This window comes from Channa argus, chromosome 9, assembly GCF_033026475.1.
Source record: "Channa argus isolate prfri chromosome 9, Channa argus male v1.0, whole genome shotgun sequence".
Taxonomy (NCBI): Eukaryota; Metazoa; Chordata; class Actinopteri; order Anabantiformes; family Channidae; genus Channa; species Channa argus.
Window position 1 is genome coordinate 13,059,849 of NC_090205.1, and position 131,817 is coordinate 13,191,665.

Sequence of the window (131,817 nt, forward strand, 5' to 3'; positions counted from 1 at the left end):
TTCCCCGCAATCTAGGTGTACCCTGGTCACTCTCAGGAGTTGGGCTTCAGACTGCTGGGATCACCTGCTTCACCTGGCAGACTGGTTCCCACAGTGCTGAGATCCACATTGTGAGATTTGTATGAAGTTCATAAATTTGGATAACACTGATTATCCATCGATCCATCTTCCTTTATCTTCCACTTATCCAGAGCCGGGTCTCGATGGCAGCAGGTTTAGTAAGGCTCACAGACTTCCCTCTCCCCAGCAATGTTTCCAGCTCCTCTGACGGGATTCCAAGGCTTTCCCAGGCCAGTTGAACTCTCCAGCGTTTTTTGGGTAAACCCAGGGATCTCCAGGCAACCAGGAGGCATTCCTATAAGATGCCCAAACGACTTCATCTGGCTCCTTTTGACACAAAAGGAACAGCGGCTCTACTCCAAGCTTCCCCTGGATGTCCAAACTCCTTCCAATGTCCAAATGGGGGTGGGGGTCAGAAGGCAGACTGATTGGTAAATCAGGAGCCTTGACTTGCAGCTTAGCTCCCTCTTCACCACAATGGTTCCGTACAATGTCTGCATTGCTGCTGATGTTGCACCAAGCTACCTGTCAAACTCACACTCCATTTTACCGTCACTCATAGTTAAACCTATAAGATAATTACTCTTTCACACTCATTCCCAACCTGAAGGGGATGATCTACCATGGCCTAAGACCTGGAGGTGCTAACACACTTCCCCCAAAAAACTGACCACATCTCCTAAATCTAAATGGGTGCTTTAATGGCAAAATATCAAAACTTAATAAAATAACAGTCCTAGGATAAAAATTATAACCAAATTTCTCTAAAACCTAAATCCACCTCTGCACTGACTCAACAGTTGATCAATCAGCACACACATATATAAATAATGGTTTCTATTTGGCTGGAAAACACCTTATCTGAAGTAGGAGCTAAAATGTTTCCTTAAAGGGGCAAACTAAGGACTTTTATGGTTTTATGGTTAGTCCTGCAGTGTGGACACATAGCCTTCACAGAACTAGCCATGAGGTGTTACCCAGGACGGTCGGCTGTGGGGCTCAGTGAAGCCAGATAACCCCAGGGGAGTCTGAATAGGGTGAGTTGCATTAGTAGTACAGGAAATAAGCTAACCTGACAACTTTATGTAGTCTAGCCTAGAGAGACAGACAAGGGGTGAGACACAAGGCAGAAATTGTTCTCACTGGTGAAAGGAAGTGGAGGGGCAATTTCCTCCCTGTGTAATGCCAGGCCAGAAGGAAAGGATGTAAGTGCTGTGTGTGGCTGGAAGTGAGGAGCTGGATGAGAGAGACTGAAGTTTTTCGATGAATAACACAGAGCCGAGACGATAAAAATTCCTGTTAAAGGATGCTGCATACATGTCGCATTTCCTTTAACTGTGGAAAAGGTCCACTCAGAGGGCTGAAACCTTATTATTAATGCTTTACCTGGTGAAGTTACGTTTATTATTTCTGATAATAAGCCAGTTACCATGTTAATGAACTGTGAGGAAACAGCACAAAAGGAGGATGAAGGGAATTGGGAGGTTTTTTGATTAAAGTGCATCAAGGGCAACTAAAGTTCTGAGACAGCAGTGTAAGAATGAACGCAGTGGGCGTACGTATCGCTCAGGGCAGGAAGAGCTGTATGAAGGGCTAGAGATAGATTTCAGTGCAGGGCAACGCCCACTTTGTCTCGATCAGGGGAACACATGACCCGACACTGGATGATTTTATGCCTTTAGGTCTCCTCAGTCAGCCAGCCGCCCAACACAATGTTATCTACGGATAGGAGTGTCACCACACACGGTCAGCCATCCACTGCCAAGCACCCACAATAGTTTCTCACACATTTTCAGTGGGCAAAAGAAATGATTTAATGTTGTTTCCTCGAATGAAGCCGAGTCACTAACAATGACCAGGACAAACAGGAAGTCATAAAACACTGCCTTAGTGTCTAAGAAAAACACCCTAAGCCACACAAAATGTTCAAAACATTAACATTTGTCAAATCACCTGCTAAACTGCCCCTTAGTATTCCTGCATTTCATTTCAATGTATTGCATTCAATGGAAGAAGAGGCAGCACTGAGAGCCCGCAGGGTCTTTTTCATTGAACTCGGCAGGTGACTGCATGTTGCTATAAGTCTGCTGGACTTGAACAATACTGTTCTTTCATTCATTGTTTGTTTTCAAGGATTTATGGGAGTCATATAAACACAGTCAGTCTTCATACACACATAAAACATATATACTGGACAAATAAAGTCTCACACACACATGCACGGCACCCGTCTGTCCATATGTATACGTTTTCTTGGGTCAGGGATCTTGTAGATATCTCTTCCTGTGTTTGTTAGGCTGCTTCTTCTCCATGGCTGCACAGAGTGATGCTATGAACTCCATAGTCACATGGAGTTATTGCATTAAGAGTCTTTATTTCCTCTGGCTCTCTCCATATCTTGATAACCTTGTTCTTAGAAGGGCGGAGGAGGAACTGACAAGGTCCACTGTTTGCTTTCATTTGTTAAACCATCACTGAATCTGCACAAAGAAACATTCAACATTTTTACACTTCTGGAATACAACATTGATAGAGGATTTCAACAACAGCCCCATTGATTCTCATTATTTGAGGCTAATAATCCTTTTTCACACCAGACTTTTTGACTTGTCACAGTAGGAAAAGCACATGTTGCAAAGAAGCACATTAATGATGTCCATTGTCTATTAAAAGTCATTTGATGTGATAGGGAGCTTGTTGAATAGCAGAGCCCCGACACCAGACTTTAAAACATTTTATAGCATTGAACATTGGTGTTTCATCTTAACATAAAGGCATAGTTCGTATAATTAGTTTTGATAAGGATCCCTTCAAACATAAGGCCTGTCATTTTCTACAATAAGTGCACAGTTGCAGGAAAAAATAGTGGCACTGTTTGCAATTTCCTGGTTTTCTGCATAAATTGGTCATCAAATGCGATCTGATCTTTACCAAAGTCACAAATAACAAACACAATATTTGTAAGATGATAAAACACAAACATTTAAGCTCTTTCATGTCCTTATAGAACACACCCATTATACATAAAAGTGATGTTGGAAAAAGTAGTGCTAACTTTAAGCTTCTCAAAGACTTTAAATATTCATCAGTCCACAGTTAGATAGACATATTGTCTATAAATGGAGATGATTTGATGCTGTCTCTACTCTTTGTAGAAGTAAACTTGCACGATATCTATGGCAGGACATCATAGAGGAAGTCATTGCTCTCGTAAAACAACGTTGCAGCATGCTTGAAGTTTGCCAAAGTTTCACACCTTAAAACCCTACAGGGAATTTGTCTTGTGGACACATGAAACAAAGGTAAAATTGTCTGCAAGCTGAAGCTCAGAAGAAGCTGGGTGATGCAGCAGAACAGTGACCCTAAACATTGAACTAAATCTACTACAAGTGGTCCGGTCAGACTCCAGACCTCAACCTCATAGAGATGGTTTGGAATTACCTACAGAGAACCACCAAACATCCTAAGAATACAGCTTATCTGAAGAAGTTGTTTAAAGAAACGAAATCCCCTTGAACGTTCTGCAGGCCTAACACTTGAACAGGAAATGCTTGCTTGAGGTTATTGCTGCCAACGGTAGTTCAACCAGTTATTAAAATATGCCATTACTTTTTCCACCATTACTTTGTATGTTTAACAGGTGTGTTCAATTACAACATTATTTATTATGAAAAATGTAACCTGGAAAGTGTTGCCCAAAAATCTTGCACAGAGATCTCTGTTTGTTCCGGCTGTTAACAAAGCAGAGACCTCATCCGTGCATTTTTACTATTTTTACTACTATTTTTCCTATATAACAACATTTTCTCATTATGCTTTATAAACATATTCATTTATGATCATGTGTACATTTTTTCAACAACTGTTTGCTTCACATCTTTTGTGATGATGAAACATGTTGCCCAGTGGAGCATGTTTTCATGTGTTTTGAATCATTTTTGAACAATAGCTCAAGTCTATGGCACTTCGTGTCATGAATCATTATGTGTGTTAGTGTTATATATAGTTAAATAGGCCAGATTTATTGCTTATTCCTTTGTTTGTATGTAATTCTGCAAAAACGATTCATTTCATGCTATAAATGGCAGATTTACAGCAATACCATTTAACTTTTGAAAAAAGGGCTTCCGCTTATAAATACAAAAATTATTTCAGTACTAATAAACATTGATCTTTGTTTAAGTCAGTACATTGTTTGATTTAGCTGGTGTCTTAACTGTTCTGGTCAGTTGTTGGTGGCTAATAATAAAAAACTTTATGTAGCGATCTTTAATTGACAATACCATGTCAGAACAGACTTTGACTCTTCTCTACTTGTTACACCGTGTTTCTAAAGTCTCAGACTAACATGCCTACGACATTGGTTGTTTTTCAGTGTATGTTACTTTGTCTTGTTTGAAAGGAAACACACACATACTGCACAGAGCCGACAGCAAACTGAGATAAATGAGGAACAACCATTAAGACAGCCATCCTTGACACGTATGATGCATGTGTGCTCCATAATTGTCCAAAATTCAGTCATAATCAGTGCCTTGGATCTGGGAAAGCATTTCCGGCATAGTCGGAGATTAGCTGGTAAGAATAGCTTCAGTCTAAATCTGTACATATATCAGTGCTGGAAACAGATGGACTCTCAGTGACAGAACTAAAATACATGACAACTCACTAACTTGCTATCGCCTTCTTGCAGTCCCTCACCTGTTGGCTCAAAGCTTTGTCACCCTACAAACAAAAAGCATGGCGGATAATTTATTGCCTTCTTTTATCAGTGTGTTAACAGAACAGCACTGGTTTAATAGTAACATAGTTGTCAGTAGTAAAGATGTAGGTGATAGAATTGGTCAGTCCTTAATCGGGCACAAAATATGTATATGCACAGTTTATGCCGTCATAAATTAGGTTGAATCGGTCTTCCTAAATCAACATTGACATTTTATTGTCACATTGGGCCATAGCTCAGAGAGCCACAGGTGGATCATCAGATGAGTTGGAAAGTGTATTTGAGGATGTGATGGCCGCTCAGTAGCATTTGTCCATCAAGCGTGGTTTCCCTCGGACTCGGCTGAGCAGGTCACATGCAGAATAGAAAGTAGGGTCAAGCTCTTGAACATTTGGCACGAGTTACACTAATGCATCCCGGCAGTGGGCACTTTTTCGATCAAATAGAAGTCAACACTACACTACTGTATGTCCACAGGCATAAACGCGTGTCGTCTCTCCTCCCTGGGCCTGTATATCTGTGTATCACACACACATTCAGACCTTATTCTGGCAGAGAAGCTGTAAGATGAAATTAAGTGAAGTTGTGGAACATTACTTCTTTGTTGATAGTCACTTTATTATGTTATTCTGTGTAAATAATGTTCCACTTCTAAATCCAGCCTGATGAGCAGCACAATGGAAATGTCAGTGTAGCCTTTAAAATGAGGAAGGATTAGGATAAGGAGGTAATTAGAAAGTAGCAGCATCTTTTCCATCCCTTCCTATGACTGGCTGAGGCCTGAGGGGATGCTAGATGTTCCATAGGCTTTTGTTTAAGAAACTTTGCAAATCGCAGTGAGCCCTTTTTTATGATCATCAACCTTTTCAACATGCAGAAGGAACAAAGATGTTCTAGTCTTAGTACACCGGCTGAGGTAGCATCAACAGAAAGGACAGTGAAAACTTCTCACAAAGAGGCTTTGCACTGGAAGAAAGAAGGTTTAGCTGTGTCTTTTAAGAAAGGAGTGACTACACACCAAAGACATAAGCAGGTTAAATGTGTTGGGTGGGGTACTGCAGGGTCACTGCTTCTGGTCAGATGGTCTGGGTTTGTCATGAGATCCTTAACACTTGGTTTCTCCAGCTATTTATACAAATGTTATTCTCTTCTCTAGGTCAAAGGCACAGTTGTTGGAGAGGAGAATTTAGTCATTCAGACCAGTTATTAGGCCATGACATTGGCAGGACGGAGAAAATTGGGTCAGTGTACAAAACCAAAAATGTAGAGTGTCTTTGATTGCAAGAAACAATTCATGGTCAGTGAACTGAGAAATGAAACTAACTCTTCAAAGCAATAGTTTGGCATTTTGGGAAAAGAGCTTGTTCTATTGTGAAAAAGATGAGAAGATCAACACCACACCAACATCTGTATCATAAAACTAAGAAACTACAGCCACCAGCCTGGAACTTTGCTTTGCCCAACCACTGGTAAAGGAGAAGCAACAAGCCTGACTCTGTCCACTTGCTTAAGATCTCATCATGCCATCGAACACTCTATAGTTCAACTACATATTTAAATAGGAAACAACAAACATTGAGGTTTGATGGTGGAGTTAGACTATTTTTGGACTGGGTGCAGTTGCTTCCTGGGGCTGAGCTAATAGTCTCCTTCAGCCTCATAGCCTGATAATTAGCGTAAAGACATATATGTAAAACTGCTTGATTAAGGTGAGAACTTGAACAAGAAAGAAATGAAAGAATGACGATAATGAAGGAGCGAAGCTACGTCTATTAGTGAAAGTACGTCTGTTTGTGCGCTGTCACAACATTTAAATGCCTTTAAATTCATATTGGGCTTCCAGCAAGGAGAATTCAGACGTTAAAAAACAAATTCCCATTATATAATTCAGTGGCTATCTGCAGGCAGGCTGCAGAGCTAGAAACTCACACCATGTACAGCGGCAAAGAAGATCAAGGAGGAAAGGGGAGGAGAATGAGCTCTTTAATTTTTGTCAGTGATTTTGTGTTTGTACTACAAACTTTACAGAAAAGCACACGCTACCAGAGGAGTGGGAGTGAGGCCAAAGAGAAGAAATCATGAACAAAGTAGGTACAGTTTTTCCACAAAGCCTTTAAGGTAACATCTGACTTACTGGTGACTTACCAAATGTGGGCTAATTTTTAAAAAGTTATGGGTCTTTAAAAGTAAATCTAAAGCATTTTTAACATCTTTAAAATAAAAAACATCAGCTTCTGTCAAACTCTTGTAAATTATCTTTTAAATCTTGCTGTATGAATTTCACCACAGCACAAACAACAAAGCTGTAAAACCTAAAGGAGCACTCAGCACTCTGGAAGTTTAGTCTGAGCGGATTTACCATTGATCCCAGAAAACAATTCCACTTCCCCTTCTGCTGCCGGAGAACGCTTCCCAGCAAAAAATAGAGCACCAGGGATGTAAGAAGAAAGGGGAGGTGGTGAAGGGAGGAAAAAGAAGAGGAGGAGGAGATGGAGGAGGAGAGACAGAAGGGAGGGACACCGGGAAGAAACTCTCTTGATGCCCCTGCTTTTCTTTTCGTGCCCCCTGTGTGGACACTCAGTTTGGTGTTGGGACGAAACTAAACTCAGACGCTGTCGTTGACAGCTGGATCCCGTCCACGTTCAAAAGAAGGAAGTAGTCCCACCATCAGCCTGAAACTGTGGTCGAGTGTTTGCTTCCACATCTTTACCTGACGTTTCTCCAAAAGAAGACTTGTCTCACCAGGGGACAGATTACTTCATAAAGAGGGAGTCTGCCAGACAACAACACTTAAGCAGAATTGCAGGTAAGCCACTAAATGAACATATGATCAGATCAGGTTACCAACAAACCAGCCAACTCTTACTCAGGTGACAAACTACAAAAGGATGCACACACTTTGAGCATCCTTCTGCAAAACAAGTAGCCGTTGACTCTCTGAGGAAGAGATGATATCTTAAAGAGCAGGAGTGATGGAGTGGGAGGCCATGTGTTTGTTAGAATGATCCCTGTCAGCAGGTACAGCTGTCAACCTACTCTGTCCTCTCATCTCGCTCTGTTGTTCTCTCTCTTCCTCTGCTCTGCTCATAACTCTCTTAAGAGACAAACATATTCAACAGTGCAGCACTCGAGACCTTAAAACATGAAGCCACCAGCAAATGTGTACATACTGAATGAAGACAGTGAGCAATTGTCTCATGGAAGAAATATTAAATTCCTTTGTTATCTCCAATATGTTACGTAGTTACCTGTCTCTGCACAAACATTACCAAAATATATGAGGTAATGCAAATACTACTTAACTTTTAAGAGAAACCGGTGCTGCAGCTTTTCCATTTATACTGTTTCTTTTGAAAAAGTATTTTAAATTGAAATAGAAATATAAAATCCACTAGCAGAAAAAAATTTCAATTTAAATTAATAAATAAAAACAAATGATACTTCTGTTCTAGTGAAGTGTTGGCTCGGGTCTACTTAAAGCATAGTCACATTTTGATAAGTGAAATCTTATGAGTCAGAAGTGGTTGAAGAGGTTTTCAGATTCTTTATTTAAGTAAAATGATCAATGCTGCAGTTAAAAAATACTACAATGCAAGTAAAAATTCTTAAGTTATTTGAGATAATTTGAGTTATAGAAATGGAAGTAACAGATTATCAGTGATAAATATTTTTATATCGCTTCATCAAACTGTGAACTTATACATGTAAAAAATACATATTATATACAGTTTGGTGCAAAGGTTTGAATTCCCTTCTTTGAAAATGGCAGAAACAGTTTTTTTTCATCAACATAACCATGTACATTCAGCTATAACTAGTATGTTCTTTCACAATCAAAAGTAAATGCTCAGTGGTCAGTGTATATAAAATTTGATAATAAAGTAATGAAAACTGAATATTCATACCCACCCGCCCACACACACACACACACACACACATACACACACACTTTTTTTAAAAGGCATATTGCAAGCTTTTGCACAAATATAATTTTCATTACTTTACTTCCATTACTTTTCATGACTTTTCCTATGTAACAAAATTTTCTCATAATGCTTTATAAACATTTGAATTCATATATTTATTATTATTGATATGATCATTAATATGATAAAACTATAGCTATCACATGTGTTTTGGTAATGGCATTGTACCTAGAAAGTAGTAGTAGAAAGTATAATACCTCTATACAATATTTAACTGTACTCTGTTTAAAAAGTTTTTTAGTTTTTTTGTGCTCATAACAAATCTGTTAACACATTAATAACTTGATATCACTTGTTTTTCCTGTTGGACACCGAAGACAAAAAAAAAAAAACAACACTGTTACATTAGTCTAACTGTGAACTTTCTGAACAGCCATAAATACCACTTTATATTTCATTGGAATGACAGGTGAGATTTGTGTAGAGACATCATACAACAATAGAGAAAAGATTATAAGCTTCGTTATCTTATGACTTTGTAGATAAAGAAGGATGGTATTTTTGTCACTGACTGATAAAACCCGCAATAAAAAGATAAAAACATGCCAAACATTTAGTCGGTCACTCTCCAGAAATAACAGCTATGCAGGGATTTCATCTGGGACTGCGTTCGTCAGTCCATGAAGCACCTTGCAGCTGTCTGGCCTGAGGGTTTCAGTTCAATGCCATATGCAGCAAAACAATAGATCATAACAGGGCTGTGGGTCTGTGTACAGAAGTGGGCAGATGAAGAGCCAGACAGCCATTTAAGGTAGCAGGCACCGGCTTTTGCTGGTTTGACTGATATATAGCAGCCTCCATCCACATTGGCCTGCGACTGGTGACAACAGGTGACTCACACAAGTGGGAAGTATCTTTCAGCTCATCCGGCATCAGATCCACGTATCCATAACTCACCCCTCCAAAAAGCCAATGCAGCTAAAGCTAATATCTGTAACACAAGGGAACATCTGCTATAGTGCGAACTGTGATCTCCACACGTGTGCTTCGAATATACTGCTCGAACTTTAGAGAACTTAATTCATGAATAGCATTTATTTGTGTGCATTAATCTCCCCGTTATCCCCCAGTCACCTCATAAACCTGAAAGATTAAAAATAACTGAGCTGAATTGCTGCAGTCTCAGTATGTTTGGCATCCTGTGTGCAGGTCTGTTGTATTCAGCTGAGACTGACAAAACGTGTGTATAAATGCGTTAGTGAAGAGCACTTGTGCAGATTCGTCTGACATTTTTCCCTTGGTGCACTGTTCCACTGAGACGATGCTCAGCTGTCACAACAATGGCCCTGCAACATGAGAGGTTACTGGCAAAGATATTTAGCTACAGTGCTCCTGGCAGAGCCTTCTTGCTTTCTACTTCTTGGGATAGTTTAATACCGGCCATACGGTAGAGCCCAGTAACTTTTTGAAGAGATCTGGAGAAGACAACACTCACCAAACAAACAGCATAATGTGCTGGTGAATCATAAATGAAAAAATAAAGCTTTGAAGTATTAAATTAGGACTAGTTGTTGGATCGTGTACTGTAGTGTTATTGTAGTGAGAGAAGACACCGTGATGAGATGTACGTGAACGCAAGGTTTGTTTAGTGCAGTTACATGTTAGTGCTTGTTTGAATGGAAAATGTTACGGAAATGCTGCAAACCTTAATTTTATTTTGAAAGTCTTTGCATGCTGGATCATATTGTGATAAGAGTCAAAGGTGCCAAAAACACACTTCATTACACCCAAATTAGACATGTACCAGGCATTACATTTGATATTTTAATCAGCACAGAACTTAACTTACCTACAGTAAAATGAGATAAAATAAGCAAGTTAATAATGAGATCTGGGATTTGATCTAGAGCCAGTAACATGACCATGTAACTTTAAAGGAAAGCTACAAGGTTTGGCTCATTAAAATGGGTTTACAATTTACTGTGTGGCCACAACTTTCCCTCTGGACTATGTAAAATACTGTAGAGCTTTAGTTCACTTACTGTTTTACATGAAAATGATTTATCACTTATGCAGGTATGTGGTTATTAAGCCAGCATTTTGATATCTTATGTGAAATTGCTCTAAAATGTACTTAATCTCCTTAAAGGTAATTGCTTTTTCTTAAACCCTTGTCATTCTAAACATGCCTCATTAAAGCAAAGCAGCCCAATAAAACCAATTCCACATCATCTAATTCCCAGTGTCTTTTTGATGACGGCACAGATCGGGCTGTGTATCTTAAACCTCTATGAGGATCAGGAGTCTGTCAAACATGGCTTAGTCCTGAAAGGGGCAGATCTCTGAAGGAATGTTTAAATCAACCCTGCCCCCTGTTGTTTTGTTCTGTGGATACACTGCAGACTGGGGGCAACAAGATATTGTTGGGAAATTATAGAAACATACAAGCAAAGGGGAGGGTTAAGCCAAAAACCGTATAAGCTTTAGCAACAAAAAGCCTACAACTGAGAAATGTTGTGTATCTCTGCCGACACAAGTTTCGCTCACAAACAACATAACAACATAAATCTGAAAGCATTGCTCCATGTGCCACCGTACAGCCATATAAACAAAGCTCAATGGTCCTATAAAACTTTAGACCAGGGATTTCTCTTCACTGAGGTCCTCATCCCACACTGATACTTGATCCAGAGTATCACTGCCCTTTAAGGCAAAACTGAGGCTGGTCCAACAGCCTGGATTTATTGTTGGGTTGCAGAGTAGGGAAAACACATGGCATTTATTCCTGTTCTGTAGCGAGTCACAGCAGCAGCTGCCTCGTCACACTGAAGCAGTTTAGTAGTTGCTCTCTCTCTATTTACCTCTCTGAATTTCCTGGCTGTTATCCAGACCGGCTCAGTGTCTCAGGCTCTGTCTGAGTTGACCCTGAAGTGGTGAAATCCCATTTACAGTATGCTACATTGGAGGCTATTTCTCACTTCGTTTATCATAAAATCTCTGGAACACCCATCCTAGACTTTGTTTCCATGGACCTTTTAACTCACTGACACTCTCGCTTACTGCACGACACACACACACACGTGCGCGCTCAGTCACATCCGAAAGATCATGTTTGACGCTTTGAGCAACGTCAGGAGAAATAACTCAGAGGTGCACACAATGCTCCTTTTGCGCAGTTCACTGTTCTGAACACCTTATAACCAGAGCGTCCATTATACTTTTCTTTTACTCTGCCCCAGATTATAAACAAATATGACAGCCATGATGGTCCACAGGCAAACCAGACGGCTCAGCTAACGGTACAGTGGGTCACAGTAAATTGCTGGTTATTGCCAGGCAGGCTTTCAGAAGGCCAACACCAGCACAGGTATGACACACAACCACTGGTGGCAAGAGACGATGCCCAGGAATAGCTCAGCTCTAACTTCTTTGATCCCCTCACTCCCAATACTAGCAAAGTCTTGTTCCGTTCGTCCTTCGGAGATCATATCGTTTCAGATTGCTTCCCTTTAGAACAGGAAGCCGTAGAGGAGGGAGGGAGATTCTCACCACAGTATGTAAGTACTGTGTGTTTGTACTGAGTTAATTTTTTTCACGTGCTGTACGTACCCGGGCTGACAGACCACGTTACTACATCACAGAATGATGAAAAGCAATCACAGGATCTGCTCGGTGAGGACGGCCTGTAGTCTGTGATAGCTGATAGGAACACGGCCATTTTAATAGGTGACTCCTGCTAATGTGATGGCTGGACTCACACTCCCTCCTCCTCCAGTTTTCACTCTGTTTCTGATTTACTTCCAGTAAAGATCATCAGCTGTATCCAGCCAAGGCTTTGAGCCAGGGCCCCGAGTGGGGCGGAGATCTGCTCCAGCAACTAATGATCCAACCTGGCTTCCAACTGTGACCAGACTGACGTTACTGGGTATTAGGTGCATGCTGGAAAACAAGTGTCAGAGCCCAGACTTTCCTATGCTATGCTCTTGAATATTAGCCTTGGGTGCAGGTAGAGGTCGAGGATTTCCTTATAAAGCTTTCCTTTCTTTCCCCACTCCACAGATAAAGAGCACAAAGCTCTGTTTTTCTATTACACTGCCATATATATACTTCATGAGGGAGGGGGAGGGACAGATGGTCAAGGTCATTTAGACCATCTCTCCCTCACACATAACCAGTGTCAGTCTGGCTATTCACACTATGCACAGTGGACTAAGCAGTAGAAGTAACTCTCTCTCTGAGTGGAAATGGAAGCATCCACGTATGGATTACACTTGGAGGGAGATGAGGGCTGGTAAGAGAGAACATCAGCTCCTTGTTTGGCTTTTTTCACTCTCTGTGATTGTAGTGATCATACTGTATATTCTTTTTTACCTATTACACACTCCATTAAAATAACAGTTTGTCTTAACACACAGCTTTGGAGGAATGTATATGTTTTCTGTAACACTGCCAAGTATGGCTGTAACTTCAGGTGTGTGACGTGTAGGAAAAACCTGTCAGATCTGTTCAGCCCTCCTTCCTTTATGTTATAATTCATCTGTCTTTGAGCTCTGGCTGCACAGTAAAAACTGGAAGTCAGCACATGAAAGTAGCTTATGTAGATGCTGGAGGTCACACCTTGATGGAGTTTGATGGGTTTTCTTAACCCCTCAATTGATGGGGTCATTTATGGCACCCATTAAACTGTCTGGTGAGGTACCTTATAGGGTCCTTTTCAGCTAAGGCTCACCAGACTGCCACTGCCATGTTTGGGCCCTACCCAGACTCTAATGCAAGAGTCAAAAGGGGGAAGAAGACACACTTAGACACACAGATGTTGGCTAGATGGAGAAATCTGATTGACGCTTTGAAATGGTTTGAAATGAAATGACGCGTGAGGGTTTCACTGTAGCAGGGAGGACAGTGGTTGTCAGAAATGCGGACTCAGTCCCTGTTAGTGAAGTGCACTGGTTACGTGCCAAAGGCAGGATGGAGTCTGTGCAGCTCAGGCCGGGTCACACCATTAAAAGGACAAAGTCTCCTGGCTTTGACATCTCTCGTGGTGGCCGGTCGCCCTTTCTGTGTGACTATCATAAATAGGAAATGTATCTTTGGCAATGTAAATATAAAACCATTAAACATACAAACATCACATAATTTTGAATATTTTTTCTTAAAACAACCTCATTATTTACTTTTACATGACTCCTGAACTTCCTTGCCCTCTCTATCTCTGTGTGTTTCTCTCGTGGGAAGTTGATAGTTCTCATGCCGTGGTCTCCAGCCCCAAAGCAATTCACAGACAGAGAAGCTATTTTTATACATATGATGCCACACACAAACACCCAAGTAATTTTATCTGAAGAATTACAGGACCTGCAGCTGTCTGTGACTGATTATCTGTATTTCATTTTTTCACTTTCCTCTTTTGCTCTGTCTATTCCATCCACCTCAGTGCCATTACCTTTTCACCTCTCCCCCTCCCCCTACTTTTGGCCTTTCTGTCCTCCCTCTCGAATCTTTGTGTCTCAGGTGTCTGTTCGGTCTTTGAGCAGTGATGGGGGACTGGAGTCTCCTGGGGAATTTTCTAGAGGAAGTCCAGGAACACTCCACTTCAGTTGGGAAGGTCTGGCTCACGGTTCTCTTCATCTTCCGCATCCTAGTGCTGGGCACGGCGGCCGAGTCCTCCTGGGGTGATGAGCAGAGCGATTTCCTCTGTGATACCAAGCAACCTGGTTGCACGAACGTGTGTTATGACAGCGCCTTCCCCATAGCCCACATCCGCTACTGGGTACTGCAGATCGTTTTTGTCTCCACACCATCCCTCATCTACATGGGCCACGCCATGCACACAGTGCGCATGGAGGAGAAGCGGCGCAGGAGGGAGCAGGAGGAGAAGGAGGCAAGAGGTGAGGGTGAAGGAGACCTGGAGGGGGAGAAGGAGTACCTCCAACAGAAGGAGAGCGGTAAGGAGACGGCGTCTGATGGCACTGGTCGCATTCGCCTGAAAGGGGCCCTATTGCAGACGTACATCCTGAGCATCATGATCCGGACTGCGATGGAGGTGACATTTATTGTGGTGCAGTACCTGATATATGGGGTGTTCCTCAAAGCGCTGTACTTGTGCGACGCCTGGCCCTGCCCAAACCCAGTCAACTGCTACATGTCCCGGCCCACAGAGAAGAACGTCTTCATCATCTTTATGCTTGCAGTGGCTGGCGTGTCTCTGCTGCTGTCTGTGTTGGAGCTCTACCACCTCGGCTGGAGGAGTCTCCGAAGGTGTGTACGCACCAGAATGACGCAGAGGGACAATGACAGAGCAGTGACGATGGCTGTTTCTGCCGCCTTGGAGCCCAACGGTCCGCCACGGCCCTCAGCCGCCTGCACCCCTCCTCCTGACTTCACCCAGTGCCTCGCAGCCACAAGCTCTATGAACCCCATGACATCCATGCCCTCTCATCCTTTCAACACCAGGATGGCACTGCAGCAGAACTCGGTCAACTTGGCAACAGAACAGCATCACACCTGCGACAACCTAGAGGATGAGGAAGACTTCCTGAGAATCAGATATGATCAGGCGCCAACAGAGCTGCCTAACAGCTGCTCCCCATCACCTCTGCTTCACAACAGCTACATGAAGGACAAACGTCGACTGAGCAAAACCAGTGGGACCAGCAGCCGTGCCCGCCACGATGACCTGGCAGTATAGGTTCAAAACCAGACAGAGTCACTTAGCAGAACGAGAGGAAGGAATATCAGACATCCAACACCAAAGAGAAGGCACAGGAAAGATCAGTTTAGCAAGACTCTGAAGCATTTCTGAATGGCGAGGTTAGAGTGTAAGCACAGGCGAACTATGCAGACTCAGCAGAAAAGGCCTGGTAGTAGAATGCAGAGGACGAACTTGATGTCCAAAATAAAAGAAACACTATGAGTGGACTAAGTAAACTTGATGTGTATGAGCTCTATGAGCAGATCGTCTGTTTGAGAGCTTGAAAGACAACTAAGCTGCAAAAGGAAAATAATGTAAAACTGAAAACAGGGTAACAGGTTTGACACCTGTTGATTGCACATTTTATGTTTTACCTAAACAGTAAAAGGCAAAAACTAACTGAAGGAAAGAGACAATAATGCAATGTTTGGTGCTTGGTCATTGAAAAACAAAAGAGGACAAACATCTCAGCTATTCAATTAATTATAGAGGACTCTATGACTTTAAATAGCATAACCAAAAGTATTTTTTCCCACTGCAAAAATTAAGAGCAATTAAAGACAGAAACTTGATATGAAAAGAACTGTGAATCTTCCTGCACAGTTGCAGTGATCAAGGCCTTATCAAGTGTGAAAAAACTTTTGTATTTAATTGCACTATTGCACTATGCAGTTCTTGTAGGTCAGCAAACACAAAATGTAATGCATTATTTAGAACTGAACAGTGTCATTAAGAGTATTCTTTAGTCACATATTTGATAGGTGTGCAAACGAGGTGAGAGATTGACGCCAGTTTGAGCAATTGCCTGTTGAAAGGGCTTAAAGAAAAACAGGGGGCCCTGATTGGATGGTGGTATAAGCAGGTCCAGCCACTGAGTGGCAACATTGCACTTGTTTTTTAGTTTCCCTCCTGGAACCATTGTGTAAATAAAAATGTGTCCCGGTCTGGTGTATGTTTCCATTTCTGTCTTTCAATATACTTTATTCCATTTCTTGCTGCCTGAAATTACTGTGCGTAGGAAGATAAAAAGGTCACTGACATGTATGTTAAATTTCTATAAAGCAAATGTTCTTTTAAATGATTCTTGTTCTTGTTTATTATACTGCTGGATCTTTTACATCTTCTTTCATCTTTATGCAATAAATGACATCACTCACTAATCACACAATAAATCATCCACTGCAATCACTCCAGCCTGCTTTGTTGTACTTTTGGTGATTAATTAAATTACTTAATCTAAATAATATAACCTTTTGGCTTTTAGTATTAAACAATATATATTTTACCTTACTAAGTACTTTCTTCATTTGCATGTAATACACTTTTAGAAACCAAATGAGCAGATACTGAATGCCCATATGGAGAATTTACATTTAACAACTTAAATCAAACTACTGTATATCAAAACTATGTGGTAAATATAGAAACTGAAAAAACAGTGTAAGAAAATCTTTTAGTATCTTTAAAGAACATGCAGAGACTAAAGAGTTTCAGCATTCTTAGATGAGTATCACATCAACTCTCATCGACTCATCATCTCTGTCAGAGGGCTGAGCATTGGTATCAAACTTGATTTTTCTTACGATAAAACTGAATTTTAACACTTAAAATGTTTTAGTTTCACTTTTTTGTTGGTTTATTTGTTCTGTTGTGGTTGTTGAAAAACAGTTTCACCACTTTATCTGATCACACTGCAGAGCATACAGCCAGGATTACGACTCAGTTTTTCCAGTATAATGCTTTTAAAATTCTCATTTACATAGTTAATAGGATTTTGTGCTCCAGTAAGAATACTTGTGGTTTTCTGCTCTTGACATTCACAGTGGAGCAGATGTTGTATTAAGGTTCCTTAACCTGTAGGAGATTTATTGTACATCACAGAGAAAGCACACAGCAAACATTTGAATTCAGCATTGAAGTTAAATATATTGTAGTAAAAATACTCAGATTATTTAAGTTACACTTTTATATGTAATATTGCAGTCCTGCCTCTGTAATCTATACTGTGAAAGCTTTAACAATAAAGATATAATAATAATAATAATAATAATAATAATAATAATAATAATAATAATAATAATAATAATAATAATAATAATAATAATAATAATAATAATAATAATAATAATAACAATAACAATAACAATAACAATAATAATAATAATAATAACATTATGACTTCCGTCTTCTGTACGTTTTTGGCAAATACCTACTTTGGCAGACTTTCAGCTAGAAACACCATTCAACTTTCAAAACGTTCAGCTTATAAAGGATATAAATGTGTGTATACAGCTCTTAAATATCTTTTATACTTTTTAAGATTTCTGTACTTAATTTTTTATACTTAAAACTAGAAAAAAAAATTGTTTTGATGAAATCATTACTGAAAACCCATAATTGCCTTTGAAGTTTATGCCCTTGCTGCCTTTGAGGTTTGCCTAACCAGGATGTAGGAAGTGACATTTCGTCCTACGTTAACATGATGTTTTGAAATGGTTATAGTAGTTTACAAATTCTACTTTGACTCAAACTTTGCACTGAGCTATTACATTTCTACAGTTTCCAGGATTTTTATGCTACCATTTTATGTTACATCTACTCGAGGCAAAACAGTTATCCTTTAATTCCGATTATTTTCTACCCTTTTCAAAATGTTTTACATTTTTATAGTAAACATTTCAGCTATTTTAGTTGCTTTTATTCTACTAAAACTTTCAGCTATTTTTACATAGTTCACCTTCAGTTCAGCTTTCAGCAAAAGGAAACATTTCAGCTCTTTCAGCAAAAACAGTTCTACTTTTTTGAGCTTTGCTTGGGAATCCTTTTAGTGCTGAAGCATTCACAGTGCATTTTTTTTTTTTTTTTTGGAAATGCTTTTTCTACTTATAAACAATATTAGAAGTATATTGTTTTTGTCTATTAATTGCCAACAAATTGTAAATTAGCCAATATTAGTTCGTTAGTTAGTTCATATTAATATTAATAGCTTTTAAATGCTTCCTAATTAAAAGTCCTAATGCTGAGATATTTTTGTGCGTAATTAACTTACTCAAACAATAAACAGTTTATCAACATAACGGTTTATACATTTCTTTTCCTCAACTAAAAGTGCAGCGCTAAATCTTACACTACACTCACTACATGTTGAGGACTTCTCCATGCAGATACTGTCATTGCCCTGCAGAGGGCAGCAACGTTGTTCTTTATGCCTCCGCTACCGCTGAAAAGGAGGAAGAAGATTTGCAACGTGAACGTCAGGAAATGTAGTTTTATCTCTGCGAATGTTTCTTTTTCTTCTACTACACGAGCGCATCTTCTGCACTACAGTTACCGATATCCATCACGGTGAACCGACAGAAAGAGTTCCGAACGACAAGTGAACTTGTTATTAACTAAACGTTTAATTAAACGTTCCGTTTTCCGAAGATCAGCAGACTAACTTAATTTCATCTTTTGGTAAGAAAGTGATTAATATGTGTCATAAATCTGAGCTTGTCTGTCGTGTTACAGTTTTCTAGGTTGTCTGCATGTTATGAGGTTGTTTTGAAACAGTTAGCTAGCAATAGCCGTGCGTTTCCCACCGTGCAAATACGTTGTGCTGTTACAGCTTAACAATTGTTTCCGTTGTGTTAACAGCCCTCATGTCACAGTACTTGGTGGTTTTGTGTTGTAAAACTGTGACGTTGTTTTTTATCCTTAGAAAGCTCGCTCCACTAGCCTGTGCTACAGCCTCACTTTTTTTTTACTAACATAAATTTAAAATCCTAAAACTTTTCGAGGTCTACTTATTGATCTCCATTGTTTAGGTGCCATCTCAAGTCTTACTACAGCCAGTGGTAAAACTGATACTGCATCGTCATCGAACTTGCCACAGCGTTCAGTTGACCACGTCAAATTATACATAACGATACTAAAGCACCTATAATAGCTAAAAGTTCGATTGGTTGATTAGTAGTCCGGCCAAACATCTTCATTGGTCAACAACAAAAGCAACATATTTGATCTGCACTATTTCAAAAAAAAAAAAGAAATTATGCATTCGAGCCACTTTCAAAACCAATGAACAAAACAAGATATTTGATGCTGACACTTTACAAGAGAAGTTCGCCCTAATAAAAATAAATATTTTTTCCCCCCTCAAAAACCTTATTTATTAGCCATTTCTTCAAATATTCACCACCGTCCTTGCTTAATGCCTCTGTAAGGACCAACTGAAAAAAAAAAACACTCATAGGATGATTATCTCCAGGACCAGATTAAGTGGGGAGGACCAGAAGCAAGTCGGGTGGTACTGATGTGGAGTAGTGTTGTTGTGGTGAAGGAACCAGTCGCTAAAATTCAGATTCTGGAAAACTATCACCCATGTCGATGTCCTCAGGCATTTCTCTCCCAGTTCATATTTTGTGCTCAAATGACCAGTTTGACAGCAAATCACTTCTGGACAGTTCTTTAAATTAAATGAGCTCCTAGCTTCCTAAATCTTACTGTCATTGATGAATTGTGATAAATAAGGTGGGGCACTTGTTTCTTTCTTCTTCATTTCTAGACTCCATGACAGTTTTGAAATGTGTTGAATGAGTAAGGTTTGTATGAGCGGGAAAAATAGTTATTTGTTTTTTTCCCATTAAAGCCAAAATATTTCTGGAACTCCTCTTTAATTAGATAGTTTTCACTGTTTTCTGATGATTTATAAACCAAGCAATGTTTCACACAAATCTTTATTATATTATTAAAGTTGAAACTAAGTAGTTGCCCTGCAGGTGATTGTTTAGCTAATTATTTAAATCACAGTGCCCAAATGTTTTAGCTTCCAGTTTCTCAAATGCAATTTTCTGCTTGTTCGGATTGGAAATCATTGAAACACAAAAACACATCACTTTTATTTTTCAGAAATAATGTTTTTGTTGTTGTTGTTCTTCATAAACCAGTTGTTTTATCAGTGAAGCTAATTGAGAATATGATGTGTAAATTAAACATATTCTTACATGAATTTGTGGTATAATAAAAGTCATTTTTCTTAGGTTTTAATTGTGTATTTAATTCAGACCTGATTTTGACCACAGCACAACTATGAGGTCTTTTTGGACAAAAGCAAGTGTTTTGGGTTCAGTGTCTATGGCTTTTGGCTCAATGCTGTGGTCACAGAAGAAGACTGAATTGGACCAGGATACTTCCAGTTGCACTTCGGCCGACACAAATTCTAGTTCTCCCTATGAACTAAAGTTGGTGCAAGTCCTGTTCCGACATGGTGCTCGAACGCCACTAAAGTCTATACCGGATGTGATGCAGGTAAAACCACTTTTTCTGCGTACTCAAGACATTTAGTGCCTGAATCTTTAATAACTGTTTGGGCTTATTTGTCTTATTAAAGGTCCAGTGGGTGCCAACGCTCTTGGAGCCTCCAGCACACACCCACATCAACTATGTAGTGACAGATCTAAACGGTGGTCCCAGGCCCCCAGCTCCTGTAGAAGACAGCTATCGGAAAAACATGTTGACCGTGAGTAGGTGTGTTTTGTGGTGCTGAATGCAGCTGCACAATAAAGGAACAAAGTCATGTACAAGACTCTTGGGAGTTAGTTGCTGGGAACAGGCTTTCTGGCAGGCTAGATATTTGCACATTTGAACAGCAGACAGGTAGGGGTGGGAAAAACAAGCCTTGACATCTGACATTGTGCAATCTGGCATACTTTACTTACATTTAAAACATTTCCCTGGACAAGATACTCATTAATAATGTTAGTTACATCTGTGTTTTTTCTTGCTAAAACAAGTTTATATGTGCTGTGGGAGACAATTAGTGACTAGTGATTTTGGTTGAATAGACTGTACATGTGAAGCAACCTGTCGCTTCATAAAATACCCCACTCTTATATTTTTCCTTTAGTGTCTAATAAGATTTATTACAAATAATATTAGAAAACACTGAGTCAAATTCATTAACATTGTCTTGCTTCCCAGTGAGATATCATGTCCCGCTTGCCAGCCTCTGTGTCCATGGAAGTGTTTCCTGTGCTGACTTAGCTGCTTTGCTAAAGAGGTTTAACTGCACTGGATTTAGCTTTGCAAACTAAATCCCACTATATGGACTCCTGCCATTCTTGTACCACAATAACTTTGGATTCCTGCATACAATTGAAGGTGTGTGTCTGTTTGGCCACATCAGTTAGTGAAAGTTGATCCTGTTTGTCGCGTTTGGCAGGGGGGCACGTTCCCTGGTCAGCTGACCACAGTGGGCATGCAGCAGCTGTATGATCTGGGCAAAAGGCTAAGGAGGAGATACATTGAGGAGAGTCCCTTCCTCAGCTCCACCTTTAGCACAGCTGAGGTCTAGTAAGTGTTGCTCATCATGATGGGCAGGAAGAACACACTTTATGTATTCAATAGTTTATGAGAGCACCACAGAGGATATCAGCCTAAATTTGCTATTTTTGAATTGGCTGCCTTCCATGACCTCCTTTCTTTTTCCTCTCTCCATTTTTAGTGTGCGCTCCACTAACATTGTGAGGACCATTGAATCTGCCAAGTGCCTCATAGCAGGGCTCTTCCACCAAAATCAAAAACGTAGTAAAGAAAGCCATGTGGGCATGATGTTACCTATTATATTCTGTATTTGATCTAATTTGTTTTGTTTCTGTCATTCTTGAAGAAATAGTGCATATTTTAACAACAGAGGCAGAATCTGAAATTCTCTACCCTAACTATTATGGATGCAAGCTGCTCAAAATCCTTGTCAGGTATGTAGAGTATATTTTCATACCAAGTCTTGACCATCCTGTGCACTCGCTACCCAAAAGTGGAATCTTGAATAATGTGTTGTGCAAAATTATAAGCAGAGTTGAGATACCTCTGACAGGTTGTCATGGTGTATCTGTGTTTTATGGCTGACACTGTGTGTTCTGTGCAGCCACCGCTGGGCAGAGTCGTCTACCCTGCCAGACATTGCAGCAGACCTGCAGAGCATCCAGAACGCGCTGGGCATCGCTGCTCACCAGCACATCGACTTCATCCTCATTAGGGATGACATGGTTGCCAGAGAGGTGACACTGCCACATCATGATTCATATGACTTTTATTAACTCCCACCACAAGCTATCAGAATACATACAATTATTATTTAAACTTAGCCTAGCCCGAGGCTGCAACCTAGCAAGCTGCTAGTTATGTAACATGAAACTCTGAGAGTTTCACAGCATATCAAGTTTGTAGAATTTCATCAGGATTTAAGTTTTAATCGTTTTATCAAAATTGAAGATCTTTTAAAACAAATGCATCAATGTCAAATCTAAATGCTCCTGATCCTATTGGCAAAGAAAAACTCATAACAACTAGTCTGAAAATCTTTTTTCTTGTATTTTATTTTTTTACTTGAATGGGTAGAATGATATCCGACTTTAGAGGGGTGCTTTTAAAATATCTATCATGGGACTGCTGTAATACAAGATAGGAGGGCATTTTCATAGGACCTGTCCTAAAAATGTTTCCTCACTTGCCAAACACTGAAGCCCTTTTTAACATTCTCCCATATTATGTTTTAATCCACCTGAATTAATACAGCCATAGTCCACTTTTACAGAATATAAAACTAATTGTGAATAAATAGTTTTAAACTGTTTAAAATTGACACCTTGTTTACTGTAATTTGCTCACATTAGACACCATTACAATTATGATGAAGGGAAAAATAGCAAATATCTTTTATCTTAACAGTTCTGGAAAACGGTGAGCAGAAAGGTTTCTTTTCTACAGCTGATACTGTATCTTTTTTCTTCCCCATTAACAGACCCACGGCCTACCATGTCCACCTGTGCTGGACTCCTGGAGGAATAAAGTGGAACAGAGAGCTGTGGATATGATGTTCCATATCTATGACCCTAGCAAAAGGTTAGATTAGATTCAAGAGTCAGCAGATGAGGGTCCTTTTAAAGAAACAATGTTAATAATTGTAAATATTGTTGAGCATCCGTGACACTTTTTCTGAGTTATAAGAATCTATCTTTAACTTTAAAATTTTAACCTTTTTTTTTTTTTTGCTTGTTTTGGCAGGGAGAACTTACAGCTATGTGTAGGCCCCCTCCTGTACACACTGTTAGCCAACATTGATGAGAAGCTACAGGGCCATTCATCAGTGCCACACAGGTTGGTCACCCTAAGATGAACACACCTATGTCTTACACAATCATAATTGCACTCTGACATACTTTCCATTCTTATAACTCTCTCAAACAGGAAGTTGTTTTTGTATTCTGTACACGACACCACTTTGATTCCTTGTTTGATGGCTCTGGGAATTTTTGACATGAGATGGCCACCGTATGCAGCTGACATCACTCTGGAACTGCACCAACACCGGCAGACTAAAGAGGCTTTTGTCAAAGTGTCTTACATAGGGCAGGTAGGAGAATGTGTTTTTTGCATATTTAATAAGCTGTTGTGCAGTTTCCCTTGTGCTTTACTCAACCTACTTGTCTTTCTGTAGGATCAACTTATTCCAGGTTGTAGTGGTGTCTACTGCCCTCTGCAGGAGTTCAAACAAGCCATCTCAGCATACACTCTGACCTCTGAGCTCTACCGTTCAATTTGCAATAAAACAGAGGGTCTGACCAAGCCCTGAACTCTCAACAGACATCCACATTTGAACACAGCGCTATGACATCACAATATGACAGTCACGCATCATGTTGTTTTTTTTTTTTTTTAAAAACACGTCCACGGGTCTCATTCCATCCAGCTACCACCAGGGGAAAGTCCTGGATTACAGCCTCTTTTGGAGCTTTAAATAGACTTTCATGATTCCTCACCACCATGTAACCAGTAAAACCAACAACCATTGGTGTATGCCTGAACCAATGCTTGGTGCATAATACTAAATTTGTTTGTCTTAATTATTAAGGGTGGTCTTATTCTGTTTTTATTTTTTACAAATCCCCCAAACCAAACAGAACAGATAATTTCCAAAATGGCTTCACTATTCTATCCAATATTCAGTGTGAATTGACTATTTTCAGCTGTACTGTGATACAAATTTGATATTATACAGCAACCAGTATGTGTGATTGATTTAAGAAAGAAAAAAGCCATTGCCCAGGTCCATTGTAATAAAGGTAGTGTCTAGTTTGCCTGGTGCATCTCCTCTCTGTGTGCCATACACCTCACAACAATAGTGGCGTATGGCACAACGGAATAAACAAAATCATCCTAGCACGATAAATTTATTGTTGGCATTGCTTTCTTGGGGAATTGTTAAGAAAAATACAGAATATTGTTACTCCTTTTCCTTAGATTTCAAATCATTGCTGCAGTTTGTCTTGCACTGACATATGGTCATCTTAAATTTGGACAATGTGGATTTATAAAAGACCATGTCTAATCGCTAATGCTGTTATCTGCCAGTTTGGTTGGGTTTACAGCCAAATCTTACATATTCAGTCATTTTAGTCCTCAGGGGAATACTAAGCTCATCATGTACTGTATTTACTGTTGATTAACAAAGGAGTGCAGAGTGAATTATACATCAGTGTGTAGTTAAATGTCTTCATAACTATGTACAACTTGACACAAGGGAATTCCTCACAACCGTATCTTAAGAGTGAGCGTTTAGATTGCCTTCTTATGGGTATTTGTTGGCAGTATCAGATCGGAGTATAACGTAAGCATGAATACATGCCTAATACACAGGATGACTGTGTTATGATAACACATTATACCTCAGTGGGAGTTTCCCATGACTCGCTGCTTAAAATGTTTGGTTAGTTAATAGGTTTGGTTTGGACCGGTGACGCATAAAGAATTTTGTTAACCTTTTTTTTTTGATTCATGTTACATAAGGAGCTCTGTAATATTCCTACCACTTAAAAAAACACACTTAATTTAACATGTTTGCATCTATTTTGGAAATGTGGTGTCCTCTTGAATTATAGCTCTCACTAAAGTACCTCCTGATAAAATGTCAGCCTGGCAATGTTGCTTCTTAGTACGACTTGTACTGGCTGAATGTTGGTAAGCTGGTTTGACGTGTACAATGATAAAGACACCACCTTGTCTACATAACTGACTAGATGTGAAAAGCTGAGAGCCACATTGACACATGCATGGATGCACACACACTACATAGACAACATGTATATACCAAAACAATATCTTTTATTTGTAGTCCATCACCACAGCCCTGGTAGGCTATTCTGCACCAAAGCCAATGGAGAAACACATGACAAGCTTATACAATAGAGAAAAGAGAGGAAGTCAACTGGATGGTAAGCAGTGCGTGTTTACATTTGTGTCTTGCTCTGGACACCACACCTGCCTTACTAAATTTTACCAGCTCTATATAGCTCTAGTTCTATAATACCTGGCATACCTGCTGTGGCATTCAGACACTCCTGTCCCATTCTGCTGACCATTGGGGGATTATTGCTGTGGGAATGATTATTACCCAGAGTCAACAAGAAAGTCAGAACACAACAGGAACAAGAAGAACACACAGCACATCTGGGTATTAGCAGTATTGTTCACGCTTGCGAAAGTAGAGTCCTGAAAGTTTTGGAGCACCAAGTCAAATGTAGACTGCAGATTATCATTGTGCTGCAAAGCTGCCAGGATCCTCACACTTAATGTGTTGCTCTCAATGGTAAAAATAGAGAAAGAAGACGCTTTCTGCAGACGGTCCATGTTTGTGCTTTTTTAATAATACTATTATCTTAATGAGGTCATAGTTTGGTTTGTTATACACTGGAGTTACAAAGGAAATTAAAATAGACTAAAATTCGAATAGCCCACCAATGGTAAACAGTACAGTATTTTAGGGGGCGTTCCTCCCCCAATGAAAGTTGGGTAAGAGGAGTTGAGAGGTCACTGATAGAATGCCTATACATACAGACACATACATACCACACAAACATACAGTCTATCACACACGCACACACTCACACGTATATACTGTACAGAAACAGTCAAAACAATGGAGCAAGAGACAAGATGGAGTTCCACTAAAGTCTTCACAAAGCACAATTTCTTCTTTTTCCTTTCTCTTGTTCCATACCACTGTCATGACAAATTTGTTTTTTTTTCTTTTTAATTTGAAAAAAGTAGACATATACTGTACCATCTCCACGCTGACTTTTAGTTAAGTTGATTCCTCTTTGATGTTGAAGTAATCTATAGTCAGATAATCAAAAACACAAGAACAGTTTTGTGAAATTGATGCACAACAATCCCATACATTCTGAAGTTCATGAGTCGAAATTAAATGTTCTTGTGGCAGAAATACGCCAATCCGGGCCTGTCAAGTCTCCATTGGAGTAGTTCCTACAGGACATGACTGGTTAGCTCCATTCAGTTCATTTCTCGGCACGTCCTCTATTTTGCATTATACTTCCATTATTTGAGTCAATCAGTTTTCTGAAAACACTCTAAATGCTGTGATATTTATTCCAGCCTTGACTTTTGTCCAAGAACATTCTAGATACAAGGTCTCTGTTGGATTAGAACATTCCAGAGCCCGGACTGAACCCCATGTCCATGTCCCGTGGCCTCATCTGACCCCCCATCATCATTGTCTGCTGTGGGGGGCCACCCATGCCCTGCAGTGACATCATCATGTTTGGTGAGCCGCCAGGGCCTGGGTGGGCCATTTGTCTCCCCTGCATCATCCCTCCTGGACCCCCAGGGGACATCATTCGGTGCTGGGGGCCTATCATGCCTTGGCCCATGAATCCTGGGGGCCTCATCGAGTTATGACCAGGATTGCCCATTGGCATGTCTTGGGGCACCATTCCTCCACCTGGCCCACCTGGCATCCCCCCCATTCCCTGCATGGCCATTCCCATTCTCGGAGGACCATCACCCATAATTCCCTGCATTGGAAAGCCAGAGGGGTGTGGTGGTTTTCCCCCAGGGTTGTCTCCTCCACCTCGTGGGAAGTAAGACAGAGTCTGGCTAGGCTTCTCTGATGGGATTATTCTTGACAGGTCAAACTCAGGAATACCAGATGCTCCTGGCCGCATCACCTCATGAAGGTCTGCATCACTGAATCCACCCTGCATGTTGTTAAACTCTGGCCCTCCAGGGGTATTCGGCTTGCACATACCACCATCACCCCCTCCCCCATGAGGCATGTTCCCCATTCGTCCTCCCATAGGTCCTCCTTCTCCCTGGAAGCCCATGGGATGGCCAGGAAAACCCTGGGGACCGGGACCATTGTGTGGGGAAAAAGGGCCTTGTTGGGAAGGGGACTGGGTAAGGGGGTATCCCTGGCTTCTGTGAGGGTAACCCATACGTCCCTGGGGCATCATTTGAGGGTTTGCCATACCAGGGTCTTGGGGATTTGGTGGTATCATCATGCCATGAGGCATCATGCCTGGGCCCATATTCGGGGCATTGGGAGAGGGCATTTGTGGAGGCATGCCATGGGAGAGAGGCTGGGATCCCATTGGATTCATACCCAAAGGACTGAGGGCAGGCAGGGGTCCGGTGTTTCCAGGTCCCATCATTCGTGGATTACCTTGGTGGTTCAGTGCCATACCTGTATGAGGAAGACAAAAAATATAATAATATACTCAGTGCAGTTCTGTAGGAAGCATATCAAAGAAATATTACTTTGCATATGGTCCAAGGAGGGCTGAAGTTAAACAATAAGTAAAAAAACAAACAAAAACTTTGCATATCTTACCATTATTGTTCACTGAAGGCAGGTTAGGGGAGCGGGCTGGAGGCGAATCATCATCCGAGCTGGCAACCGTTTTTATGGCATCATGGTAGAGTGGGGTGGAGCTGGGCATTGCAAACTTGGACATTCGTGACATCATGATAGAGAGAGGGTTCTGGGATAGCGTTGGTTCAGGGGGTATGGTGTATGGACTACCAGATGGGACATTGCCTGGGAGGGACATCGAACCAGATGGAGCCCCAGATGAAGGAGGGACAGAGGGAGGACCGTTACCACCTAGAGGACAATGTGATGAGAAAAACTTTATAAAGCTAAGAGATGATAATGTATGCCAACGTTTAATTCTCTGGTACATTGTTTTTATATGATATTTGCAGCAGTGACAACCCTTATCATATCTGTTGTACTCAGTCCAATGGATAATTGTCCTAAAGCCACAAGAGGGAGCCGCTAATCCATTACCCACTCCACCCCACCCCTCACATAGATCTGTTAATTTGAGGTTAACCTCAAATTAACAGATGAGTATTGCACAATAGACAGCCTCCATATCTAGTTTTCAGTTGATATTTCAATTTTGTGTTTTGTATACCATTCTGTTTTTAAAGTATTTAAACATTTTACATGTGATATAATCAGTCACCAAGACCCTTATCAAAAATGTAAGCAATGGTTACAATTTAAAAAATGAAAACATTTACTTGGCAAATGCCCATGTTAACTGAATAAATGTAATATACATGCAAAACAAAAAGCTCCCACGGACAAGAGGAAAAAAATGGTATACCTGGCTCCATGTTCCCCATCATATTTGGTGAAGTGATACTGAGGGGAGGCTTGCCACCCTGAGGTGGCACTCCAGGACTCTGCATGGGTGGTTTGGGTGAGGAGGCCCATCCTGGAGAAGGATTAGGAAGAGAAGGAGATCTCATATGAACAGGAGACGCACCTGCTGAGCCCATCATCGAGTGGGGGGACTTCATTGGTGCTGAAGCTGGAGGAGCTGGAGGGGCACTTGGACCTGTAGGACCAGCGAGCATGCCAGCCAGCTGGGATGGTGTCTGAGGAGATTTAAGATTTCCAGAGGGAGAGCCCATCATTGGGGACTGTACCTGCCTCAGCGGAGGGGATTTAAGTGGGTTAACACTAGGAGAGTTCCCCCCTCCTGACTGGACATTCAGATCTGCTGGTTTGCGGCCTCTCTGGCCTTGTGAAGGGCCACCAGCAGATGGGAGGTGGTTAATTCGTCCATTACCCCCTGTTGGTGTAGATCTGTGCTCTGGACCAAAAGCTTGGTCTCCATGTGGACCCCTCATTCCTGCAGGACCCCCTGGGAATGATCGCCCATGTCCCATAGGAAAGTCTCCTGGCTGTGTCTGGTCAGGGAAGGAAGGACCCTGCATGGGCCTGCCTTGTGGACCTATGTTCTCCATTGGAGGTCCTCCAGCTCCTCGTATTCTCATTATATCATCAGGACTCATATTCATTGGGGGATCTCGTAGTTTAGAAGGGTGCATATGAGGTCCTGGCCCAGGCCCATGCCCCATGCCAAACTCCGGCCCCATTTCTCGGCCCCCCATTCCCTGCAGTCTAGATGATGGGCTCATAGGACCATCACCAGGCATTCTGGGAAACATACCCATACCATTGCCAGGTTCCATTCCACTTCTTTGATGCCCCATCATCCTCTGCATGTCCATCATCATCCCAGGAGGCAAGCCCTTCTCTCCACCCATTCCTTGGTGGAACATTGCTTCTTGGACTGACTGAGGATTTGGGAAACGCTCACCACGACCCCCTGGTCCAGCAAACATTCCTCCAGGTCCTCCGGGGAAGCCTCGTGCATCTCCCATCCGGGGAGGCATGTCATCAGGCCAGCCCATTCCAGGTCTTGGGGGTCCCTCCATCTCAGGATTCATCATACCAGAGAAGCCAGGCATCCTCGGAATATGTGGAGGTAGACCCCTAGGACCAGGGCCCATGCTCATGCGCTCCTGGTAGTGGTCGGGTGGACCACCTGGACCTCCCCACATCTCTCCTGGGCCCATCTGGTAAGGTGGTGGGGGCCCTCGCATCATGCCACGTGGACCATGAGGGTGCATCATCATGTCTGGAGGAAGTGGCCGGTGTTGCATTTCTTGTTTCTTCCTCTTCTCTTCGTAAAATTCCTGCTGGAGCTTCAACCATGCAACCTGTTCGGGTGTCATTTGATCTCCTTCTCCACAGCCCCCTGGACCCCCCATATGTGGACCCATTTCATCTTGTGGAAACGGTGGCATGTCCCTAGGACCATGAGGCGGTCCAAAGGGAGGACCTTGTGGACGAGGGCCTCCTGGCCCACCTGGAGGTCCAAGGCTCCGAGACTGTTCAATCATAGCCTGTAGGGGGCCCTGCTCAGACCTGCGGGGTGCACCATCTGGCCCTCCATCATGGGGTCCACCATGGGACTGTGGGGGCCCAGCTGGTGGGGCATCACGATCATCAGGAAAAAGCATGCGCTGGATATCTCGCAAAGTCTGCAGGGAGCGCTGGCGATGCTCCAGCTGTTCTTGGGAGAGGCCCTCTGTGTTGGCCTCCATGTTTAAGAGCTCTTGGGCCAGCTGCTGTTGTTGCTGCTGCTGTTGGGGTGTCAGACCTGCTCCACCAGAGGCCCCACCCTGCCCTCCTTCCCCTGCTGTGGGAGGGTTGAGGCCTGTCTCAGGTTGTGATACAGGGGCTTGGTCAACTGGAGTTGCAGTGTTACTGGGACTACCGCCTGGAAGATTTTTGGATTCCATTCCTGAAGCTGATGACCCTTCCTGCGGAAGAATACCAGATTGGCTCCCTTGGTTTGAAGGCTGAGGTGGGACTGGCTCTGCCATGCCAGGTAAGGACGGCTTGGCTCCAGCCTGGTGGCTGTTATCTTGGGCATGGGATGAGGGTTGCTGGGGAGGCTTGGAGTCATTTCGAAGGGTGCTTGCTGCATTGTTCTTTAACCAAGAGAGACAGATTGAAAATTAAGTTATGACACAGTTTTAATGTATATAAGCTGATGTATAAAAAGACTGTTTTTACCAGGAGGAGGTGAGCTTTGTCCTTGCTGTTGGAGATGTTTTTCATATGGAAGGCAATTATGTTTTCTGTATGGCCAGTCAGAACTGCATCAGCTGCCCTGAGGACAAGAAGGCAAACAGTCAGATGTCAGTCATCAGACACAATAAGTATGTTTGTGTGGATGTGGATGTGTGTGAGAGTGGATGAATTAGTACAAGATGAAACCATGAAGGTAATGCCAAGGTCAACAGACTAAGCAAATTGCTGTGCGTACACAAACACCTTCCACTCAGCAAGCACATCTTTGATCTCTAATTCCCAACAGAGAGTGTTAATCAGAGCCAAGTGTATGCTCCCACTGATAAACACACATGCTTGTGAAAATACACAAAACTGATTTGGACAATAACTGGGAAAGTTTAGGGGAATGAGGATGAGAGGTGGGCAGAAAGTATCACAGCTGCAGCAGACATTAAAGATGACAACAACAACCTCCAACGACAGGGGCCCAGTGATATTCTTCCGGCAATTGACATTGGAAATTAGTAATTCCACTTAATTTTGAAATGCAGTCCCACAAAAGGTTTTGATGTGGGTGTGTATTCTGCTTATTAAAAAAAGGTAAAGTATTAATTTCATTAGTCCAGATTCTGTATTCCGATATGGAAAGAACTGATCTCTAGAATGATTGGGGGGATGTTTGTAGTTGAAAACCCAGTTGACCTTTAAACCCCATTGCCTTTAGAATATTTGTAATAGCTGAATGTACTTTGTCATTGTACTAGGTTTAGGGTTAAGTTTGCATCCCTATATATACAGTTTCAGTGTGAGGGGAAGCAAAGTTAACCCTAAACCCAACATAATTATATTGCACATTAAGCTACTACAAACGTTCTTTCATCATCAGATGTAACAAAAATGGTCAAGGAGTGTATATAAAAATCTATTGCAAAATAAATAATAAATATAATTTAATTTATTGTAAAATAATTAAAATAAAAAAGTGGAAAAGTCTGCATCCCTTTTGATACATTTATTACAAATTAACTTTAATTTCTGATGAAGAAACATCCTTAATAGCTAACTGTGTACTGTTGATGAATACAAAAATCTTTGTTTAATTCTTTTTGCCATTTCAAACTTAGGGGGTACTAACATTTGAGCATGACTATATTTCATTCAGATTCACCCTGTGTGTTAAAGACACTCGCATTCACTTTCTTTTGTTGGAATTGGATATCGTCAATTGACTGTCCAACAAAAAACTTCACAGGTGTATTAAATTGAGCTTGTGTAGTGCATTAATGTACAATACTGACTATGCAACTGATTCAAAAGAGGCAAAAAGGCAAGCATTGTGACTAATCTACTGAAGTAAACTTGGAGGGGAAATTAAAAAATTAATGGAGAGGTCATTACCCTCTTTAGCTTACAGTGAAATTACTGTCTACAAAGTAACTGTTTGTGGTCAATGTGTGATATTATGCACGCCCACATTGTGATGACAATGCTGAAACAATACAGACAAGTATATAGATATAGATGCATCAGCATGTAGATGTAAAATTACTGCTGAGTTAAAATAGTTAAAAGACACAAGGCACAAAAGACATAAATGGTAACACTAAGATTTCTTACTTGTTGGCCATCTCTGTTGTGAAAACATAAACAAGTTTTGAGCTTGGTTTCTGGCCACTACCAGGTTCTGTTGTGGAGCCCTGGCCTCCCAGTGGGTTGTGGGATGGTGTGGAGGAGCGACTGAGTCCAGCATTGGAGGTAGAATGGGAGACAGAATCCTGGGGCTTCACTTCACTGGAGTTACAGTCTGAAAGAAGACAACAGTGGAGACCGGTTTTAGGACCAGCTTATGGGAACATAGTTCTACTCAGAAGCTGTCATAGGTCAAGTCAATCAGCTAAGGGTCTGCTACACATTCTTGGATGCACACATTAACACACTTACTGAAGAATCCTTTGTCATCTTCGTCACTTTCTCCCCCAGAGCACCAGTCAGCTCCACTGTACGGCTGCCTCCTCTCTGCCACACACATCCTCTTCGCCCTGCTGCCATCTATAGTGACACACACAACCATTAGTGAGCTCAGGATTATCAGTGTGAGTGACATAGAGAGACTACAAAAGTATATTTTTCAAGATGTCCAACTACTGTCTTCTGCGGGCAGCCTGTGTTGTGTATACCCAGGAGAAGAAAATAACTATATGTACAGCACTTTTCTAAATAAAGTTATGCAGTGGTGTGCCATAAAAGGCAAACAACAAATCAAAAATGGGCTGTAATTAGGAAAGATACATTTCTCCTCTATTAATCAGGGGAAAAATAATGCCTCTACAGTAAATGATTTATGTATAGCAGATGCAGTCACCACATAAGCATTACAGACATGACATTGTTTAGACATTGTAGCCACTTTCTGTATAAAGCAGTTCAAATCATTTTATTAGAAACAGGTTATGAAAGCACAGTAAACTATGAAAGCACAGCTATTGATAAAATCCTTAAAATGTCAAAGAAACTCATGTACGTACCAACCAACGTTAGTTAAACAGTTTTATCATTCTGGCAGGAGTAAAAATGTTTTTAAAAGTTTCACATTTAGCATCAAAACTGACAAGCACTTGACAAGGACTGTCTGACAATGTCTGACTGCAGCTGTCAGCTGACATTAGATATTTTGACAATAGGCACTGGCTACAGTGATTGTTACCTTTTTCTTCACTGGTGGGTGTGCCGCTTTCTGGCTGTTCAAAAGACTCTACCGAGGTGCTTCTCTCCCTTTTGACTTTAACCTTGGAGCTTTGGCCAGAGGAGAGGCCCTGACCATTTTTCAGCCCTATGCCCCCTGCCACATTCTGAGCCCCTTTGGTACCCAGAGTCTTGGGATCACAAGGCGAGGACTGTGATTGGCTGCCGGTGTTCCCAGGTTTACCCTGATTGGGCATTTTAGAGTCCATCTGGGAGGCAGCGGAGGGGGACATGACGGTAGGTGATCGTACCATAGCCTCCGTCTTAGGTTTAGGGCTGATATAGGATAGAGAAAAAAAAAGTAAGCATAACATTTAGAAGAACACAAATCACTTGTTCTCTTTCATGAAAACAGTCTAAATAATTGATGTAACACATATTTCAATTTTATTATCAATTTAATATACCTAAGATGCAACTTGGTATCTCATGTGGGATTCCAAAATGTTTTACCTTTCACATACAGTTACGAGAAAAAGTATTGGCAGTGTTCTCAACTTTCTGGATTTCTGCATGAATTGGTCATAACATCTTAACCAAAGTCCCAAACATCAAAGAACACATTATTTCTAAGATGACAAAACACAGCATGATCTTTTATGTCTTTATTGAACATACTCATTTCACATACAAAGTACTAGTGATAAATGTAGTGGCAACTCTAGGATTCTGATGTCAATAAATGTCAGCTGGAGTCAGGTTTAAGAATAGAGGTTTGATTAGAACTAACCTGACTTACAAAAACGTGGGAAGAGGTTTGTGAATGAGCCCTAATGACCCTAAAAATTTAAGTCAATCTACTATAGTATGGTTTTGAAGACACAAAATCCACCTTTTGGTTTGGCCAAGTCACAGCCATGACCTCAACCTAATAGATGCTGTGGAATGGCCTTAAGAAAGCTGTTAATAATCAAATGTCAAAAGATTACGGCTGAGCTGAAACAGTTATTTAAGGAAAAAAATCCTCCTGAACATTGTACAGGTATAATCGATGCTACAGGAAATGCTTGCTTGATGTTACTGTTGCCAAAGGTGGTTCACCAATTATTAAATCACTTTTGCAATTACCCTTTTCACTATCCATTCTGTATGTTTCATGAGTGAAAAATCATCACTGTGTTTTATGAGCTTAGAAATATTGTGTTTGTTTATATTTGTGACTTGGTGCATGTCAAGCAAAAAGCCTGAAGCTAGAAGTTTGGTTACCCAGTAATCATGGTCTGGAATTGTGCACAAACCAGATAAGAGCAAGTGTACATACTTAGTTAGCAGGCTATCCATGAGATCTGATATGCTGCAGCTCTCCACTACACACTTGCTACCCGATGTGCTAAGTAGTAGAGAGAAGACCTAAAGGAAAATGTGATTGTTCTGTGTGTCATTTTCGCCCTTGCAATTACTAAACACAATCTCACTAGAACATCCAACAGCTGTTGCGGATGTCTATGAACTAAAGGTTTTGTTCCCAGTACTGGGAATTCAGTGCAAAGTTAAACCAAAAAGAAATAACTGTAGGGACATGGGCAACCGACAAATAACTGCTGCTTACTAGTTATGAGAGCAGCGCAGTTCAGGCAAGCAGGACACATCCAACTGCCAAACTGCCTTACCACGCCCTAATTGTTTCCCTGTCTCTTTCTCTATGTCTCTCTCGATCTATCTATCTATCGATCTATATCTGTCTCTCCCTAGATATAAAAAAATATATGGAGAAAGAGAGAGAGAATGCACACCCAAAGCACAGAGTATGTATGTGCGCAAAGCAAAAAGAAGGGAAAGCCAGGATTTTGGCAGCCCAGACACCCATTTCTAGAGTCTCCAGAAGCATGAGTCAGCAGGGAAAACATCCAAGAACAGTGTACTCCCTGACCCTACAACAACTCTGGATCCCACATCAAGACCTTTCATGTAAATAGCAAAAAAGCTCACCTTAGATCTCCATTACATTATTACTTATACTTCCCTTTCTAAAATGCACAGGTAAGGGTGATGTAACAAGCTCAGGTTTGGGTCCCTTCATCACACTGTCAAGACGTAGTTTAATGAATACTCAGGAAAGATATAATTAAAACAAAAAGGTGCCGACTTTGGCCTTTGTGCTTGCATTTTCCACTAATTTACATGAGTTTCCTTCAGGTCATCTGACCCCCACCCACCAAACTAAAATCATTTACTGTTATAAAGCCTTCTGCTACTGACCAATCCAATTGCCTCGGAAATGCTCACCATACACATATAGCTGGATGGGTCAAGTTTCCCCACAGGGATTAATAAAGTATGAAAAAATGCTGTTTAAGGGCTGTGGTTGAAGTTTTCTTTAGATATGCTCCTGATCAGCTTTTTCAAAATTGAAAACTCAGCACATTACAACTAGTAAGATACAAGTTTCACAATTTACCCAACACTGGAATAAGGGATATGCAGATAACCTGGAAAACAACTGAATCCAACCAAAGACAGCTTAAATGGTATCAGTATTCACTAAAGCATTGAGTGTCTGTTTGTCTTACTTCCAAATCAATAACACTGGCTAATATATAATCTGAATTAATACACAATTGTAATGATAATTAGTGAAGATCACATATATAGACAATCAAACATACTCTAATGCTAGCTTATTCTCACCATCACAGTAATGTACCGTTGTATCGCAGCACTAGCTAGATCTACTTATTTTCTGTGTCCACTCACCTCTGTGTGTTGGTGGACGGGGAGTTCTTTAGCCTATTAGAGTGCATTGATGGGGCTCCCAGGACTACAGAACAGGGTGGAGTGATGAGCTGGTGAGGACTGCCTGTATGTGAAAGCGGTGCTTTTGCACGTACGTTCCTAGAGCCAGGAACAGGATTCCCAATGTTTGAGAGGTTTCCCCGTCCGTCTTTGGCCTCCTCTCGCTCTTTTTTTCCTCGCTCCTTCTTGTTGAAATGTGTTGCTGCTGTACCTGCCGCCGCTGGCCTCTCCTCTTGGACCTCCAACATTCTCTCTATGTCCTTATCTGTGTGTGTCCGTGTGTTGTGTGTGTGTGTGTGTGTGAGTGAGTGTGTGTTTGTGTGAGAGTGTCTGTGTGTGTGTGTGTGTGTGTGTGTGTGTGTGTGTGTGTGTGTGTGTGTGTGTGTGTGTGTGTAGGTGTGTTTGTGTGTGTGTGAGTGTGCAGATGTGTGTGAGTAAAAACAATAACAATAGTCCAGGATTCTTGTTCGGTGTGTATTTATGAAACTCCTCCAAGGGGGCTTTCAACGGCCCTTGGGCACACTGTCAAGAGAAAAGAGAGGGAAAAGGAGAGTTAAATGAGGGCCACTGTTGACCAAACTTAAACTCTCAGTATCAATCTCCCACTTTGGGCTTAAATGCTGGCTTTTAAAAATTGGTCACTTTTATTTTCAAAGTAGTTTTGTTGAAAGACTGAATTTCAGTCTGTGCATTTCACAGCATATATTCTGACATGTCACAGTGGGAAAGCATAGCTGTTAATAACACTTCAATAGTGCAAAGGCATTGTTTACGTTATTAGTAACACCTGTGCTTTTCCTCTGACAAGTCATAATATCTGCTGTGAAAACCACCTATGGTGAAAGTGTTTCACAGAATATAGAATCAGAAACACACAGAAACCTTTAGAAGCTCTCCTGTAGCATAATCTCCATCTACACTGTACACTTTTGTATGGTAGAGTGACCAACATCAACAGCTAACTGCAGACATCAAAGCGATTTTTTTTTTGGCCAAAATATGACCATTTGAAGCACAATAAGTATGTGGCATAACAAGAATGTGAGTTCCAGATTCTATGACCCAATTTTTAACCCTCGACTAATCTGTCATGGAGCTAGACAGATTAGTTTAATACAGATACATGATAAATGTGTATATACTAGCAAATAAATAAAAATATGTTTGAGGTCACTATTACATAGCTTGTCCTCAAGAGAGCAATGCTTAATTTAATGTCAGACTTAGTAACTATCTTTGTTTTTTAATGTAATTACATTACATTTGTTACCTACCTAAATATCAAAACTGGTACTGGCCTAAACTCCAGCATCAATGAAAACAATTGTGCTTTTATTTTTCCTGTGCCGAACCATAAGTTCCAAATACGCATGAATAAAATCAAGGGATTTGGGGTGTGAGCTTTATAACTTTTTACAGAATCCTGGTTAAATGCACCCGGGACCTTCTTTTCGTTGTTTCGCTAAGTATGATGTTCTGTACACCTGCAACTATACAAACACCACAAATAACAATTATTGCATTTATATGCACTTAATCAACCAGGTTACTTGGAGAAACCAGCTTTCTCGGGTAATCAGGGCAGGGATTGGTTTACATGCACATAAGAAACCTGGTTACTGGAAATCCATGCATACGAGGAGGCACGTATCTGCGAAATGCCAGTACATTCAGATTTTGCCTCCATTTTAGACGTTTTTTTGTAAACATGGCTTATACATTATAACTTTTTAATGACAGAAAATGCTTCTTCCAGATTTTCTTAATGCTGTTTTTGTCTGCAAGATGGAAAGGCAGAGTGAGAGCTCAGCGAGAAAGAGGAAAAGAGAGGGGAAAGACACAGTTAATACACAGCATGAACTGTCAGAAGAAAACCCTGCGGTGGAGAGTGACTTTTTACAGTCTTCTAGGAGACACTTTGTCTTCAAATTTCCGTGGGTCTTTAGGTGGACTTTGATTTAAAATCAAGGTGGTTCCTTAATAATCTCTTTTCAGCCCTTTGTTAGAAATTTGCACTGTAGTGCAAAAAGTAGATTAGAACCTGGTTATATGTATACATGAGAGAAATTGTGAAAAAGTGTTCTTTGGGAGTGTTCTTTAGGTTTCCCTGATCCCTTATCCTGATTATGGAAACCACCTTTCCCGTTAAATGACATTTAAGAAATCATCTTTCCTGAGAAAGCCAACTGTAACCTGGTTACTTAAGTGCATGTAAACACACGTATTGTAACTGTAGCTAACAGTGCAGCGAAAGGTAGAGTGGCTCATACTCTTTGTTTCAGTTTGTGTGTGCTGGTGAGTGAGCACAAGAACTGCATGAGAATCCTGTTTGAGAAAGCGGACCAGTCAGTCAGATTACATTGTCATCCTGAAAATATTTAGGAGCTCTTCCAAAACACTCAACATTGTAACTGGCTCCAGAGCTCCCCTGGGGAAAAGGAGGTGGAGTGTTTAGGGGGTTTTGGAGGGGAGGGTGAGGGGGTGTCACAAATACAACTACTCCAACTACAGCAGCAACAGTTGTCTCTCAATGGTCTACACCAAAGATAATTTACAACTGTCAGGGTCACAGATCACCACTACATGCAAGCAGAGTCCAACTACATGACAACTGAGATTGAAGTGGCAGGGAATAGAGTGGCAGTGAATCCAAATTATGCTGATTAGACTAACCTTTAAATATAAAAACACATTGAGTGGAGGCTCTTCAGACAACTAGTGCAGTGATTATTGATTTCTGAAGTAGTGATTTGAGTGCATATTTATTTACAACAGCATTGTTAGAAAGAACGCTTTTCTAAGCATGAGGTGTGACTTTTAAATATGCTTTCATATATTACTGTGCAAAGAACCAAATGCACAACTCTAAAAGACACAGCACACAAAATGAACCTAAATGTCACTCAAGAGGTTTGCTCAAACTGTACACCTGGCATTCACAGCATAACATTTTCTACTATTAATACCATTTCTGTTCTTTCTAGTTTTTTTTTTAAATGCAGAGTTTGGATTATGTGAGTGAAGACACTGAGGGATAAAGTGTGAAAAACAGGGATGCAATCTGATTTTGCAGTTGGCTGTTATTTGCTAATCAAAGTAAAATGCTGGCTTGATAAGTCACAGTAGGAAAGACCTGCTAGACAGCCTTACTAACCAAAAATACCGTATAAAATGGCCTGCAGGACTTTACACTTAAAATGAAGAGTGGACAAACCCCTACCTTGCTGCAATAAACATTTCAGAACTGGGGATTCAGTTGCACATAGACATCATTATCATCATCATCAATCACATTCATTTACTGTCCAAATGACCTACAATAAATGTATTCATTCACCATGAGAACTATTCAAAGTCATGATTAAAAACTGTAATAGCGTACCTCTTTCCAAAATCATGAAATGATGTTTAGTGCTACACTACTAATGCTTGCATTGTTTTGAGTGACATATTAGAAGGTATTGAAGCTAAAGCTTGATTTAATAGCTGTTTACCCTATAGATCAGGTTGATATGCACCTCCCCAGACACATAACTACACAATGAGGCAAATGCAACAGCTGTGATTGGTTCACTCATCCCTTCTGCCTCAATTGGTTCAATGGTCATAAAGTCCATCTCCTCTCATGTCTGCTCTCTTTTCTGTGTCCTGCAGTAATTGTAGTAATAGTAAATGCTGTTAAATAAATTCCAACATGATCAGCTGAGTTTTCAACTGAGCAACTGTTAGTAGCACACACAAAAAAATAAATAAAAATCAACATTTTGCCACAGAATCCCTACTGCCAACCAGCAGATTGACATAGACACAAGAGTGCACAAGTATGAATGCTCACAAATGCACTGGCAATTTGCATTACCCATGGTGTAGGCCCTGGTTAGATTCAGTGCAGAGGCACAAAAGTGTTAAGGCCAGGGGTATGCTTTAAATGAACTAATTTGTACACGTCGTTCATTAGTTTCTGAAGGCCGAATTGCTTATCATCAGAGAACACTCAGAGGTGGGGGAAAAAGTTAGGGGAGAGAAGGACATGATGCCATTAACTAATCAAATAGGGAGATTCCTCAAAAACACTAATTATAGTTGTGCATACAAAAATGGTGGAAGTAAGCATATGAGAAAGACAAAGGTGCTTGAAGTAGAAGTTCAAACACTCCGGTATTCCTGTATGTAATGAGTATGATTGTCAGTTTTACAAAGATTGACAGATGCACTTTTATGAAGAAAGGTGTGTGTGTGTGTGTGAGTGTGAGAGAGAGAGAGAGAATTTGACAGTTTGAGAGTTCTTTTGAGTGAAAGACCTTTGACCTAACATGGTGGGCAATTTTCCAGAGATACAGTGGTGCTGTAAATACTTTCCGGATGCAAACTTTTTCCACATTTTGTTATGTTACAGCCTTATTCCAAAATAGATCAAATTCATTATTTGGCAACGTGGAAAAAGTTTGTTTTAAATCTTTACAAATTTATTAAAAATAACAAATGGAAAAAAATCACATGTATATACAGTAACTATTGTACATAAAATTGAGCTCTGGGGCCCCTTTCACTGATCATATTTGAGATGTTTTTACAACCTGATTGGAAAATTCAGTTGATTGGACGTGATTTGGAAAAGCATACACCTGCCTATATAAGGTCGCACAGTTAACAGTGCATGTCAGAGCAGAAACCAAGCCATGAAGTCCAAGGAATTGTCTGTAGACCTCTGAGTTAGGATTGCAGTCAGGCACAGATCTGGGGAAGGGTACAGAAAAATTCCTATAGCATTGAAGGTCCTAATGAGCACAGTGGCCTCCATCATCCATAAATGAAAGATTAGACGTTTGAAACCACCAGGCCCCTTCCCAGAGCGGGCTGGCCGGCCTAACTGAGAAAGAGAGGAGGGCCTTAGTCAGGGAGATGACCAGGAACCCTATGGTCACTCTAAAAGACTTCCAGTGTTTCTCTGTAGAGAGAGGAGAATGTTCCAGAGGAACAATCATCTTTGCAGCACTCCACTAATCAGGCCTGTATGGTGGAGTGGCCGAATGGCACATGGCAGTCCCCCTAAAGGACTCTCAGACCAGGAGAAACAAAATTCTCTGGTCTGATGAAACAAAGATTGAGCTCTTTGGCATGAATGGCAAGTGTCATGCCTTGAGAAAACCAGGCACCGTTCACCACCTGGTCAATAACATCATATAGTAAAGCATGGTGGTGGCAGCATCATGCTGTGGGGATGTTTTTCAGCGGCAGGAACTGGGAGACTAGTTAGGATCAAAGTAAAGATGAATGCAGCAATGTACTGAGACATCTTGGATAAAAACCTGTTCCAGAGCGCTCTGGACCTCAGACTGGGACGACGGTTCATCTTTCAACAGGACAGGGATCCTAAGCACACAGCCAAGATAACAAAGGAGCGGATATGGGACAACTCTGTGAATGTCCTCAGTGTCCCAGCCACTCAAGGCCCAGCCAGACTTAAAACCGATTGAACATCTCTGGAGAGGTCTGAAAATGGCTGTGCACCGACACTCCCCATCCCACCTGATGGAGCTTGAGAGGTACTGCAAAGAAGAATAGGAGAAAGTTCCCAAAAATAGCTTTGCCAAGCCTGTAGTATCATACTCAAAAAGACTTGAAACTGTAATTGGTGCTAAAGGTGCTTCAACAAAGTATTAAGCAAAGGCTGTGAATATTTATGTACATGTGATTTTTGTCGTTTTTCATTTTTAACAAATTTGCAAAGATTTCAAACAAACTTTTTCCAAATCACTGAATTTGCTCCATTTTGGAATAAGGCTGTAACATAAAAAATGTGGAAAAAGTTAAGTGCTGTGAATTCTTTCCGGATGCACTGTATCAATGGAATCATTGGAAAATGTGTTCTGTTTGCTGAAAGAGATGGCATTTTCTTTTCTTTTTTTTTTTTTTTGAAAGAACTAGCCTTCTACCTCCTTCAACTGTAACTTGCATGCATGCCTTCAAGGGGTGTTATCTAAACCTAAGCCCCAATCATACACAGAAGCATGTAATGTGAGTATGTGCATGAACACAGAAACTAACAGCAGGACCTGCCAATCACTTGCTCCTTCCAATCGCACGCTAACAAGACACTAATTGGGAAGCTTGCTGACATGACTGTCATACAGTATGTAATGACACACATACACACACATCAGATGTGCACACAGCAGCCACACATACACACACAACAAAGCAACACAGAGGTAATCACAGAGATTTCTCTTTCTCTATCTCCAGTAAAGATGCTCAGCTGTCTATCAAAACACACACAAGGAGCTGCAGTGCATGCAAGTTAATAGAGAAAACAGTATAATGAGGCTCTAAAATTGTGCTTTTTGCCTCTGATATAAATATGAGGTTCCACATGAAAAGAGGGCAGAAAATGGTTCAATTCAATTAGATTTGAGTTTTCCAATGCGGGTGGCACTAAAAGGGTGCATTTCATTTCATGCTTATGTAACAGTCATCGTACACTATCCGAATGCAATGTGGAGAGTAGACCCTTTCCAGTTACGTCACACAAATTCCACTGAAGCGGTGACGTGAGGCTTTATATCAGTAAAGTATCCACAGTTAAACTCCAGGTGTGGGATTAACAAGAGCAGAGGAACCTTGACCTTAATCCCAACCAAGTCCACTGGCTGACATTTCTATCAACGCAACAAAGACATTGTTTTCAAAAAAAGGAAGAGTGGGAAAACACATAAAAGTGCAAACACACACATACCACCTCTCTTCCCTCATCGCAGCCCTTCTGTTGGCTGTAAAAGGACCTGCCGATGTTTCAGCCTTATTTATGCAAATCCCATTTTGCAGTTCAGTTACAATGGAGTATTGCTCTCTTTTTCTCGCTCTCTAGCTCCCAGACCTGCTCTCTGTCGGCTCGGACTCCATCTCAAGAATTTCTTCATCCCATTATTTGTTTAGGGCAATAACAGAGACCTTATTTCTATCTCTCCTCGCATTATTCTGCAAGCATATCCCAAAAATGCCCCACCATCAGCAGCTGCAGGAGCTCTTAAACACAAAAGCCTTTCATCTCCCTACACAACGGCACACCTTATATGTGCCAAATATTCATTCAAGTGAAATTACCAAATATGAAGCTTTAAAAACCTTAAAATCTGTTGTTTTATTAAATCTAAAAAAGAATTCCTCTGTTGTCCTAGACATTTTTTATAAATTAGAGTAAACACAAATCTTAAAGCAAACCAAATAACTTTGGTCGGAAAGAAGCCACAGGTGGTTAATTATGAGATAATGGCACATTTGAATTCTGTATTTATCAAAACAATATTTGCAGTGAATACTTCAATGCTTCATTGAGAACAAGTGTAACAGGACCAAAGGCTGTGAACAGCCAACCCTTCCTTAGAGTTTTGTCCAAAATCACACTTAGCTACAGACATCCTATTTTGAGCCGTACTTTAGCCACAGACTATCATAGATGTTTATATGACAGTTTCTGTCTGGGTTTCAGAATCGTTTCATTCCTAGTTTATACTACTATTTCTGGGGTTATTTTAATATTATTTTATTGTTTATAAATTCTATGTAAAATCTATTGAACGAAAAATGCACTATATCTTTATTCTTAAGTAACACAATCATTAAATCCAAATGAATATTTTAAAATCTTAATATGGGGTTACATATCAGCAGGGATATAGCTAATGATTACTCCAAGGTCAATAGATGTCAGTAAAATGCAGTTTTGGTTTCCCACAATGCAAAGTGATGTCATAACCAAGTGTTTAACAAAAAAACATTTAAATCCAAAATTTAATTTTTTTTAAATTGATTAACTACCCAACTAATGTTTGAAGATGTACATTTTATGTAATAATAATCAATAATAATCAATTATATGTAATAATAATCACATATTATATAAACAAACCTTGCTATGAAAATGCACACTGATCTGTTAAGGTAACATCCTGAGAGAACTACGTCAACATTACACACCCTGCAGAGAACACTCATGACTGTACATTGTACAACATATTGACATATTACATGTGACATGACGAGAACAAAGACACCTATATAAGTAGAGCTGAGCTCATGTTTGTACCAAACCTAAGCCAAAGAAATATTTACAATGAACTTTTAAATGTTTTCTGCATGGTCCAAACATTTAGCTGTTCCCAAAGTACAAAACCTAGCTATACCCTTCACCTACATATTGTCTTCAGTGTTAGTCTTTTCCACCTCACTTATTCTGTGGCCTCCAGTATTAGCTGTCTCTTCACTGGATAGTCTGTTCAGCATTCCCATAACAACGCTCACCACTCTACCATCTTCAGCAGACAATGCCCCTCCATCCCCAGGGATGTGACATGTGTGTAATGCCACTTTTTGTCAAATCATATTGTGGTGACAGAGCCTCGCAGTGTCCATCATAATGATGGAAGAGGCAATGAAAACAGGAGGATGGGAAAGGGGTGTGACACAGATATAGTCATGGGGGGGGTTATTGCACAAGTGGCTAGCTCGCTAGCTTCAAAGAATGTATGGGTGGGTGTCTGTGACACACACACACACACACACACACACACACACACACACACACACACACAGCTGACTCACTTGTGACACATCTGCTGGCGTAGCCTGGGCACAGTGCCATGTGTGGCGGCCAGCTTCAGCAGCAGGACTGGCACTCAGCACTCAGCCTGCTCTGATCTCCGTCTCACACACTTCACCCCACACTTCCATCTCTGTCCATCTCCACTCTGTCTCTACATATCTAGCTGAATGGAAAAGTTCTACTTACACACACACACAAAAAAAAAAAACCTGTTCTACTTAAAACAAGACAAAACCACAAGGTAACTGGAAACACTTTAACTCCTGCACACTTACTAGCAGCCCTACATTTATTAACATAGGCTTCAATCCAATTAGATTTTTTTGTCACTAATAAACTAAATTTGTTTTATATGTGAATGAAATGGTAGAACCAATTTATTCATTTAAATTATTTTAAATAGCCTTGTATGATTACTTAATTGAAAAAGTGACATTTTCCTATTTACTGTTTTCATTCATATGGAATATTTAAGCAGCTAACCTAAATATTCTTTAACATTATGTACAATATTCTCATGATCAGATAACATAAGATACAGCTGTAATTTCAGTGTGTCATATACATATTTAATAAACATATACTCTAGTTAAATATAAGTGTTTGAGTCTTTATATATTAAAATTGAAAGATTGATCAGGGCTCAAAAAATCTTGAGTGAGACATCTTTATTTAGTGGCTATTGTATTAAGTCTACATTAGAGATGCTGTTTGCTTGAAGTGTGACACGTTGGATTGCCCAGCAAAATTTTAAAACCCACAATGTCCTTTTTTGTGTCATGGCAAAATAAATATTCTAATTTAGATAGTGCTATGTTGAGTTAATAGTGCCCATTGAAATGAACTTTTCGTACTTTTCTAGTATTCAGTAAAATGCATAAAATGTATATACATAAATATTTTTTAAATTGTCTATACAATAGGTTTCTCCTATTTGGTGGCTAAAATCAAAAGCCAACCAGAAACACTACTTGCTTAAGAGAAACTCTGCTGCCCTCTGTGCAGACCCCTTCTTTTCATCCCTCCCCTTTACTGTGCTCTCTGGTCCGTGACTCCCCCCCCTCCATTCTTAAAGTTGGTCCCACACTTGGGCCACATTCCTCCCTTGCTCATGCTGGGAGGACGTCTCCCCGTGGCTAAAAGCATTGTGGGAAATCCCAACTGCCAGGCCCTTCAGAGTCCTAACCATTGAGGTAAAGTGAAAAGGAGACTTATTTTCCACAATTGTGGGTCAAGACTGAAGTATTACTGACTTGGCACAAGTTAAAAACTAACACCAGTGTCATTAATGTTTGATATACAATCTCACAACAAACAGCACAGAAACCCCAAGTACTCACATCTGAAGCTGTCAATACAACACACACTGTGCAAAACCCTAATTTGTACCACTAAGAATATTCGGCAGGAAGCAACGAAAATTTGTATGTGCTGCCCAAAATATTTTTCCATAGATTATTTTTGTACATTACAAATCACTAAGCAACAGAAACGACTGCTGTCTTAACCTGTCATACCATGTGACACAGCTAAGGCATCTCTACTAGCATAACAAACAAACTATATATTCACTAAAAGAACACACACACACACACACACACACACACACACACACACACAAGACAGGGTATACAATACATGTGCATCTTTTCTCCTTTATAATACAACAAAATTAAGACTCTGGAGAGAATATGAGCCAGACTATGTCCCTGAACTACCCCGGTTTGCAATAATGTGTCATTCTCATGGAATTTTAAACACACTGGCTAAGACCTGCCCAATTAAATATACAAGCAAAGAGCAATATACACGCACATACTCATGCTATTGCACATAAAAATACCCACATGCGGCAGTACTTAGCGGTCCTAATAATGTCTAAGATCTACAGAAAACTATTCCCATAACTCAAAACTTGTGTGTGATTCTGTCTCAGTCTCCTTTAGGTCCTAAAAACTGTGAATGCTTAAGAACATAACATTTCAATCATGCTAATAGCCACAAGGTAGGGTTGGGCAATATGCAAAAAAATATATTTTTTAATCACAATAATTATTTCCATATCAGTAGATATACATATCAGCTGAACCATTTCCAAGCAACAGATTAATCTTTATTGTCAGAAATAACTTTTATAGACTTTTCCAATGTACAAGGCTTCCACCATGCTTGTTTCTGAACGCTCATGTGAGATTCAGCATGTAGGAACTTTCAATATCACAACATGACAATTTTTCATCATGAAATTAACACAACAGTAAATGGCACAGCCCTACTACAGGCCCTACTACAGGGTGATGTGTGCTGAAAAAGCAAGCACCACCTTGTCCATGTAACCTCAGTAAAGTACAGCCAGTAATCCTGATGTTAGAGACATGATGAACTTCTTGTCTTATGCTGACCATCTTTTTAGACAAGAAGAAATAACATTACACGCTCTATGGTCAATACTGCTGTATAACTGTAGCTGCTGTTTTAACATTCAATGATGGTTTGGTAGGTAAGCTCTCACTTCCTTTGTTTACGAATATCAATAGATGACTCAAATTACCAGAACAAACAGGGCAAAAATTAGATCACTTGAGCTCAAATAGAACCTATGCCCCTATTTTTTTTAAATTGTGTGAATTTTGATGATTACAGTTTTTTGTATATAACAACATAGCAGAAAAGCAACCGACGTGTTGAAATCACTTGAACTAAACACTGCAGAAGCAGAAAGTAGCTAAATTGTTAATTTGCCTTTACAACAATCACAGACCTGTTAATTCTTTTATGGTCTCACTCTGGTAAAAAACCTCTGATGTCTATCAACTACAGATTTCTTTTACATGTAGAATTGTGTATCACTTTCAATAGGACCAAATCTACTGAAAAGTATTTATGCTAAAAAAATAGAAGTAAAACACCATTTGTATCTGGTCTCACTATTTAACAAATTACAAAACTTTGCTCACTCAGGCCATTTACAGTGCATCCATTAAGTATTCACTATTCGCTTAACTTTATTCCAAAATGAAATAAATTAATCAATATCCTCAAAATTTTACAAACAACACCCCATAATGACAACGTGAAAGAGATTGTTTTTAATCTTTCCAAATTTATTAAAAATAAAATTTAAATAAAAAAATAAAAATCACATGTACATAAGTATTTACAGGCTTTGCCATGACACTCAAACTTGATCTCTGGTGCCTGTTTCCACAGATCATCCTTGAGATGTTTTTACAACCTGATTTGGAAATTCACTTGATTGTATGCTTTGCAAAAGCATACACCTGTCTAAATATGGTCCCACATTTAACAGTGCATGTCAGAGCACAAACTAAGCCCTGAATTCCAAGGAATTGTCTATAGACCTCAGAGACAGGATTGTATCGAGGCATAGATCTGGGGAAGGGTACAGAAACATTCCAACAGCATTGAATGTCCCAGTGAGCACAGTGGCTTCCATCATCCATAAATGGAAGAAGTTATGGGGCACTGTTTGTAGAATTTCGAGGAAAATAATCAATTTAACCCATTTCAAAATGTGGAAACAGTTACGCGCTGTGAATACTTTCGGGATGCACTGTAATTGGTGTGACAACAAGTTTTAAGCATTAGGTTAGAATATGAGTGAAGTGAACATGCTCTACTGTATTAATAACTCCAAGATATGTCTGCAAAGTTTCAAAATGAACCTTTCTAAATTTGCATATCATTTAGTAAAACTACATTAAGATTGTGATAGTCTAAAAGTTTATTTTCCCAAATAATTAATTAAACATTTAATGAATACAATATCAGAAGTGTGTTCAAAATTTGTAAAGATATTTAGTTTACTATCATAAAAAGAACCTTCAATTGTGAATGATTGGGACAACTTATTGATAACTAGCAGATTATCATTTTAGCTCCACAATGTTCAGTTCTGTAAAGTGTTGTGAATTTTTCTCACAAATTAATGTGAAAGATTAGAGACGATTTTCTACAAAGCACTGACACATACACACCATCACATATCAGAAGTTCAACCAAAGAACATAAAGGATCTCGGCTTGTTCTCGTTTAGGCTGACATTCAGTCAAAGAACATTTGATAATAAAGACTTGACACTGTTAATGGATGCTTATAAGAATCTCACATCAGGCAAGTCTTAGAGTAAATAGAGTAAAGTGGTAAATATAAGGAATCTTAATATCTTCTTGCTAAAAAAACCCAGACAAAATGAATACTAATCAAAACCTGAACTCTTACTGTTCCGCCTGATTGTGGTGGACAGATCATTAGGTTATTACAGCCACAAATGCCCAGAGCTTGAATCGTTGTGTTAAATGTGTGAAAACCACATTTTAAAAATCTGTTTTTCTCATGCCTTTTTCATATATGTACTCCAGGCAATGCCTAGAGAATCATCTCTGGACAATGTACGGAGTTGTTGTTTCACTCATGTAACACACAGCAGGAGACTGTATTAATACTAATAAAATCATGAACATGCTCATTTGCTCGCTTTAAATCTTCCGCACAATTTGAGACACAGTAGCTGATGTATTGCCTCCACATATAGGCTCACACACATAATTAAGACTTTGTACTAGAGGATCGCAGGTTATACTCTGAGTACTGTTCAGAACATCTCACTCAGACATTTGTGTTTTCACATACACCCTCACCTGGTAAAGTATGGAGAAGATCAGGATTCCAGCAAATGTGTGAAACAGGGGCCTTAGTGAGACTTTTGCTAGTCAGCATGGTGTAGTGGTGTCATTTTAAACTATGCTAACTAGTATCAACTAACTGGAGATGACCTCAGCATGGCTGACAGCATTTAGCATAAAAAGTTGAAGGGACTGCGGGAGACAGTAGCGCACAGGTTCCACCTGAGAGCAGCTCAGATTGAGAGGACCTCTCCCCTCGAAGCAGGAGGAGCAGCTCATCTGTGCTATGACTGTCAATCACAACAGTGAAAACATAAAAGCAGATTGATAGGTACATTCTGACTCATCCAGACATTTCTCTGAAGATCCTGCATAGGCAACAATCCCACCACACAGCCACACATGAGGCTGAAAGATCCTACACTAAAAAAGACACAAAACACTGCTATGAGAAAAAAAAACATTCATATTTATGGCTGTAACTGCTGTACACACTTACTACCAGCAGCTGCTCCTTAGAGTACTAAAATATTTGTTTTGAAATGACATCCTCCAGTCTAGTGTATTTTATTGCCTTTATTATTATGATTTATCCTATTTTGTTTCACATTAATGGTCAGTGCTGAATTTGATCAGTGGAATAAAGAAAGAGCGGTTTCCACTTGGCAATCTGATGTATAGTAGTAATGTTAATGTGTTTTAATTCTCCTGAAGGCCACAGTGTTGTAAAGCAAGCCATTGTATTACAGCTTTCTAGCACTACAGAAATAGTTGAGTTTGACTTTCAAATAAACTGAAGACACAGGTGGTAGGTCAAGGCTAAAAACTGCAGAAATGTACATGATAAAAATGGAGTAGTATTTTTACTGCTCTGTGTGAAATACTACATAATCATTGTGCTATGGTGCTTTGACTGTTGTAGTAGTCATTTCAATTCTTTCAATAACTATAAAGTATACAAGAAATAGAGAATTGACATGTTCAACTAAAAAATAACCATGACAAAAAAACATCAGAATTAGCCTATAGAGTGCAAATAAACATTTCAAGCAACAGAAAGATAACTGCACACTTGGGTCTAATTTACTACTACACAGGCGATGAGACGAACCGCCCCTCTAACCCATCCCTTTTTGTCATTCACAACACAAGCCTTGTGAGTTTTAATTAGAAAACCCATGAAGCAAACAAATGCATGGAAACATGAGAGGCCAATACACAGAGGATAAAATAAATCCTTTGCCGCTTTACATCAATATCCATTTCCTTGCGTCCTTTACCTCACTGTGGTTTTTGGTTAACACGCTTTGGATTAGATAGCAGATAAATAAACAGTGTGCACTGCGTTCTCAGGAAGAGCACCCTGACCATCTTGTTTCCTCAGTAAGTGCAGATCAGAGAATAAGACCAAACATCGCAGTGATACTCCATGGCAGTTCAACTCTGAGGTCCTTTACCTCAAACTGCTTTCCCTGAGCACCGAGAGCATTCAGACAGGGTAAACACTCTTCATTTCTAGGCCTCTCATCAAAATATACATATGAATGTAGTCACTTCCATTGATAATTGCCAAACAGATTGTAACAGACGTTAAGAAGAACCTGTGCCTGGCTTATTACTGTCTTATCACAGCAGTGCTAACATATCCAGTTGTGGCACCGGCGTTTGAGCACAAAAGAGGAAATGTTTGTTGTCATGCTTTATATTGTTATTTTAACCAAAGTTGGTCTTAGGTCTAAAAACAGAAACTACAGTACAGTGAGTGTTGTTCTATTTACTTGGCTTTTTTAATTCCTATATACGATGAAAACAAATACTTTACTGCTACACTGTGGCTGTGTCTGAAATCAATCCCTTGTTTACTCATTCACCACTCCCTATATACTATAGACTCAACAGTTCATTCTACAGTAAGCAATAAAATAGAGATTTTTGACATTGACAAATAAGGTCTAATGTTTGGTAGATATGCAATATGGCAAATTGTGGACACATTGTGGATTTTTTAAGATGGTAGAAAGTGCATACATGTCACAAGCAGAAAGTGGATACTTGTACTGCTTCACAGTAAATACAGTACAAACAGGGAAGGATTTCAGACATTGCCAATATGTATACTTGATTTAAAGCATTTCTACATTTTTGCTTACAGAGGATTGAAGCAATGAAGAAAGGAGGAAGATGGAACTGTATTTAATTAGAGAATGTCTTGGATGTCTGCTTTTGGCAAGAAGGGAAAGGTCTATGTATGAAACATACTGCGATAAAGTGTGAAATGAAAAAGAGAGAGCCAAAGTTGAGCTGCGTTACCTCAGAAGCCCCCCTGCCCTTTCAGCAGGGCCTCATATGGAGAACCAGGCCTAAGGTCCCCTGGGCAGTGATGTCTGCTCTCCACTTGACTCCTCCCAGTCAGCCACGGAGGCTGTGTAGAAACCTGGCCCACTCACGACACCCTACAGCCACAAGTCATTCACACCTGGAACAGAGGGAGAGTACTTTGCTCATCGGATGAAACACAAATAACAAAATGGCAAAGAAAAGCACTCAACTGACCGTGTGGACATGACCAACATGTAGTAAATACATAACTAGTGCAAAGCTTAAGACATTAGAGGCTCCAGTAACAGTGTATACATGCCTTGTTTTAACCCAGACACTTACTTATACTTCAGTTACTGACCAGTGTGAACATAAGGGTTTACAAAACAGCATATGAAACCCTATCAACAGCTTCTTTGCATCCTTGAGGACTTCCTCCTTTCTCCATATGTGAAATGTGTTGGAAGAAAGGTACTATTTTAGACTACGGCAATGCAAAGAAATACAGGTAGAAGAAGAGAGCATAATTATGTAAATGTAAATGTAATTATACACAATAAATATGAAACAGCCAGAGCACAATGCAACAGATACACGCTCACAGCAGACAGTAGTGTTGCCTAGCAAATGAAGAAACAAGGAAGGTCTGCAGCTCAATCTCACCAATTGACATGAAAACATGAAGACAGTCCTTAGACAATACAGTGAACCCCTACCTGCTAACTCAGAGGTTGCTCTGCATAACAGCATCAGCTAAAGCACTAAAATGCAAACTGCAACAAAGCCCTAAAGCTGCTGAGATTTTCTCTTTACAACTGTGAGGCAGAAATCACAGCATTAAGCCTTTGTGACACCAGACACGCATTTATGTTAAATATGATCAGTGCTGACAAGCTGTTACATTGAGGATAACAAAATACTTACAACTTTCTTAATAAACTCAGGGAAAGCAGCAAGATGTGGCTTTATTCATCACCAGAGCACATTCACAAAATTCCAAGGTATCAAATCTCTTTTACTAAACATGCATTACAGTATAGGACCTGTGGAATATTTCCACTCACAATTTCGATAAAACAATAAATGCTAAAACTAAAACACTGAACACATTCTTGGCCATGTTTAGCTCTTTGGACTTGCCCAGGTAACACAGTACAATGCCACAATCTCACAAACAAGCCTGCTCGAGGAAGTCGTCCTAAAATATACAGACATCTACAAAGCGAAAACTCTGCGAATAATCCTACAGCACAGAACAACTACAGAGACTAGACTTCCCCCTGAAATCTCAGCGCCTCACTGGACAACTCTTGGCGGACAAAGTAATTCCATGGCGCTTGAAACTCCAGGAACTTTTTTTTTCTTTTTCCTAAAAGAAGTTGTTCCTGTTTCGCCAGAGAACTGGGGGGGTGGGAGGGGGGAAGGGAGGACTTCAGCACTTGCATTCATGGAGCCTCGGCCAGCGCAAACAAAGTCTTCCCCGAAGAGGGAGGCACTGAACGGCGGCTGAGAGCGAGAACAACGACGTCGGTCACAAACAGACAAAAACACACATTAAAATCAGATTCATTTCAAGGCTATGGCTGTTAATAAAGCAATTTAGCCCCTCCCTAGGCAAACATTCATTTTCAAGTTCTGTAGCTCCGTTAACAATGTAACAATTAAATCGCTCGGCAGATGATAGGGCTGGCCGACACAATCACCAGCCGAGGCCTATAATCTCGTTACGCGTTTATAAATCATATCAGGCACATTTTGAAAAAAGTAAATACAATACCAACGGTGTGGTACTCCTGAAGAATGCAGAACATGCATGCTGCATTGTATCCTTTTTTCATTTTCACGAAGCACGGGCGGTCCTCCAGTAGAATGGGGTAAAAACCAATATTTCTCCGCGGGTTTTACACCATGTTGAAAACATCGTGAATAATCCGCTTTTGTTGCGCTGGAAAGATGGGCATTTACGGCCGAAAGGGTGCTCGGTTTCTGCCAGGCCAGACACGACGTGGGTTAGCTAGCCAGCCTTCGGGGACAGAGGCAGAGAAGAACGGATACCGGAGTGAGATGTCCCCGGGAGGAGGACCCGCGTGTGCCCGTTGCCAGGAGGCAAGCTATGGTACCGAGACTTTCCAGCAGGTTTTGAATAAAAGCGAACTCACCTGTAACGTCACCGTAATTCCCGATTTCCTCGAACGTTGAAAATATACGCACATCTATCAAAGCACAACATTTTCACGGTAACATTATAAAATAGAAATGTGTCTCCCCCCCTTTCGCCCGAGCTTTCCAGTGGTCCTACTCCATTACATCCCAGTCAAGATTTCCTGTCGCCTCTCCCCCCCCCCCGTTTCAGCGAGATGGTTCAGCCCGAATTCTAAGTAGCAATTCTAGGTCAGGTCTGTGTGCCAGTGAGGCTGTTGGACAGCAAGACAGCGGTGTCCACCTCGGTGCGCCACGGTAAACACTAAATAACTTTAAAAACACACACAAGACAGACACGGCTTTACCGGGCGTAATTTTAACTCGTTTTGTTGTGGTAACATCGAACTTCCTCATGTGAAAGAACGTGTTAGTAAGTTCTCACAGTATTTAAGTATGTTGGTATCCGTCATGGATGGGTCACCGGAAGGGGCCTACCGGGCACAGGCCCAGAGGCCGCTGGGGGCTACAATCCAGGTATTAATTTTCTATATTTCTCCTTTGAAAGTTAAGGAGCTCTGGAAAAAGATAAAAGACAATTATTTAAGAGGGTTTAAGCTAGGAATTGAAAAACCTTTTTTTAGATACAAAACCGTGTTTATAAAGTGTTTGTTCAGTGTAATGTATTTTTAATGAAGTCAAACATTTTAACTACTGGGGAAAGATATAAATTCATGGTTGCAACTCCAACAACATTTCATTGTGACAAAATATTTGAAAACTTCTTACATGTACCTCTCCATCCATCCTTTAGGGTCATGGTTGGGTGGCTGGAGATTGTTGGGTACACCCTGGACAGTTCACCACGGCCAACACAGAGAGACATACACAGACCACCAACCATTCACACTCGCATTTACACGTGGGCAATTTAGAGTCACTCATTAACCTAACATGCATGTCTTTGGACCGCGGGAAGAAGCTCATGCAAGCACAGGGAGAACATGCAAACTCCAGGCCATGGTCAGCCTGAGAAACAAACTCGCAACCTTACGGTTGTGGGGCAGTAGTGCTAACCACTCCACCACCTTGCTGCCCTCAAATATAATAGTATTTATATTTATTTATTTATAGCTGCTTTCAAACATGCGCTGCCACCATGAATTTCTATAGATTTTACCTGGGGTAGCTACATGTAAGAATGCACCAAGTCAAACAGGCCAGACGTCACCCAGAGTTTATCCTACAAGCCTCCTAAGTCCAGGTAATGCGAGTGAGCCTTTTTGTGAATAGAGAATACCGCTCTATCCTGAGCTGTCAGGAGAATTTAAAATTAGCAAATGCGTATGTTGACAACTATTTTTACCAGGCGACTGCCACAGCTTCTTAATTTTTTGACTGCCATGGTTTAGATGTGCTGCAAAATAAAACAAAAAAAAAAGGACCGCATTTCCACAGCATATTTTTTCTGTCATGTTGTGCCTCCTGAACGCACCGGCCAGACACTACTCCTCATTGAAATCAAGTGGAGTTTCTGCTCCTATTTGAGAACACTTCTGGCTTGGACAATCTTTCACTGTTTGTTACTTTTGTAAAATGTCCAGAGCTGATTCTGTGGACATTGTCTGTAGTTAAAATGTGAAAAGAGTTTATTTATTGCAGCCTCAGATTTAGTCAGTTCCCCTTGTGCTAAAAGTTTTACATCATGTACCTACCACCTTCTCACTTAAGACGAAATTATTCTAAATACAATTAGAATAAAATATACATACATAGGTATATTTATGAATGAGTGTAGTAATGTGCGTGGTATATGGACATTTTTTCTTTAAGTCTGGAATTAAGTTTAAGCTAATTTATCTAATACCCAAATATCTATTTCCACCACATCTAAATGTAGCTGTGTAGGTGAATAGTATAGAGTTTGAAGTTGATATTTACAGTATAAATCAAGATACTGTAGTTTGTGGTGATGCTGAATTGCATGATACTTGAAGGTATTTCCAATATTTTGTATACCCACTTTATATTACGGGACATGGCCATAATTGATAAAGAAAGAAATGAAGAAGGCAAACATACTAAAGACAATAAAATTATTATACAAGACATCTTTCTGTCTTATCTTCTATTCCATTCAATCTTAGTCAGTGCAATACAATTTTAATAGTGTTCATGATGAACAAAATAGTTGATGACATTAAAACTAGACTGATGCCACTTGATAAATAAAATTATGTTCAGCTGAAGCACACACTTATTAGAGAGTTAGAATCACAAGCCTCAAAGGAAGAGTAAAACATTAAGGACAAGCAATGTGAGAGTAGTGATTCTCAATATTTAATCAAGATACATTTCAAATCCAACCCAAATGTATAATCATGACAACTGGGGAATAAATGAATTGGTGTTTAAGTGCACACATTATTTGCTGGCCTGATTGTGTGTGTGAGTGTGTTCCACTTCTCTCCGGGTTAGTGCTGATTCAAACTCTCCAAGTGAAGATGTTTTTGCAAACTGAGAGCAGTCTTCTTCAAGAGGCATTTTGATACTGACAGCTCAGTTTATTGCCTAGACCATACTTTAAATGTACAAGGACATAATTGAGAGTGCATTATATTCATTGAGCTTTTAAGAGGAGTTGCATCAGTTGATTTGAGTTAGCAACAGGTCTTACTTTGCTCACAATCTTCAAACTGCCAAAATAGCTGGAAAAGGCCCATAGCAACAGTAGATTTTGAACTTAAAGTTACAGTGTGCAACAGTTTTCACATTTATATAGAAATATACCCCAACACTCATCTTAATGTGAAGAGGTGCTGTGGAAGCCTCCAGTACACAGACTCATTCAAGTGCACTGGAGGCAGTGCAGAGATATTCAAGTGTTTTGAGCAAGGCTCACCCCACTGACCGGAGAAGGGCAACAGTTTCTTCTTGATTAGTAAGTTTTGTAACGCTAGTATTTTTTGTTATTTGATAACCATGACCAGTGGTAGTTCTAGACCCTTATTACAGGTGTGTCATTTTTACAGAGTCAGAAAATAGGGTAAAATATCCAACATACTTTCCCAGAGGCCAACTTATTTTGCTGGGGTTCAGAACTCAAAGATATTAAGTTTCAGTCATAGGAAAAAAAGCCAAAAACTGACATTTCAGAAGGTAAACTACACACTTAAAAATTAAAAATTACTTAGAAAATAAGTTAAATAGTTGTAGATGTTCTCCATGTTGGTCTAATATTCGTTTAATCGTATAATCATTTCCACTGCTCGCGCACTGTTAAATCAGTGTGAACTTACAGGAAACACTTTTTGTAAGTACCAAATTAATTTTTGATATTTTTGAGACTGCGCGGAAACTCTTTTCTTTTTCTTTCTTTCTTTCTTTATTTATTTCTTACCTTCTTCCTTTCAACAAAAAATCAAACTATTGTACATGCCTGTTGAACATCAGCTGCATAGAAGTCTTTTACAGCACTGAGCATTGTGGGATGACACACTGTACGCAGGACACAAACCATGGGATGAGAGCTGCATATTTGTGACTTTTGACAAGCACGCCACGACTACATTGGACATGTTTGTGCATGTTAGCAGAGACTCTGTCTCCTTCTCTCTCTCACACAAACACACACATGCACTTCCTCCTGGTCTGGTTCTGTGTGTGTGGGTGTGTGCATGTGTGTATGATAAACCCCACTGGTGAGGTAACAGTAGACTGGCAGTATTCCCAGACTGGGCTGCATTAGACATGCACACTAGTAAAGCTCTTCAGGTCGATGTTCTGGCTCTCCTGTTCTCCAACTCTTTGGCAAGACTAACCCACAATACTTTGGGAACAAAAAAACAAAATCCAGATTCTGGCCAGTGTTACGTTAAAACAAAAAAAAAAATGCAATTATATTTATTGCATTGCATTTGTGTGTTTGCCCATCTGTTTGCCTGCATGTGTGTGTGTTTAAGCAGGACACCAATATTGACTGTTTACTTATCATATTACCATCTGCATTATTTAAAGCTTTGATAAACAGTCTTATTCTGGAGAGACACCCTGTAGACACAGAAAAGAAAGATGAGGTGTTGGGTTGGAGACTCGACACATTTTATAGATAAATACAGTAACTTTGGCTAATTTGCATTTACAAAATATGATAAATAGTTCTAATAGCTGGTTTTAGACCAGTGGCTTTGTGGAGGACAGGAGGAGGTGGTGGGTTGGGGTAATAGGGAGGTGTATATTCAGGGGTTCTGTATTGGCCTGCATCAGGGGATGATGGTTATCTTAGGATTGGTTCATTAACAGGTAAGCTGGCGATGTTGAGAAGAACACCAAGACTGGTTGGGTTATCAAAATACTGAGACAGTGAGCTCACTCCCACAGCAGTGAGGTCACTTACCAGAGTGTGGTAGCCTGACCAATCATCAGTCAGTCTATTATCATGGTATGCGGTGTTGCTATGAGTAACAGAGACAAGCACTGCCTTGCAGATGCCTAATGATGGCTGATACACTGAGATGCTACCACTTGGCCTATTCGATTCTTATTGTCTTCCTTTCTGTCCTCCACATTTTCTTCAACAGTTCTGCTCTCATCAGTTAGAGGTTGAATGTAGGTTTCAAGCATAGAAACTGCAATGAATCATAAGTTTGATCTTTCCCTCCTTTCACCCCATCATCTTTTCCCTTCCTCCTCTTGTTGACTGTCCCCTGCAGCAGTGTTTCTGACTCTTCCCCACGGCAGGTAAGTGTAAACAAGCTGGAGGACTGAAACAATGTTAATTAACCGATCATTAACAACAACAAATCGAGGCAGACCCTGGAGATCTAAGCAGTTGCCCACCCACCTGCGTCTCACCATTCCACTAACTGGACTGTTAATGACTAATCAGAGGCAAGAGTGATTAGATCGCTTCCTAATGAGATAGATTTATGATTGCTGGAGTCTATTACCCTTATATATGGCTGAGGCCTTTGCAGTGAAAACAGAAACTCAGCCCAGGTCCAGTGGGGAAAAAAGTATTCAGGTACTTCAATTTTTCATAGAAGTAGCAAAATAACAATGACAAAACCTTAATTGCAAGTAATAGGTATGGGTTTAAATACATAAATACAACATTTGTAAAAGCTACATTTACTCACAAGTATGAAAAGTTCACAGACTGAAACACTATGATATGTTCAGCAGTATGTAACGTATTACTCAGTTAATTCTAATGGTTCCAAACCTAGGGATTGGGCTACTCCAAAGGGGGTTGTAAGATATTGGAGTAGAAAAATACTTTCATACTAATTTTAATATTCTCTTTTGAGTTGTTTTTTAACTTATTACCCTGGGAAATATTATCTAAATCGACCTACCCAGACTTCAGCTAATGAAATGTGTCTTAAAGGGTAGAATACATTTTTTGTTTAGTTTTTTTTCTAAAATAGCTGGTTCTACAATAAAATGTGTGAAACTGTATTTTGGTTAAAGAAAAGCAAATGGTCTGGTTCAATTTCTTAAAAGTGCACAGTGACTTAAATCATGAGACATGATATTGTTAGTATTTAACTAACCACAATCCTTTTCAAACCTTGACCATAGTCCCATCATTGCCCAAATGCTTATCCGTTGTACTAGTAATGGTCCTTGCTGTTACGGTCATGTTATTTTTATGCCTGCCATCCACCTGAACCACCTCCCTGTGACTCCAGAGTGGTTTCTAAATGTAATGCTTCCTTCACTTAAAAAAGAGATAAAAAGATTTTTAATGTACCAAAAATTTAAAGGTACTTTGACACATGAGCAGTTAAATAAAATGAGGTGAAGTTAAAAGTACAGTACTTCTGATTTATACTGGATTGGGAAGATAAAGGATCAGATAATGGTATAAGTCAAAGTACCTCAAAATTGTACATGTACAGTACTCGAGTATATGTACTTAATTACTTTCCTTCACTACTCTCGTCACATAGCTGGTGATGGACATAAAGGACAGCAGTTGTAAATGTGTGCGTGACACCACCCAATACCACCCAAACAAACCCAAACAAACCCCCTGACTCACTGAACGTATCCTCTTCCTCTCTCCTATCTTTGTGTATGAATGCTTACCGAGAGGAAACGATAGATGCAGACATTCCACAACCCATATTCCCCCTCACTCTATCTTGTTGCCATGGGAACCACAGCAGACGGGAGACAGGTTCATATCGGCCTCCCTCAGGTCTCCAGTCACAGTCTCCTTGTCTCTCTCTCTCTCTCTCTCTCTCTCTCTCTCTCTCTCTCTCTCTCTCTCTGTCTCTCTCTCTCTGTCTCTTTCTCTCTCTTTGCTGTCAGAGGCGGCTGCTCCTGTGTGGGCCACTGATACTCGCTGATTAAAGGAAGTTATAATTTGATTTTCTCAGCAGGCGCCGTTTAATAGATCAGTTTAACTAAAGCTGTGCCATCCCCAGGGCTTATAGAAGGAAAAGGAGCGAAAGAAAGAGGGAGATATATGGACAGAGAGAGAGAGAGAAGGAGAGTCATGCTAATCCCAAACACTGAGCAATCACCCCACCACGAAACTCTCCCACTCACTCCCCTTTCTAATTCTGTTTGCCTATTTTATCGTCTTCCTCTCTCACTCTCTCTTTCTGTTTCTCTTGCTTTTCCTCTGCCTATTAATCTGTGCTTCCCTCTCCTCCCCCTCCTCCATCATTTCTTCCTCCCTCCTTTTAGTGAGGCAAACATGGGAGGGCTGGTTTCTCTGTGTACAAGCTGGCTGTATTACTGGCTCATTGTGATAATAGTGTTTAATTATCCTCTCAGCTAAAATCAGCCCCATCACTCTGCTTCTCTTCCCTTACCCCGCTTCACATCCCTTCCCACTACCCCCCCTCCACTCCCACTATCTGTCTGTGGTGTGTCTAATACTTCCCCCTACCGCCCTCTCCCCCTTCATGCATCTCCTTCTCTTCCCTGCCACCGCCACCGCTCCCCCGCCCTGTTCTCCAGCTATTTCAGACCCATTTAGCGGGATAAGCATCTTGAGACAGACAGAGGGGTTTTTGCTCTCTTTCAGAGAGAAGCGAGGAGAGGATATGGAGACTGGCATCCTGGTGCCCGCCTCAGAATACCAAACAGGGGCCCGGGCATCTTAATATGCAGTGTGGGACAGAGGCTGAGATCAAAGAGAGGCACAGACAGACAGAGAGATGGGTTGGGGGTGGGAGGGTGCACTAGGGGGGATATAGAGACAGAGAGAGGAAGAGATGGAGAGGTGAGAAAGGGAGGGAGTGAGCCTTCTAATTCCACCTCGACTGAGCATCCTTTCCTTCACATCATCATTTTTGTCCTACTCTCCTGCATCACCCCCTTGACCCTAAGAAAAATTGACAGCTTAATTACCACAGCATCCAAATCTACATGCCTGCCCGTGCATTGATGTGTTTTTGTTCAGTTGCAAGGGTGCCGGAGAAAGTCTGCATGTGCATACGTCTCAGTCCATTTCCCCCTCACACATATACATTTGTTTGTGTACGCTTGGGGGTTGGATGGTGGCTCTGCCTCTGCCACCTACACAGCCCCTCTATCTCCTCAGTCAATTAAGATCGTGAGTAGCTGTCCCTGAAGCGGTGTAGACAGGCTAAATGAAAAGGCAGTGGATGTGAAATATGAATCATTAGAATACTGCAAGGACGGGCTGGGGGAAAGGCAAGGGGTGGGGGTCTGGTAGAGAGATAAGGAGAAAAAGGAATGGAAGAGAAAGGGAGAGGAAGAATGAGAGAGCAGATAATAAAAGATTAACGTCACGCCTCTCAGAGTGGCGGAATTTCAAACCCTCCAGATCAAATTATTTATCCCTGTCTATAAAGGCAGAGGAAGATCAGGAAAAAGGGGCTGGAAGAGGGGAAAAATGAGCAAGGAGAGAGGACGGATGGTGCGAAGACCTCTCTCACTCTCTTTGATGACAGTACTGACAGCGAAACAAATGCTCCGTGCGTGTGTGTGTGTGTGCATGTGTGCGGGTTGGTTCTAAAGCAGAAAAGAGGGAGAAACCGAGAGAGAGAAAGTAGAGGCAGATGTCTGCATTCACTCTGTGGGAGGCTCAGGGCTATTTGCCGAGGACAGAGAGACAAGAGCGGAAAAACAGAGAAAGAAAGAAAGAAGGAGAGAGACAGAGAGGGCTGGATTAAAAGAAACCTGTTTCCCTTTGATTCTTTACTAATTTGCAGCAAGATGAAGAGCACAGAGAACAAACCACCTACGCAGCACCACTCCACACCAAATCACACACACACACACACACACACATTAGTTTCTTGGGTCTCAATGGAGTTCACTCTGGCACGCACAAACACACACATTACATTTATCTGTAGTTCACCGCCTCGTGCCCTTCTCACCAATGACAGTGACATTTCTCTATACAGGCTGTGTAACCCCTGCCTGACTCCGGATCTCCTCTATTTTTTTACTCCCATCTTATCCTTCGACTCCTTCGATTGTTCTTTCCGTTTTTCTATATAGGAGCTTTTTTCTGAAGTGAAAACCATTATATCACCAATGCTCAAAAATACCAGTAGACTGTGTTGCTCAGATACACATTGACTAATCACTCGCGCGCGCACGCAGACACATATGCAGGCACAAAGTCCTTCCTCATTAGCCCTGATTCCCCCTGAGTGACATCTTTAACAAAAGGATGCAGCTTCTGCCGCCATGGCAACAGCCTCCTCCATCTCTATGCGGTGCTTCAGACTGTTTACATGATGGGATCTCACTCTTTTCTTCCCTTTCACTCCATCTCTCTTTCTATTAGCTTCCTGCACTTTATCCCTCCTCTCTATTTCTGTTTTTCTGTTCCGTTTCCCTGTTTCTCACTCTATTTGTCTCATGTCACAATTTCTCTCCTCTGTCTTTAGCTCTCTTTTCTTTCTCTGGATCCTCTCACCTGCTGTTTTGCTGTTAGTGTTATCTGTACCCTTAAGGACATTCAGTATAGAGACCACCTGCTTGCCAATCATAAAATTATATGTAGGTCTAGATGTGGGCAGGAGGGAAGGGGGGGTGACATAGATGATCATGTGTATGTGATTAAGTATTTTGGTGTGTGTGTGTGCTTCCAGGAGATTCTGATATCTAGGCCACGGGAATCCAAGGCAGCCACTGTGTCTGGTGTCACAGCAAATCAACTGTCAGCTGTACACCACCTGCCCACCCACACACATTTGCACCCTTGCACGCACACACACACACACATATGTACACACACGTACACTGAAAGTCTTAGGAGAGAGAAAGAGACTAAGAATAGAACACCCGGAGAGTGTTGCCGCTTCTCCCTCCACCTCCACCTCCTCTTCCTCTCTGCTCTCCTCCTGCCATCATCAGCGGTGCTTTGCAAGTGGCCTCCAACACGATAGGAGTCTTTTCTGTCTTCCACACTCTCCCCAGAGTTTAGCCCAGCCCTTCTCTCCCACAGTGAAATGAGTCACCTGCACTCCACTGCTCCTCGTTGCATCTGTAGGTATACCGTAGCTGGTAAGGTCTCCATTGTTAAAAAGAAAAAAGCAAAGCAGCCAGATGTCATCTAACAACCCTTAATATGTTATTCTGATATTGACAGAGTAGGAGGGAGGAAAAGAAATGCAAAGCGGTGAAAACACAAGAGAGACACTTCTGAAGCGGGATTCGATCCAAGGCCAACAGGGGTACATGCAGTTTTAGAGGCCTCCACCACTAAACCATCTCCTGGGAGGATTTTCAGGGCCTGTATGCACATTAATGTGTGAACCCTGGAGATATTAGATATCATGGAGCACAGTCATTTCTGTTTTATAAGTGTGTGTGTGTGTTTATGTGTGTGTGCAAGGAGTGGTTAGGCCCAATGTAGCATTTAGTGCCACATACGATGTGTGTGTGGGCATGTATACGTAGAGATGTGGGAGGCTGTTTGTGTGTGTGCGTGTGTGTGGTATGCTGTTCTCAGTCTGGTCCCTCTGTTTCTCTGCTGTCTGTGGCCTCCTCTTCCCCATGAATACTAATGTGTTTCAAACCCCAGAGATCAACCCTCCTCCCTCTCCTTTCACTCCCTCCCTCCCTCTCTACATCCCTGCCTTCCTTCGCCACAGTTTTCATTAATTTTCCCGCCCCTTTACCTTTCAACTTTCCCTCTCTTTCATCTAGCCTTTTACACCACATCTTTTTCTCCTCCCCAAAAGACCTCCCTCACTTCCTCTATTCCTGCCCTATTTCCTCATCCTTCCCTCCCTCTTCCCTTATGCCTTTTCTTTTTATCATCTCTTCCTCTTTCCTTTCTTGACCTCTCATCGCTCTCTCCGTCTTATTTCGTCTTCCTTCCCGCCCTCCGTTACCTCTTCCGTTTCATCATCTCCCCTCCTATACTTTTTACTTCTTCTGTACTATGTATATCCTTCGCTCCTTCCTTCTTTTAGTCTTTCCTCCGCATAAGTTTTACCTCGTGTAACATTGTGCAACTCTTCATATTTTCATCACTACTTCTTCACCAAACATTCACCCTCCTCCTTTCCACTCCCCCTTTTTCCTCACCTTATTTTGTCATCTCCTCGCCTTGCTTTTTATCCTCTCTTCTCCTGTATCTTCTCACCTTTCTTTACTCTAGTTTTTTCTTTGCTTTTGCTTTCCTTCCCTCTTTTTTTGCTTTCTTTCTGTCCTTTCCTTTCCATCCCCTTTATTTCCCTCTCACCTACTTTCCTCTCTGGTTTTCCCTCGTTTTTGACAGTACACCTCCTCAAGAGGACATGTAAATGAGGTCAGTACAGTCGAGTACATCACTCAGGTGTTGGTGTAGGTGTGCACTGACGCACACATGCACAAATTAAACACATAAATCTGTAAATGTTTGTGCATATTCGTTACAGGTTGTCTGTGTGCAGTGCATTCCACTGCTAATAAAGAATTTCCTCTCATAAGCTGTATGCCATGAACCAAGTGCTCCAATTACATAAATGCCTTCACCCCAATACATTATGACATCCTGACAATTATTCACGGCCTAATTCATTTAAAATTGCATCTCGTTTCTTGGACTCTTCTTTTTTTTCTTCTTTTTTTTAGCACAAACCCTGGAAACAGATGATGAGCAGGGTGCAGGGATCAGAAGAGCTTTCATTTCCTTGTGTAACATAGAGGCTACTGCTCTTCAGTAGCTGCTGACTGGACAGTCTTAAACTTTACTGCCTTTTCCCACACACACACACACACACACACACACACACACACACACAGGATGACTGAGGAAATAAAACGCTGTGACTACCAACAGCAGAGTGTGTGCATTTGTGAATTTGTGAGAGAGATAGTGGGGGTGAGTGAAAGGAAAGAAAATGGGAAGGAATGAAGGGGCCAGTTGTAGTTCAGTTATTTAGAGTAAAAAGTTTTGGGAGAGCAAACTGCTTGTTGTGTGTTCATCATTAAAGTTGGTGGAAGCTTAAGTTTTTGGATGTTTCACTTTGTGTCAGCAAACCAGCAGAAATGAGTACGTGTTTGTGTGCATTTTTTCCTGTGTTTGTTCAGTGACAGCAGTGGGAATAATGAAACCAGAGACGGGCAATCCTGCAGGAATCCATTTCTGTCTACATTGCTCGTGATGTACAGCTGAGAGCAGTCAGAAGCAAAAAGCAACAGGCTACTGGAGACTGACCCCTGTGCACATAAACACACACATAAACACTCGCACACAAACACACACACATTCTTAAGACAATAACAGCCCCTACTGGGGAGAAAACACATAACATGACCGCAATGAAACACACAGGGACAATTGCATGCTGAAACCCACCCACAGACAGGACTCAAAACGCACACACATAAATAGCACAAACAGGATTCACACAGATTGTTGGTAAACAGATTAAATTGGAGAAGCTATTCACACTGGCATGCATGCAGAGACACACGCACAGATAAATATGCAGATGCACATATGAGCAACTGTGTGTATGCACGTACACACACAATTCACACTGCAGGACCACTTCAGGTTTCATCATCTTCTTTTCCTTTTTTTTTTGCTTTCTTTCTCTTGAGAGCTGGGGAAGGGAGGGTGAGGGAGGGGTGGGGTGGTGGTGAGGATATGGCAAAGGGGGGTGTCTCATTCCCTCTCTTTTGTTGCTGCTGGGGAGAGAGAGCACATATCCATACAGAATGCCCCCCCCACCCCCCCAACACACACACACACACACACACACACACACAACACTCCCTCCCTCCTCTCTCTACGCACACACACATCCACAAAGATACAAGATCAAAGAGCCGACACTGCTGAAGGATTACTTCAGCCACACACTGGCTCCTCAATCCGGGTCTGTTCCTCTTGTGCAACCCCCCTCTTTCCTGGCTGCACTTGGTACGGCCCAAGCATTCCTGCCAAGTAGCTTTCACACATGGAGGGGAAGCTTGTCTCAAGCAATTGCTGACAAGCTACAAACAAGACAGCCTCGCTTTCTCTCTCTCCCCCTTTCGCTCTCTCTCTCATCTCTTCAACCCAGGTCTGTTCTTACCCTTTCCACCCCATCTCCCCCCCCTTTCAGTCATCACTCCTTCTCTCCCATTCTTCCCTCCCCCATCTTCTCTCGGTTGCTCTCTGAGAATGTGGGGGCCCCACTAGCATAAATTGTCAGCTGTTCCTGGGCGTACTCTCCATGGCTCCCTAAACTCACATAAGCCTACATATGCAGTGGCTGTTGGTACAACAGTAACCTAAGTCAGCCCTGTTGGTTATGAGTCTGAAAAAGTATACCAAGGCCCCCACATTATGCTGCAGTGTGAGGCCACGGAGAGTTTTAGTCTATAATAAGCTGCAATGGATACTGAAGCTAATGGTATTTCAAAGGGGTTAACATCAACATGCTGTCTTTTTGGTCCTGTTTAATTCATTAAAGCAAAACAAAAACACATTATTATTAGTCTTCATTATGCACAGGCAGTGTTCTACATGTATATCACCTTTGGGTATTGCTCACCCCTTCCCTGCAATCACCAAAGCTGCAACACACAAATGGGGTCACTCAGTGTTGACCACTTTAAACTTAAGAGTTTTTAAACCAGTAATTAACCTTTTTTTTGCAGTTTCTCTAATTAACACTGTGATGCCTGCTTTTAGGGATAATTACACGCAAGAACATGAAGGTAATTAATATTTTTGTGACTAGCCAGAAGTCATGGAAAATATTTATGCTAATCAAATAATAACAACCGACTAATTTCCCTTACTCTGATATACTCCACGTTTGGGGTGTTTTGATGTTTCCAGAGGTAGGGGTTGGTATGGCTGGAACCATTTTGCATTGTAGTCTTTATTGTTACGGAGCAGCTATTGTTATCCACTTGTGCAGGCTGTCATCTAGTGTTGACTTTAGGTAGTGTTGACATAGCAGGCTATTTAGTTCTTTTACAAAGATGTTCATTCGGAAGGTATTCCTGTACTTCCTGTACATATAAAAGTGGATTGCAGGATGTTGAGTTTCAAAACTCCGCTCACAGTGTAACATGACACATACATTCAAATATGACATGTAAATACAAAAAAAAAAAAAAAAACAACAACATATATGTAAAATAATACTTTAATTCTTGGGAAAATTCTCCAAAAAACCATTAGCAGCTGCTGAACAAAAGCAGGCAAATTTAACGGCAAAAGTAGATTTTGTAGTTTTTTTAATCTTAATCGCAATAATTTTTATCCACTGTTGCTGTATGTAGATAAAAATAATTTATGTAAAAATATATAAAATATATAAAATATTTCATGTCTGACAGAGATCTAATCCAAATGTTTTATGGGAGCAATGAATTTGATTAGAGTTCCAAAGAACAAAATCTGAAAAATCAATTTTTTTTTACGTCCACATTTTCCTGCCGCATTTAAAATGCCTGATTTCATTACTGTTCATACTTTTATTATGAACAGCAATTACTAATTTTTCTTGCATGTTAACACTTCACTGTTACTGCCGTACAGTTCCTATATAGCATGCCTTGAATCGAGAAAGTTAACAATTTTCCTACTTAATATTCTTGCTTTGGGCCCGATTGAAAAATAGTTGAAATGCAGGGCTTTAATTCAGCATGTGGTCGCATGAATAAAGCAGAACGCATCTATATGTAGCCTGCCATCTAGTTATCAAAGGTCCAAGCCTACTCGCATCAATACAAATTTGACAGGGTTGCCATGCTTCTTCACGAAATGCAAACTTCCTTTTTTAGTTTATTGCTATAATGCTATAACACTCTCGAGTTTCAAAGTTGGGTCTCAAATAGGCTGAATGGATTTAATCTAATCTTGGTGCAAGCTATAACATAAAGCACAAATTATCAGTTAAACATTAAAGAAAATTTAACCACATCTTTCACAACAAAACAAGCAACACATTAACAACAGATCACATGGAGTTTTAGATCAAGTCTTGTTGATACATCGAAATCGATGCTTATTTGTTAAAGGTAAATTCCCGAATGTCTCATTCAGCTCTATTCAGTTACATTTTTTATTGAGGCATATGTAATTAAAGAAAGAAGAAGAGGATATAAAAGGCAAAAATTTATTCGGTCTTAACAGATTGAAAGACAACTCATTTATTTCTAAAATCAGTTTCTGAAACATAAAACTCTTTGTGTGTATTTTAATCAGTAGGAGGGAAATCTGAAGTAGACTAGAGTGTCTTATCTTGAATTCAAGTGGAAGAAAAGATCAATAAAACATTATCACATATTGTGTTGATTACTATAAGAAATTCACATTAAAAACAAGACAGTTCCCTTTTAAAAGTGGCAGCCTTAGAAAAGACAAGTGGCCTGCAAATACACATGCAGTGATGTCACCATACCAGCTCTGTGTTAAGTCCCAAACTCATAGATTATGTGAGATTGGCAGATCAATATGAAGGGAGGACAAGACTAGTCAAGTCATTTACAAGTTAGCACATCAAAAGGACACAGACCCACTGAAACACCCAAAAGGACAGTCCCATGCCTTTGACCCCCGTAACTTCAAGTATTCCCTCCAACGCTTGCAACACTTCAAGTATTCCCACCATATACTCCAAACCTTCAGTTTCATTACCACTTCTTAGGTTTACAACATAGGCTATGATATAAGTGCACTCAAAATTTATCTATACATAGAAAAATAATGATAACAATAGGTAGCAGTAATAACAATTACTTTACATTTCATTTTATACACAACTATGATGTTACATCACTTTATACCGTGGCAAAACATTCCCCGCCCTGAGTGTAATGTTCAAGTTTAACCTTCTATAGCTATGGAAACACAAATGGGAACAGCAACCTTGGTTTGGTTATTTAAATAACATTAGCGATCACTGGCAATGGCAATGATTAGAATCAGCGTAATTATGCCTTTCCGAAGGCCTCTGCTTGTGTGGCGAATGCATTATGTACAAGCTACTGATCGATCACGTGCCCCTGGCTTCAGTTCTGTTTTCTGGTGTCAAGACACCAACAGCCTTCATTCTAGAAAATAAACACAAGCATTAGGAGACAGACAAGGTGCTTCACAGAAATTCAATGCGGTTATTGAAGATGTGTGATCACAGAGCACTGCAGCATATTGACAGCTTCTTCTGCCAGACCATTACAGAGTGACAGTAAAATACGTACTCAGCTCCACCTTTACAAAGCACCACAGAAGATGATGGATGTATCAGCTGTTCATTTAAGCTCTGGCTTGGAAAATGTCATGCTCACCCACCTTAGTTTAGCTTCTTGAACACACAGACTCTTCAGCTGCTCAGGAACCAGCAATAATACAGCTCCTGCACTTATACAACTTGGGGTCGTGGGTGCGGATGTGGTTCCTTACATTCCTCAGTCGAAAGAACGTCTTACTGCAGAGCTACCAGGAACAGAGTGGGCAAGACAAGGTGTTTTAGCACAGAACTGACCATAGAACAAGGGAAATTAATGATAACATGTGTGATGCCACCGTGGCTAGACCAGTTGTTGCCATGTCCTGAGTGTCAAAAATCTGCAGTTTTGAATGACCAGAAAACACTGATGCCCCTTTTCCAACAAGCCGGTTGCAGGGTTGGTTCCAAGTCAGCATCTACTTCAGAAATATTTCTTTGCATTTTGACAGTGAAAAAACTAGCTCTGGATCACCTAACTATTTGAAGGTCTATAACCAAGAATCGTTTTTGTCAGGAGCTGGGGCTCTTTGTGACCGACAAGCCTTTGTTGTAAAGGTAAAAATGGATTTATCATTTATTAGATTTATATAACTGCAATGTGATCGATACCAGCGGAGTTGATACTAGTTAAAGAATAAGGCTAATATTACTATTGTTAATTACAGTTGATATTTAAACAATTCAACTTTTGTTCTACTTCGCACATCATTCAATTTAGTCTGTTTTGTGCCCTTTCTGTCCGTGTCTGTCGTAGTATACAATCTGAACCACAAACATCAACGTTTGATGGAAACTGACATTTGCAGTTCTGGGTCATTGATGTGTATTCCTTGTCTCACCTCAACCTTGAAATGTGTGGTTCTAAGTTGTTTAGGGAACCTAGTGCTTACCGGACAGGGCCAATGCTTGCCCTCGATGTGCCTGAGGCGATGCATGATGAGAGCATCGCAGTCCCTGTAGGAGGCTGCGCACTGCAGGCAGGCATGTGCAGCTTTTGGAACTTTGGGGGCTTGACTAAGGGGCCCTCGAAGCTGCTTTAGCCTAGCACGACGTACGGCATCCAGCACAGCACAGCTCCTGCCACTCAGAGCGAGGACTTTACCTTGTTGCTAGAGAGAAGATAAGAAAAATTACTTCTTACTCAATGACTCAATGTTTACATGCACTTAAGCAACTAGGTTACTCAGAGAAATCAACTTTCTTTGGCAATATGCGAATAGTGTTTACATGCACTAAAGAAACCTGGTAACTGGAAATTCACATATACATGCAGCAGAAGAGTAATCTGATTTCTCCTTCCCCTCCGACTTATATTGGAAGCAAGGCTCACAGATTTTAACTGTATAGTGACAGAAAACACTGCTTCCTGACTTTTCATTCTTTCAGCTATGTTCATGTTCCTGCAGAGTGACAGTGCAGGGGAAAAAAGAAGAAAAGACAGAGACACACATGGCTGATCCACAGCGTAAACTGTCATTAAAAAGAAAGTCCAGGAATGTAGCTTATTTAAACCTGTATGGGGGACTTTGTGTTAGCAATTTTTTTTGTAAGACCTTAAACTTTGTTGTAATCACTCCATAAAGATTTCCCCTTTAAATCGATGTGCTGTTAGAAAAGGCTAATTAGAGAAACCTTGAAACACGTATACATAGCAAAAAAGCATAAATAAAAAATAAAAAAGCGTTCTAATTTTGAAAGCCAGTTTTCCCATTTACATGACAGTTTAGAAGTGCAGCACGGTGGTAGATGGTCTCAATGGCTCCAAAATGCCTGACCATTGGTGGTCTTTCTGTGTAGTTTGGATGATGTTCCTGTGCTTGCATGGGTTTCCTCTGGGTTCCCTAGTTTCTTCCCATAGTATTAAGACATGCATGTTAGGTGTTAGTGTGAATGGTTGTCTGTCTGTGTTTGTCTCTCGGTGTTGGCCCTAAAATACACTGGTGACCTGTACAGTGTTAGGCGCCAGGCCCCGTGACGCTGAGGATAAGCGGTTACAGATAATGAATGAATGGATGGAAGGTAGTTAAGAAATAAGCTTTAAGGAAAGCTGACAACAACCTGGTTTCTTAAGTTTGTGTAAATGGGCTGAATTTTACCCAAAGAAAGTTGCAAAAAAGCAATTAGTGTTAATAGAAGAATAGGTCAGTTACTTTCTCATCATAATTCACCATCATATTACTGACCTTTGGCATGGGTTGTTTGGCCTGTGATCTGGCAGACTTGGCCAGATTGTGGGTATTTCGGGAATTGGGCCTGGCTCTCTGCACCCTTTTTTGACTCACTCGCCTCTCCTCCTTCTCCCGCTTTACAACAGCCTGCGTAGATGGCACTCTGGCCCTCAGAGCCCGGTGGGGGGGCTCCACAGCTCCAAATTTTTCCCCAACTTGTGAAACAGAGCGGGTTAAACAGATATCCACGCTCTCCTCTTCTTTCTTCAGTCCTGCTATGGGTCCCCCTGCTGGCCGACAGAAACTGAACAGAAAGCCTGAGTCCAGTAATTTAATGGGGGGCTTGCTCTGACGTTTGCCCAGGTCAGGGGAGGGAGGGTCAGAGAAAGGTCCACCAACTGGTACCGGTTCTGCCGGCTCCTCTTTAATTACTTTGTACAGAGGGTGGCTGTATATGGATGATGGAGGTGTCTTCTCTGACAAATGTAACCCACTAGGTTCATTATGCTTTACTCTCAGTCTGGTGTCCATGACCCCCCTCAGCCCCAGGCTCCCCATCTTCCTCCCCTCCTCGCTGGCTTTAAACTTTGTCATCCCTATCTCTCTTGTGGAACCCCGCCTAAGCTTGGCCTTTGCTGCTGGTCGGCTGCTGTTATAACGCAGTGTTCTGACTGTTTCGACATTGACTGTATTTCTGACTTGCGCACTCTGTAAAGGTGGAGATTTGTGAGGTGTCTGGCCATGACGATTGTTTGATGAAAAAGGAAAACCTGAGATAGTGCAGTCAGTTGGTTCCGATTTAAGCCTGACTCTTGTGCTTCTCACAAGAGTTTTGTTGGTGTTGCGGCACAGAGGTGGCTGGGAAGAAAGCTGGGAACTGTCACCCCTCCTTACTGACCGCCTCAGTTCCCTACCCCCAAAGGAAACCCTGGATGCAGGCTGGAACATGTCCGGTAAAGCACCTTTACTTCGCATGCTCCTGTCATTTGGAGGGACGTGTTTCTGGACAGCCTTTAGCCTTTTTGGTGTCATCTGTTCCCCACTTACTGGACCCACAGTCTTGGTCTTTACAGGCTTGTTGAGAAGGCAAGTGTTGACTGGGTTACAGAGGGGAAGTGACAGTGCCATATCCCTATATGGTAGCCCTGGGGAAGTGGAGCGGGGCTTCCTCCGCTTCGTCAGTGAATAGTTGTTTGCCTTCAGTTTCCTCAGTCGTTTCTTTTGTCTCCAGCCAATCAGATCCTCCGGTCTGGGAAGGAGAGCAGTCCTTTGTAGTCCCAGAACATTCATAAGCTTGTATTTTTCTTGTGCTCTCGCATAATCTTCTTCATCCTCTCCAACCTCCTCCACTTCCTGCTTCACTCTCACAGGGCTGCAAGCAGTATTAGGCCTTGATCTTGAGGTGCATGCTTGGTGGGTGATAGAGTGAGGCTTTCGATTTCGTCGGGGGCTCTCTGGGATTGGCAGAAACCTTTGAACATCCTCTACTGTTCCAGGACTGGAGAGGAGAAGACTTTTTGTTTTTGTTCGAGATATAGGGGAGTAATTCTTTGACTGAAGGTTGGCTATGGCTTTTGGAGGTGTAGTAGCTTTCTTGGAAGAGGGAGATTTAAAGTCCATGAGCTTCATCCTGTGTGAGGGGCTCAGCGGCAAACCATTATGACTTTGAGGTTTTGTCATTCTGCGCAAAACTCGCCTGGGACTTCCTTGTAAAGACTCATCTGATCCATGCAATGTTAGACTGAATCTGTCGTTCATGTTGTCCTCTATTGCCAAAGTCTTTGTCCTTTTGCTTTCCCTGTTACGGTCACTGTAAGCACCAGAACAGGTTGAGGTAAAGCCCTTGTCAGTATGGAGTTGCTGTTCCTGCTCTTTCAGGAGAGCAGTGCAGGCTTCCACTGCAGGCCACATGCCCAGGTGGCGAGCCATGGCGAAAACTTCAGGCAAGTCCTCCTGGCGGACACACAGAGTGGAGGAGTAGGAGAAATCCAGCAGAGACAGAAGGCTGTCCTCACTGAAACCTGAGAAAATGAAGCCTTTCATTAGATATGCTGAACCCTGATCAATCAGTGAGTGAGACAAGGGAGATCAAAGTGAAAACAGAGGATCAGAGCGAATAGAAAGAGTGGGAGCCAAGTGTAAACATAACAGTGGAGAACAGGAGACAATATAACAACTGCTTTTATCAGGGACACTTCGGCTCCCATCTGAAGACACATGTCACACACATAGGTAAATGAGCATACAAGACTTTGGCTGTGAACTAGTTGAGGGTTTTGATCCTCAAACTTTGGATTTCTGGAACAAATAGGTCACAATCTACACCCATTCAAATGTCTCACAAGTGTACCCTCTAAAGCTTTTGGTTTTGTTCAAAGAATAAAAGAAAGAAATATATCTTGTCATCTGATAGACTCAAGTCAAAATATAAACAGTAAAAAAATGACTGCATTTATTGCATTTTTGCATTGCATTTTCCATTGTTCTGCATTGACTCATCTGGGGTTTATATCCAGATCCATACCAAAACCAAAAGATAGCTCAAGAAACTATTTCACTGGTCATCCTGGCTTCCAAGTATCTAGTCTTACCAGTTAGATCTATATCTGCTTTCATGCTCGAGCCCATCTCTGTGAAGATTTCCTGGAAGTGATCGCTGACAGCTGCCAGGACGGCTCTGTGGGCAGAGTAGGATCGGCCGCTCGTTCGCAGGGTAATGTCACAGAACAATCCGGCCTCCCGCTGGCTCCTCAGCTTGCTCAGCATGTCAGCGCTGTGTGATGCTATTGTTTTGGTAATGCAGCCTCTGCCATCCAGCTTCTAATAATAAAAGACAGGGAGGCAAGACAGGAAACATTATAGTTATATAATGTATGTCAAAAAATAAATAAAAAATGCACTAATTAAGAACTTATTTTATTTGTTACTTTAGTCTGGTTTGAGATGTGACATTACCTCTATTTTCTTGGTGTGCTGACTTTGACACTCTAGACAGCTCAAGACGAAATTTCTAATCTGGAAGTACATTCCTGTGAAGAAAACAGTTACACAAACATCAGAATGTAAAGGCAAAAAGACAAGTAGTGAAATGGGGTACAACTTCAAAAGACACATGGAGACCCAACGATATCTAAGATTTTAGTAGTTGACCTTTCATTCATTTAATCATTTATCTGTGGTTGATGTTATATTGTAATGATATGTTTAATAAATAAACGAATAATCAATAAACTTTAGTAAGTAACTGCCAACCAGCAGGAAGTCAGACGGTGGCTGACAAAACTAAGGCAGACAGTGATGTTCATACCTTCCCACCAGTAGTTTTCAGCCACATATTTGTAGGTCTCCTCCAAGGAGAGGTGGCGGTGTCCATGCCGCCGCTGGTGAAAGGTGGAGATGGCCTCATCTCTCCGTTCCTCATCTAAAACCTCCCGGTAATTGATGAAGCCCTTTTCCAGCTTCTTCCGGTAGAGCAGCCCGTCTATCACCTCAAAGTTTGGTGACAGCTGTGACAGGGGCCTACACCCTTTCCCGAATACCTGCACATTCCCGGGTCTCTCTGGCTCTCCAGCCGCCCTTGGTTTGGACGTACAAAACGGCTCATCAGAGTTTGCGTGGTGAACATCGGTGTGGGTGCAGTCGTCGGACATTTTCACCGGTTTTGCAGTGTGATGTAAGAATGGTACTTTATCCAGTATTACAGTCTCTTCCTCTGTGGGGGTACAACTGGGAACTACGAGTTAAACTTAAGCCAGACACGTGGATCCAGTGACAGCCGACAACAGACCACCGACCTAACATTAACCTCCCACCACCACCCGCTGACTCCCTGCTAGTAATCTGGCTCTGTATCCATCCACTTGATTATATCAAGTACATATCTGAAGTTAACCTTTTATTATGGGTTAAACATGGTTTTCTCAGCAGATGCTTTAGGAGAAAGTCACTGATGGCTGGGAGTCACTTCACTGGAGAGTCCTGCTTTGGACTCTGTCAATGAGGGCATCCCTTCTCACTCTCCAAACTGTTATGACCAACATCCCTAAAATATTACCATAGTTGCAGTTTCGAAAACAATTGATCACGTGTCTGTGCGATTTGTGGGGGTTCTAACGTTAGGCCACATCAATAGATGTGTTCCCCTGTCCATCCATGTGCAGATAATAGATTCAGCCAGGAGAGTATCGCGCCAACAACGCGGAGCCTAATGATGTAAAGTCCCCAGTTCCACAGCGAGCGCGCAGACAGGCTTCAGCGCCAACCTCTCGCCAGCAGTCGGTCTTCCATCTATCTCACTGGCCGGGAGAGGCCTCCGGGGTTGGATGTCGGCAGGCAGCCTCACCTCTGGCGTTAACTTGAGATTTCTTTTCGCCAACTCGAGTCGGAAGCAACATGATGACGCAGCTATCAGCTCAGCATCGCCACTCCGACGACATAAAAGCGAGGTTGTCTCCGCGACCAGGACGAAATGTTGCTAATCACCGCCGGGTTCCTTCGAAAGCCTGCCAACAAGCCCCGGTTAGAAAACAGATGTATTCCAGACCTCTCTTGCCGCCGCAAAACCAGTCTGGCGGCCAAATAGTCCAAATTTTCAAACTCGTAACCTTCTGTTTGTTGCTAATCAGAAGCCTAACAGAACCAACTGCTCCCCGCCTTCAGACAAAAGCCATTAGCAGAAGCTTTAAAGAGCCTCCGCCAGACGAAATATGATTGGCTGTTGCAGTTGTCACTCGTGCTAGTTTTCGTCCCTTGGCAGTCAAGGTAGGTTGCTCGCTCACGATGCCAGTAAACCAGTATTTGCCTCACTTGCTGCCCAGTCAAATTAAACACGATGCACCCAGGAGACTGTGTCCACATTGATATTCAGTAAAGATTGCTCACCTTTTCATCTCCTGAAAAGAATCATATTTAGCAAGAGCACACACCATGAAATGTTTTTTAGATTTTAAAATCTTAGCTCTCCATTTCAGAATTCACAAGTCAGAATTTTAACAATTGTTCCACAACAAAATAAAATGAACATTAAATACATTTGTCAAACAACTCACTCAAAGCAGTACTGTATCCTAGATGCAAAAATAAGAAAACGTCATGACACTTAAAATTTAAATAGTAGGGTACTTCACAGAACAAAGACATTTTATTTTATGTAGTTTTTTTTTGTACTGTATTCAGCATGTATGATCTTACAGTAAGTCAACACTAAACCTTCAATCACATGTAAATTATGTAATCATATTAACTACAGCTATGCTGTAACATATATAACCACAAATTGCATGAACAGATACCCAACATTTCCTTTTCTCTGCTGCTATTAGTTTGTGGCAGGTAGTGATCTCAATTATTAGAGTAATGTTATGATTTTGCATCTATTTAATATTTTGTACATTTAGTTACAACCATGGAGGAGTGTTAAAAATAACTCCATGTTTTCCTGTCAGTAAAAAGAACACCTTTAAATCAAATAAAGCATAGCTCACCCACCAGTCATTTAACAAAGACAGGCGACTTTAACATTTACTTTATATAAAACAACCTTTATTAGACAATAAGGAAAACTCCTAAATATTTATACATTCTTAGTGCTTCATTCAAGCTGCTGGTCTAAAGTTATAATTAAGACTGACGACTGTAAGTTGAAAGCTCATAAAAAGTTGTGTTTTAGTTTCACACACATTTTTTTGATAAGAATTTAGACTTTTTTTCCATTTTACAACAGCACTTCAGCATTTAAATGTTACAAAAATCATATATAATACAGTTATGTAATTACCTGCTTACTGTATAACACAAACCACACACATGACTAAAAGAAAAATTACTTCAAGGACACTTAGAGCAATGCAGTTTGTTTGTAACTGAGTGCATTGTCTGGCATTGTAGCTTCATCTAATTACATCAAGTAAAACAAACACGTTGGGAAACCCTTACGGGTTTTGCCCTGAAGCTTTACCTGCAGCCCTCTGCTGAATGCAATCTTTTCTGATATAGGACCACACTTTTCCCAGTAAAACTAAGCACATGCTAAGAATGGGTGACACAGGTCTTTGCTGGGGGTTCAGCGGTCTTTGGCCGTTTGGACTCTGGAGGCTGACATACTGGATCAGTGGGTGGAGAAGGACGTTCTGGAAAAATCAAATTGAGAGAATCAGAAAAATTTACACAACATTGTAATTCTATGCATACCAGTCTTCTCCCGTGATAAGACAATCACTGTGAAATACAATTGTTTTACACTCACAACTACAGGGATGCATTTGATGACATATAAAGTTTTAACTGGGGCAAAAAGGGATTAAAAGGGATTTAAAATGTAAATGTCAAGTTGTTTCAATGCATTTACAGAGTAATTCCAGTTCACAAATAATTATTGAGTCTTACTGTGAAATTATCAATAGTACTAGGTCAACATTTCTGGTCTATGAAAAGCTCTGTCAAAAAGATAACAAAAGGATGTAGATATTACAGGCTTTAGGCAAATCTACCAGTTAGTGAAACTTATTTTAAAGAAAAATTAAAAGCATTTACTTTTACTCAACCCATCTGATGTAAACAGTCATCAGAATTTAGTCACTCATGTCATGGTTCAAGTTTGCATGAACACAAGTTCAGGTTTATTTTTAAAGGAAAGAAAATAATATTGGATTATTAGCAATGTTTTGGCTACAGTATAACATGACTGTTTCCAGATTTCATTAATTATTCTGGTGAGTACTGGTTTATCATATTTGAGGAGGGTCAAAACTACAAAAAAATAGAACCAACATGTGATAAACTGGACATAGGTTATCAGATCCCCTTAAGGTGTTTGCTGAAATACTCTTCTACAAAATAATCTATGACAACTAGAAATGCGGTAACCTAGTTTTCTGACAGCTTTGGTACTGGTCCATTCTCACATGTTTAAATGTAAGACCGTGTGCTTTAACAAATAGTTGTTAACTTTCATCCTTTAATGTAATATTGGCAGCATATAAAGGACAACACAAACCATGTTTAGCCTTCTTATTGGAGGAGGGAGCGCTGAACAGTGAAACAGAAGCTGGAGATCTGGATGCAATGGGAGTCAAAGATACTCTTCTGTAAATAAACACGTAAAGTCCAAGTGTTAAAGTGAACAGTGAATAAAGTCATTGTTTGTTCTTTTGCATTTATTCTTGTTTATCAAATTTCAGTTTTTTAGTAAAAGTAGTTAAAGAGAATGGTTGAAGTTACTAATACAAAAGCCTGTGCAGACTGGCCATTGTTCTACAAGCAGTCTGCCAGTGTAATTATTTTATGGCCAGTGGGGGGTCCAACGAATCCCTCATGGCAGACCGGGCTTTGTTCTCACTACCAGCACATGTAAACTAACAAAAATATCAACAACCCATCACAGCTACTTAGAATTCTCCTATATTATCAAGATGTGTTTTTCAGAGAAAATTTCAGATTTTTAAAGTGCAGTGTTTTCTTACACTCAGAACTCATGTCTGCATCTTTACTTAGCTTGGTTTCTTCAATCATTAGAAATGAGAGAGGTGAAAACAAAGTGGACAGAGTAGCTACTTCCTTGGTCTTAGTGCAGTCAAAACACATATGATTAATTCAAATATTTCCATAAATTATAATGCAATCATCTATTAGACAGCACCAGAATTATTCATACAACTGACAGTCTGTTAAAAGATCTATTAAATACTAAGGAAGTTCTAAAATTATTGTCTTGCAGGAAGCAATATTCACATTAAAAAACACTGATGTGCTTGTTTTACTACCTTTCCTGTTAAATTTAAGATCTAATTACTTAGAAGCTATTATAGAGTTTAGCTCTCTGTATGATAAAGACTTTTTTTCTCATATCAAGGCTTATTTATTTTAAAAGTTGTTTTTTTTAAAATCACTGGCATGATTTGTTCTTTTCCTTTGACAACTGTTGATTGTCTTCTAAACATGTCACTATTCATTGTCTTTTGCTATCTGTGATCTATCTACTTTACAACCCTGGTTTTAAGTGCTACATACATAATCCTCACTTTTTATTACTTTTTTATTTAGATGCAATCACAAATAACAATTGATTTTAGCAATGCCAACCGTAATTTAAAGATGTGAGCAAATAATATTGACAAAAACATCAAAATGGTCTAATGCTGAAATAATGAATAAAACATACCCACCTGCTATGCATACAGAGATAGTACTGAGATAGAAATATGTTCTGGGGCTTAAATGACTAAATGGTTATTCAATAATCAAAATAATCACCAACTAGTGTATTTTCATAACTGATAGATTTTTAAGTTATTAAACAAAGATATCAAGTAGTTTTCAATCTATGGATAATGCAGTAGTTTGAAAATCTGGAGGGGTAACTCATGAGAACATAAATTATAGAAGTCTTAAATCAATTATATAATAATAATAATAATAATAATAATAATAATAATAATAATAAGTTACAGTCATGACTTAGCAAATTTCTGTCTTGTTCCCAGAAAAACCCACATGCAAACAATCCAAGTGAGCCTGTGGTCAAAAAAAAGCTCAAACATTTGGTGGTAGATTATAAACCAATTCCCTGCTTTGTTTTCTCTTACTGTCAGGATAAAGCATAATGCCTCTTATATTTACCTTGGGGTGGGCCCTTTTGGGGTCGTGGTACCCTTAGCATTATTGGGTCCAGCAGTATTGGCATTATTAAGGACTTTAGGGGTAGAGGGAGTAAGAGGGGCAATGCGTGGCTGGGCTGTGGAGGAACTGGTGGGGGTGAGTGGGGTGATGCTTTGGGAAGTAGATGTTGCACTTGTGCTTCCAGATGTTGGTGTCTCTGATGCTGATGGAGCAGAGTCTTTAGGCGTAGTAGGCTTTCCCCAGCCCTCCAGGGTGTTGAGGGTAATCCTACGTGGCTGAGGTTTAGACTTAGCACTTGGGGTGCTTTTCTTCTCTTCTGGGGGTGTTACAGGGAGGACATCTTTGCCAAGACTAGTTTGGGATGTAGGAGTTGGGACAGGGTTTGATGGCTGAGACACAGGAGATGATGTCTTGCCTGACTTCTTGCCCTTTTTCTCAACACCACTGTTTGGAACAAAGACTTCCAATGTTGGTGGCTCCTTCAGCGGAGTACCCAGCTCCCCAGGGGAAAAGGATAGGAAGGAGCAGTAGCCATCTGTAGAGGATACTGCTAGGAAGGAACCATCACTAGACCTAAGGATAATAGAATAGAAACATGTCAATGGACATCATTGGAATGAAATGCTAAATTATGAATGAGACATTCCCTCATCCCTCTGCTGAAGGCTCATATTTGCTAGAAACGTTTTACTGCAAATTTTCCTGTATCAATTCAAATATATTAAGTTGGCAGAACTTTCTTCGTGGCTGGGAAATAGTAGGAAAAGTAACAGCAAAAAAATCTGTTCCAAAATGCATATGGCCATGAAGGAATTTCAAAAAAAAGGTTTAAAAAAAAAGTGAACCGATCATTTAATTCTGTTGTGGATGTAAATTTCAAATTGCACTGACAGAAAAATAAGCCTGCTAAAACTGTTTTTACTTCAAATAGGGTAGTCTAGTTTAAGAGGTCTAAATTAACTTTAACATCCCAGATTTCATGTTCATGGCTGTTTCCACCAGTTGTCAACCCATCAGTTTAGTAAATGAGAAGATCGGGGATGTAGTGACCTATCCATATTCATGAACAGCAGCAAAATAAAAATAATGCTAACTCTATAAGAACTGAGCTGCACAAGTTGTTGTACTGTAAGTATAATTGATCCTGGCAATCACTACTAGATCATAAGTGTTATTTGAAAATAACAACAAATGACTATGTCACTCACTATCAATTGTGGAGTAAAAGTTAAATGTATTTTTTTTTTATTACAAAATGTTACAACCTTCACAACAAGAGACCTGACATAAAAAGAAATAGATATCAAATTCGGTCCACGACAGATACCACATTTACCTAAAAACTAATGTTTAGCTATGCAAGAACAGGCCATGAAAAGAAGACAACAAAAAGAAGAAATTGTTAGCTTACCATGTTAGATCACTCAGTGTGTGGTAGTGGATGTTGGACACTAGACCAAAAGGAAGGGTCTGCTGAGTGTCATACAAGAAGACAGCGTCCTCTGATGCCACTGCAAATACCATACGGTACGGCAGCTGGAACAGATTGGGAAGAGCCTGACTGACACCATCTGCAAAAAACAACAACAAAAAATAAATAAATACAGTAGGAGTGTGGAAACAAAGAGTCCAGACATTCAAAAGGAAGAAATGTGTTATTAGTTTTGTCTGTTAACCAGTGGGGAGTATGTACTTGCCTTCTCCCTTCTTGGTCCTCAGCTCAAAGTAGACAGGGCAGCAGCGGACAGCAAGTGTAGCTTTAGCTGGACATGGCAAATGGGCAATAGGCCTACAGAGACAGACAGAAATCTGTACATGAATTACCAGTATCAATTTAGACAACACTGACTCTGCATAGCATATCACAAAAGTTACCTCTTAAGTCCCTTTCTGGAAAAAATGTAGGTGGTATTTATGACGTTTTCTCCAATCTCTACACATCCAGCTGCAGTTAAAAACAGTGATATCAGAAGGAGGAACTTGGTTTAAATAAATGATTTTACCTGGCTATTACAAAACCTAATTTTAAGAGCTCAACGCCAGGTGACAGCCACACATTTAATGAATGTACCTGGGACCAGCAGGAACGACCCATCTGGTGTGAATGAAAGGCGTCGAAAAAAAGATCTCATACTGTCATCATGGAACATTCTGTACTGCTTGACCTGCAAAAGGAAAAACCCATAGCAACGGTGTGTTTATGTAATGTGTAATTCAAGATATTAAGTCAAGTTCCATTATTCTTAGTTCTGTTATTATAGATCAAATCGAAGAAACTTTGAGAAACATTTTGAAGCACCATTAACAAGTTTTCGTCAACAGGTGGGCCTGGAGAAAATGTGCAACGAATAAAGAAATTGGGGTTTAGTATACAAGCAAGAATTAAGATAATTGAGAAATAAATGAATTTATAATTGTACTGCAGAGAATTTAAATAGTGGTATGTATTATATAAAAATTGTATTTAAATAATTATAAATGTATGCTTTGAAGTGGTAACATTTAAGACTTCAATCACATCTGACACACTTGAGTAGCATTAAAAGCAAAATGTATATTGACCTCTCCTTCTGCAAGTGGCCCAGAGCTCATCTTACTGATACAGAAAGCTTTCTTCTTGGTGTGAGTGCTGTACACACGCATTACCCTGTTAGCAAAGAGAAACAGACAACTTAAAAAAAACGTAAGGGGCTGAAAAAGCACAGTCAGTGACAATCTAAGCAGCAGCAAATACAGCGGGTCTGATGATTGTGTTGTTGTACCTGTCACAGCTTAGAGTGGCAACATATTGCCCCAGGGGATCCCAGGTCACCCCCTGCACATAGCTCTTATGGTCATTTAGGATACACAGCTTCTGTCCTAAAGCACCAAAACAATTGGAAACAATAAACACAACGAGAACAAAAGAAGTACATAACGCATGAAACAAAACAGAAATAAATACAATATGTATTGTTTTTTTTTATGACCACAAGCAAACCTTTGTTAATGTCCCACATAATAGCAGTGTTGTCCACAGATCCAGACACCATGAAATTTCCATCCCGAGTCCAGCAGATGTCATACACATCCTCTATGTGTCCCCTAAAATCAAATTCAGTGAAAAAACACTACTTTACGCTTCACTCTCTACCACACTAATCACCCTACACAGAATTGAGGATGTAACTGTATTAATGATATATTTGACCATTTAGCTTCTCCTTTCAAACTAAGCTCTTTCTGTGAGGCTGGATAGGGTATACCCTTCTATTTGCCCAATGTCAGCTGGAAGTGGATATTGGAACTTCCAGCTGACGGAAGTTTAAGGATAAGTGGTAAGATATTGTATCGATCAAAGTTTTCATCAAAACCTTAAATACAAATTTTGTTTCAACTGCTGGACAAGTGCAAACTGAACAGTAGAATTATAGTTCCCCTACAAGCTACTTACTGTTGAATATGCACTAGCATCATAAGATGGCCCATCCAATGTGCTCAGATGAAATTAAACTGCATTAAGCAAATATTCAGTCAGGTTTAACTGCTCTGTTAAACTCACATCGTGTCATTGTTGTGGACAGCAGTTTTTTTCCCACATTTTATTGGTAGGCAACAGTCTTTATGGGATTAAAGCTGCCAGATTTGTGAGCCTGAGTTGTGTACCTTAGAGTCTTTAACACAGACCAGCTCTCCTTATTGAGCTGAGCATCTTCATCTTCCTGGAACACAGGGGCCTGCTCAGGTTCCTTAGAGTCATTGAGCTTCCACAGCAGAATCACTGCATCTGTATCAAATTAAATCTGTTAGGTTAATAAGGGCAATTGTATCTTCCATGTCTTTAAAATAGAAATCTAATGTTTTATCCATCTAGCATTTAAATGAATATGTGAAACATACCATCCCCTCCTGAAGCAAGAATCTCTCCATTAGGACTAAAGCGCACTACATTGACAGCCTTGGTGTGTCTAGCCAGATTAGACAGAAACTCAACGGCAGCCTTGCTATCTGGGCCAGTGTCCACCCGCCACAGCTGCATAAATATTAGAGCAAAAGATCTTTAACACTTTCTGTAAACAGGTTTAACCATATTTACTAATCTTGCATTTATACACACAGACAATTTTTAGTAATTAAACTCCACTGAGACATATTGCACAATGTATTTATGATTTACCTTAGTTTACTGCAGTGACATTTCCCATATATATAATTTTACAGTTAAACTGCTTTCTATTATTGCCAAGAATTTTTTAAAGCAAAGTTTAAAAGACAAAAAGAAAAATACGTAAAAATCTTATTATTTAAACAAGTACTGCGTGTAGGAACAGGGTATTGAATTTCAGTACTTTTATTGATGACTGAATTGCTTTGATCCTATTAAGTGTTAAAAATTGCAGTCATTCATACACCATCTGAAAAAAGAATTGTGGTGTTTTTGATATGGTCCATCCTTCTACATACAGAAGAGCTGTATGTACAATAACATTCAGCCTATTACGATATCTTAGAGTTGAGCAATGTCTGGTAGACTGTGACTTCAACTCTTACGGACCCCCCACTCCAAAACAGCCCCTCCCTATGCCAGCAGAACCTGCTTAGCGGTGAATCACATCAATGACAGAATTTGAGAGTTGTAGTGACTGATTTCTATAGTCTTCATTCTTCTTTAAACTTCACCCAGTGATTAATGTCAGGACCATTTTTTATTTCATCTAGATTTTACATTTAAGGGACATACTGAGTCTATACATTCATTCTTACTCAGTAATCAGTTTATTAGGCACACCACACTAAGTCAATTTAATCCAAACATTTAACAGTAAGTCCTCCTTCATGAAGGTGAAAGCTGCTTTCAGAGGAAAAATGCGAGGTGCTGAAAAATACAACAAAGGTTTGTAGTATAATGTATTTTTGTAAAATTGGACTTTATAAAACTAGTCTTGAAACAAAGCTGGTTCAGGAACCACTATCGAAGTTATGGTTTAGGAGTTACATTTTTTTATATCAAAATGCCCAGCTCCACCCATTTACTAAACACGAGAGATCCCAGTAAACGCTCTAATAATGCATTTACTAATGCGTTTACTTTACAGTCACATTACCATATTCAGTAGTTGACATCTTTATAATAAAATGCAGTTGACCATGGACCACGGGGTCAGTGGTTCAATCCCCACTCCCGGCTACATGTCGAAGTGTCCTTGTGCAAGACACTGAACCCCAAGTTGCTCCCGGTGGGTCAGGGAAGCACCTTGCATGGCAGCCACCACCATTGGTGTGTGAGTGTATGTGTGAATGGGAATCAACATTGTAAAGCGCTTTGGATAAAAGCGCTATATAAGTGACTATTTACCATTTTTACATTCAATAGTAATTATTATTATTGGTGGCCAGACACGTCTGTTTGAGTAAGCAGCTCATTGATCTCTCTCTCCACTCACTCGGACAGCGGCGTCCACTCCAGCTGTAGCCAGTCGATGAACACGTCCATCATAGCTGTGCTGGAAGTCCAGACTGTAGACTGGCTCCTTGTTGTGCCATGCGATCTCACACGTTACCACCTTCATTTTTTTTTTTTTCCCAGCACCAACCTCAGGAGCAAAAATATTTAATTAAGCAGGGTAACATTACTGTCAGTAGTGGAAGTAGATTTCCTATAAATACCTTAGGTAGCAGTAGCAACAACACTGCAGAAATGCTCAATGTTACAAGTAAAGGTAATTTATTAAAAATGCTTCTTTAAAATGTACATCAAAGTACAAAAAGTTTTAACACCCAAAGTAAATTTATTATATATGCAAAACAATGACTCATTTCATATAAATGCAGATGAAAAATAGCCAGTTGGCTAATTCAGGTACATTTACAGATATGTACAATGTCTCTGTCAAATAAACTGATAAAATAAAAAAATAATAATAAAATGAAGAATATACTCAGATCAGATACTGATGTATTTAAGCTGATAATAAAATAATTTTAATTAATTGACACACTGGTAGGTTTTGAGCCTCATATCAAGGACTGATAAAGTCTTATTTTTTTACATTACTAATTTGATTCTCAATATTAACGATACTTATCAAATAAATGTAGGGAAGTAAACATACAATGTTTTTCAATGACAATACTGGATAAAGTAATCAAAAACTGCACTTAAGTAAAAGTACAAATACACAATCAAAAATTAACTTTAGTAAAAGACATTTATTAAAGTAAGTATGATTTATAATTTACTTTAGTAAGAAAAGCACTTAACAGTTTTTCCTAACTGACCGCATTTACATGGACTTGAACCGGGTTCCAGTCGGCTTTCTCTGGAAAGCTGAATTCTTAAGGGATTAGGGAAACCTGGTTTCCCCAGGAAGATTTCAGTCGTAAAGCGCAGATTACGCTGCAATGTATAGGCGTAAAAAAAAAATCACGATCCTGTATCTCACCAGGTCACAATGATTATTAATTACCAAGTCAAAATAATGAGATAGTTTCTCAATATTTTGACTTAGTGCCAACTCTTGTTATTGTCCATATAGGTGGTAACCTAGGGTGCCACCTGCTGGATGGGGCACTGCTGCAAGCCCTCGAAAAAAATAAAAATAGAAATAAATAATAGTAATAATTTGCAGCCCTAACTGGCGCCCTTTCCCTTGTGTTTCATTTTGTAAATAAAAAATATATGTCAAGAACCCCCCCATTTGTTGTTTCTCATTACTTGATTGATGGGGATAGGACAAGTTATTGGTGCGTATCGCGGGTCCTTTTGGCACTTTATATCATTCCTCTGAGCTGCTTTAATGAGTGAATTTTTCCACTGTGGGATCAATAAAAGGTTGAACTCATCTTATGTTTGTCATATTGATATTGTCATCATGAAAAGACCAAAAAAGGCCTTTCAGGTATCATCATACCATAGATGTCTTTGTAGCAAGGAAGTCCAGACCTGTACAATTTAAATGAGAGCTATCAGATACTTTGAATAAAACTTTAGTGCTACACTAGTTTTATGTTGTCTTATTTGCACATTCTTAGATGTTTTTTCATTTAATGGGGAGCGGGGGAGGCGCCAAACCATGATCTCCTAGGGGACCAAAATGGCTAGAGCCGGCTTTGGACTTGGTAACTCAAAAGAGCGAGAAGCATTATTGAAATTTTGTGTGTTTTCCTCATATTTGACGCAAGCAAATAGGTGAGAAAAAGCTTACGTCCATAAACGTCCATACAAATTCAAATGGATACCATTATTAAGAGAGCTACTATCCAAAGACAGGAAGATGTGGACAGTGCTTCCTGGTGGCATCTCATTACTTATTAAGTTATTTAGAAAAACTCATTATTTTGACTTAGTAAGTCATTAATTTGAGATAGTATCTCATCGTTTTGACTTAGTAATTATTTTGAGATACAGGATCATGATATTTTTTCCTCACAGTAGCGGAAACAGGCTTCCAAAGTTGTGGATAAGCTGCATGTCTTCTTTCTCTACCCCTGCGCTGTCACTCTGTCGCGATACCAACAAACATAAAAACAGCGTTTTCTATCATTATACAGGTAAAATTTGTGTGCCAGCCTTCAAAAATAAGAGGTGGAGGAAGAAAAAAAAATCAGGTTCCTTAGGTTGCATGTATACGTGTATTTCCCGTAAACGGGTTACGGACGTAAATGTCCCCCGATTACCCGAGAAAACACATTTCTCTAAGGAGCCCGGTTACTTAAGTGCGTGTAATCGCAGTCCGTGTGAAGCGTGCAGAGCTAAAAATCACTATTATATATAAACAATTTCAGAAGTCACTGCACTCACTAATGTGTTTAGCCCATGATACCACATCGAGTACTGTGTAAGCCAGGTTTGGTTATGTTCAAACTCGTAAACAAGATTCCTGTCTCGATTCGTACTAAAGTACAAGGACTTCGTCACTTTCCGCCACCTTCTGAAATGTACTGAAATCTGACATTGCAGGAACTGGAAACATTCAAGTAAACTGTACGATACTTAGGTGGACGTCCTTTCTTACTTTTCCATAAACTTTAACGCAATGGTACCAATTCTATAGCTGCCAATGACAGTTGTCTCAACATGCTAACAGACACTGAGGCTGCATTTTGTATTTTAGACAATACATTGTTACTGCAACATTTGAAAAGCTACAGTGAGCTAACAGCGTTAGCAATTAATGCAGCAGCTTTGTCGGATGATTTGTATCAAATGGTTTCGACAGAACCTGATGAGTGTGTGCACAAGTTCTTGTCACCCAACGAGTAAGTTACATACAAAAAAAATCAACGTATGATTTATCGCTTGAAATTAAATTTATCCGTTAGTAAGTGTTTTACCTTGTCTGTTATCCGGCTGAAGATTTTAGTTTTTTCCCGGGTCCAACACAAGTTTCCGGTTCCGGTTACTTTATTAAAAAAAAAAAAAAAAAAGTTTGCCTTGACTTGTAATCGAAAGCGGGTATCCTAACATGTCGATTACTATTACATCTGAGATTTACGTTACTTTGTCAATGTTATAGTGCGTTAATATGATCAAAGCAGAACCCTACAACCGTGTTCATTTATTTTCCTAAACTGTTAGGAAAAGTAAACAAATTTTAATACTACATGTTATGTTATACAACTTCGTAGATTATCTGCAAATCACTACAACTAAAACCTAATAACTTAAGACATAGAACTTTTTTAAAAACGTTTTATTCAGCAGCTGATGTACGGATCGATTGGACTATTTTAAAAAATTATGATTTCAGTATATTTCAAAAATTTGTAAAAAAAAAAAAACCTTTACATATTGAATTACTACACAGAAATGACGCGATCAACAGCATAACAGATTGACCATTTTTTACCCAGAAACCATCTGTATTTGTGTACATGATTACCGACTGCCCTAATATATATATATATATATATATATATATATATATATATTCCACCCTACTGAGATACTGTAATGGACTGTGATTTTACAGGCGTATATTTGTACATTTGTATACTATAGCATACTGCTTAAAAAAAAAAGACAAAAAGACAACCCGTTGCATTTACTATATATCAATATAAAATTAGTAAATATACACTTTTAAATAAATATGACTTAATTTTCCATACTCGAAGTGATACGTCCAAGATCTGATTATTTGCTTATTCATCATTTCTTGATTCATCACTCTCCCCTGCTGCTGACATAGACCCCAATTGTTCTTGGACAACCTGTCCTAGGATCTCATCAATTACATTACACTCATAATTCACTTGGCCCAGGTCCAGAGCAGGAACATAGGTGATGAGAAGATGTCCAATGTTCTGCCGAAGTTCAATCAAACTGAGGGGAAGGGAAACAGAGAGGGATTTACATGGCTGTTCTATTTGATTTGCTGAGTTAATAACTGGGTTTGTAAGAATCATAATGATAATTTTAAAATAGTCTAACCTTTTTAAAGTACTGGAGCTGGAGTTTGTACCTGAATTCGCTGTACCTTCAGCCCACTCTGGATTTGTTTGTACAGACGAATCTGTGACTCTTTGTGGTCTTGTGTTTTCCTTTTGTGTATTTGGTCTCTGCTGCTGCAGGCTCAATCTGAGCTTTTCACACTGGAATGCCAGGTTTGCTCTCTCCTCCTCAACACTATCCAACTGGTAGTCCAGCACACCGGGAGGATAAAATTATATATCATGATATGTATAAATGATGAAATGCAACAATTAATCTCGCATTTAGTTAGTCTTTATACAGTTACCCTGTTCTATATAGAGAACACTAAAAGATTCTTGTTTGCCTACAAATATATTTATGATTGTTATTTGAGTTTGAGAGGTACAAAAGTAGACTTGTCTAACAAAAAGTCCTCTTACCAGCTTTTCAAGACCTTTCAACTAGATCTCTTGGTTTTCTAATCCCCAAACTCCAAACTTAATTCACACAATGAAAACTGCTAGAAAATAATACCAGCTCTGTTTGCTGAAGACAACTTGAGTTAGGATTGTTTGTTATACATAATCTTCCCAAAGATCAACAATGAGACCCTAAGCTCAAGACTTTAAAACTAATTTTCTGAAATATTAAATGGTCTTTTCTGCTTGCTAAGCCTATGCTTTAGGTAAAAGAACTAAGGAAACAATATATCTGCAATAAAAATAGGTTCACATTAAAGTAGATTAAGAATTACAGTGAAAATGCAGATAGTTTGCAAATCACACGCCTGTAATTTCCAAATGTTTTGTTTATTGAAACAACTGATACACTGACCTGTGAGCGCAGTTCATCCTTCTCCTTCTTCGTCTGATCCAGTTCCCGGAGCAGACGGTCAACTTGGAATGCAACCTCACCAATGTCCTTTTCTCTACCTGGGCCACTACTGGACTTGGTCTCAATAGCTTCCAGTAAATTCTCTTTCTCCATTATCAGTTCATCAACTTTCTTTTTGGCATTCTCAAACAAACTTTGGTAGTTCTCTCCCCTCTCCGTTCCCACAGTCTCCTCTGTCTGGCTGGCCTGGGAAGAGCACTCCTTCTTTACATTTACCTGACACAGCTCCTGCACCCTGTTCTGCATGTCTTGCAGCTGGCATGTCAGTTTATGGACCTGTTCTTTAAAGGAATCTCTCTCCAAAGCTGTTGCTTGCATCAGCTCCAGGAGCTTGTCTTGCTGTTCCTGTAGCTCAATAATAACAGGGTCACGAGATAAAGAGTACTTATTATCACAGGCATCTGCACAGAAAGGTCCTGCAGCTTGATTACTCTCTAGATGTTGTCTCACTTCATTCTGTGAGGCATGCTCATCATGATTCACACTTTGAGCATCTTTCTTAGATGTGCTCTGCCCAACTCTTTCATCAGTTTGTATTTGATCGTCCTGTTCCTTCTTCATTTTGGATATTTCTGTCTGGGTGGTGATACTGGCTACCCCTGGAGGAGGTGCTATGGACGGACTGGTTCCCACAGATGGCGACCCTGTAGAGCTTGTTCCTGCAGCATCTTTCACCAAGGCGTCATCCACAGCAGCATCTTCACTACACTCCAACAGCAAGTTGACATTAGTCTCACTTTGCTGTTCCTCCGTCTTCACTTTAGTCAAATCGAAACCTAGCTTTTTTGGTTTGGGAGTACTGTTAGTCTCCACAATGAAAATATCATCATCAGTATCATCAGTATCATCAGTAACATCATCATTACTATCAACAGGCACTGATGGGGAGCACAGTGGGGTCACATTCACCGACGAGGGTGTAGGTGAAGTGGTTCTTGGTTTTTTGGGTGTTGTTTGTGGAGTTATAGATTGTCTTCTTTTTACCCTGCAGTGCATACAAAGCACAGTTAATATATATCTTAAACAATATGAAGTAGATATAGCTTCCAAACCACACAAAATCATACCTCAGAGAGCCTGATGACAGAGAGCATACATTAGAAATTACTGGAAGTCCACTGTAACTGGAGGGGCTGCAGGCTACAGAGAGAGAAAAATGTACACTTTACTCTTTAAAACGTCTGGTCACTATCACATAAAGAGTAATTCTTCTTACTAGCTTGTGAAATGATGGAGGAGCTAAGTGGAGAAGATGCAGGCTTCGCAGAACCCCCCTGTAGTGTTTCCCTTCTAGGCCTACTCTCTCGGGTAGTGGGAGCAGAGGGGGTCTATCACCATAAACAACCAAAATCATGAATTAATTAAAATCAACATGTCAATTTTAGGCATCACTCTCTGTTTCCATGAAATGAAAAATTTACTGTTTGATGGAGCTGTCGTTTAAGAGCCTCGGTTTGCTTGGTGAGATGAGCCAGACACTGCTCCTGACGTCTTTGTTCCTCTTCATCCTAGATGAAAAAATTCCCCAAAACACTATTAATGGTGCCTTAATACCTGATAACCAGAAATGTATCTAATCAGTTAGAATCCCTATTCTAAACTGCAGTTCTGTGTTAAAGGTAAGGGGGCTAACAATAGCAGGTGATTTATAAAATGTGTACTTGCCTTTTGTCTTTTCTTCTCTTGTTGCTTTTTTTTCTGCCTCTCTCTATTAAAAAAACAGAAGTAAGGATGCACAACTAGAGCCAGTTAACATGTTAGCAGTGACTTTGGCAGCTCAGTATCACACTGAGTCTAAATTACATTTGGGGCAGTCTTTGGAAATCTGTTACTTACTGTAGTTTATAGGTCTTGCGGTATGAGGGTTGGTCCTCATCAGAGTCCTCAGGCTCCTCATCAACTTGGCAGCTCCTGGGAAGGCAAATTTGATAAGGGATGAAAGTATTACCAAGTCTGGGCACATGCCCTGATATCAATAATGGTTTGGCTTTTTGAGATGCTTATTCTAGTTATCAATACTATGCTAAATGTTTACCAATGTTCATGTTTAATTATGTTTTAACCTATGATTTGCCTCTGGGTATCAGGCTGTACCCTCTGACAGATGGCACCATTCTGCAGCGCTGTAATGAAATGTCTACAGAAACTGACTTTCATGTGTCTCTCAACCAAGCAAAAAGGAGATACTCGATACTCAAGTCTGATATTGACATTGAAACAACAACTTAATCATAATTTGCAGTTTATTAATATCCTCATGAACTATAACCAGGTTAAACATTTAACTGAAACATTTTTGTATGAAACAATAACCAGACTCTCCAGTATTTTGGCATGGTAAATTACAAACTGGATTGTAGTTATGTAAATCATGCATATTAGCTTAAATTGCAAGTTATGCTAATGTATTATATTTTTGTGTTCTGAAAACTATATTTTACACACATTTACATTTGCTGAGGTTTGTGTAGGTATAAAATATAAAAACAAGTCACAATTGTGTGTATATGTAGATGTAGCTGTGTCAACTTTTGCACTTAAAATACAGTCTTTTGGATTTAGAATCAGTATATTTTCCCCAATTAAATTTGTTTTATCACATTCAATTGTGATTATTGCAACGGCTTGACTAATAATGCTATGGTTACCTGAACTGGGGATCGGGATTCATGCGACAGAACCATTTTTCTGGGAGCTTGCTGATGTCGATCCCGTCCGAGAGTTTGCGCCAGCGCAGACAGTCATCACACTGCACCCAGTTTTGATCTGGTCTTTTCCTAGATAGAGATAAATAAAGAAAACCATGTAAAGAGTCAGCATGGTTATACAAATATCTGTGAGGAACATGGTCAGTTACTCAAAATGTACTAACTGGATATCTTCCACTGCTGTTGTGCTGTTTGGATGGTCTTTGTCCCTTTTGTAACGTATTTCCTTCCAGTACTCCTCCAGTTTGATGCCCAGATTATTAATTGTTTTCCTGGACCAACAAATTAAGTAGTTCAGGCTTTTACATTTGTAGCAGTGTGTTTTCAAATACTCCAGGAATATGATCAGCATCATACGTACAGTGTTACTTGATGCGAAAGGTCTAAACTCTCAAAAGGCTATTTACATCTCAAACAAACCAGTATTAACCAAATGTTACCTGTACTTATCAGTTTCATTAAAGCTCTGCTTATTGTGGGTAGGATCCAGATAGTTGCACTCTATTACCCCAATGACTCCTACACCTTGATTGTTGGCCTTTAGAAGGCAAAAAAATAAATCAAAATCATAAGAAATGAACACCATATGATAACATTCAAAAATTCACAGAACACATGATAAAAACACACGCTTAGAAACTTACTTTAAGTTGGCAGCCCACACGTTCATAGGCTTTGATGAGCCGATTCTTGTGATACATCATAATTCCGTACTGATCTTTACTTTTGGTGTTATACCCAAAAGTAATAGGAATGCGTTTGTTCCAAAATAACATTTAAGGAAAAACCAAGAGCAAATATGCAAGAAAACACTTTTGATGCAAATCTACAATTTAAACACATTTATACATAAACTTAACACGTACGAAAGATGAAAAAGGAAAAAAAATAAAATAAAACAGCCTAAGTGAAGCTGTGATGAAAGGATACCAGAAAAGTTGGCTTGTAGTGGTCTTTTTGGATGAAGGCCAGACTCTTAGCAACGAGCTGAGATTTCACTTTTTGACCACGTATGATGACCTGCATCCGAGGCTTCAGGTAAAGAATGCTGCAATACGCCTACACCCATTTAAGATATAATTTTCAGTTTTAGAAAAATCAAACCTATAACAATATGAAAAATCAAAGGAAGTCATAAGGAATTATCGGGGGACATCCATACTATTGTTTCCTACCCGTAGTGAGTAAACACTCTCAGGGATGTACGATTTGGACTTGTCTGGGTACTGATTAGTGCCGTTCATTTCCTCGTAGATATCAGATGGAATTTGGATATCGTAACGGTCCTTCTCAAAATCAAACTCTCCTGTTTCATTAGACGTCCTGTTAAGACCAAAATATAAAACAATACACTGTATGCAATTGTATGCAAAAAACTGTATGGGCCAATTTTAAAAACAGTGTGTTGTTAGGTAACTCGTTTACAGTCAACTTTCATGAGTGGCCTCATAAAAGTACAAATGTTGTGCCTGTAATCTGTTCAGTGGATTAGAGAAGCTTGCTTTCCCCAGTGAGAGCCTATGTGCATGACAAAAGGCTACAGACATGAAAAGTAGCAGGGTGGATTTGTTGAACAAAAGAAATGTCTGCCCAAAGCCTAACTACAACTGAAACTGACACAAAGTGCCCTGTAAAAGACAGCATGTTCATTTTCACAGGATTTTTTAATTCAGAGAAGTATTTCTTCTGAAAAGGGGGTCTGTGGTGTGTGCCTGATTTTACAACAGAAAAACAAAAACAAAACAAAACAAAAAAACAAACAAACAAATTTTATTGTAACATTTACATGTACTCGATGATAATAAAGGTTCTAACTCTTCAGAGGCAGAGAAATTTACTAATCAAGCACAAAATGTTGAAAATTTTGGATTGATTACATGGGCGAGAGTTGATGAAACATTTCTGCACTGCTGCCAGTGCTGTTCAGTGAGTCTGGGTCAGTGGAGGCACTGACAGTACCTCTCCAAAAATATCTACTGAGATGTGGTTACATATCTATGATTAAAGTGCATAGAAATGTCTTTTTACTTATCTGTTCTTTCTGGATTTCATGACAATGATTTGTCCTTACAGAGGCATGAACAGTATTCTTTTAATCCCAACAGTGTATTCATCATCATCTGCGCTTAAGCGGTTAGCTTCTGAAGCAAAAATTACATCTAAAATGTACATTTACTGTACTTGTGGATTACATACAGACCTGCGGAGATTCCAGATGATGATCCTTGTTCCGGTATTTTCTGTGCAGAAGGGGTGACTGATTGCATTGAACTCAGTAATAAGGTCCTCCTTTGTTGTGAAAGGGGAATATCTCAGAATATCCTGCAGACTGGCTTTGTGCTCCTCTTTCGCTGAGAGTAAAGCTGAAGTTAAGGACAACTTGGCATAAAATGACTAACTGAAGTTAAATGTGATTTTCTACAATATGTCAAACTCAAAAGTAGATTTTTATGCAACCAACATAAAAATTCTATCGCAAAAAAATAACTATACTACAGGTCAAAAATGTTCATATTAAGGGACAAAAGTTGTGCTCCAAAGATAAAAAGGTTTTCTCTAAACTATGTGCACTTTACTGGAGTCCCCTGTAATAATCCATTAAAAAAAGGATATACTCTTCTGTTCCTCTCTGTTCAAAGCAAACAATTGGCACACTTATTTGCTGAGCATCAATCTTTTCCAGGTAGGTCTGAGACAGCATTCCCACACATGAGCTGGTCTTTGACTTTGAAAAGACGATGGCATCTCTGCCAAGACGCATAGATCCAGACTTAAAGCCGTTGCCATAGATCCCTATTGGCTCAACACCTTTAACAGCAGTCTTGTCACTGTACCCAAAGCTTGAGAAAAACAAAAAAATATTTTAAGGACGCCTTCACTGATTTTGAACTTTCTTCTTTTGGTTGTAGTTTGGGTAGTACATGTACATAAACTTCCCTATATCAAAATATCTCTCTACTTGCCTCCAGATGACAACACTAGAAAGGAACCCCATAGTTCAGATTATGTCATCTGGTTCATTGTTTGTAATCATGGTCAACCGGCCCTTCCAGAGCTCCCCCAAAAAGCCCCCTAACATTAATGCTGACATTGATAAAAATGGAGATTTAATTTCTCCTACATCAGGATAAGGTGTCCAGGCTTAGAAGAAGCAAAACAGCCCCAAATCATTATATTCTCACCTTCGAAATTATGTAGCTATCCAGTGCCATACTATAGTTATGCATGTTCTCTGCAAACAATTCAGCTTTAGTTTTTTGAAACTGTCCAGTTTTTTGGGACAAAGCATGGCGAGGACATGCAAACTCCACACAGAAAGGTCACGGTCATCCAGGGATGCCAAACTGCAACCTTCTAGCTGTGAGTCGACAGCGCTAACCACTCTGTAACGCTTTCTTTTTTCCTGGCAAAAATCACATCAGCAGATGTTTCTTGTGAATAGCCAACTGAAAATGCTTGTCGACATATCACCTCCAATCTTTCTGCATTGACTGAACCCTAGATTTGTTTACAACTAACACTAATTAGATTTTGTCTATGTTATTAGCTCAGAGATTCACATATTGCTTCTGGACTACACAGTGAAAATCTGAATTATGTATTCAATTTGCATAAGATCAAAACAATGATTTGTGTGTTTTTAACTAAGATAAAGTAGGTTTTTGCTCATCGACATCACAGGTGAAGAACTGACAAATGCTTACATAAATGCAGGTATTTATGTAAGCATTTCTTACTCACTTTTATTTCGTCATGTGAATTGCATCATGACTAATTACATTCATAAGTGAAATTCAGATTTTTTTCCTTTATTTACAATTTGAATATAAAAGGTTTTGGTCATCGCAGTGTGACTTTCAAGTAGAACAAGACACTTTATAGTACATTTTAAGTTTGGAGTAGGTCTCCAAAGGTAAAAATTGACATTGCATTTTACAAAAGCAAGAGCAAGTACAAGCAGACATGTTTTTCATAATTTTTTTACAAATACCAAGCAGTAGTAGCTGTACCTTAGCATTTTATGCATAGAATTATGGTTCAGACCATTTCCATTATCCATAAAGGTGAGGCATTCTTCTCCTTGAAATAAAGTCTTATCAATCCAAAACTGTTTGGCATTGACATCTGGATCATAGGCATTGTCTGTAAAAAAAAAAAATAACAATTTTTATTTTATTTTGGGCACATTCCACCACTTGCACATGCAACACATCTTACATACAGAGGTAAGTAGAGTAGCCAAAAATGATACTCTAGTAAGAGTGGTGTTACTTCAAAATAATATTATTCAAGTAGAATATTTGAATACTTTGGGGGAAAGACTACTCAAGTACCGAATAACTGTTTCATCGTAATGTCGGACTTGTTTTTTTTTAAATGATGCAATCACACAAACAAAAATATAAAATGTGAAAATTCTGATATTTCCAAATAATAAAACAGAAAATTAGTAAAATTAAATAACATCTTTACAAAATAACAAATTAAGGCAAAAGAAACACAAATTTCCAAATCTCTTTTTCACAACACAAAGCTTTTGAAACAAGTACCTACAGTAGGTAACATGTAACATGTTCTGTATGTTTGAACAGTGCAAAGTACTTCTAGTAACGAGATCTAATGTATACTGCATATTCACTTGCCCTCCAAATGGCACAACAGGCTCAGATTTGTGACAGTTTAGCAGTGAACATGTGCCCTGCATAACAAAAAATAAATAAATAAATAAAAATCACAGAAAGACCTGCGTTGACTATGAGTGACAGTTTTATTGATGTGAAAAAAAGCAAGGACTTTCTATTTCTGTGGGAGTATAGCATATCTAATGTGTAAATTAAATGGTAAAAAAAGTAACAAGTTTAATGTAGCCCAATGTATAAGGGTGTAAGAGCAGTGTTTCTTTACAAATCTGTTAATTCACAACAGATAATGGTACATACGGTACCAACCTCAGACAATCTAGATCAACAAGGGACATCAGAAGTGTCCAGTAAATAAGACACTTACTAAAGTGTCCAGTGTAAGTGCCCGAAAAAACAACTTTGTAGGAATGACTCACCTATGAGTTCAGCTATTGCACTGAAGGGCCAGGTGTGGCTGGTGGAGTTGGTATGAAGAAACTTGGGACAAAGCTAGAAGTGTAGCAGATTAACAATCACATTAGTTAACATGTTCTCAATATTAAACTGTATAATGCTAATTATGAAGTATGAATATACATTTAAAATGTTTTGTGAGATCTTGTGTAATCTTACAAAAGGTCACATTTTAAGAAATGTGAGTATTTGGCTTCCTTTGTTTAATGAACACAAAAAGTGACTATTTTTTTTTTGTCAATTAACTAATACTTCAGTCAGCTATTAGTTATAGCCCTCTTCAATGTTTTGCATTCACTGATACAGTCATATAAAACATTTTTTGTCTGCTATACTAACAACGCCTAAACCATCTGAACTCAATGCACAGGCCTGTATGAACCATACATATACTTTTAGCAAAATGGTTACATCAAAAAGTGGTAACCATTTCTGTTTAAAATGAGATGTAAAGAATAAACACTGCACCAGCTGATTATGTGCAAAATGTTGCTTTATAGAGAATGGCAACGGTGGTCAAGAGTAATTAAGGATGACCAGAAAACATACCAATTTTGCAACATTGACAGTTTCAGTGGTTCATGCTCTGACCTGCTGAAACTTTTCAATAAGAAGCTGGAATTGCTGAACAACAAATCAGCTGGGTACAGCACATCAAATAAAGTCAGGCACTGTGAGAAGAAGAAATTTGCATACATGCAGACTTTGTTGTTGGACAAAATTTGCATACACAAGGACTTTTGTGCAGGTATGGCAGCTCTACACGGAAATTAAATGTAGCCCTTTGGTTTTGGTGGCAGCTGCAAGTAAATCACCATACACATGGCAAACACAGAACAGTTTTGCCATATGCCACGATATATGCTGTGATAGAAATTTTCCTTCTTGGGAGAATTGTAGACAGAACTCAGCGTGATGAACCATCTCAGTTTAATACATGCCGTCATGGAGAAAAACACATGGATGTTGGTTTCTTCTTCTCCCTTGTATATCTCAAACCCCTTCTATTTATACTCAAACCTAAGAAAGGAACCACCCTCACAAAACATAATTGAAGAAACCAGGTGCACACAGTGTACAGTCATCACTCTTGTCCCTTTCTAGGTTATCTGAAGATGTCATTTGAGAAGCAATAAAACCCTTTTATTGCACCTTCTTGTAGATCTTGTGACCCCAGGACCCACTATCTACTACACTGCTTTGGGCCTTGTAACAACAAACTGCCTACTGTGATCTTAAGCAGTCCTCTAAACATGACACACCCTGTGACTTCTTGGTTGACTGTTTGCTATTTATCTAATCATATGACTATATTTACAATGCCTATTTCAAGTGTGTAGTTTACATACAGCCAGGACAGTGACAGGAAAGAAGATATTGATATTGACATTCAAACACTGAAAAATGTTGTGTTGGCTCTTAAAAAATTTAATGTTGAAAAAAGATGGATAGAAAACACACCTTTTTATATTTTGACTATGAACATGGAATAATCAGGAGGAGGGACATCTTCTCTTCATCTATGTCTTTTGAGATGCAAATAATGTCCACATTAGCACCTCCTCAAGCCTCAAACTCCAAAAACATATAGCTGCATGTCATTGAACAGGCTTCTAACTAATTCTGAAACTAAGTTCTGCGTGTTGCAAACTAAATGTGTAATTTAACTAAATTTGAGATACAGCATCTTGGTACTTTCAAGATTCACATTCTACCAATTGTTTTTTCATTAGATAGATGGATACTCATCCCAACAGGAAATTCACAATGAGTAGGCAGACACATTTCTGAAATAATTTCTATTCCATTAATACTCCTTTATGTGCGTTTGTGAAAAGAGCCAAAAAAAACAAACACTAAAGCTCTGTCCCTTTTCAGTTTATTTAATAGAGCAATGCAACTCAAAAGTTCCATGACAGTAAAAAATATTTATTTAATCATTAGTCAAAAACATCTGGTTTTGTTATATCTCTTATATCGCTGTGACATCACAGCAACTGGGAGTCTGTAGCTCACCTGCCTGTGTTGGTCAGGCTGCTGCTGCTGACAGGAATTTCAAAATAAAATTATGCCTGAAAATAACAAACTTAATAGCTGGGAGAGTAATTAACTAACAATGGTCAGGTCTCCAGAACCACACTGTTGATTAATATTAACTTTGCTTTTGAATATGTATCCCCATAATTTGAGATAAATGGTTACATTTTGCAAAATATTCTTACAAGATAAGGTGTGTCTTACACTTTGATTCTTCATTAAAATAACCTGAAATCTTATAAGTCCCATTGGGAGACATTTCCACCAGTGGTGATAGAGCTGTTTGATAAAACAACTTTTATTGTATTAACAACAAAATAATTGGAAGCACCAAACTCCTGTAAATGTAAATATACTATCAACAATATCAATCAAAGGTAACTTAAAACGTTCACAGCATTAATACTAAATGTATCATGTTCACCACCGTTCATTACAAATTAAAAAAAATTAAAAAATTACTGCAGTCAGGCGGGGTTGCCAGATTATAGTCAAGTACGCCCCCACCCCAAAAAATCTTTCAGGTATCCAATCCCAATCTTTCACTGTATCAGAAGATTGTATCATTTTGTAGAAAACATGAAAACCTGGCCTCTGCACAGGTCCTAATGCTATAGTTGCCAAATTACACGTCCCTTTATTTTGAAATGGTAAAAAGACAACAAACATAATTTTTAATGTCCATTCAGCTGGTTTATATGGCAACACATTGAAATTACCAAATGAAAATAAATGAGCAACCTTATCTCAAGATATTATATTCGTAAATGCAAATGTTCCTTCATGAGAAATTTTTCTTTGGATGATGAAAGAACAGTTGTGAATGAGCATTATCGGGTTCAGGGTTACATCCCTTTACACTGACACCGCATATAAGGAGGCAGACTTAACCCTAAACTTAACCTAACAAAATAACAATGCACCCAACTACATAATACTGGAGTTAAAAGTCTTAAAACTATCATTTACATCAGTGAAGAATCACTAGAGACAACTTAGCAAAATCTTGACATTGGTACCTTATAGGGCTTACTGCATATACCCAAATTTAGCCTTTAGCCTTTTGCTGATTCTTTGTTTAAGCCAGTGCTGTCTTCAAGCTGGCTCTGCTAGCAGTCTCTCTGAAGAGATCAGCAAGCTCTCCAGCACCATCCTTACAATGTGTGCCCCGATAGCAATCTCTTCGGAACGCATCTCCGCATGACGGTAAGGAATATTTGGCTTCATCTCTCATCCATACCAGATGCAGTTAGGAAGATATGTGGGAGGGACCTACTAGCCCTGATGATCTTTTGGCCCAGTTCTGTTTTTTCTGCTCCAAGCTGTATGGCACTAGTGTGGGTTGAAGTACATCCATATGTAGTATTTGATTAATTATGCTACAGCCAGAAGGCAAGAAACATAGAAAATAGAACAATGGCTACATTGTAACCCTAGCTTCTATGTCTATATTGCACAGCCCTCTGGCTTTTGAGCCCCACTAGTACCTCTTGCTGGCTGAAGGAAAAAGGTCACTTTGAGGGAAGAAATGCTATGATCGCGCTTTTTTATGGTGCCACTGCAGAGATAAATTAACACACCACAAGAGCGATAAAGTAACATTTGTCCCTCTCACCAGTGAGCGTAGATTATGCTGCTTCAGCATTGTACAGGCGCTGGTTTTATCTCGTCTTTATTACTGCAATGCGTTGTTAATGCGGTCAAACGTATCCACAATCAAATCCTTGCAGATGATCCAAAAATGAGGCAGCACGCCTCAATTTTAATAAGCCAAAAAGGACTAATGCCACACCACTCTTCAGATCTCTACACTGGCTTCCTGTAGCTGCTCGCAACAGGTTCAAAGCTCTGTCTCTTGCCTACAGCATGATCACCTCAACAGCACCTACTTAACTCAATTCCCTCACTCAAGTCTACAATCCTTCTAATTAAAAAAAAAATTAAAATTAAAAATAAAAAAAAACTTCCTTTCTGCTTTCTTGCACACATTTTGTGAAATATAAACACTTTTCTGATAGACTTCGCTTTGATGTTTTCTCCTTGACTTAGATTTTTGCCTGCCTTGTACCTCACTGGTAAGTCGCTTTGGATAAAAGCGTCTCCTAAATGACTAAATGTAAATGTAATGTAAATGTTCAGTTGCCACAATGTGCACATGGATTGATTCATTATGCTACAGGCAGAGGTACGGTACGTGGGGATGGACTTGCAAGCCCTGATTGGACCGTTCAACCTTGGCTTCACCGCAGGCTGCAACAACTACCTTCACAACACTGACAGAGAAATGAAACTGAAAGTTAGTGACAATAGGGGGGGGGGAAACTATCTAGAAAGAACTATAGAGAAAGCCGAAATAAAAAAAAAAAAAGTGGATAGAAAAACTTTAAACTAATGAATGGATGACATATTTGCTTACTCTTTCAAATAAAAAAAATCAACAAATACATTACGTACACCGTAGGGCGGCCACTATAATTAAAAATCTTCTAATAATATTTCTAGGAGTGAAAGAGCATTAGAAAACTACAACGAACATAATGTGGAAGCTGAACTCTTCTGACATTTGTTAATGAAGAGAGTAGGCGAATGTGGGCTGATATGCGACAAAGGTCCCCATTGAGAGGACGCATCAACTATCATGTTGATCAACACAGTTTGAAGAGACCTTCTTAATAATCAGCGATGGTACAAACAATTGGAGATTTTATATAATTATCGTAAGTTGTTTACTAAAACCAACATTGCTGGTGTTCACTTGGTCTCAAACCCTGATTACCGAGTCCAGTTAGGTCTATATACACCGCTAGACCCAAAATGGCGCACGAATAACATTTTTTTTACGCTAACCTGCCTGCTCATTTTGGTATAATCTATCCGTCGTTACGTTAGTTGACATGACGATACACAGTAAGACGATGAAATTCGACTCACCGTACTCAGCGGAACACCGCGGTCCGTCGCTGCCGCCATCTTTACCAGCGTCAGGGGTGAGGAGGGGGGGGGGGACGTGCAACACATTCAACGCGGAAAGTTGATTAAGGAAGTACATTTTAGATGCGTGTCCTACAGCGTGTGGGTCTATAACATTTTCTCCGCATTGTTGTTTAATATTTATAGTTTATTACAAATGTGCCTTACTAAGTGCAGTCAAGATGCTCGTTTGTGACATTATGTAGCTTGCTTCACTTCCTTTCACGTTTTTAATCTGTAATATTTTTCTATGCAAATCACTGGCATTTATCACGCTCTGCTATAATAATTCATTGTTAAATATTGCTCAGAAGATGAACGTAAAGTGCACGAAATTACTTATTACCGGTTTGTCGTTTTTACCTGACAAATCCGTGACATTCTACTGATCAGTTTTTTACAGACATGCAGGGATGATTTCCTCCCAGGCCTTCTGCAGAATTTCCAAAAGGTCTGCTTACTTAAAGGAATTACTTACTTCTTCACTGTGCAGTTGTATCCATGCTGATTGAGAATACTTTGCACATAATGCAGACAACTTGTCTTCCTAGGCAGATGTGTACTTGGGCCTTCCAGAAATTTATATTATTGTTTAAAGATGTTGTAACATCTGGAAGGGACATACATGTTCGATGTATGACCACCATTGGTTGAATTTCCTGAAAAAACTGATCTTAATGTCAGGTAGTTACACAGGTAGTTTTGCCTCAAGGGGCGATATTATTGATTAATTATTCTGTGCTCAGATAGGCTCATTTTGCGTTCTGATTCCATTTACAACAATTTTATTAAAAAAAAATAACAAAAGATAATGGATAAGTGTGTAGCTGTGTTTCCATTTTTTTTTGTCTATGCATAATAGAAGTCCTAATCTATATATGGATCTAAAAGTCCTAATATAAATAAGGCAAATCAGTATTACAGTCACGTTCAAAACTAATTCAACAATAGGACAAAATAATAATGGAGTTCTTTTAAACTAAAGAAACTATTTATGGAAAACTTATAATACTTATAATTTCAATGAAATAGTAAAAAGCAGTTGTGGCTTTCATATAACTACTTACATTTAGTAGACTAATTTAGGCTGTAGTTTAAATTTTGCAGAAATGGCACATATCAAGTATGCAAATGAAGACAGAGAGTTTTTTTTTTTTTTGTCCTTTCGGCTTATCTCGTGAGTTCAGGGTCGCCACAGTGGATCATTGTCCACATGTTGATATGGTAGTTTTTACGCCAGAGTCCCTTCCTGACGCAACCCTCCCCAATTTCTACCGGACTTTGACAGGCACTGCACAGCAGAGGATGGGAAAGGGCCGTTAGAGGTTCAGCGTCCTGCCCAGAGACACTTCGACACAGAAAGTGCCATCTAAAAAATAATCACTAAAGCAACTGGTAATAAAAAATTGACATCTTTGTGCCAATGTTGTGTGCACAACTGCAATAATTCATTTGTAAAGTACTTTCAGTTTGAAAAGGGGAATAATGGTGGCCTGGAGGAGTTTGTGCAGCATAGGCTAAACTAAAGAGATCAGATGAGTTCAGGGTAACTTTAGTTCTGGCTGTTTTTATATTAATTAATGCAGTGCTGCAATAAGGGGTTATCCAATCACTTTCTACCACATTCACCGTTATTTGTCCAGTTTAATGCCATCCACTGGTCTGGGGCATAGCTGTTTAATCAAGGTAGTCCAGTCCCCAGTTCCTCCTGAGGGATTTCAAGTTGTTGCCACACTCATACGGTATAAAAATCATATAGAGCGATCAGACATTGAATATTTAACTCTTTGTAAAGTGTAAAACAAGATATCTATCTATCTATAAAAATCTATCTCAGAAATTTCCCTTCAATGAAAACAAAGCAAAACAAGCAACTTTAACAAGTTTAATATTTAATTTAATGAATCTCCTTTCAACATTTCACATTGGGTTTTGAACATCCAAAATAAATTACTTACTTAACAATCATCATGGTGGGAAAAAAATCATGGGCAGTAGTAAAACTATCAATGAACAATTACAAAGAAAGGCAAAATTCCCTTAAACACCAAAATGGCAAGCATGTATGTTAACAATGTACAATCAATAATATTTCCTGGTGTGCACAAATCACATTCAGTAACATACTCAGAAAACTCTCAACATATTTACTAAGGGCCTGTGAGGTCCTATTGTGACTTCGCTAGTAATCAAAGAGAAAGTACTTGTACAACATTATCGCTTAGACATATAATCATTACATTCTCAGAGTCAGACAGACATACTGTTTGTTTGCTTGTATATATGAAGTGTGGTTAACTAGAGTTATAAACAGGTCAAAAAACATTACCAATACTCATTAAGGTTCTTCAGAGTGAATCTGCTTTTTAATGTCAAACTAAAAACATGACTGCAGATTTGGTTATTATAATGTGTATGTGTAACCATTAGTCATTTTAAGTTTAAAACTTATAAGGAAAAGAGAGCAGACACTAAGATACAATGATAATGTGTGAACATTTTGCAGTTGAGATGATGCTCATCCTTGTGTGAGAAGAAGTATACGCTAGTAATTAGTACTTTTACTGTTATTAATCTAATTTTAGGTCCAGAAACCCCGTTGTAATAACTACAACAAAGTCCAATTCCAATACCAATACCAATTCAGCTTGCAAGCATCTCAGAGATACATGTACTTATGAAGAAATCAGGCAGGTTGAAACGTAAAAAAACCAAACAAACATCCAAAACATTTCCTTTTTTTCTAGTTAGCGATACATTACCACTGGTTGTGCTTACTGTAGGTATTCCATTCATATGGCTGCAGGTCAGAAAGCACAGGAAGAGGACTTAGTTCATCCAAGTTGTTAACTCTCCATAGAGTCCAGAAACTCTTCTTCAATAATGTGCTCCAGCCTCCTTAAAACTATAACTGAACTGGCTGGTGGGTAGTCTGCTACTGGGAAGTGGGGCATAGGGAGGGAGCTGGAGGCAGGGCCCTGGAAGGAGCAACAAAGGGTGCGAAGGAAAGGCAATAGCTGGGTGATGGAGGACACAGAGCGTTGAGTGAGGAGAGGGAACTCCAAATGCTCTGTTGAAGACTCCTCACTCAGCCCATTCAGAGTCTAAAATGACAGGACAGGACATCATTATCCATTCCGACTGAGATTTGGTCATCATAAAATAGCAAAAATGTTTGAATTGTATTACAGAGAGAAAGCTATTGTATTATATTTAAAATTTTATAGAAATAACACAGGTGTCCATTACATCATCATAAAACACTAAAACCACTTTCAGGCTGCAAAAATATCCCTGGCTTAAATCAACTCCCATCAAAATCGTGCCAACTTCTCTTTTTAATTTTTTTCCAAAAGATGTTATTGTACCAGTTGCTTAAATAAGTACAAAAACAGCTTTCAGCTTGTCAGTGCAGGGGTCACAGAATGTGTTCCGCACATTGATTTGGCATGAGTTTTTACGCCCTTCCTGCCATTTTATCCAGGCTCAGAACTGACACCCAGGTTGCCCTTGATGGCTTGGTGGGATCCCGCGGCCTTCTGCATCCAATCCCACCCCACTAGGTGTGGCCCCGCCCTGCCACAGAGGTGTCAGTCAGAGGTGTCAGTCCCAAGCCTGGGTCAAATGGGAGGGTTCACACTTGTTGGAAATGTTATTATTCTAAGTTTCTAAATTACTATGAATTTTCCTGATTGCTACTTAGAAATAATACTAATATGCGAAAGTGTCATCACATTTCTGTAAAAAGGAGTTTGAGAAAAAAATGGAAGAAGTGAAGTGAAGAACACCACAGCCCTCAGCATCATGGAATCATCTTGATCTGGACACCACCAACTGGTTTAATCCACTTACAACATGTGATCAAAGGAATAATACTGGAATTGTTGTTTTTAAATACAAGTTATTTAAAAAAGATGCCATGATTAAGTTAAATCACCTGTGACATGTTGCTAGGTAACTAGAATACTATTTTTGAAGGGCTTTTAGATGTCCCTCTATAAAGGTGCTTTCTATACACATCATAACTCATAGCCCTAAGCATTGCATCAGATATTCATTCAAGGCTACAGACTTGTAAATGGAAATGACTGCAGGTTTGAATTTGGTGTTTGAACCAATCTTACCCCATATTGTTGCTGTATTCCTTCCAGTACTCTGACAACATGTGGTGTGCATTCCTGCTCTCCCTCGATCAGTGCAGTCTCAGGGCCACCATAGCGGTTCACATCCACCTCAGGGACAAATGCCCAGCGATACCTGCATATACAACAGTGTGTTCCATAGAAAATCAGAAAATAATACACAGATTAGAAAAAATTAATACAGAAACTTATACAAAAGTATATATAACCACGTTTTAAGACATTGTAAACTAAATTATGGTCTTACATCTGAAAAAGTGGTATACTTTCTGGAGGAAAAGCAAGGGAGGTGTCTAAAAACTTGCAGGCAGATAGGTACATGTCCAACTCTGCCTGAGAGAAATTCACTGGTCCATTTCGTTCAAGGGCTGCTCGCACCACTTTAGCCAGCCTAAGTGGTAAATGCAAATTTAGGAAAAGAACAGTGTCACCATAGTCTCAATGAAAAAGGAATTTGTTTTTTAAACATTTAACTTACTTTGAATTGTCTTTATCTGCCTTTAGAGCTTTCTCTAAACGTGCAAATGTGCGTATCTGAAAAACAAGTTAAAAAAATATTTAAACCAGACTTTCATGCAGTATTGCTCCTGTGTACTGGCCTAGACTCCTAGAGGCTGGTATCTTACTAGTTCTGTAACCATGATTGGCCAAAGAGATGTAAGGTGCTGGGATGAAATCCGCAAAAGGAGAACACGAAACATCAAGAATATCTGGGCTGAGACAGCAGGGCTGGGGTTCATGCGTAAAGCTTCAGTGAGACGCTCTGAAAGCAAATGGAAATGTTATACTAATTTTTAAAAATGATCAATTTAATGTCTTTTTTTAATACACAGACATAATTTGATTACACAGACATTATTTCCTAAGTATTCAGTACCAGTACCACACCTTGGATGAGTGGCAGATAGAGATGATACTGGTCGAGTTCTCCACTGAACATGGCAAAAGCTTGGCGCTTCAGCAGCATGGGTTTCTGGTCTACGTTAGCAAACAGTTTCAGGGAGCCACTCTGCATGCCTACAGTAAAAATGAATAATGGTTTCTTAAAGCATCTCTGCAATTTGAACTTTACAAGAGACTTACAAATAATATTTTAACTGTAGTGGTTCTTTTTTATTGACATTCATTCAATGTTCCAACATTGGATTCACCTTGGTGTGACAAAATATGGAAGGGCCAATGACAGCACTTCTGTTGGTGACAGACAGGTCAAGCAGTGCTCTAGGCTCTGCCCTTTCTTTTCACTTGGTCAACCGCCCATTCTAGCTCATGCTTGCTGTCCTTCTGTGTGCTACTACTGTAAAAGCAGCATGTTTAAGGCAGCTTTAAACGGCCTAACAGTTTGCACAGTAAAGGAGTGCGTCGCCAAATGCAGTTTTCTCGGGTTCACCCTGGAGAGCGCTGGTCAAGTACTTTGCAAAAACATTATGATAAGATTTAAAAGCTCTGTCCATCTGCCCTAATAGTGCCCAGGATGGGCTAAGGAGTGTCTGCATTAGTAGATCCATCATATTGTGGAGCTATTAGCTTTCCACCCTTTGGAGGAGCAATGACTACTCAAGACTTTGACCTGATAGGATGACGTCCTGAAGTTTTATCCCACTATCCCATTAGAGACTGTATCTATAACTGTCCCATAGAGACTGTGTCTATAACTATCCCATTAGAGACTGTGTCTATAACTATCCCATTAGAGACTGTGTCTATAACTGTCCCATTAGAGACTGTCTCTAATTTGATTAGAGACAGTCTCTAATGGACAGTCCCATTAATGACAGTCTCTAATGGGATAGTGCTTAGTAAAACACCAAGCAAATGTTAGAACATTGGGTTACTTAGCGATAACAGAGTGAGGTGTTTGACCAACTTTTCCCCCCACAGGCACAGAGAAAAATCTGCCTAGAATGAGTAAGGAGAGGCGGTTGACTGTGGAAACAGGGAGGGTGGAGCCCAAAAAGCAGCTCTAATTGTCTGCCACTCAGAGACTTGGAGTCATCGGAGCTTCCAATATATACCCCTTCATTAACATGTTGTACTCTACCTCGTAACAGATGAATCTGTATCATTCAGTAGATTTACCTTGAAATTAAAATAGCATCATTACAGCTTCAGTTTTTATCTGGAGGCTGTACTTACTCATGAGGTCTTTAAACATGGTCTTTTCATGGGTCAGAAGATGGTCAATAATGGATTTCCAACTATAGAGAACACAGGGCAGTCAAGTAGGAGCATTAGACATTGGCGAGTTAGAAGCAATTTTATGTAATATAAGGAAATACACATACAAAATAATATTACACATTTGTGGCACACACTAACCTGGGTTCACAGGAGGCATCCATGGTAAAGAAGAGGGGGTCCATGAAGAGCTCAAAGACCTCTTTCCTCCAGGCCCTTTTGGTGTAGGCATACCCACTCAGGCTGCTCAGCAGCTGGGCACCCGCTTCAAAGCTGGGCATGTTGTAGGCACTAGAGCAATGAAATCAGAGGGACTCTATTTTAATTGAATTGCCCTCAGTTGTTAACATTAAAGCAACTCAGACACCAATGGTACATACCTGTGATTTTTCAGGTAAGGAAAAACATAATACATGAGGCGTGAAATAAGAGGAACGGCTTTTTCCTTCTCATCACTGCGGTATACCATGTCCAGAAGGGGTGCCAAGATCTACAGTGTAAAAAAGTGTGTTAAATAACACATACACAAAGGCTCTTTCACTCTTTAACCCACCATAATTAAATCAGAGATATACCTCAGCCAGGAGTACCAGAGCTTGCACGCTGTACACTGAGGGAACTGAGGAAGAAACCATGGTGCTAGCTTGAGCCATTGACTCTGATGGGGAAACAAGGTGAGAAAAATGTTCACTAGACTGTCACTAAGTTGTTATTAATTCATGTAGCTTCTTTAAACTAGTTGCCCTTGGGGCACTTTGGGGCTGTGGTCATATACTAATCAGGACAGAAACGTTTCATCATAGTGTATAAATATGATAATTCAGAGGAACATTGTTTTGATTTGAAGTTACCCTTTGTTTAGATGAAACAAATGGCCCCAAACAGTACCAGAAAATGCCCCAGATACATAACAGAGCAACAAAACCCTCATTTTATTCCAGGGGTCAATCTTCCAAGTCAATTTAGTTTCCACAGATCTAATAATACAACTTAAGGGTTTGAGAATTCTGTGAATGCGGCTCCAGCCATCTGAGCTTCATTAATGATAGCTCTTTCAAAGTTAAGTAAATGTTTCTTGATTCATAATTATGCTTAGTCCCTTTACACCTCAGGTTAAAATCTGGCAATTGTGCCAATACCAGTATTAGGAACACTGCTTCCATCAATGCCCACCAATTCGTGAGCTACTGGGTTTTAATTGATACAGGTCTTAGGTTGCATTTGTATAAAAGTTCATTATTGTGCTCATCTATGAAATACTGTAGTGCCAAGCTTTTCTTGGTCCAGTTGCAAAGCTTTTCTTGGTCCAGTTTGACACAAGGCAATGCTGATCTCCTTGCCAGGAATTACTGTTGAGGTCATGCATGTATGTAAGTGTCTAAAGTTACCATGATGGTCTCCATCCACATCTGTGTCGTCGGGTTCATCTATGATAGGGCACACCTGTGGCTGAACTTTGACCTCAAGGCTGCGGCTGAGCCAACTAGTCTGCTCCAGAGATGAGCCTGCAATTCCACCAATGGCCTCAAGGATCCGCTGAGTCACCTCCTGCACAATAATTTCATCATTAATATCAACACAGTATTTTCTATGCATTCACATAACATCTTATTTACAGCAATTTGCAATTTAACATGCATCTTACCTGTAACTCTCGAGAGTCCTTCTTGTTGTCCAGATTGGGGAGTCTACTAACAAAGTCATTTAGGATTCTGAAAGACAGAAACCATAACTGGATTACCTCATTTCCAAAAGAAAAAAAAGAAATGACTAATACAAATCCTAATAAGCATATAAAAATAGCAGTGAATTAATAGAAATTTACCCCAGAAGTAAGAAGTGACCAGGTGGGGCCAGGTTGAGCTGAACAGACTCACGCAACAGATTGAGGAGAGGAGCAACATTTTCCTGCAGAGCCTGTGCTGGGATACTACACACAAAACAGAAATTATCATTAAATGAGCTTTTGTGAGTGTGAGGATGTTCATTTTGTGGGTTCGGGGTGGCTTTAGCTCTGTAGCTAGAGCAAGTTGTCCATGAACAACGGGGTCAGTGGTTCAACTCCTGGATCCTCTTGGCTACATGAAGTGTTGAAGTGTCCTTAGGCAAGACACTAAACCCCAAAATGTTCCTCTGGTGTCTGCTACTTACTTGTAAAGACTAAATTATTTAAAAATGTTTTAGATTTCTGACTCACCTCTGGATGTACGCATAGCAGAACTGTAACATGGGTATGTCGACAAGAGATGACTTCTGATGGAGAAAAAGGAGATAAATCTGTGAAAATAAACTCAAGAAACCCAAAACACGTTTTTAGTATCGGGCTTTGTATGTGTGAGTACCTGGTCTCCTCTGATCTGATGTGGTTTTTTCACCACCTCTTTGACAAAGTTTAGGATTGTATCCGTGTGTAAGGTATTCAGTGATTTCACCAGATCCACAATGGTTAGACGAGACTCACTGGGTAAAGGTAAAACCTAATGAAGACAAGAGTGTAAAGATTCGGAAGATAAACAGTGGCGTAGATGAAACTATACCGTTTTTTTGTAGTTCATACTTTGTTTTTATGTCTCCTTTTACTCTTCCTGCTGCTCCAAACTGCTCCCAGTGAAGCCATGAGCTGAACTCCGTAATTCCCAGTTAGAGGGACCAGGAACTCTAGTATTCGCTGCCGTAAGATCTAAACATGCACACAACAAGAATGGATAAGTTTCCATAACAATATATGCACAGGGCTATGCAGGAGGAAATAATATATGTAAACACATAACAAGACCAACAAACGCATGGAGCATAAACATCAACAAACACTGGCACTACATCCATTAGTGTTGGTAAGAAAAAAATACAGAAACTGTGCATGTTTTTTACACACACCTTTGAGCTTTTAAAATACACAGAGGTAGAAGAGTGTTTGCTGACTTGAGCAGAGTCAGATGCACGCTTTTGAAGCTCTTCCCTTGTGACCAGGCCCCATAACAATGCCATAGTACTGAGCAGGTGTGGTAGTGACTCGATTACTGTGTTGCGTGCATTACGAACATCAACAGGATCACAGGCAACAAGAGACTAACAGACAGAAAAAAAAGAGAAGAAAAGTAGTATTAGGTTTATTGTGGAAGGTACTATAAACAGATGTGTCTGTGTGTGTGAGTGTATGTGCATGTTTATTCCTAACCCTCTTGTTTTCGAGTAGACAATAGTGTGTAATAGTGGTCAGGCCTTCTAGCAGAGTCAGAGGGTAGTCAGGGGCGATGTTCTCTCTTCTACCACCCAAACTGATGAGATGGGAAACATAAATCACATATCTAACATAACAGTGTCTTCATTAAAATGTGGCACCTCATTTTTAATGCAAAAATATGTAAGCAGGTGAGCTGACAACCAAAATCTAGGCAAACTTGATTTTAGACAGTGAAGTGTATGTAGATAATGTAATTATCTGAAATTAGCAACAACTTCTAAAGATAAATTATAAGTCAAAACCTAAATTTTCTGTATACCTCTGATTTGTCTTTCCACCATCATGCTCGTAAACTTTGACCAGCTCGTCCAAATTCCTGCAGATCTGACTAATAAGTGGAGCCACAATGATGCCTAATGAGCGGCCTAAGTATGGTAAAGAGGAGCACAACAGCGACACCCAGTGGGGGTGCATTGCATAGCCATATTGTGGCTGCAGTGCTCTGGCAGCAGCAGAGACAAACATTCCTTGAGCAGTAATGGGGTGACTTTGGACATACTGGGCTGCCTTAATAGACTGCTGAAAAAGTACTGCAGTCTGCCATTCACGTGCGAGGGGCGTGCTGGCAGTAGGGGATTCACGAGGCTCCCCAGGCTGGCCAGATGCACCAGCTGACCCAGCAGAAGAGACAACTCCACCAGGCCACACATGGCACTCAAGGGCTATGAGAGCCTGAAGGAGTTTAAGTAATTCCATTTGTAAGGGGTATTGTTCCTGCCCTCCTCCTGCTCCAAGATTCACCAGGCTCTCCTCTGATAGGCCTCCCTGTTCATCCAGCAGCTCCACACCTTTGGATGCTCCCTTATCCGTTCCTTTCTGGGTGACATACATTGATGCAGAAAGTGTAAGAAGAGCATATTGCTGAACTTTGCATCCTGAGAGGAGTTTGCGGATGGGCTCCAGACTGGCACTATTGCCTTCATGTCCCCGTGCCATGTAGCCAAGCTGATTTACTATCCGGGTTAGCACCTCCACACTCTTCACCTGAACCTCCCTGTTCCCCTGCATGTCAAGAGGACCCAGGCTGAGATAGGAAGGGTAATGAGAGCGCAAAAATCGGAGGCACAAGGACACTAGCAGTTCAATGAGAAGGGATGGGGGTGTAGAGGGGGAGGAGGAGGGGGAAAGCAGGCTGCCGTAGAAGCTTTTGCCATCTTGAGCCTGTTGATGTCTCTGCAAAAGGTTAGAGACCAGGTTTAAATGTGCAGCAGAGCTTGTGTCCAGAGAGGTACAGGAAAGAGCATCCACCAGAGGGCACTCAGCACTGCTTCTCAGCAGGCTGTCTAGCAGTACTAAGCCTTGTAGCAGATGGCGCCACCCACCCGCCACTGGATACAGCAAAACATGTCTGAACAGAGAGTCGATGGCCTCTCTCTTCTCACGTTCCTGTTTCAACAGACGAGATCTGGCCATGGCCTCCAGCTCTAAATCCTCCTCATCCTCACTTGACAATGAATCAGATGCCTGCGTGTGCTCAGACTCTGCCCTCTGTAGGCCATTAACCATGGCTCCTTCCTCACTGCTACGATAGGGGACAGAGCCAGAGCTGGAGTTCTCTGTGGATACCTGGGGACCACTGGTGTCAGCTGACTCAGTATGTTCACTCTCTGCCTCTTCCTCCTCTATCACTCTGTCCTCCTCCTCTTCTGTCTCTTCACTTTCACTCCTTGATGCCACTAAAGTGTCGTGTGTTTTAGCCAGTTCCGGATCACTTTCTAACTCTCCCCACAAGGACTCCCGGTCTACAATGTTAATAGGATTTAAGGTGGTGACCTCTGTCACCATTGCAAATGCAGTTGTCCCAGAAGATTTCGTTGAGCTACGACCTCTGTTGCTTATTACCTTCAGGTTACCTTTAAAAAAAAGAAAAGATTATGTCCTTTGAGGAAACCCACCAAAGCACAAAACCGAAACACAGTTAATTATTTCAAAACAAACATGGCTAAAGCATAATGTAGTTACCAGCAGTGAGATTCTGTTTGATGCTCTGAATGGAGCAGCGCTGAGAGGAGGGATGAAGCAGCAACAACAGAATAGGTTCCAGGATTCGAATCACATCATTGAGGGACAGAGCCCTAACAAGCCAGCACTGAGCAGCTGCTCTTATTGAGCCATCAGTACAGCTGAGACTGTCCACCACAACACATAGAGACCTGAGAGAAGTACACATTGCAAATATCAGTTTTGTAAAACGAAAGGTTTTCTCCTCTTGTCTGTGACCATTTTATGGCATCTCAGAATGAGTTTGTCTGGCTCAATTTAAAAGTGTAATCATAGTGTGTAAATGTTACATTTGTAATTTCAACAATTCTATAGTCTATTTGTGTAATTTTGCCTTTTACTGTGTGTAAACATGAGCATCTAAGCATGGTAAGTATTGCAAATTAAAAAGAAAAAAATTTAATGTTAAATGTAACAGCAAAGCACACACGCATGTTTTTGACACATTTCATTTAGCATGTTTACATACAAAAATAAGCATTTGATGTAGATTTTTTTAAGGTAAATCCCTAAAATGAATCTACCAGATATCCTTCTGTGAAATACATTTTAACTCACAATGAATTTACTCAAATCATAACATCTACAGTTCATTAGCACTTGGTGGTACCTTACACAGGGCCACTGAAAAATCCATATTAATAATAATAATATTTGATTACTTATCTAATAATAAACATATGTATCCTGACAGAAAACCTTTGTTATTAAAGGAAGGTTTCCATATTGATCCTCCACAAAATCGTGTGCAAAATTATGGTCTTATCACTGATATTTTTATGTACTTATACACTGAAAAAGAATGAGGCAGCTCCAACGTTGCTAATATACAGTGAAAGATGTAAACTACATAAAACCCCTTCTGAGATTTCTGAGAATTTGGATATAAAATTTAAAAGAATTACAAAAAAATCTGAGTTATGTACAATAATAGACAATACCTTTCATTTGTATTAACTATGTGCCATTTTTCAACTAAGTACTGACCGGTCAAAGGAACGATTCAGAGACATAGTCCTGTTGATCTGGATCTCCCGGGTCAGGTGCCATAGCACTGTGAAGCGGTGTAGTGCTTCAAGCCTAACGGCCTATGGCAGACAAACACAAACAAAACTTTGCCTTACTTGCTCAACCATATTTCTTGGTTGGTACATATGTATGTCACATCTACACAATGTGTAAATAAAATGTAGTTCAGCTGTTTGCTAACAAACACACCTTGTCTTTATGTAATAGTGCCTGACAGATAATGTCTTCACAAATGGACACTGATGGAGCCAAACAGTGAAGCCTGTAAAACAGTTCCACGCAGGAAATGTGCTGCTCTCTCCGCTCCATGTCCAGCTGGTTCCACAGTACGTGAGACACCCTCTGGTTCAAAGCACAAAAAATGAAAATCGTAAAATACAACATTCACATTGGGGCAGTAGTGGCTCAGTTGGTAGAGTGGCTGACTTTCAACTGTAGGATCAGTGGTTCATGCCCCGACTCCTCCTGGCCACATGTAAGACAGTGAACCACTGAGGTGGCTGGGGTAAGCGCCGGTAAAATTGGACTACCTGGTTCATTATGACGATCCGGTAAAATTGGACCACGTAAATCACTGTGGCAATCCTGAACTTAGGGTATAAGCAAAGCTAAAATACAACACAAATTCTATTTCATAACTTACCTGATAGAAATCTGTGCCATCCTCAATGGCCTGAAGCAAGGCAGGGTAGATGGGTGGCACAGTAACCATCTGGAGCCGCCCACTTAGAGGATTGGAGTCAGATGTCTGGTAGCGTCTGTGCTTGTCCTGTATGACCAGTGCTAAAGACTGGGAATGGTTAATAAGTTCCAGCAGGGAGGCTACTGCTGTGTGCTGGATGTTGTAATCCCTGGACAAGCAGCATAGTGTCATCAGGGACCTTAACCATAGTGGAAGGTTGTCAATTTCACTTCCTATAAAAACAAAAACAAAAAACATTTTAAACGCCTGTGTTGGTTAAGCACATAGATTACTTTAGCATGGACTCAGCAGCATTGAATACAATTTATCTGTGCTGACCTGAATGGCCAAACATGTCTGTGTGGAGAGCCAGAGTCTCCTCTTCACTTAGATAGATAGGGAAGGTTGTGCACTCCAGCAACAGGTGGCATGTGGCGGTGAAGGCCTGTCGACAGGCCTCAGAGATCTCTGCCTTGCTTCGTGGCATGTAGCCCGCCGCCCAATCAAGACATCCTAAATGCCCGCGATCCTTCATCTTCTCTCCCGGGACTGCTAAGAGCTGGGCCTCAGACATCAGGCGGGACTTAAGTTTGTTCGGACTAAATAGTTCTGTCAGCTTGTCTTTAATTTCACGCCCCCCTATGTTTGCCAGCAAGGTCTTCTGATCCACAGAGACAGCAATTTCATCTGGGTGGACTGTTTCCCCTGGTGTCCTGACATCTTCCACTTGTACAAGCAGGCATCTATTTCAAATAGATACCCGAATTGCAAGGATATTTTAAATTCTTAGTTAATTAAAGTGGCCATGAAGAACTAATTTAAATTATAACTAATTTCACAATGACTGATTAATTTACCTTGTGGTTATGAATGCCAAGATGTCCTGCAGACACTGGGTCATGGTGTCCACACTGCCTCCCCTCCTCCACACTCCCTCACCTTCTTTGCAAATTCCATTTTCCTCAACCACCATCCGTACCCCTGGTGGGAGATGCTGCTCTGATGGTGAGGCGCTGATCCCCAATCCGCTGTCTTCAGACCGCAGTGCTGGATAAATGCCTTCTGCAGACTCAACCTCACTTTTTCCATCGCTGTGTGGTTCTTCATCTCCCTCATGACTATTAACGTGACCGACACTGTCATCTTTTTCAGCCTCCTTCTCGAGACCCTAGACGAGGTATAATTTTTATGATGAGCGGCAGAAAACTTAAATCACATTTAAAAAGACACCACACTGGCACATACTGTAGAACGCCTAACCTGAGATTCTTTGCCTTCATCTTCTGGTGTCTGTAACTCGTCTGTTTGTAACTTTGCCTCAAAGTCCATATAAGACACCGGCATTTGGATCTTACTCAGGACCCTGAAGCAGGCGCGCAGGCCCTGTGTGACATCTTCCAGGCTCACAGAGTCCATGTGGCTGTGCAGGGTCCGAAGCATGGTTCCCAGCATTTCAGGGAGTAACTGGGATGGGATGTCAGCATGGAGCTCCTGTAGATTAAAGCAATTAAGAACATACTGTGTGCAAAAATTTCTTTTTTGTGTGTTTTAGATTTGCCTTAGCTGTACTTAACTTTAACCAACTACCAGAGGTATATAGTTTTCGTACAACTAAAGTACTATATCGGTGGCCAAAGAAGGCTACTTACTCCGCAAACTGAGGCGAGCGCAAGTCCCACCACGCATTATGTGCTCTTTCTACAGGGGCTAAAATGAGAGTATTCTCACTGGCTGTATCACTGTGTGGTATGAAGAATGCAGTGGCTCCTGCCGAAAAACTCTGCAACGCATTGTGAATGCAGCCAGCAGCATCATTGGTACCTCCTTGCCCTCCCTTACAGAGATTTTTCATACCCACCTCACCAACAGAGCCATCAGCATCACAGATGACACCTCACACCCCCTAAAATCTGTGTTCAGCCCCCTGCCTTCAAAGAAAAGGTACCGGAGCCTCCAGCCCCGCTCAGCAAAACTGTCAAACAGCTTCATCCAGCCGGCTGTCAGAATGCTGAACTCTATCCATTACCTTCCCACTATTCCCCCTACCCATGGACTGTAATTCACCCATTATACACAAGGATGTTTTGCTCTTAAAGTCTCATTACACTCACTGGAAATCTTTAACTTTACTGTAACCATTTACACCTTGTTTATTTGCTGCTGTTAGTCATTGCACCTTGTGATACTTGCACACTTTACATATGGCTCTATTTCCACTGTATTTCCAGTACCACCACTATTTTAAATAGCTTGATTTATATTGGCTTTGCATTTTAATTTATTATGTCATATTTATTTTCATTTGTCTTTATTTGTTGCAAAGCATTTTACACTACAGTGAGAGAGAAGCTGTATTTTGATTTTTCAGTATGTCTTGTACATATTGTAATTGACAATAAAAGCATCTTGAAACTTGAATATAATTTGCCTATCGTTCACCCATGCACATGGTCTTACATGCAAGACGAGCATGTGCGAGTTTCAGCGTCTTTCCCAAGCGCACTTTGAAATGTGGACACTCAAATAGAGGATTATAGCACCACCTCTGTGATTAAGTTCTAGATTTGAGTCTAAAATACAGCTCTGAATTTTCAGGTTTGAGTTTTCTTGTGAATTTAGTTTAACAAGGCGACTATTGATGTATGTTTGTGTGTGTTGTTTACCAGAGGAAGAACATCAAGCAGGAAAATGATGAGATTGGACATTTCTGTGACAGAAGGAGCAGGAAGGCAGTCCTGCAGAGGAGGTGTTGATGGATCATTTTTGTCACTATAGAAGAAGCATAAAATGACACTCTTTTAGCTTGTGGGTTGAGATTTGAGAATTAACAAGAGGGAAAAAAACACACACTCTTCTTGATAGTTTTTAGCACACTAACAACACATGTTGTAGCCTTTGGTTACATCAACTGTTATTGACGTAATGCAATGTATTGTATTATAACATTTTATAAATGTATATACATTTTGCATTCTCTGTGTTAATTCTATATGCTGTATAGTCAGTACCTGATAGCTATGTTTTAAAAGTTTAATTTTCCCATTATAGTCTTGGACTTGGCCCAGTCATTCCACCATACCTGAGAGAAGTGCAGAAGCGCTGTGTCATATACTCCCACAGGTATTCACTGTTCATGGAGCTCACAAGCATATTCACAGTCTTGATGATCTCTGATGCATTCTTGTTCTCTTTAATCCTGCTGTATAAGAAAACATCACAAAAACACCCTCTGTATTTATTTAGCTAGTTCCATTTTTTCACAAGATCAGTTAAATATGGATTCAACTTTAAGCTTCCTCGCATTTGTATTATCATCAGTGTCACCTGGCTAGCTGGTTGCCTGAGAGCCCTGAACTACTGATGGTTTCCTCTCCGAGCATCTCTAGACAGTAGCTGTAGAAGGCTCGGACCACTTCCAACAACACACTGTTCAACACAGCCGGACCTGAGAAGACACATTGTCAACAGTCATCATTATCAAGGTGAAAAGAGCTTGGAACAAACTAGGGTGGATCAAGTAATCCAAAATACAGTTAGGGTCATAAATATTGGAACGATATTACGTCCAGTTTTTTTCAGCCTTTCAGCCATCAAGGGATTTGACAAATGGGTGTCATTAACCATTTAGGAATTACATTCAAAACTTATCAATGTTTGAATATTTATAAACCGAACTGTATTTTCAAGTGTTTGTGTACTGTATTCCTCAGTGCTCCCAACCTATCTCTGGTTTATCTAGCAGGCTGATGATGATGCGAAAGGGCCTGAGGTATCCAATCACATTCTCTGGGCCACTTTTCACATCCTTCTGTTTGAGGATGTTAATCAGAGCCTGAAGTCACAGAAACAAACACATGACAATAAGAGAAACAGGTGACAACTATATCAGTTTAAACAGACACATATGACCAAAATACTTTAGCTCAGATATTTTGAGAGTTTAATTTAACCTTTTTAGAAATATGCTTATTTGCAGTTTTTCACACCTCACACCCCCGTTTTTGTGATTCACATAGAGGTTATATGCAGGCAATTTCTAAAGACAGTGCTGGTTGCAGCTACTGGCTTTTCTAGCTGTCAGAAAGAAAGCAAATAAACATATTTCTAAAAGTGTTTGTTTCTTTTATAAACACAGGATATACTTACCTTTACCAGGAAATCTCTTGAATAGGCATTGAAATAAAATGACATATGTTCCTCTTTGGTGCTGGAGAGGGTGGGGTGTGGTGCCACCATTTCCCCTTTGATGTTTGTACCTAAAATACATAGAGGTGAAGCTGAGCATTAGAATGTAAACTAAGAGAACAGGTTAAAGTGTGTTAAATTGTGCTTAAATGCACCTAGGAGCCAGGCATAGAGGCGTCTGTTAAGTGACATGTCTCTGCGAAGAAGTGTAAGTGATGCTGCAGACACCACTGTGGTTAGGTCTTCGCCGCTCATAGCAATACAAGCCTCAGCTGGATCCTAAACGAACATACAGTACGGTAGATACCAGGGGGAAAACAGAAGAAAATAGCAGAGTAGACATACAAAAATTGTAATTTTTAAAAGAAAGGAGACAGGAATTTTTTTGATACCGTTTAAAAAAGTAATATAAATATCAACCAACACACAATGCAACTTCCATTCATCCATTAACTTAACCGCTTATCGGGTACTGGGTAGCGAGGGGCTGCAGCCTATCCCAGCTGTCACTGGATGAGAGGCAGGGTACACCCTGGACAGCTTGATAGTCTATCTCTTGGCCAACACAAAAACATTCACAGACAACGATTCACTTGCACTTTCACAACTATGGGATATTTAAAGTCACCAATTAACCGGTGAAGATTCTCAGTTATCAAGAGCATTTCCACCAAAAGGGCCACACCTAACAACCCCCATCTTATGGGGTTTAGGGAATTAGGGTCTCAGTCGTTACATGTTGATGACTCCACCATGTTCCCTCCTCGCATCTTAACAACTCTATACAGGCCAGAGTTCCCCAGCCCAGCTGCTTGGATAACTAGCGAAATGTTTCTAAACAAGGAAAAGAAGTCCAGTTGACATGATTCAACCTCTGGGTCACCAATTAACCTAACATTCATGTCTATGGAATGTGGGGGTCATGGAGGAAAACCGAAGGAAAATAACGCAAACACAGGAAGAACATGCAAACTCAGCACAAAAAGCCACAGCCGGCAAGGTGGATTCGAACCAGGGACCTTCTAGCTTTGAGTTAAGAGGGCTAACCACTCCACCACACTGTCCCACAAAGCAACTTCAATTAACATAATTGTAGTGTAGTTCCATGGATTTACGAACAAAAACTAGCTTCCTGTTTCCAAATCTTACAAGACTGAATATATGAAAATGTGACAGGTAACAGGTATTTCAAGGATTCTGTGACACTCAGAAAAATGTATTCACCGTTTTACAGTGGCTCCTTTTTTCAATGATTGTATATGATTAAAAAAGCCATTTGGGATAGGTGTTGCTTCAGAGGGCTTGAGTAATACCTGTTTGTTTCCCCCAAATTAAACTATTTATAGTTTAACCCTTATTTCTTACAACTAAGATAACATTTAATTCATCATATTAATTGCTGTTTTGTGGATAGTTTGACATTGCTGGATGAAAACTGCAGAAATCCCTTTTTTAACCGGACAATACGAATTGAATTATTTGGCAGAAAAAGTACAGCTGTATAGCCATTTGTGTACCTACCAAGCATGTAGCAAAGGGGAAAAAGTAGAGCAGGATTTCAAGCATGTTCCTTTGCACCAGGACATTTGAATCCTGCAGAGAAAGACACACGGACTTCACCTGGGGACAAACAGAAACCAAGAAGTCCACACCGATGAGAAATGATGGTCATGGTGCAGACTGTGGAGCTAAGCTGAATAGATACTGAAATAAGTTAATTAAATATTTTCATGTTTATGTGTGTATGGTAAGACAAAAACAAAACTCACAACTAAACGGTGGTCATAGCCTAGCACGTGTGTCTGGTGGCGCAGGGACACCATGCGGTCGAAATGTGTGACGATAAAGACAGAAGCGGGTAGTCGCACCATTGGGCTGACCAGCATGCTGCCCCAGAGGGCTCCATAGAAGACCTGCTGGCCCACCAACAGTGACAACCTGACCAGCAATGCATCAGTCCTGGACACAAAGAGGACAAAATTGAACGAGTTCACTGTTCAACAATATATCCACTGATAAATTAATTTTGCATACATCAGTTTTGACCAAAAAAAAGATTGCTTCAATACAGAAGTACATTTGGGAAGTTTGGAAATCTAAGATCTCATGTGATTTGGAAACGTTATTCACAAAAGCACCTGCAGCAAGCTTATCCACTAAATATTTCTCAGCTGTGAAATATACCTAATTAATACTGGTCAGTGGTGTCTTTCTGCCTACAGTCAATACAATGTGCAAAAATTGCAAATCAGACATAATGAAAGTTGTAATGAAGAAAAACATAAATTTTAAACAAAAGTTTTACAGTTTATATTTGAGTAAGCAAAAGGCAAACTGAGGAACAAAGCTGTGTGTGTGTGTGTGTGTGTGTGTATATATATATATATATATATATATATATATATATATATAAAAAAGTTTTTAAGATCATTCTAAATGTGCCTTTCTTCAAATACAAACCCACTGTTACTTTTATTTCAAAAACTAAAAAAAAAACAAAACACAGAAAAAACATATCATTAACATTAAATGCGACATGTGCTAAAGTTTGGCACAGATTAATTTGTTTGGTCTTCACTGACTACTTGGACCTTGTAACAGTTCAGTCATTCTGAGTTGTCAGTTCATAATTTCCGGAGCGAATATTTTCACTGTGCAAATCTTTGAAGACTGAACCAAGAAGATGCTATGTTGTCACTGCTGCCAAAGGGGCTTCTACAAAGCATTGAATTAAAACTCATTTCACTCAATTGAATTGTTCACTCGAGGAACAGCACCTGAGCTAAATGAGAGATTGAGAAAACCAAAAGTGTCAATTTCTTAATATTTTCTGAAATTCCTTGTCTATGGCTTGATGCTCCAATCCCATTTGTTTATTCTGTAACTAATCAGTACTCAAGACACACAATTAAAAAAATGAGCAGTGTGTGCATACTTTTAGGATTTTTGTCTAACAATGTAATGCAGCTTCAGTGTTCCAGTGTGTATTAGCAGCAACAGGTGCTACATATGGGATCAACTTAAAAATAATCTACAGTGACCAATATAATTAAACAACACCAGCCACCCAGTGTAACAGTGTAGATCACTGATGTGTCTTTAATAGTTCATAGATGACAAGGCTACTCTGTGACACAGAGGAATACAATTGTTGACAAAAAATACAAAACAAATAAGTAAAGAATATTGTCAGAGTTATCAGTTAAGTTTTCTGTTCCCTCTACCTGTCATAAACTTCCAGTCCCTCTTCTAGGCCTGGCAGGAGTCCTGTTATGAATGCCTGAAGACTGGGAAGCAAGGCCCTTTGCAGAGGAAGATAGTAACGCTCATACAGCGTCAGTAACACAGGCTTCACTGCCATGGATGCATGGCTCAACAGTGGGAACAATCCTGAGCTAAAAACACATAGGGACACATAAGTTAAGTCATTATCACGTCAGTACTCTCCTTGAAACAATAGCATATTTATGCCATATATTTACCTGTAAATGAACAGATCCTTTGCCAGCCATTTTGTTCCAATGATTTTGAAGATGACCTCGTACGTCTCCAGAGCCTTGAGGTGTACTCCGCTGGGCAGGGCCGGGTGTAAGCACTGAGCCAGACGCTTCCCTATGATCAACCTCTTGGGCAGAAGGGAGTAGCGAAGATTGGTCTGCAGAGCCTGACAGAAAGACAGAGAAAACTAAAATTATGATCAAATAAAGCACATTTGACAAATGGGATTTGATTCATATATCTCTGTGTAACTTAAGAAACATTTTTTAATCATCATCACAAACTGACACTCCAAAGTAAACATCTGCTTTGAAAGTCAAAAGAAAAGTCACACATTCATTGGCCAAAATAAATGGCCCAAAGACTAGAGCAATATGTTTGTATAATAAAGGGAGGATCTCAATAAGAAACCAGAACTTCCTCATATCTACAGGAAACTGAAAAACACATATACAGTCGAAGCAGCTGTGAGTCTGACACAAGTAGAGTATCATTATCAAAAAAAGAAAAGCCCAGACTGGGAAATTCATTAGCATCTACAGGATTCATATGGCATGAAGTAATTATACTGTACCTTATTGAGCTTTCCCAGTGAAGAGATAAGATCTGCCCACTCACTCGAAGACTCAAAGTTTCGCAACGCTTTCTCAATGACTGCCGCATAGCTACGGTAGCGGTAGTCATTCTGCAGCTCTAACTCCTCAGGATCCATTATTTGTTTAGTTAGATACCAGCATGTTCAGCCAGATATGTCTGTAAAGGAGGCAAGAAATTATGTAACAAAAAGACAAAAGTTCTACAACCTCTCACATACAGTAGATTCACTCTTGCCATAGTATTTATCTGTAACCTGCTGGATGTCAGTCTGCCTCTGAGGCTTGTTTATGGCAAATAGAATTAGCCAATTAGCTGTGTTCAGTGACAAAAACAAGATCTGAGGCAAAAAAGACAAATGTCCTCATTCATGACTGGTCAGTGTTTGCCTTGCTGATACGTCTCTCAATCTGAGGAGGGAGGAGTCAGTCTTACACAAGGTGTGTGGCTCTGGTAGCAACGTACAGAGAAAAACAAACTCTGGACTCGAGTGAAACATATGGACTGATACAGTTTGCATCTCACTTATCTACACTGTGACCTTTTAAGCTGTATAAAATATTTTTTGGCCTCTTAGGGATAAATTATAGCAACAAAATGTGATCACCTTATAAAAGTTTTATGGCAAAGAAAGCAACATTTTTGCTCACAGTAACATTATCATTTATTTTCAGTTGTGAAGTCCACAATTCAATTGTCTTTTAACTTTGTTTGGTTTCCTCAAATGCATAAGGAAACATTTTAGTCCTTTTAGCTGCTAAATGCTCCACTACCACCGTAACACCAAATTTTGTTTGCTCTTTGTTAAAGTGTAGCTACAGTGAAGTAAAGTTTGGTGGTTTTATCGGAACCTTTGTGCTGAAAACAGATGCAGCTGGTGAAAATTCTATGGGTTCAGCGCTACAAGTTACCACTTTCACAGATAAATGTAGTTATTTCATCATATGTTTATATTAATGCAGCTTTAATGGGTCTTATGTAAGAAATTAATTGGTGAAAGAATCTTATTTCTGGCTTGATGAGCAAATAAATGTGATAGAAGTAGATACAAACTAACCAACCGCTAAATACCATAAGAGTAGCTTAGAGAAAGAGTAGCTTTCTCACCTATATGCACACGCAAAAGGCAGTGGCTTGTGTATTCATGTAGTGTATTTGAATATAGTTAAACAGAAAGATGGGTGGGGGAGTAGGAGGGCAGGATTACAGAAGCACAGACATCTGGACTTCCTGTAGCTGAGCTGAGAGGCATTTTACCATCATGGACAAGCCCAAAAACATGTGCTCAAGATGGTGGTAGTGCATTAGTGCTGAAAAGCACAAATAATTGGCAGACAAATAACCAATGAAAATGTATTAACTGATTAGAAAAAAAAAATTAACCATTCGATCATTCACTCCCTCACATCTGCAGTATTGTGGGCAATTTCCATTATTTTTTGCAGACCAAACAATTGTAAGTCAAAGAACACTCAATAAGTTAATCGTGAAAAAACCATTAGCTGATCCACCACACAGTGCCTAAAGCTCGCCTTCAGTAAAATATTAAAGTAAAAACTGAAAATAAAGACTAACCCAGTTTCAGACCCATGGGAATGAGAAAGATTTGTTTTTTTGTTGAGGGCATTGTGGGGCAGACAGGGAGCAGGAATATTGAGAGCATAGAGTGTACCAATACAATGAGATGGAGACACCATCTGTCTTTTTTCCTCCTGACCAGACATTTATAAACTGTCGAAATCAGTAGTTCTTAAAATCTTTCTTTGAATCTACTTATGTTAATCATCAGTCAGGGCCTTAGCTAGCATGGAGCCCAACTGACAGTAACAAGAAATCAGTCAGCATTGATTTTTACAAAGTTACATACAGAAACATATAGTATTATTTTTATAGAGTACTCATAAATACGGTTAGTAAACAAGAAAGATATTATAAAAAATGAATGCAAAAATTATTACATGAAAAATTTATTTTCATGTAATCGCAAAACTAAATTACTTATATATAAATATATTAATAGCATTTCTGTATTGCATTTCCATGTTACTCATTAGCTGATGAAATAATATTTATATAGTGTGATAAGCTAATAAAATAGAGACTTGTCAATTTACTGGTCTGGGTCTCATATATCATGTAGTTGTGACTTTTGTGGATGTGTTTTTTGCAAACTTGGTGCCATATTTCATTAGTTAAATAAACAAACATAAATAAAAATGAAATGATAAATATGTAATATGTGTCACAATTAGGTTTTTAAAATATTTAAACTGTTAAAATGTAATTTTAATTATTTTTATCCAAACAAGTAAGGCATAAAAAAGTTCTTACCTATAAAAGTCACATGCATGGCTTGTGACTTTTATAGGCACAGAACAGCACTGTAAAAGCTGGTAGACGCAGTATTGTATAAGTCTTTCTCCCCAATGGAAATTAATTTTAAATGGAATTGGTAATTATTCCTATTTACACAACTCATTTTCAAATTTTTCAAACCTGACACACCATAACTCCTTCTGCAAATGGACATCTAGTGTGTATGCACCCATCAAGCAAATGTGAATCATAAAACAGAGCTTAATATCAAAAGTGACTATGTGATAATCAAATTAGGAAGGCCAGGCAGAAATGTGACAGTATGTGCACATTTTGACATCTCCATCTTGTCTATCAGTGAAACAGCAAGAGCGATAATCCATGCATTCCTGCAGGCTGCTGCTGGACAGTGTGTGTGCTTTGAGGGTGGACACACACACACAGCAAGCCCCGCTTATGTACTGTGTCACCTGACTGACGCCACCACTACAACAGACTTTTTAATACGACGGTGTTTAGCTGTGAGATGGCAGATGAGAAGACAAGTGCATACAACACCAACAGTTGCCAGATAATAGCTGGCTGCAGCAGGTTTTGGCCTGCACTGTAGCATCAGTGGAGCCTACTTCTGTGTCTATTATGTAACTGCACGACCTCAGACCACTGACTAGATGATAATATCACTGCCGAAAAGAATAGGAAACGAGTAAAGCCTTATCACACTAGCAGAAGATGCTTTTGAAACCTTGCTAGCCTAAGCACATTGTTGTCAATACAATTGAATTATGGGCTGTTAGAAGACAGAACTTAGCTAGCCATAAAAAAATGTTTCTTTACAGATATATAAAAGAAGATGTCTGATATTCTCGATGTCAGAAAAAGAAAATAGAGTCTTGTCAAATTAAGACATCATGTATCGTTAAAGGGAACCTCTCTGTTGTTAACGAAATTAGCTAATCTAGCTATCAGGTGTATCAATGACTCACCATCTGCAAAACAAGCCCAGCATGAACCGGAACACACTCCTTTCAAAGCCACTGTCCGGTCAGCATGGCGCATCTTTCACGGATCCAATAAAAGATGTAGTAAACCTATAATATGTCCTTACGATGTGTATGTGTAGAGTGGGGGGAGTCACCGAAGACCCCTAGTGTACCAGAGGCGACAGTGACAACTGGGCGGGATCCTCAAACTCAGCTGATTCAGAGCTGAGCTCAGACGGATGGTTCACTTCCTCATCGAGCAGGGGTGGGGCGACAATATTTTAAAGAATGGAGGAAGCGTTAGCCCTTATACTGTCATCAGAAAAACTATTTACACAAAATACTCCCAGCAATTCTCGCCCGTGGCAAAAAGAAACCCGTTTCTTTTATTGCACTTCAAAGTGTCGATATAGTCACCGCAAAATCACTGCCCTCCGGCTTTGGTACAGTCCAGGATGTGCATGTTTACAAACTTCTCGCCTCACTGTCAGGTATTCAGAGATGATGAGTAACTATAGCAACGTTTACTCAATTACTGTACGTTTCTACTCTTTTGAGGTACTAGGCTAGTTTGCAGTTACAGATACATAAAACAAAACTGCACACAATAAACGAGATATTATTGTGGATTCAACAGCCAACGCAACGCCAAACTTTTTTTTTTCCTAGAAAATTTACTGACAAATGTGTTACTATATTTCTCACATTTCAATGTATGATTGTAGTTTGCAGCACAAATGTAAAATTAGTTCGCAATAAGTATTTTTCCTTTTTAAAATGTTTAATTCCACTAGCACGTCAGAGGCACATACGCACATTTGGACAGTCTTGCATTCATGTTTTTAATAGTATTAAGTTTAATTATGTTTTAAATCTTTTATTATCTTAAAGGATTACTTGAACTTGGGGATGTACTTTTTTACTTCAAAAGAAAATAATTTGAAGTAGTAATTCTAATAGTGAATTACCTTTTTAGACAATTCATCCTTGCACTTTTCTTTGAGTATTGGGTCTGTTTTCTTTTGCCACCTCTGCATAATTCACTAAACTGTGCCATTCAGGCTATGATTTGATATTTACTGCATAGGGTCTTCAGTGATGTTCCACACTATAAGGCTGCCAGAAACCTGGGGAATCATCATCGACAACTGACCGCATCTCCTCTGTCTCTAGGACATGATTTGCCTTCTACAGTATCAGAAAAATCAGAACCTACAGTACCTGAGTATATACAACCTACTCATTGGCCAGGCACAGGTCACATCTCTTCTTGACTACTGAAATGCCCTGTTTTTTACCCTACACTTGCATCTAATGAAACGAAAATAGCATTTTAATGTAATGTTTTCTCTTTCACTTATATAATTGCTTTGTAAGTCACTTAGTATAAAACCAAACTGACTAAATGTAAATTTCCTATTAGTTACATTTAGCTTAAAGGCCTCCGTGGTAAATTATTGCAAAATCCTTGAAGGTATTCATTCTTTTCAGGTCGATACAAATATTTGTTATTGTTTAAGTTCAGTCCACAAAGGCCAGTAAATACAAGTTAATGTCTGTAGATGGAGCTCTTGTATTTGTCCAATACTTATCCAAACTGTAAATTGTTAATAAACATAAGGGATTTTCCCAATATAAGCACACACACACTAACATTTTTTCTTGTTTCTTGGAACTAGCTAGGATATTAAAGTTATGAGTACTAAACAAGTAACCTACAGGTTAACACTGAATTGTGTTAGTGACATATTAAATGAACAATTAGTGTGAAATTCATTTTATTAAATAAAACACATGCAAAATTTACTGTACAGACAAGAAAATGCAATGTGTCACATTATTACAATCACTGAGCTGTGAATTATTCCAATCGTCAATAATGAGCCAATGATGAGTAAAAAAGTTTGTATACAGAACCTGTGGACCTTGTTACAGAACTTCTTGAAATGGATCAATTGTCCCCACTTTTAATAATCTTTTTATAGACTCGATGAGATGATACACTATTTGCCAATGAAAAGTAGGCCTGTGACTAAAAATACAAAAGCTTTATATAGACATTGAGAAAACCCTGCCTTAGAAGTCAAGAACAGTATGCACTGTTTGCTCAAGTGGGTAGTTGATAAACATAATTTCTGTATCAAAACCATAAGAAGTGTATATCCTGTAATCTATCTAGAGTTAGGAATAGAATTATTCTTGATCATATTTTCAGATTTATTTATAAATAATGTTCTTTACAATTCATTGATGTTGGCTTAACCCAACAGTTTTTACCATCTATCCTGCATGTCTTTCTGTTATTTAGGACAACCTAATTGAAAGTACTTCAAAGTTAAAAAACAAATTTAATCCAGTCTTAAAAATCTGATTTATGCTGATTAAACATATGAATATTTGTAATACTAATATGTTTTTTCTATAAATGTAACCACAATCACATACGTTGCCACACACTGGCCTATAGTAAGTATTAAATATATTATGCAATTGCAAGAGACAACTTGCAGACCAAACACCTGCACATATCAAATCAGAGCAACCCTAATTTGAAACACTTTCTGTCCTGGTACAAAGCATTCCCTAGACTAGGTTATTCACCATGTAGATAAATTCAGACATGGATTAAAAACATCTAATTGGTGCAGTCTTTGTATTTCATGTGGCTTCTGTGGGCTTTATAAAAATACAGTACTGACTATACAGTGCTATTTAAACTGCATCAGATAATACCAACTTTTAAACAAACTTTCTGGTTTTTAATATTTAGGCTTACGTGTGACACTAACACTATATCAGTTGGCCTTGTAAGACCTGTTGACCAGGTTCACCAAGGTTAGTATTTGCCAAGTCCACTGCAAGTCACTGATAGACTAGATACGGTTGAGATGTTGGACATAGTAAAGTTGTGGTAAGGGGTGTATATGTACTGTACACATGACTACTGTGTACCAGGACACAAATGTTTCTAATCAGCCACAAGCAAGTTGGACAGGAGGGAGGGTAAACAATGGCTTTATTGTTATCTTTTCAGAGAGGGTTGTTATTGTCTGTTATTTAAAGAGATATGCAACTGAACTGCTTTTGAAGATACAGTAGTTGGTAGAAATTAGACCTT

General features: G+C 39.8%; 7 protein-coding genes across 15 annotated transcripts; 2 read left to right on the forward strand and 5 right to left on the reverse strand.

Annotated features, from left to right (window-relative positions):
* The first annotated feature begins 6,771 nt into the window (after positions 1-6,771).
* gja5a (gap junction protein, alpha 5a) lies at positions 6,772-16,634 on the forward strand. The gene is made up of 3 exons (XM_067517176.1): positions 6,772-6,870; positions 7,073-7,589; positions 14,144-16,634. Exon 3 carries the CDS (start codon positions 14,246-14,248, stop codon positions 15,395-15,397), a length of 1,152 nt encoding a protein of 383 aa, XP_067373277.1. The 5' UTR covers positions 6,772-6,870; positions 7,073-7,589; positions 14,144-14,245; the 3' UTR covers positions 15,398-16,634.
* Positions 16,635-18,699: 2,065 nt separating this feature from the next.
* On the forward strand, positions 18,700-24,292 carry acp6 (acid phosphatase 6, lysophosphatidic). Of its 3 annotated transcripts, none has more exons than XM_067515237.1 (11): positions 18,700-18,856; positions 20,446-20,689; positions 20,772-20,900; positions 21,603-21,733; positions 21,885-21,964; positions 22,050-22,137; positions 22,308-22,440; positions 23,184-23,284; positions 23,447-23,539; positions 23,630-23,795; positions 23,880-24,292. In XM_067515237.1, the coding sequence occupies exons 2-11, from the start codon at positions 20,471-20,473 to the stop codon at positions 24,012-24,014; spliced, it is 1,275 nt and encodes a 424-aa protein (XP_067371338.1). In that variant the 5' UTR covers positions 18,700-18,856; positions 20,446-20,470; the 3' UTR covers positions 24,015-24,292. The 3 variants fall into 3 exon arrangements, with proteins under 3 accessions (XP_067371338.1, XP_067371337.1, XP_067371339.1); XM_067515236.1 differs by having other exon boundaries at positions 18,703-18,856; positions 20,464-20,689; XM_067515238.1 differs by having other exon boundaries at positions 18,724-18,856; positions 20,422-20,689.
* Positions 24,293-25,524: 1,232 nt separating this feature from the next.
* Positions 25,525-54,456, reverse strand: bcl9 (BCL9 transcription coactivator). 4 transcript variants are annotated; one of them, XM_067515233.1, is made up of 10 exons: positions 54,320-54,456; positions 52,152-52,317; positions 36,555-37,115; positions 33,823-34,136; positions 33,060-33,167; positions 32,736-32,922; positions 31,119-31,215; positions 28,852-31,033; positions 28,068-28,340; positions 25,525-27,920 (listed from the first exon to the last, which is right to left on the reverse strand). In XM_067515233.1, exons 3-10 carry the CDS (start codon positions 36,839-36,841, stop codon positions 26,881-26,883), a joined length of 4,488 nt encoding a protein of 1,495 aa, XP_067371334.1. In that variant the 5' UTR covers positions 36,842-37,115; positions 52,152-52,317; positions 54,320-54,456; the 3' UTR covers positions 25,525-26,880. The 4 variants fall into 4 exon arrangements, with proteins under 4 accessions (XP_067371334.1, XP_067371335.1, XP_067371333.1 ...); XM_067515234.1 differs by lacking the exon at positions 54,320-54,456 and adding an exon at positions 53,942-54,271; XM_067515232.1 differs by lacking the exon at positions 54,320-54,456 and adding an exon at positions 53,938-54,271.
* Positions 54,457-68,837: 14,381 nt separating this feature from the next.
* si:dkey-229b18.3 (uncharacterized) lies at positions 68,838-76,803 on the reverse strand. Its single transcript, XM_067515066.1, has 7 exons — positions 75,440-76,803; positions 75,088-75,161; positions 74,724-74,952; positions 72,148-74,153; positions 70,855-71,073; positions 70,027-70,170; positions 68,838-69,788 (listed from the first exon to the last, which is right to left on the reverse strand). The coding sequence occupies exons 1-6, from the start codon at positions 75,780-75,782 to the stop codon at positions 70,066-70,068; spliced, it is 2,976 nt and encodes a 991-aa protein (XP_067371167.1). The 5' UTR covers positions 75,783-76,803; the 3' UTR covers positions 68,838-69,788; positions 70,027-70,065.
* A 1,273-nt stretch (positions 76,804-78,076) lies between these two features.
* Positions 78,077-89,143, reverse strand: chaf1b (chromatin assembly factor 1, subunit B). The gene is made up of 14 exons (XM_067515067.1): positions 89,062-89,143; positions 86,172-86,321; positions 84,628-84,760; positions 84,394-84,514; positions 83,729-83,832; positions 83,511-83,607; positions 83,311-83,395; positions 82,820-82,913; positions 82,624-82,693; positions 82,446-82,537; positions 82,160-82,319; positions 80,749-81,321; positions 79,127-79,215; positions 78,077-78,260 (listed from the first exon to the last, which is right to left on the reverse strand). Exons 2-14 carry the CDS (start codon positions 86,295-86,297, stop codon positions 78,160-78,162), a joined length of 1,845 nt encoding a protein of 614 aa, XP_067371168.1. The 5' UTR covers positions 86,298-86,321; positions 89,062-89,143; the 3' UTR covers positions 78,077-78,159.
* A 309-nt stretch (positions 89,144-89,452) lies between these two features.
* Positions 89,453-103,902, reverse strand: morc3a (MORC family CW-type zinc finger 3a). 2 transcript variants are annotated; one of them, XM_067515064.1, is made up of 19 exons: positions 103,809-103,902; positions 98,804-98,876; positions 97,755-97,887; positions 96,358-96,584; positions 95,945-96,101; positions 94,920-95,067; positions 94,675-94,803; positions 94,389-94,508; positions 94,185-94,282; positions 93,909-94,016; positions 93,685-93,813; positions 92,873-92,947; positions 92,702-92,744; positions 92,458-92,544; positions 92,253-92,364; positions 92,104-92,176; positions 90,977-92,021; positions 90,161-90,363; positions 89,453-90,052 (listed from the first exon to the last, which is right to left on the reverse strand). In XM_067515064.1, the coding sequence occupies exons 1-19, from the start codon at positions 103,893-103,895 to the stop codon at positions 89,872-89,874; spliced, it is 3,228 nt and encodes a 1,075-aa protein (XP_067371165.1). In that variant the 5' UTR covers positions 103,896-103,902; the 3' UTR covers positions 89,453-89,871. The 2 variants fall into 2 exon arrangements, with proteins under 2 accessions (XP_067371165.1, XP_067371166.1); XM_067515065.1 differs by having other exon boundaries at positions 89,919-90,052; positions 90,192-90,363.
* A 1,817-nt stretch (positions 103,903-105,719) lies between these two features.
* Positions 105,720-128,911, reverse strand: dop1b (DOP1 leucine zipper like protein B). 3 transcript variants are annotated; one of them, XM_067515978.1, is made up of 38 exons: positions 128,703-128,911; positions 125,381-125,559; positions 124,791-124,972; positions 124,533-124,703; positions 123,078-123,267; positions 122,830-122,928; positions 121,464-121,587; positions 121,270-121,379; positions 120,844-120,955; positions 120,448-120,568; positions 120,203-120,322; positions 119,787-119,892; positions 118,384-118,614; positions 117,981-118,291; positions 117,463-117,866; positions 117,085-117,356; positions 116,631-116,783; positions 116,400-116,500; positions 115,374-115,564; positions 113,671-115,264; positions 113,346-113,445; positions 113,090-113,236; positions 112,725-112,847; positions 112,510-112,644; positions 112,365-112,420; positions 111,993-112,097; positions 111,813-111,879; positions 111,556-111,715; positions 110,743-110,825; positions 110,548-110,657; positions 110,309-110,458; positions 110,126-110,187; positions 108,878-109,006; positions 108,616-108,752; positions 108,468-108,523; positions 108,237-108,380; positions 107,972-108,104; positions 105,720-106,951 (listed from the first exon to the last, which is right to left on the reverse strand). In XM_067515978.1, the coding sequence occupies exons 2-38, from the start codon at positions 125,516-125,518 to the stop codon at positions 106,694-106,696; spliced, it is 6,885 nt and encodes a 2,294-aa protein (XP_067372079.1). In that variant the 5' UTR covers positions 125,519-125,559; positions 128,703-128,911; the 3' UTR covers positions 105,720-106,693. The 3 variants fall into 3 exon arrangements, with proteins under 3 accessions (XP_067372079.1, XP_067372078.1, XP_067372077.1); XM_067515977.1 differs by having other exon boundaries at positions 113,045-113,236; positions 120,203-120,319; positions 128,703-128,910; XM_067515976.1 differs by having other exon boundaries at positions 113,045-113,236; positions 128,703-128,910.
* Between the last annotated feature and the right edge of the window lie 2,906 nt (positions 128,912-131,817).

What these genes read in the sequence shown, in the direction of transcription:
- gja5a (XM_067517176.1), top strand. Translation starts at nt 14,246, where the DNA reads ATGGGGGACTGGAGTCTCCTGGGGAATTTTCTAGAGGAAGTCCAGGAA.
- acp6 (XM_067515237.1), top strand. Translation starts at nt 20,471, where the DNA reads ATGAGGTCTTTTTGGACAAAAGCAAGTGTTTTGGGTTCAGTGTCTATG. An exon ending in CTTCCACCAAAATCAAAAAC is followed by an intron (nt 21,965 to 22,049) that starts GTAGTAAAGAAA and finishes TCATTCTTGAAG; the next exon opens with AAATAGTGCATATTTTAACA. An exon ending in ATGACATGGTTGCCAGAGAG is followed by an intron (nt 22,441 to 23,183) that starts GTGACACTGCCA and finishes CCCCATTAACAG; the next exon opens with ACCCACGGCCTACCATGTCC.
- bcl9 (XM_067515233.1), bottom strand. Translation starts at nt 36,841, where the DNA reads ATGTTGGAGGTCCAAGAGGAGAGGCCAGCGGCGGCAGGTACAGCAGCA. An exon ending in ACCCACCAGTGAAGAAAAAG is followed by an intron (nt 33,168 to 33,822) that starts GTAACAATCACT and finishes GTGTCACTATAG; the next exon opens with ATGGCAGCAGGGCGAAGAGG. An exon ending in AGATGACAAAGGATTCTTCA is followed by an intron (nt 32,923 to 33,059) that starts GTAAGTGTGTTA and finishes GTCTTCTTTCAG; the next exon opens with ACTGTAACTCCAGTGAAGTG.
- si:dkey-229b18.3 (XM_067515066.1), bottom strand. Translation starts at nt 75,782, where the DNA reads ATGTCCGACGACTGCACCCACACCGATGTTCACCACGCAAACTCTGAT. An exon ending in AGCACACCAAGAAAATAGAG is followed by an intron (nt 74,953 to 75,087) that starts GTAATGTCACAT and finishes TTTTATTATTAG; the next exon opens with AAGCTGGATGGCAGAGGCTG. An exon ending in GCAAGCATTGGCCCTGTCCG is followed by an intron (nt 70,171 to 70,854) that starts GTAAGCACTAGG and finishes TGTTCCTGGTAG; the next exon opens with CTCTGCAGTAAGACGTTCTT.
- chaf1b (XM_067515067.1), bottom strand. Translation starts at nt 86,297, where the DNA reads ATGAAGGTGGTAACGTGTGAGATCGCATGGCACAACAAGGAGCCAGTC. An exon ending in TCTTGCTTCAGGAGGGGATG is followed by an intron (nt 84,515 to 84,627) that starts GTATGTTTCACA and finishes AATTTGATACAG; the next exon opens with ATGCAGTGATTCTGCTGTGG. An exon ending in TATGTGGGACATTAACAAAG is followed by an intron (nt 83,608 to 83,728) that starts GTTTGCTTGTGG and finishes TTGGTGCTTTAG; the next exon opens with GACAGAAGCTGTGTATCCTA.
- morc3a (XM_067515064.1), bottom strand. Translation starts at nt 103,895, where the DNA reads ATGTGTTGCACGTCCCCCCCCCCCTCCTCACCCCTGACGCTGGTAAAG. An exon ending in ACAGAGAGGAACAGAAGAGT is followed by an intron (nt 96,102 to 96,357) that starts ATATCCTTTTTT and finishes CTTCAGCTTTAC; the next exon opens with TCTCAGCGAAAGAGGAGCAC. An exon ending in CGCAAGACCTATAAACTACA is followed by an intron (nt 92,745 to 92,872) that starts GTAAGTAACAGA and finishes TTTTTTTAATAG; the next exon opens with AGAGAGGCAGAAAAAAAAGC.
- dop1b (XM_067515976.1), bottom strand. Translation starts at nt 125,518, where the DNA reads ATGGATCCTGAGGAGTTAGAGCTGCAGAATGACTACCGCTACCGTAGC. An exon ending in TTGGCATTCATAACCACAAG is followed by an intron (nt 117,867 to 117,980) that starts GTAAATTAATCA and finishes TATTTGAAATAG; the next exon opens with ATGCCTGCTTGTACAAGTGG. An exon ending in ATGGCACAGATTTCTATCAG is followed by an intron (nt 116,784 to 117,084) that starts GTAAGTTATGAA and finishes GCTTTGAACCAG; the next exon opens with AGGGTGTCTCACGTACTGTG.